This window comes from Salvelinus namaycush, chromosome 32 (assembly GCF_016432855.1).
Source record: "Salvelinus namaycush isolate Seneca chromosome 32, SaNama_1.0, whole genome shotgun sequence".
Taxonomy (NCBI): Eukaryota; Metazoa; Chordata; class Actinopteri; order Salmoniformes; family Salmonidae; genus Salvelinus; species Salvelinus namaycush.
The window spans coordinates 8,394,062-8,515,957 of record NC_052338.1 but is presented as its reverse complement, the minus strand read 5'-3'; the positions used below and the strand labels follow the sequence as shown (position 1 = coordinate 8,515,957).

Genomic DNA, 121,896 nt, shown 5'->3' with positions numbered 1-121,896 from the left:
ACCCTTGGTTGAGTGATGGTGAACATTGCCTCCATTTTGTTGGCCTCCTGCTGTTTGTTGTGTTCAACCTCCAATCTCAGCCATGTCAGCAGGCTCCTTATCGTGATGGACAGCCACCTCTCACCCACCGCTCCACATGTTTGCAGATTGAAAGATTATCTGGCAACCTGCGGGTTCCCTTCCCTCAGAAAAACATACAAATCTATATCCACACAAATCAGATGGCAACCATATGGGCCTTGGGGCTTGTTGGAATGGGAGTGAAAACGGAGGACCACATATACAATTCATGGACTCCTGTACAAAGGAAACAATGAGGGAGAGAGCACTTTGCTAGCTTGCCTAGCTCCAGCGGTGGAACAAAGCATCTTGGGTAAATAACACAATAGGTGTCTGAGTTGACAGCCAGATAGCGGGTGGTAGTTGATTTATTTTCCTGCCTGGAAGGAGATTGAGGAGCCAAGGCCAGGACGACCTGTACTCAAGGCGGTGGATGTGGCCGCAATTACATCAAATTGACAACAGATGGCACACTGTAGTTGGTGATTTGTATGCTATGTACACCCACACACGGGGTGGTCACTAGTTTAGAGGACAGAAGGTTTTCGATGCTCCACCACTATTAATTATTTGATTGAGAGTATTGCTAAGACAGAGAGTCAGCTGGTGAACACTATGATAATGAGCTGCTAATAGCAAAGTATCTCACAGCTTGTGGCCATACCAATCACAGGGCCATATTCTGAGGCAACATTCTCCTCTGAGCGACATGTATACATACATAAGGAGGTTATGAAGGCGTGTTTATGCATAGATATTTAAATAGGTGACATCTTGGATACAAGTTGGGAAATTACGTTAGGACGAACAACACCAGTCTATAATCATCAATAGACTGAATACCACATTTTGTGCAGGTTGTTGATGATGAAAATCAAGCAACTAATTGTCAAATGCTCCCTATTTTTTTACTAGTTGCCCTTATTAATACTATTGGTGAGTGCCTTTGATCAACAGAGGATTTAAATTAATATATGTATGCACTCAATTCTGTATATCGCCCTGGATAAGAACACCTGCTAAATTACAAAAAAAAATGTTTTTTAAAATATATTTTTTTATGAATGTCAAAATCTTATGAAACAGCTGGTCAGCTATAATATTTGTTCTGCAAATATTATTTTGAGGACGTTCCTGAATTTCATGCTTCATAGTAATGAGTGTTGGTGGTGGGAAAGTTGGTGGTGATCAATTTAACGGAAGCATTTTGATATCTATCTATGCTGCCTTTCAACCTGTGGTCTCAGCATATACAGTACATATTAATCATTTGTTGCCGCTCACTCAAAATAGCCCAATTATCCACTGTGTAGCCCGCCACTGTGATATCATTCATGCCATATCATACAGGGAAAAATGTATATAAAATACAGAGAAAATGGATCTCTATGGAGACCTATATTTATCCACAAACCATATAGGTCAGTGAAATAAGAAAGAATGTTCTCTATTGGAATAATACAAAAAAATTGTCTGTATGCTTTCCTATGTTGAAGTTTTAGAGACACATTTATTTTCTTAACTTCTCAGATCGTTTTGGTGGTTTATTGTGACGATTTTGTGACATCACAATCAATCTCCCAGAATGCGTGGTAACGCTGAGTGGAACACTATCGTTACTTTCTTCCCGTTCAACAGCAACAAACACACCGTAGACCTCTACCTGTACGCGCTACGTCCGCCCCACACGGGGAGGGGTTTTGAATGCTGTTGTGCGACTGTCAAGAGTCACTGTAATTTGAAATCGAGGAAATAAGACGTCGGACTGAAGAGCAAACGGTCCGTACCCATAATTTACCGACTCCGGTCTGCTTTGCGGTTTATTCCTATTAGATTTCCCCCCTGAGAAATCAGTCAAGGAATATTCATTGCGTTCTGGTGTGGTGGTGGGGATTTCATGTCCACCCCGTCTTTTTAGAATGGCGAGAGACTACGCTAAACATTGCCCCGTATCACCAACGAAAAACAGTTTGCTGGTGATAGCAGCGATCCTTCTGATTATTCAAGGTAAGAAACATGAACATTTACTTCTATTCTGTCATCTCAGGTTATTTTATTAGCCTACCTCTCTCTGCGTGTTCTTTCTCTGTTACTATGGGTCACGTTCATTCAAAGGTTCGGTATCGGGAACCGACATGAGCCATCCACCGTCCCATGTGAAAAGCATGCACATTGTGTGGGTCACCCACACGGTCATACACGATTTCAGAGGTGGCGGTGGTGGATTTCTCAAGACCTGTTGTGGAACTTGACTTGTACACAATACCGTCTGGTGCCTTTTATCCCGAGTTTTGGTACGCCATGTTATGCATGCAAGGTGTGGCCTCCCGTGGGTATTTATTTCTCAGAGCGCTTAGACAGCAGGTGTGATTGTTCTGAATCACCTTACCGGTGTGCATGTTCCGCTTCTACTCCCCGGTTGATTTCTTCAGGTCTGTTTTGGTTTCTTCAGATCTGTTCAGGTAACATGTTTCATTCAGACAATAGTGATCTAGCTGATCATTTACACGAGCAGAAATGAAGTCAGAAAATAAGAAAACGGGTGTTGCTGTACAACAACAGTCAGCCAATACAAATGGTTATGGGGTCGTGTTGTGTCCTCTATCGTAGCCCCAAATCTTCACTGTCAAAACTGTAAAATTAAGATGGTAACTGAATTAACTACAAAGGAAGATGGTAACTACATATACCCTCAACACGTCTTTGTTTTAGCCTTATAACAATGGCAATTGTCATGTATCCAAGAACTCACCTGCATACAGCACAATTGAAGAGTGCATTGACTGCAAGCCTAACTATCAAAACCTGAGCATGGATATGAAAAAGAAAGTATGAGGTCACATAAGGTTGGACTGGTGTTTGACCTGAGAGAGTACAGCTGTCTTGTTTGTAGCCTGTTAGGGTTTAGGGCTATTTGATTTGTGAGGGATTTGCTGGTTGATCGCACAGTGTTCCGTAGCCCTAGTCTATGTGTTTACAATTACTGTAGCCTGATTCTTTTAATCATATTATGAGTTTCTGGGTAGAGGTTTGCATGGGTTTATAGGTCAAATATATTTGAGCTGGTTATCATTGATACTTCTTACTGGCAGGCATGAATTTGGGGAATTGAGGTGTCCATCTTGTCTGTTGCTAGTGTTCTATTTGATAAATGTTGAATTCAGGCCAGGGTTGTGAAAAAATAAATACGCTTTGTGTGCTGTCATGTTTTTTTGGAACCCAAAGCATATTCCAGTTCTCTAGGAATTCTTCTTGCTCTTTTTATGCCCAAACAAATCCTTACAAACAGGTGTCAGTATATTAAGACCTGACAGTATGAAGTGAAGCGAAACCATTTCTGAATGTTCACGATTTCAGAGCTCAAGCAACATTTTAAAACATCACGAATGCACTTAATATAACAAACACTCCCCCATCCTGTACCCACACCCATATCAAAAAAAAAATCCAGCCCTTTCACAGCATGCCCATTCTCTCTCTCTAGCCTATTTTCAGACTGTGCTCCAGCTCCCGTCCGGGCCCTTTGTTGGAGCGGCTTTAGTCATTGGTGAATTAAAAGGCCCAATACCCCCTCCATCTCCCCCCTGAGTTCTGGGCCCCATTGTTTATAGATGTCTGGTTTGTCAGAGACTCTGGCAGAGGGGGTGGGGAACGCAAACTGCGAAAATGTTTAGACAAAAGTCCCTGCACGTCCTCAGCTCAGCCAAATCAGGCCTCTCGCTGTAGGGGAATGTATCCACCGTTTCCTTCTTGCATGTAGAGGTTTTCAGGTGTGTTCAAAGACAATAACCAACTCCTATTATAACAGCATTATCAAAAGAAAATCATTTTAATACATTTTTTATTAACAGTAAGCCGTCTCCAAGGATGACTGTGGAATAACCCAGATAGTCTTGCAGGGAAATGGAATAGAACTGCACCCGCATAAATAGGTGAAGAAATTACGTGCGTTAACGAATGCAAATAGAATCATACATGAGTAGTCTTACGGAGGAGTAATGAGATTCGATTGAGATGTGTACACCATAAATAAATGCCCTCCACCGCTTGAGTAACTTCTAAATCGTTTGCAGCAAGTTGGTTAGGTCAACCCCTCTTCCTGATGCCACCGAGATGGTGGCAGATAAGCTACCGATTTTTTTCCAGTCTTCAAAAACCTCTCCACCCACCTGCAGTTTGAGATAAAACGGAGGCTAAAGAGATGGATTTCTGAGTGGGCTAGGAAAACAACTCTTCTCTCGCCCGTCCATGTGCCCTCTGCCTAAATCAGAATGTCTGACTTGGCTCCCTGCGACTCTCCTGCGTTAAACATGTCATTCTCATTCTGCACACCAACATCTCTCTCAGCCAGTGTCGGGGTGAAAATGTATTCGCAGCACTTCTCTATTTAAAACAGACACAGAATATAATTATAATTTTTTTTCGCTGGGCCAGTGCAAGCCTTATTAATTACTTTTATATCCCTCAGCAATTCCAGGGGTTGATTTGAAAATTGTGCCTGACAGCTGCAGCACAATGCTTGTCCTCACCACTTCAGTGTGCTTTCCTTCAAGCACTTCATCACGACATTTAGTCTCTGCAGACCTGGGGACCGCTCTGTCTGGCTGTTGAAAGGCATGACAAAAACACATGCGGATTTATCTTCACGGTCGAGGTCGTAACCCCTCTATGATATGTAATAGACGGTCTATGGTCTCTGGTCTGGATCAAACAGGAGCTGAGAACCGGCACCTTTTTCCACCGCTTTAGTATCAGTTCACTTTTGTTGAGTCTATAGGCAACTTGAACCTGAGGACTAAACACAAATGGATCTAGTTGCTTCCTGTAGAGATATCTTATTACCACTTCCTTCGCCTTCTGATTTTAATTTGTGCAGCTCCCTCAACCCCAGGCATCCAAGAAAAAATGGAATGGAATAAAATGACGTGCATGGAAAAAACGAAAACATGCATTTTAGCCAGGATGCATTTTTATGACTCTGAGCGAAAAATATATGTTTTTTATTTTTATCTCAAATAGTGGCAAATGCCCCATGTTGTCTTTGGTAGCAAACAAAAACATAAATGTTGCTTCCGTTTGGCAAATGAAACTGACAGGCATGTCTAGGCCCGACAGTCTTAACCCCAGAGTCTATTTTCAGTGCAGAGGCTTTTAGAAATGTGACGAGAGCCTAATAGCGCGGGAGGTTTCTATGGGGATCACTTTGGGGGGGGGGGTGACTTATAATCGCCCAGTTTTCACACTGGGTGAGTGATTGCCGCAGAGGTTGCTAATAAGGTGCATTCTCTTTTCAAGTATGCTCCGTTGCATTTTTTGCATGCCATTTCTAGTAGGCCCAATCCGATGTACCTGGCGTATAAAACCCAGGCCTATACAAATGTTTAAATAGTTAAGACCGTTTAACGGGTGGGAAATGTGAGCACATACTAAGGTGACTTACTGTTTTTTAGCATCACACATTCGTACACAGGAGGCTGGCAGAATCATCCAGCACATGGCACTGAACACAGTTAATCAGACACAGGGTGATCTGATCCAACTGGAACACAGAACGATTGGAATAACACCATGTAGCCTCCATATTGAACTTGACAAGTTTTTGGGGAATTGCCAACCGCTCGCTATTCCTGGAACTTTCTATAGCTTCTGAGTTTATTGCACTGCGAACACTGCCACTCTCTGTTGAGTGTCAAAATGCTTCTGGTTTTCTCTGAATCAGCCGCCCGGAGCGTGTCAGAGGGAGCGGGATGCCTCCTCCTTGGACTGTGTCCACTGGAGACTATGGAGGAAGACACACGAGGCTTATGACGGCACGGTAGAGGGAAAACGGTTAAGGCGTTTTAGTGTGTACCATTTCACCGACCTAGAATAAGTGGTAATGGCAGCGACCCTCCACAGACTCTGGTTGTTCTCACCCGCTGATATCCAGTACATAACCCACCGCCGGTGCCGTATTCTGAGGAGCACCACAACAAGCCAAGGTGACTGCATGCTATGTAAGGCATGGCAGTAACGCCGTCGTTGGCGCGCCTGCTTTCCCACAGCGCGTTACGCCTCCTTATCCAAGCTCCCCCTGGCCAGCTTGTTTGTTGGGTGGATTACAGAAGGGGATGGCATGAATTCCTCCGTTCAGGTTTTTGTCTGTCTGTGACTCACGGATGATGCAGGCTGGACTCTGCCAAAGGGAAGACATGGCAGGTCTCCCACCTCCATCATCATCATCAGTCGTTATCGCTCAGTCGGTGTGTGTCACATGGTGTGACGCTCATCGCGTCGCCCCTGGTGATCAGAATGCAAGCTTCCCCAATGCTGGAGGTCATCTGCCTTTCTGGCTGAATTTGAAGAATTTCCAGATTAGCTTCGCAGCAAGGTTCACAAGTTCATTGGCAACTGTTTGTGTGTATTTGTGTATGCGGTGGTTTCCGTCCACAGCAAATATATTGTTTGTCTGGAAAGCACTGTAGCAAGGGTTTTGAATCAATACAGGTTAAGGTTACCCATTCGCTCACTCATCCCGTTGCCTTATATGGCCAGTGGAGCGAGACGGCATGATTACGGTGGTTCACAGGGTTGTTTAACATAATCGCTCTCTCAGCCTCTCTCCTCGCTGCTGTCTTTCTCCACTCTTGCATTTATGCTCATCATCCCTCCCTTCCTCTTTGTCTTCCATCTTCCCTCTCTCTCAAAATCAAATTGTATTTGTCACATGTGCCGAATACAACAGGTGTAGACCTTACAGTGAAATGCTTACTTACAAGCCCTTAAACCAACAATGCAGTTTTAAGAACCCCCCCCCTAAAAAAAAAAAAGATATATTATAAAAGTAACACATAATTAAAGAGCAGCAGTAAATAACAATGGCGAGGCTATATGCAGGGGTACCGGTGCTGGGGGTACCGGTGCTGGGGGAACCGGTGCTGGGGGAACCAGTGCAGAGCACAAGATCTCTCTTGTGCTCAATCTTTTCTCTTTCACGTCTCCCACTCTCTGTTCAAAGTGTGACCAGATAAGCAGTGAGTAACGGGAAGGTGTTAACTTGTGCCTTTAAGGCATGCAACAGATTCCTTGGCCCGCGCAAAGGTGATTAATAAATGTTTCATCCAACATTTTCCCAGGAATTTATGCTCCAGCCAGGCATAATGTGCCTCGATAGCAGGACTTGGTTTCTATTGATTGGTTTATTGTCGATGTTAAGCAAGCTCCACAGTCTGCTCAGTGCTGAGAAATGCTGTCTGAAATGACTGTCCTAAAAAAAAACATATCTCGCCCTCTTTTCCTGTAAAAGGCTTACCAGCGTGATTACTTGTGAAAAGCGAAATTGGCTTTCTGCCCTCTGTCTTTCTCCAACTCCCGTTCTGTCTCTCCCTCACACATTAAAGCCCGTCCTCTAAGATGAATCCCTGGCTCCCTCCCTGGCTCTCTCTGTTGCGTTGATCCTTTCTCTTTCATATTTTCCCCCCGAAATCCCTCCATCTCTCGCTGACTCGGTGGCTGAGCGGGTCAGGCATGGTCATGTTTATTTGAGTGCTTATCTGTAATGGTGACCCTCAGACCGAGGCCACAAGCCTCCATCTATTGCCGTCTCTCTCTCTCTCTCTCTCTTCACCTCTCGCCACGTCCAATCTTTCTCTCTTTGTACTCGGCCTCTCCAGCCACCATTTCCTTATTCATCCCTGTTCTCTCTCTCTCTCCTATCTTTTCAAGCCATTCCTCTGCACACTTTCACCCCCCCGAGTCTAGACGTCTGCACACAGCAAAGCAGATTAGTTGGACTGTCTCACTTCCTCTCCCTTTCCCTCTCCTCCTGCTCAATTCAATTGAGTTTACCGTCTTGTCTTGATCAATATGCCCTGATTTTGCCAAACTATGTACATGATGCAGTAATATCTCAGAGAATACGCTACTCGCCCTCCATATCTCGTTCTCGAATTTCCCAGTTCTGTCATAGATTATTTGTCTGCTCCTGTCATTCCGACACAAGATTTTCAGCCTGAGTTGTTGAACCCAGATATCATAGTGCAAAAGGCTGGAAGAAGTGCTTATTTGAACTATCTTCCCCTGAGGAGTTTCCTGTCTCCCCCCCCCCCCCTCCAGCCGTGATGTTGCAGCTGTCTCGCTCTACATTGTCCTCGCTGTTCCCTCTCAATGCTGTGTTTGTGTGTGTTCAGGGAGAGAGTTCACTGAGAAAAGGCCCCTGCAGTTGATACCCCATAACGACCAACGATGATTACAGTTAGTATTGTTTGTTCATTCGCTGTTCTTGCTGGTCTGTGTTTGCTAATCTAATTTTCATTTCCTCTTACAATTAATATTTCTTAAAAAAAACAAAAAAATGATTTTCAATAGCGTGCCTCTTTTCAGCACTTAGACCCGTAGCCAAGATGACACGTCTCCCCGTTCATAATGAATGAAGATATAAAATAAAAAAAAGTATTTCTTCTGCCTGAAAACGGATGCCAGCTCAAACATTGTCTTTGCACCATAAATCAGAACAATGTAGCACAGACTAATTGCAGTGTCGCGTTTGATGATTAATTAACGTGGCGTGTCAGAGCCTCTCAGAACCCCTACTGCTGCCTGACTCAGACTGCAGACTTTAGTGGGGGGGGGGGGGGGGTGTATTGTACTGTGTGTATATAGGGTGTGTCTGCACTGAGCGGACATTTTTAAAAGATGACCCGGCGGACCTAGACAGACCTGTCTTGCAGGTATGACTTCCTACCTGGTGCCCTTTGCCCTCCTGCCTTCGGAAGTCCACAAAGCCCTGCGCCGTGGACTGTGTGACAGGTCATCTGCTGTCCTATTCATCATGTAGTCTATTTGGAAAAATGGAGCCCTGGCCTCTACAGACAGAATAGATTGCGAAGGTTCTCCCGCCCACCATCACTGTGACAGAGCATGAGTGCGGAACCTGTGCGAGACAAGCTCTCCCGCTGTTCTGGGATCTGTTCTCCCCTGCCCCGAACTGTAGCCCTTGGGATTCATTGACGATAAATACAAAAATCTGGATCCAGATCAACCTTTATGTGTCTCTTTTTTGTGTGTTTTATCCTGCGAAACGGCACTCCAGAGAGGAGACGCCTGTTTTTTGTTGTTGCCACTCATGAATGGAGGTGAATAGCTACTTTGCTGGGGTTTTGACCCCATTAGACCGTGTTGCGTGGCCCCCAGCCTGTCGCCGCGATCAGTAGACCTTGTGTAAATGTTCTTCCATTATGGCGTGAAGGACAAGTGGGCTTCACTCCGATGCTATTCAGTTTCCAACAATGGTCCTTGTGGCCACGGCACATCTATCTCTGTTCTATATCTAGAATCTACTGTGGCGACAGGAACTCGGGCTGGACCTGGTTTAGAGAAACCATGTTTGTAAAGAGGTATCGTCAATAGGTAAGAGAGAGAGAGGGTGCGTAGTACTTCACTTTATTTTTATAAGGACAACTAACAGTTCTGTAAGAGCAACGTAGCACAAATTCATTAACTCTCAAGGCCAGCACGACTGCGGAGAATTAAATGTTATCCATGTGGGTGGGAAAAAAAACATATTTAAGCCGCCCTGTTAATGTATGGACATAACAATGGTGCTAATGATGATAGTGCACTGACGAAGTCAAGGCCGACTACGCAATCCCAAGGGACTTCCCAAACCCGCGCAGTCGTCCAACAATCGTTGGTTTTATTTCCTTGCGTCTGGTAAAAGCCCCTGAATTCCGTGACCTTTTCCACTCAGTTGCTAATTATATACCCAGGATGAGAATTGCCACCAGATTAGAAGAGCTCTCCCAGCGACACGACAATGGAGGGCAAACCGACCATGTTTTTTCTCTCCTCTCAGTGAGGAACCTGGTGCTAAATCAAAATGGTTTCCAGTCTTAATGGAGCCCTGACAGTATTGAGCTGTCGGGTCGAATCAGACCGCTCTCCATGTGTGGGAAGAGAAGACAGTGACACATACCAGATAGAGGTCAACGGAGGTCAGACAGGATAAGGTAACGGTGGACTGGGCGCCGGTATCTCCCTTGGACAGAAAACGGCGGGCGGATGACGACTGGAGAAACCTGAGGAGAATGTGATGCCCGAAGACTCTGAGGGGGTTTGTGCCTTGGAGTTGTCGCTGAAGAAACCGGATGAGTGAAGACCTATGAAAAAAAATAAAATAATAATAATTCTGTCCAGCTTTGCTATTTGCCGTATCGCTGCACATTTTGCCTGTGGAGAGCATTAGTGCGTGTTGCTGAAGACCTCCCCTGAACTAAAAACCACCCCGCAGGCCCCCCGAGGGCCTTTTCCTTCCCCGGTTCCCCCCTTTATTGTGGCCTCGCGGTGCAACCGAGCTGTGTTTATGATTACTCTGTGTGCATGGGCGCAGCGCGTGCCAGTATTTTGGGGAGCTGAAGGGGAGGGTATTCTGGGCATGCGTCCACGTTCTGCCTCTGGAATCATCTCCCCGGAGTATCCCCCAAACCCCCTCAGGCGCCGCCCGGTTGGCTGCGGCCCAACTCTATTCATTCCTATATCCAGACGCAATGCTTTTTGCTTTTTTTGCCCTTCGTCACGTCCCCTCTGCGTGTGCTTACACTCGTTTGCAGCCCAAGAGTTTGTCAGCGATTTTCATTAATTCATCATCATCACTAGGCCCGGCGCTCCGGGGCAGAGGGACTACTTTATTCCCTCTCTGTTCTCCCTCTCTTTTCTCCTGCTCTCTCCCAGAGACGGGCTGAACGTGCTGCAGGCTGTGAGCAGACAGAGGGATGAGGAGAGTGAGGGGAAGAGGAGGCTGTGACGCCAGCCGCGATTAGAGCTATGACACTCCCCGATTTTAAACACACATTTAAATAGACACCGCCTTGGGAGGGAGCAGAAGAGTAAAGGGGGGGGGGGGGGGGGGGGCGGTGCCTGCACGTCATGCCCACAGGAACGTTTTTGCCCTCAAATGAAATACTTAAGCCGGCATAGATTAATGTACTTTGTGGAAATGTGGCCCTTCTGTACCCCCTGTCTCCATGTCGAAACGCTCCCCTTCCGCTTTGTCTCTCTCTCTTGCCCCCCCACCTCCCCTGTTCACTCTCTCTCTCTCTACACCTCCCCTGTTCTCTCTTTTTCTCTCTCTCTACACCTCCCCTGTTCTCTCTCTCTCTACACCTCCCCTGTTCTCTCTCTCTCTCTCTCTCTACACCTCCCCTGTTCTCTCTCTCTCTCTCTCTACACCTCCCCTGTTCTCTCTCTCTCTCTACACCTCCCCTGTTCTCTCTTTTTCTCTCTCTCTACACCTCCCCTGTTCTCTCTCTACACCTTCCCTGTTCTCTCTCTCTCTCTCTCTACACCTTCCCTGTTCTCTCTCTCTCTACACCTCCCCTGTTCTCTCTCTCTCTCTCTCTACACCTCCCCTGTTCTCTCTCTCTCTCTCTACACCTCCCCTGTTCTCTCTCTCTCTCTCTACACCTTCCCTGTTCTCTCTCTCTCTCTCTCTACACCTTCCCTGTTCTCTCTCTCTCTACACCTTCCCTGTTCTCTCTCTCTCTACACCTCCCCTGTTCTCTCTCTCTCTACACCTCCCCTGTTCTCTCTCTCTCTACACCTCCCCTGTTCTCTCTCTCTCTACACCTCCCCTGTTCTCTCTCTCTCTCTACACCTCCCCTGTTCTCTCTCTCTCTCTCCACTTCCCTTGACTCAGTGACTGTCAGTTTACCTCTTAAACCCAGCCCTCCATCTACTGTTAGTTTACCTCTTAAACCCAGCCCTCCATCTACTGTCAGTTTACCTCTTAAACCCAGCCCTCCATCTACTGTTAGTTTACCTCTTAAACCCAGCCCTCCATGTCTTATATTATATTCTTTAGCTCACTCTGGCACAGACTGCCTGATTATTTGCCTTTTTCAAACCATTCCTCTCTTTAGCAGACATTCTCTCTCTCCTTTCCCCTGTGTTGAAGCCCCTCCTGCACCTCAGTAGGTAATTAGTGTTCACATAGTTGCTCCAATTCGCAGTAACACCTCTCTCTGTCTCTGTCTCTGTCTGTCTCTCTCTGTCTGTGTACACTGTCTTTCCTTGTCCTCTCTCTGCAAATGAGATAGGCTGGTACATCACATCCAGGTTGAAGTGCCCTACTTTCCCACACCTCCACCCCATGTTTATTTATTCAGATGTGAACGGGAGGGAAGGGAAGGGAAGGAGAGCAAATGTGAGCGGGGGGGGGGGGGGGGGGGGGAATGCAATGGGCTCTCCATCAGTGACCAACATGAAGTGAGCATTTCTGGCATTCCATTCTTCGTTAGTGTGGTCAGCCTGCAGATGAAATGGTTAAAAGATTACAGATGAAGTTCAACGTAAAGCCAACGTAACTCGGTTTCTCAATGAGTTAAACGTCAGGGAATAGCTCCACCGCCTCCGCCAAGCTCGTTTCCATTGGGGTAGTAGTGAACAAGAGAGCCAATTTGGCGTCTCGGCAGACACTTTGAATGACTGTGAATGGAACAGTCACTCTATCCTGGGCCACCGTCTCAGTGGTAGTGTAGTATCGCTCAGCGGACACTCCTTCCTTCCAGAACAAATGTGGGCTAATGTGGCATCATATCGCTACGAATCTCCTGTGACACCGCTGCCATTGACCCCGACAGACACACTCGCACACAGACTGTCACTCTGGATCTTTGTCACTCCAGTAGTCTGCCAGATAAGCTGTGCCGCGGCGTCGCCTCCCATCGGCTAAGGCAGCGGATGCTGGAGAGGGTCCATGCCCCGGCACTGTTGGAATAAGCATTGTGACGGCTCCATTAGCCGTGATGGCTGCAGGACTTCATTAGACAGTACCTACACTCTGGGGACACTGTAGGGGGGAACCATGCTGGAGTTAACAGGAACAGGACAGGCTGACGCTGGCGTGCACCTAATTAGCGATCACACCGGGAGCCCGAGCGGAGGCCTTGTTTCGCCACGCCGGCATCCTCCTGAAGAGGTGTCCATAACAGCTGACCCGGAATCAGAAGTAAGGCGCTTCATACTGTGGTGTAGGTTTGGATCAGAGGATGCTCGGCTGAATTCGAAACTGTGCATAGGGAAAACAGCCGGGTAGTCTGCCTCTATTTACCCACTGGGATAACGACACACAGGTGTTAATGAATAGGGAGGTAGCGAAAGAGCGATCTGACGGGAAGAAATCAGAGGAGAGGAAATGGAGAGAAAAAAGAGGTGGAGGGAGCTGCATGAAGAACCAGAATGGGGTGAATGCTAACAGCGAGTAAGAACAGCAGGAAAAAGCGAAACTACCGCAGCAGACGAAAGGAAGTAGTCGGAGAAGGGAGAGATATAATGGAGGGAATTGTACTGCGTTAACAGAGGAGATGATCTGTCACTGAGATGGAGGGCGGAACAGAAGGCAGAGAGGAGAGAGGTGGGGTGGCCTCATAAGTAATGTAATCGAAAACCGGGGAGGGGGGGGGGGGGGGGGAGTGCTAAGCTGACAGGGAAGGTGTCTACGGTTCTCCGTAATGAGCTGAGGTGATGAAGGTCTGTACTCTGGGAGAGCACATCAGAGAGGGGCGAGATTGGGGGGATGATGAATGGGGAGGCCTGGCGTGGGAGATTTCCACAGAAGCCAGTGGGGAGAGTCAGAGGCTGTTTCGCATCGTCGGAACTGAGCGGCAATCTGTACAGATGTACTGATCTGACACTGAAACGGATGGACTCAAACGCCCTGTGAATCGACATCAGTAAATTCAAATGATGCAAAGGTTCTTCTACAGCCCTCATTGGTTAGAATTTAATTGAGCTGTATCGGTGCCGAGCTACTGATCTAGCTGAAAGTGAAATGGATAGACTCCACACACCCTGTGCATCTCTATCCGTGAGTCAGGTGACGCAAGGATTCTGTGCAGCTGCCCATTGAATTAGGGTAGAGCCAAATGGCCAGATGAAATGACCACTGTTGCCCTTGCTGAGTGGGTAGATGGACGGCTCAAATGTTCTGCGTGGACCTCGGCTACTAAATAAACACACCAAGATAAAATCGGGAGAATAACAAAACACAATTTTTCGCATCATGGGCATTTCCTCTGGTGAAGACCTCACTGCGGCGTGTAGCCATTTGCTTGGCTCACAGACCTTGGCCAGGCTAGCATGTTAGACCACACAGAAAATAGACCAGCCTGAGTTTCCTGACCAGTTTGTTTTAGCAGTCTTTTTTTTCTCCTGCCCTAGTTTTTGATGAATGTGAGAAATCAGTCCCACGGTCATAGTGGTGAACATGCTGCTACATGAAAAGGGGTCAAGTTCCATTGACTCTGTAAGCTGATACCCACGCAGGGCGCTTTTACCCAAAAAGGTGGGTGAATGTGGAGAGCACCGCTTCACTGGTATTTTTATATGAGGATGTTTATGTTGAAATCAGACAGGAAAGACCTTGGTAGACCACGGTGACTGTGTACACTCACCGGCCAGTTTATTAGGTACAGCCATCTAGTGCCGGGTCAGACCACCCCTTTGCATCCAGAACAGCCTGAATTATCCGGGGAATGTATTATAGGTCGGAAACAATCCACAGGGATGTTGGTCCATGCTGACGTGATGGCATCACGCAGTTGCTGCAGATTGGACGGCACTACACCACCGCCAGCCGCCTGTACCGTTGACACCAGGCAGGATGGGTCCAAGGACTCATGCTGCTTACACCAAATCCTGACTCTGCCATCAGCATGACGCAACATGAACCTGGATTTGTTGGACCAGGCAACGGTTTCCTACTCCTCAGTTGTCCAGTGTTGGTGATCGTGTGCCCACTGGAGCCGCTTCTTCTTGTTTTGTAGCTGATAGGAGTGGAACCCGGTGTTGTCTGCTGCAATAGCCTATCCGTGACAAGGACCGACGAGTTGTGCGTTCTGAGATGCCGTTCTGCACACCACTGTTGTAATGTGCCGTTATTTGTCTGTCTGTGGCCCGCCTCTTATCTAGCATGATTCTTGCCATTCTCCTTCGACCTCTCATCAACGAGCTGTTTTCGCCCACAGGACTGCCGCTGACTGGATGTTCTGTTTGTCGCATCATTCTCTGTAAACCCTAGATAGACATTGTCGTGCCTAAAAAGCCCAGGAGGGTTGTCTGTTTCTGAGTTACTGGATCCGGCACGGCTGGCACCAACGATCATACCACACTCGGTCGTTTAGGTCACTTGTTTTGCCCATTCTAACGTTCAAGTTGAACAGTAACTGAATGCCTCGATGCCTGTCTGCCTGCTTTATATAGCAAGCCACGGCCACGTGACTCACTGTCTGTAGGAGCGATCCATTTTCGTTGAACGGGGTGGTGTACCTAATAAACTGTCCGGTGAGTATATGGTTTGAGCAACCATATAACCTTGTTATTCTGTTTGTGCGTGCGTCTGTCACTTTTCTGATCGCTTTGCATGCCTTATCTGTGCTGTGACAGAGGCTTGGCAAGGTGTTAAAAGAAATGCAGATGGATGGATATTCTCCAGACTTGGCGGGGTATTTCCTGTTTTGTCTTTTGAGGGGAGACTGATGTGGTGCAGAGAGAGGGAAACCTGAAAGCAAGTGACTGAGAGGAAGGACAGACTGAAAGACTCAGTGGATGGGACTGAAGGGAGTCGGAGTGAAGAGACTCTTGGAGACGGGGGCTTAGCAGTGATAAGGTTTCCTGGGGAGAAGCCTGCTTGGAATTAGAATGTTCTCGAAGCATACCTACCAGCTCTCTATTCAAACTTGTAGTCTTGTACATTAAGAGTCGTTCTTCATCCTCGTACGTTAGTTACTCTGGTCGGCTTATCGACACTTTCAAACTGCCATACCTCAGATTCTGTACTCACACGTGATCATCTGTATGTGGAGGCATATTTTCGTCATTACTGTTGAGGATAGAATAATAGCTTTGCAAATAGGTTAAATTAATATGCGATTATCCATCCTTGTATAGGCCTACATGGCTAGAGTGTGTTCCAGCTCTATTACCCCCCCCCCCCCCCCCCATCCACCCTTGGCAGTCTGTCTGCTCTGTGATGAGCGGGCTGTCACCAGATGTGTGACTGAGAAAGAACAGCTGTTGTTCAGCTTCACAGCTGCTTCGCCTCGTCCACACTGACTCCATCACATCTCCTTGACGACCATGCGTTCCTGGAAATCAGGAGCTGGGTTGGGGATCGAATTACATTCTGTTTACGACTTGTTTACGGTGGGCTTGATTGAGTCATGAAAATATTGATATTGTTGCCGAGGGAGGGATTTGGACAGTCTCTCTCGTCCAGACTAATCTCCCCCAAGGACATTTTGATATGTTTTGATTGAAGGGCACTGGTACAATATCTCGTGTGTGTGTGTGTGTGTGTGTGTGTGTGATAGTTTAGGATTGCTAACCAGATGGAACTGAGACGAAAGTTAAGACGTTTGTTGTGGCCAGAGTCACCAGAAACCAAAACTAAATTTATGGACTCTGACAAGGTTGACGCCCCACCTCATTTAGGTGCAGAGTGTGATCAGCTGGACATTGACATCCAGGAACCTTGGCCATGGTGATCTAAGCAATCGTATCTTTCCTTTATTGAGGAAGCAGTGACTGCAACTTTATGACCTGCCAGTCACGTCGGTTTTATTGGAGTAGAGGTGAAAGGGACACTTCTACCGTCTCATTCGCAGGTGCTAGACATGAGTATGTTTTAGCCCAAGGATCTGATGTTATTTAATTAGATTTCTCCTGTTATGTTTTTTCCCCAACCCATCTGACAGATTGTGCCCGCGATCCGGGAAATCCAGGGATCAGAGCATAGCCAGATATGAATGTAATCAACGGGAGAGAGCAGCCCGGCCCCAGCCCAGAAGCCAGAGATGAGAGATTTGGGTATTTTTAAAAAAATCGGTGTGAATCGCCAAATAGGGCTAAAAGCAGCAAGACCCCTAATTTGAGGACTTAAGTCACAAAGCCGGCATTATTTCACCACCCGCGTGTTTGTGATTTACCGGCCCAGAGTGAGAACTCCTGACACACAGCCGAGAGAAACCTCTACCAGGCTGGCTCTGACGCAACTAAACTCCTGAACCACTGTTTTACCCTCACGACAATGTCCTTGCTGCTGTTCGAAATATCTAACGTCACCAAATCTGTACCTAAGGCGTGTCAATGAAAACACTGTGCAATGCATATCAGGTTTGCTGTATTGGCAGGAATGGTGTGCGCGGCGCGACCTTTGACTGCCGTCTGGAGTTGAAACGGAGGTTGTTTCCGTTGAACAGTGCACTCGCTGCATGTTGCCTCCCATTCAGGGTCGTAGTGTGCTAATACAGTAGTTTCCTGGTATTCAGCTAGCTAACCGATGGTATCATCGTCATTTCAAACAGTTGAGGGTTGACTGGGGAGCAAAACAGGGAAAGCATCTTCATTAGGGCTAGCCCAGTGCCTGGAGTGAATCAGCTGCTATTTGAATCCTCATCGTTTACAAGCCGTCGATGGCCTCCCACCCACTACTATGCTAGGTTGGGGGGGAAAGCAATTGTGCAATATTTGAGCTGCATTTTGTGCCCGCTTACTTAAACGAAAACGCAACCGACGTAGGCCAACGTCTGCGGTGCTGAGTATTCTTTCCTCGGTGGTTCACGCTGTTATTCCTCGATCAGCCTGTCACTCACTCTCAGGCAACAGAATAAACATAACCCCCCCCCCCCCCCCCCCCCCCCCCCCCCGATGGAGTACTACAGTTTACAGAGGCTACCAGATAAGACCACTGTACAAAATCAATGACCAGGCAATTGAGTGGATGAGTCTGGAACAACCCGCAGTATGTTAATCACCCGTTTTTAATGGCTTACTGGCTGAACTGTAACAATGCAGTATGAAATAAACCCAGTCTGAGCAGGACTAATTATTCCTCCAAGGACCTTCCTCAAATGTATTTACATGAACCTTTCCCAGGATCTTTTCGTCTGTGTTCAGAAGAGCGATTGGTCTGTAATACATACAGTTGATGTCGGAAGTTTACATACATTTAGGTTTTTCAATCACTCCACCAATTTCTTGTTAACAAACTATAGTTTTGGCAAGTCGGTTAGGACATCTACTTTGTGCATGACACAAGTAATTTTTCCAACAATTGTTTACAGACAGATTATTTCACTTATAATTCACTGTATCACAATTCCAGCGAGCCAGAAGTTTACATACACTAAGTTGACTGTGCCTTTAATTCCAGAAAATGGTGTCATGACTTTAGAAGCTTCTGATAGGCTAATTTACATCATTTGAGTCAATTGAAGGTGTACCTGTGAATGTATTTCAAGGCCTACATTCAATCTCAGTGCCTCTTTGCTTGACATCATGGGAAAATCTAAAGAAATCAGCCAAAACCTCAGAAATAAATTGTAGACATCCACAGGTCTGGTTCATTCTTGGGAGCAATTTCCAAATGCCTGAAGGTACCACGTTCATCTGTACAAACACCATGGGACCACACTGCCGTCATACCGCTCAGGAAGGAGACGCGTTCTGTTTCCTAGAGATGATCGTACTTTGGTGCGAAAAGTGCAAATCAATCCCAGAACAACAGCAAAGGACCTTGTGAAGATGCTGCAGGAAACGGGTACAAAAGTATCTATATCCACAGTAAAATGAGTCCTATATCGACATAACCTGAAAGGCCGCTCAGCAAGGAAGAAGCCTCTGCTCCAAAAGCGCCATAAAAAAGCCAGACTACGGTTTGCACCTGCACATGGGGACAAAGATCGTACTTTTTTGGAGAAATGTCCTCTGGTCTGATGAAACAAAAACAGAACTGTTTGGCCATAATGACCATCGTTATGTTTGGAGGAAAAAGGGGGAGGCTTGCAAGCCGAAGAACACCATCCCAACCGTGAAGCACGGGGGTGGCAGCATCATATTGTGGGGGTGCTTTGCTGCAGGAGGGACTGGTGCACTTCACAAAATAGATGGCATCATGAGGCAGGAAAATTATGTGGATATATTGAAGCAACATCTCAAGACAGGAAGTTAAAACTTGGTTGCAAATGGGTCTTCCAAATGGATAATGACCCCAAGCATACTTCCAAAATTGTGGCAAAATGGCTTAAGGACAACAAAGTCAAGGTATTGGATTGGCCATCACAAAGCCCTGAGCTCAATCCTATAGAACATTTGTGGGCAGAACTGAAAAAGCGTGTGTGAGAAAGGAGGCCTTCAAGCCTGACTCAGTTACACCAGCTCTGTCAGGAGAAATGGGCCAAAATTCACCCAACTTATTGTGGGAAGCTTGTGGAAGGCTACCCAAAACGTTTGACCCAAGTTAAACCAATTTAAAGGCAATGCTACCAAATACTAATTGAGTGTATGTAAACTTCTGACCCACTGGGAATGTAATGAAAGAAATAAAAGCTGAAATAAATCATTCTCTCTACTATTATTATTCTGACATTTTACATTCTTAAAATAAAGTGGTGATCCTAACTGACCTAAGACAGGGAATTGTTACTACGGTTTAAATGTCAGGAATTGTGGAAAAACTGAGTGTAAATGTATTTGGCTAAGGTGTATGTAAACTTCCGACTTCAACTGTACTTGGGGTAAGCTGCCTATTCTCATTCTAGTGGATAAGTCTCTTGCCCTTAATGTTGTTCAACGTTTCTCCTCCTGGGTGGTTTTCTTAACGTGATGATTGACTGTAAATGGAGCCCAACCCCCACCCAACCACCCCTGTTCTGTTTCTCACCCTCGCAAAGCTAGTTTATTATTCACCATATTTCTAGTTATAAGATTAAATTTAGATTCAGGAATACCCTTCTAAAACGCTGACTTTAATCCCTATCCAGATGGGTATTTGCTCTGGCAAGTGACAGCTATACGGTACATGACAGCCCGTAGAGCAGCATGTCCCAAACTCTGTCCCCAAGGGGTGCACGTTTTGGTTTTTACCCCACACTGCTGATTTTCAAATAATCGAAGCTTGATGAGAACCCAAAACGTGTTTGGGAAACGCTGCCATAGTTGACAAGCACTCATTAAAACAACACATTTCACTGCACCTATCCGGTGTATGTGACAATACAATGGCTTTACATGATTTTCAATGAAGAAGAAAAAAGACAAGGTGGAATTCTGGGAAGTGTAATTTTTGGATGGATTGTGGGACTTGGAGCCCATAGTCTGGGATTTCTGGCAAAGGAACCGGAGTGGGTGCCCTGTAATTGTGGTGGTGTGGCTTTTCTTTATGGCTTTGACATGTGGTAATAGGGAATATCTGGGTTCGTCCCACCACAGAAAAAAAGGCATTGTCCAAACAATGTCAAATGTGCTCAAAGGACTTCTCCCTTCCCATTTCTCCAGCTCCTACGTATCTTTTCCCTTTCGTATTTGTTGCACGGACGTAAGGAAGGCGTGGCCTCCATTCTTTCAACAGACCTCTATCAAAGACATTTACATGGGCGGGGTCTGGCTCGTCATTGACCACTCTTAATAGAGACGATCGTTGACGTGCGACAAAGTCACCTGGCGCAACACTGTGCAACTGGACTTAATTCGTCTTAAGTGCTTTTCTCTGTCAGCTGACATTCACTCTGCGCCGCCTCTGTTCCATTCACTCATTAACTTCCAGTGCTGTGTGCCGGCAGACAAGCGACTGACTGTCATGGCTCTCAAACTAATATTGCGGCCCCGGTGACCGAAGCAGTGGAGTCCGTGGCAACAAGGCATCGACGAGGCTTTGAAATAATGGGGAAACTCGGCATACTCACCCAATCCACCTATACCCTCCCCCTCTCTCTCTCTCTCTCTCTCGCTCTCTCATTGCATTCCTGCCGCACCCTCACCCTCTCCCCCTCCCCATCTGTTTAGTCCCCCTCCCCTTGGTCAGGTGCAGTGTAGATGTTGCTTGTCAATAATTTAAGAGGGAGCGCTCTCTCCTCTTAACCAGACGGATGAATTATTAACTGGGCAGAATGGAGCGCCAAGGCTGCAGGGCTGTGTTTGGGCTTTTGTGAAGAGGAGTGATCAAATAATTATATATAGACGTATGAAGACAAACATGTACATATCCTACGTCCACATTCATGCATGTTTGATAAGCGTGCACCTCTAGCCAAATGAATAGCTTCTTTCCTTTCTGTGTGTAGATGGGGTGTGTTTGGGGGTATGTTAGCAGGTTTGTGAGAGGGAGCGCTGAGGCCCACATGTACATTTATCACAGGAGGGCTGGGGAGTAGAGCTGTAGCCGTGTGGTTGGAGAGACGTTCCACAGACGTGATGCATGGCTACCGAACCACTCTGGGTCCTCTGGGAGGAGGATTCACTCCGAGTGGAACACACTATGCTATGCAGATCTTGCAATCGCCAGTTCTCACACACACACACACTTAAATTCATATATCCTTTTGTTTTACACAAAGATACACACACACACACACACACACACACACACACATTGAATGTTTTTCATTTTCTCAGTATGTCTCTTTATACAGCTTGTGCACACACTCCATGCATATCACCATCCTCCCTTTTACAAGGACAGGCGGGCGGAATAGGAAAATTAACAAGGTAGCAGAACGGCACAAAGAGAGGGGAGAAAGTGAGTCGGTGTTTACAAGCAGGAGAGCGGCTTAAGAGGGAATGAACGATGTGACGGGACATTGGAGGTAAAGAGAGACGACTTGAGACCCTGGGAGATAAAAGGAAGAACCGCGGAAGGGCGGTGGATGAAGAGGGGCACACTGACATGGAGCAAAGTGGTGGAGATGAGAGAGAGATGGGGACTGAGGGATTGGGGAACGCAGAGAAGAGAGAAGGGAGCGCTACTTTGACCTTGAGATGAAGAGAGAACGAGCGAGAGGAGGGGGAGCGGAGGGGCGGGAGAGAAAGGGAGATTTGGAGAGAGCTCGCCGGCAGTCAGCGACAGCCAGAGTTGAGAGGATCAGTCTGCTTAGTGTCTGTCTGATCGACAGGAGAGTCAGGGGGAAACAGCTGGAGGCACTCTGCGTGCGTGTCCCTCTGAGTGCGTGCGTGTCCCTCTGAGTGCGTGTGTGTCCCTCTGAGTGCGTCTATCTTTGTGAGGTGTGTCTTTGTCCCTGCACGGTGTGTGTTTATTGAGTTTGTGCTCTGCCCATGTTAGGGTGTGCCTTGTGTGTTTGTATAGAAGAGAGGGAGAGAGGGATACCAAGGTGAGTGGCAGAGAGTGAGGGAGACGGAGTGAGAGAGTGGAAGGACCGAGGGAGAGAGCGGTATGACCCGAGCTGCCAGGGCCTAATCCTCTAGCGTGGCCCATTTGGCTGTGATCAGTATACCTGCAGAGCTAATGGATTCAGATGTGGGAAGGGAAGAGGGAGGGAGGGGGGGATGAATGGGCCGGCTCACCGGAGGTCTGCTTTAATATGGCAGAGATGTCATCACTGCACCAACGCTCATCACAGGGGTCAGTCGCATAAAGAGTGGCGGGTGGGAAAAGTGCCTTTGCTTTCGACTCATTTCGTGTTGGACACATTCTGGGCTAAAGTACACAGCAGCACTCTATCCTCTTTCCTGCTTTCTTTTTTCATCTATTTTGGTGTTAAAAAAAATCAAATAACAGAGTGCCCACATGCAACTCACCCATTCTCCCAGCTCACTCTGTAGTTTCTCTGCACCTATGCCCTCTTCTAGTACCGCCTCTGCAGGCCTTGGCTGTCTCTCTCTCCCCTCTCTCTCTCTCTCTCTCTCCCCTCTCTCTCTCTCTTTCCCTCCCTCGATCTCTATTTCTCTCCATCTCTCTCTCTTTCTCTTTCCCTCATTCTGTTGCTCTCTCCCTCCCTCCCTCCCTTTCCGTCTTTCTTCCTCTTTCCCTCTCTCTCCCTCCCTTTCCATCTTCCTCTATCTTTCTCCTCCTCTCTTCTCTCTCTCCCTCTTCATGTTGGTTGCTTGACAACTCAGCCAGAACCCGTACCTGTTCTTCTGTCTCCAATCCAGCCTGAAATAACACGGCTCTTCAAGGGCCTCCAGCAGAGCGCCTCCTCCCTGAACCCTTGTTATTAATTTGTGTGCTTTCCCCACTTGCCATTTTCACATCGTTCTGGCAGAAATATCGGTAATTACGCCTATGCGCTTGACTAACTATATTTTTGCTTGTTCGGGTCGTTAGATGTCAAGGGTGCTCCGCGTACAGAACCGATCACGCTTTTTAAATGAGCCGGACTCCAGGTCGTAAAGCTTCCTCGAATAATTTCTCATTTCCACAGCTTTTTCTCTTAACCACATTTCACTTTGGCCAGCATTGCCAAATACTGTACATATGAGGTGAGCGTTAGTAAAAGCCATCAGGCAGCAGGGGAAACGTACATGCGTGAAATCTGTAATTGGCCCAGTGTGTGGATAACACGACTGATTATGGCTGAGGTGGTAATTATTTTCTTTCCTGCTCACTGCTGCTTACAAGCCGGAAGATGCATGTGACGTTGGCTCTGCGTGTATTCCATAGGCTCAAGTCTGCCTGTTAAATGAGCCATGTGACAATAGGCTATCGCTCGCTCCCGTTTGCTCAGTGATTTTAATGATTCCTGACTAATGCAGGAATGATCAAGGAATATTTCTGAGAAAGAATGTCTACATGAACGGAGTAGACTTGATAAGAGTATAAGAGTCTCACAGGACTATAGAATACAACCTTTTTCATGATATGACGGTCAATACTGGCCAGTAAGAAGTCAGTAAGAAGCCGGGCCTAATGATTTGGGTTTTCTCTGGTCTTCTACATATGTCTGTCAGCCCGTATTGAACTGAAGCACAGCTCTCCTTCGTGATAGTGCGCTCACTCAGATCTAATACCTGTTTTCTGTTGACGCTGGAAGTCATTGTTTTTCAAAGGCACTCCTGTGGTTGCCATCTCCAAGCTCACACTGAAGTGCTTTTGAAAGAAAGACGTAGAGAATCTTAACCTGCCTTCTCTTATTCATCTTAGCTTAGCCTGCAGAAGGCACCGGTTCAAGGCGATGCCCATGCTGGGTCTTTCATGCACAGCACCGCTGAGCATGCTCAAAGGTAGACTCGGCGAGATGATGTTGCAACGAGCGGCGCCGCAGATATTGAGATGAGCGCGATGCAAGACTTTGCTCTCACACTGTCGCACAGAGTATCTGCGCACGTACACGGCTGCACTCCACGCTGCTACAGTGTGGTAGCTACAGGATCAAAACCTCTGAAGTTTAGCCTCGCGCTTCAACGCTCGTAGTCGTTGTGGAAATGGACCCACTGTGTTTACTTGCGCGCAACGTCATCTCGCTGAGTTGACCTTTTTTTAAGATTCACAGTAGTCATACCTTGTTTATCTAAAAGGCTGACGTACAAGGAAATCAGTTTACTGGAAATCATAGAAAGCCATTAACAGGAAATGAGCTGGGTGGTAATTGTGTGAGTCAGAGGCTTCTATTTCGATACTTCTAAATAATAGTCTGGTGTGATGATGCAGGTAATACAGTGCATTCGGAAAGTATTCGAACCCCTTGACTTTTTCCACATTTTGTTAAGTTACAGCCGTATTATAAAATTGATTTAATTGTTTTTTTCCCCTTATCAATCTACACACAATAACCCATAATGACAAAGGAAAAACAGGTTTTTAGACGTCTCAGCAAATTTATTAAAAATAAAAAACTGATATCCCAAGTCTGAGGTCCTGAGTGCTCTGGAGCAGGTTTTCATCAAGGATCTCTCTGTACTTTGCTCCGTCCATCTTTCCCTCGATCCTGACTAGTCTCCCGGTCCGTGCCGCTGAAAAACATCCCCACAGCATGATGCTGCCACCACCGTGCTTCACTGTAGGGATGGTGCCAGGTCACCTCCAGACGTGACGCTTGGCATTCAGGCAAAGGCGTTCAAGCTTGGTTTCATCAGACCAGAGAATCTTGTTTCTCGTGGTCAGAGTCCTTTAGGTGCCTTTTGGCAAACTCCAAGCGGGCTGCTGTCATGTGCCTTTTACTGAGTAGTGGCTTCATAAAGGCCTGATTGGTGGAGTGCTACAGAGAAGGTTGTCCTTCTGGAAGTTTCTCACATCTCCACAGAGGTGCTCTGTCAGAGTGACCATCGGGTTCTTGGTCACCTCCCTAACCAAGGCCCTTCTCCCCTGATTGCTCAGTTTGGCTGCGCGGCCAGCTCTAGGAAGAGTCTTGGTGGTTCCAAACTTCTTTCATTTAAGAATGATGGAGACCACTGTGTTCATGCGCCTTCAATGCTGCAGAAATGTTTTGGTACACTTCCCCAGATCTGTGCCTTGACACAATCCTGTCTCGGAGCTCTACAGACAATTTGTTCGACCTCATGGCTTGGTTTTTGCTCTGACATGCACTGTCAACTTTGGCATTTTATATAGACAGGTGTGTGCCTTTCCAAATCATGTCCAATCAATTGAATTTACCACAGGTGGACACCAATCAAGTTGTAGAAACATCTCAAGGATGATCAATGGAAACAGGAAGCACCTGAGCTCAATTTCAAGTCTCATAGCAAAGGGTCTTACTACTTATGGAAATAAGGTATTTCGGTTTTTTATTTTTAATATATTTGCTAAAAGTTCTAAAAACCTGTGTTCACTTTGTATTTATGATGTGAAGTGTGTTGATGAGATTGATGAGCATTTTTTTTTTTTAATCAATTTCAGAATAAGGCTATAACGTAACAAAATGCGAAAAAAGTCAAGGGGTCTGAATACTTTCTGAATGCACTGTAAGTGCCAAACTGGAAAGGCGCTTTCTTATTCATTAATGTGGCCAGTTTGGCACTTATACCTGCGACAGAGAGAGCTTTTCACCACCGTGAATAATATCCTGAAACTGGATGGTTCATTTTGATCCCGGTGATTTAAGATGTCGATTGGGGAGGGGGGCGGCGGTGAGGTGCAATCCAAATAGATACTGAGAAAGAAAGTCTCTAAATTGAGCTGATTGCTGCTTTTTCGGTCTAGACGAATCAGTTTGACAGCCCCAGCCCCAGCCCCATTGTCTCCCTGCAGGGGGGGGGGGGGGCAGGCAGAGTCACTCACATATGCATTGCTCAATCACTCAGCATTAGTATGAGTTGTTCCCAGCCACTCCTCACAATCACAGCGCTGGCACAGTTAGATGCACACCCGCTAAGACTCAGTCACCCTATTTGCCCACCCTTGTCGAGCTGGCTGGCGACATGCTGTACTGATCAATCTCTACAATACACTGGTAGTGAATCGGGAGGTCGTTCTGTAAACCTGAGCCACAGGCAGAAAATGAGAGACTGATAATGCTTATTTGTTTTTCCCTTTCTCTCTCTCTCTCTCTCTCTCTCCATCCACAGCTGCTTCGTGTCAGCGGGTGAGGGTGGAGACGGAGGTGGAGGCGTACCCTACCGAGTCGGTCGACCTCCGCTGTCAGTTTGTCGACGGAGGAAACACCAAGCTCACACAGGTAGCCAGATATCACTTGATGAGAGAGCCTGCCGTGCACGTCAGCCTTGGCGCGGAGAAAGACAAATATTGCCCTCTGATTTTCCTTGAAAAGGAAGAACAGTACTGTGAAGATGTTGTCTAGAGTTTTAATGTTGCAACAATGTTGAAAACGTTTCTGCATTGAAATTGTTAGTGTGGCTGTTATTCTTTCTCTCCATATGCTATATCATACCTCCTGGATCTGTGAAATCGACTGGACATGTGGATAGACACTATGTGCATTGACTGCCGTCCTGCAACCCTCTAATTCCTTGTCATTCCTCTTGGATGCAGGTGTCGTGGATATGGGAGCCCACGGAAGGCCAGAGGGACAACATTGCCGTCTTTCACCCCACATACGGCGAGAGCTTCCCCGAATCTCCCTTCTCTGGGCGTGTCCGCTTCATCAAAGGCACCTTGACAAGCCCCTCCATTACTATTACCAGCCTGAAGATGGCCGACGCCGGGCGGTACACCTGCGAGTACGCCACCTACCCCAGCGGCAATGAGCAAGGCACCACCAATCTGGTCATGCTTGGTGAGCAGCTGGTTTTTTGTTTTCTGTCACTCTGTGCCCTAATTGCACTCGGCGAAGAGAGGGCTCCGGTGCTATGACTAATGGTGTCCTCAAATGAATGCGGTGTCACGAAACGCATCACTTCCAATGCGCCCACCTTGTTAAGCCGCCGCATCGATCGCCCCGCTTTCCATCCTCGCCAGCTGAGTCGCCGCTGCCTTTCTCTTGCACTCTGTCTCCTATCCAACTCTCAGAGGGATCACACTTCCTGTATGTGCACAACAAATAAAAACTCACTCATGCATTCGCTCCCCATCTCTCCTCTCTCCTCTCTCTCAGCTAAACCCAAGAATTCGGCATCTCCCGTTGTTGTCCAAGCCAGCACCAGCGGCGAACCAGTGGTCGTGGCCCAGTGCGAGGCTGCCGACAGCAAGCCAGCGGCCACCATCAAGTGGATGGGAGCAGTCGGTGGCTCTGAAAACACCACCTCCAAAAAAGGGCCGGACGGCACGGTGACGGTGAGGAGCGAGTACCTCGTAGTGCCCACGCCAGAGGACAACGGCAAGGAGGTCACCTGCATAATCAGCCAGCGCACCCAGGACAAGCCCCAGACCTTCCCCATGAAGTTGGCCGTCGAGTGTAAGCGTGAACGACTGGGTTTCGAAACCCACGGCACAAGAATGTTAACCCTCTGAGCCGAAGCCTAGGCATTACTCAAATAACCTTCTTATTCAACCAAGTGGGTAAAAAACACTTTAAAAATTATAGGCAGTAGGTTTCAGGTCTCAGACAAGGTTGGGTTATTCATCACACGAGCGTGGTTCACAACCTCCATTTCAGAAGCATGTTAGGGCTGCTCTGTGTTTGTTTTAACCTAGCGTGAGACATCAGTCCCTAGTCATCTCAACTCTTGCTGTGAAAACCTCTTCCAATCCTGCACCCCAGTAGGTAATCAGCGTTCACTTGCAGTAACCTCTCTCTCTCCCCTCTTTCTCAGATCCCCCGACTGTGTCCATATTGGGCTATGATAACAACTGGTACATCGGCCGAACCGACGCTGTCCTGACCTGCCAGGCCACTGGCAACCCTGCCCCCACCACCGTCACTTGGACAGTGTGAGTATCCCTTCCCATAGCTGTCCCAGACCTTTTGTAGTATCCCTCTCATGACTGTCCCAGATTTACGAAGTATCCGTCTTATGACTGTCCCAGACTTTTGGAGTATCCTTCCCCATTTTGGTCTTAATTCACCCGGAGATGGAAGAATGACTTGAGACGAAGTCTCCCCTGTCTATCCCAGACAACAGGAGTCGTCAGTCAGGCATAAACAATCAATTAACAATTCCATTCTGATCTGCTAGATTACCAATATTGCCCGTCCTCTGGGGCCCAGCAGCTTGCTTTTATCTCTTAATGGGGAACACAAGTATCTCTGCAGCAGTTAAATGGAAAAGAAAACCATATTTAATTTGTTTTTCTCCTCTTGTTGATTATTACCACATGGTCTTTGTTTCGTCTCGTGGCGCTAGACAGATGGCGGTTAGATAGATAGACTGTTGTTGCAGCCGACAGCCTGCTCCTCCAGTAGAAGTTCTGAGTTAGGAAGGGGAATATGGTACAGGAACTGGTCATATGGTTGTGGTTCTTCCAAAATGGTCTCTCTCTCCTCTCTCTCACTGCTGTTCCCCCTCTCCCTCCCACACACAGCATGTCAGGTCCTATGCCTGACACGGTGCAGATCAACGCCAACAAGCTGATCGTGCGGAAGGTGGACGAGGCTGTGAACACCACCTTCGTCTGCGAGGTGAAGAACCGGCTGGGAGTGAGCAAGCACCAGGTCACCACAGCGGTCATCGGTGAGTCAAGCCCACTGAGCGTGTGACAGCTGCCTCCCTACTCCTACTTAATGATACATACACACAATGATACAATCCCACCCACGAGCATATGTGCAACACAGACAAACATTTGTGGACACACACACACACACACACACACACACACTGGGATCAGAGCTAAACTCCTGCAGGCTGGTCTTTTCCATCATTTACACTGTCAGAGATTAACGTTCACTCACAGTTGACTCTGTCATCTGCTGGGCAGGTAACTGGGTGAAGGTTTGACTTGTAGGGGTTCTGAGAAGGGTTATTTTATTCATGCGGGGAAATCAGTTGGTGTGAGCCAGTTTGCCGGGTATTCTTTTCTCCCCCCTAACCTCAGTGTAGGTCTTCCCCCCCTTCAATTAAGAGTCCGCTCTTCCTCTGCATGCACTTTCAACAGATCTTTCCTCCTTTTAAAATGGATGTATTCGGAGATATGCTGCTGTTTCTCCTCTCTCTGCGCCCATGCGTTTACACATTGATCCAATTAACACGGCGCGGCCTTCCGTTGGCGAGCTTTGACTTTGTTACATTGTGGATTCTGCCTGGTCAAAACGGGCGCCGCCTTTTTTTAGATCAGTGGAACCAGCGCAGTTAGAGCTTGTTCTCGCCAAAGACAACGCGAAAGCTACATTTAGAATCCGTGGGAATCCTTTTAGAGATTCTGAGTTGTCTCCCTTTGAGAACAAAGGTGCTTTGTAGGCACACAGTGCTGAAACGTGTGGGAGGTGGGGAAGAAGTAAGGCTCTGGTGCTCTAGCTGGCATCGTTGCCTTGAGACTACGGTATCAGGGCTGGCTGGCACTCCCACCAGCCCCACATCTTTGCAAGTACCCAGGAAAACAACCTGGTCCGACCTCCATTGACTTTGTCCTTGGCTTAGTTTCATCCCATGACAGGATGAGTTTTGTGCGCAGGAACACATTTGAAACGAAGCAACTTTGAAATGAAACCACTTTGTAGCACAAACACAATCAGTTACCTTTTTTTTTTTTTTCACTCGTGAATCCTGTTAAAAGCTCTCTCTGTTTCCTTTAACTTCTGATAGAAGCGCTGAGATATTTATCTGTGGGGGGGTGGCTTTTTATAACACCCCTTTTAAGGTTGGGTTTGTAACGAGGGTGGAGAGCACAAAGTAGGAGATGAAGTCCCGTCTCTGCGTTTTTAAAAGAGGAGCGCTCGGTCACGTGACCCACGTCCTCCGAGTGAACGCAAGAACCGAGTTCTGCTGACGAACGGAAAAAGCGCCACTCTCTCTCGCTCGACACTTGCTCAGCGGGCACGTGTCAGAGATGGCGGGTTGGCGTCGACAAGGCGCCAGCTGGATCTGTCGGTGTAGGGAGTGAGGCAGAGCGGGGGGAAACAATAACAGAAAAGTCCCATAGAACTCTAAGATGACTCCTGCTAAACTTTCAATGGCCTGGCAGGGTGTTGCTACCGCTTTTCTCTCCAAGTCCCCCCCCCCTCCTTAGTGGGTGGTCCAGCTGGCTCGGTGCATGGCATTATTGTCACTGTTCACTGGAACGCTTCTGAAGGGATCAGAAGAACACACACACCACTTCCTCAGGCAAGCCATCCGCTGGACCCACACACAAGCCTCCGCAGGGACAGAATAATAAACGAATCTAGACCGAGGATATCCTGGCACTGAAATGTCTGCTGACATAAACCCGGGGCTAGTAGCCTACTGTATTGTAGCCTTCGTTCCGGTGACGTCCTCCTCTGGGCTGGACTGGCTGGAGGCCACTGGATGTTCCCCTTTTAATAAATTGTCATATCTAGATTAATCCATCTCCATTGAGCAGATTTTGTTTCCCGCCTCAGTTGTGGCCATGTTAAGGGGGTGCAGTGAGAATTGCCAGACCGTGAGGTTTCATCTCTGTGAGGGAGATAAGGAGAGAGACAGGCACATGGCCACGGTGGCTTATCAGAGGCTGCCTCGTGGCGCCCAGAGAGAGGCTAAGTCTGCCCCCATGGAGAACCTGGCGGGAAGGTACAAATAAACAAGTTGGAGAGTATCTACCATGAACATCTGCCCATTTGCAGAGCTAGTCCAATGTGACCCAGTAACCTTGCCTAAAGACGCGTGTTACAAAGAACTAACCCCAAATAACTAGCAAAATGTACAAACCTTGGACACCAGCCCTCCAGCTGACTGGGTTGTCTTGCAGAGCTTAAAAGGATAGTGTGTTTTTCTTTTGCGATTCGAGGAAAAGCCCTTGTTCAACCTACCCAGAGTCAGATGAACTCATGGATGCCATTTTTCTGTCTCTGCGTGCAGTTTGAAGGAAGTTGAAGGTAGTTTAGCTAACTAGCACAATGACTAGAAATCTACTGGAACAGCTAGCATGCTCATCAAGTTCATGTGACTCTGGGTAAGTAGAGAAAGGGCTTCGTCGCCAAAATGTATCCCTTTTTAAGCTCTGCAAGTTAACCCAGTCAGGTGGAGGGCTGATGTCCAAGGTTGGTCAATTTTAAAGATGTATATAAAAAATATATATTTTATCTCCTTGCCAAAACACAATGAATGATTGAATGAAGCCTGAGGCGTGGAGCATCTGACTAAGATTCTGAGTATATATTTCTGATAGCAAAGTGTGTGGTTCAGTGCATTACTTACTAGTCAGGAAGACTTTGTTTGACTTTCATTCAAATGTCAACAACCACCCTGTGCTTGCTTCTGAACTGGGGCCACGTTCTCAATCAGGTCCTCCACCAACCCTACCTCCGCAACCTGACTTTCTCAGGAGAGACCCCCTCCCCAATTCCGCTCTGCCTCAGCCGTTTGACGTCGAAGGACGACCGAACGATACGCCTGCTTTGGCATTCTCTTGCCAGGCGTCTAAAGACCCAAGCAAAGGGCAATGATTGCCTTGCCTGTGAGCGGCCGCATTTCAATTTGAATGATAAAGTCTAATCCCGAACGCTTTGCCGTTGCCGTAACCGCTCACACGCTGCCATTTTGTGCCTTTGTCATTTTCCTCATTTTTCCTGGCTTATAAATGCAACTGCCCTGACCCAGCACAAACAAGCTCCCCTATCTGCATAGGCTCAGGCTGGAGGAGCGCAGCTCTGTAATCCTCCAGGGTCATGAAGCTACCTTTCAATTAGCAAGAGGGTTAGCTCTATGACACAGCAGATGACTATCTGTCTCAATAATCCCCCATAATTAATCAATGGGATTCTAATGGAAGACAGAGTGCCCTAAATCCTTCAGGACTAGTACTGAGGATTGCTTTTCCCCCTCTACCCCAGCTTTGGGGCCTCACTCTGTTCTGAAAGAATGAAGTTGAAACCACACACTTATTTCTCTCTCTCCTTCCTTCCTCCTCTCTCTCGCTCTCTCTCGCTCTTCAGCTTCCCCCCCCATGAATGACTCACGGAAACACAGAATACCTCATTTTGAGGCAGATTGCTACATTGCTATTAACTGTGTCGGTTTGTTGATCTCTATCAACAGCCGAGGTCTGGATTCAATCACCGCAGCAGATTTGTCCAACTTAAAATGGGTCTCAAAATAATGTGCCTGTGTATAGTGCGGTCTTAGCACAGTAGTCACAGAGCTGATTGAGAATCAGTCCTTTAGCTAAAAATAGAGACGTTCATGTTATGAATTTGAGTCTTAAGACAAGCAGATGCTAACGCGTGTATATTATGTATGCGCTGTAGAATTGGTGTCTAAATAAGCCTAGTGGGGAGCTCCCGAGTGGCACAGCAGTCTAAGTAAGGCACTGCATCTCAGTGCTAGAGGCGTCACTCCAGACACCCTGGTTCGAATCCAGGCTGTATCACAACCGGCCGTGATTGGGGGTCCCATAGGGCGGCGCACAATTGGCCCAGCGGCGTCCGGTTTTAGCCAGTGTAGTCCGTCATTGTAAATAAGAATTTGTTCTTAACTGACTTGCCTAGTTAAATAAATGTTCAAATTAAATTTAAAAAAAATGAGCTTTAAGCTAAACCAATCAGATGTGTTTTAGACGGTAACCCCATAATATTTGACGGACTGCTGAAGGTTTATCTTATCCAGTATGCAGAGTATACACGTTAACAGGGTGTTTAGCCTTTGCAGCTATCAAATGCAGTGTGTTTACATCTAGCCACATGCCACCAGACACGGTGCGAATCAATACCCGTCCAGATTCACCCATCTCTGCTTACAGCATCTCTCTGTTTTTACGATGCAGTCATTTCTTTTCAGTAACTCCTAGCAGAGGCTCATTTCCTCCGAGCTGACATTGTTGCGGTGGTGTGTCTGAGTGGGAGGGGCCCTCTCGGAGCTACACTAGTTCACCCCTCCCTTGTTGTGTGTATCGACACATCCTAAAAGCAGCCAGCAAGTCCACTTAAGAGTACTTGCCAACTGGGTGAATACAGTGTTACTGCTGCATAGAGACTGCAGCTGGGAAGAAGGCGTGGTGAATGAGGAAGCAGAGTGACTAAGAGGGGGATATCACCGAGGGGGGGGGATACCTCCTAGCGTTCCTCACCTCTGTAGGGGGGCGAGGGAGCAGCTCAATTAAATTCAGAGAAGAGACAGCTGTGTGTGTGGTGTGAGAAAGAGAATTAGAGACAGCACAGTGTGTGTGTGTGTGAGGCAGAGACGTGTGTGTGTGTGTGTGTGTGAGAGAGAATTAAAGAGACAACACAGTGTGTGCGTGAGCGAGGCAGAGACGTGTGTGTGTGTGTGTGTGTGTGTGTGTGTGTGTGTGTGTGTGTGTGTGTGTGAGAATGCACTACTGAAAGGACACAAAGGTTCCATGTGAAACGAGGGTGAAGTAGTGGCTGTTATTCAGTAAGGCATCTTTTCTCTGCTTCAGTTTCAGCACATCTGCCTGGCGTTTTCAGAAATAAATCATTTAGAAACTCAATATCCGAAGAGAGACGGGGGATTAAATTGGCTGTGGACTAAAATGGAGGAGTAAAAAATAAATTTCGCGTGTGAGACTTTGTGTCCGCTCCTGTATGGCTGAAAAGAAAGCGAGGGAATTGGAGTGATTGAGGAAATGCCTGGCTCGCTTCCGAGTAGTCTCCTTGAATGTGAAATGATTGAGATTGTCATGGAAACACAGGAGACTTTCAGGGAAAGGGAGAAGTTTGGGTTGATGGGACAGAAGATTTGAGGTGAATGTGCATGCAGAGGTTGAGAAGGCGCTCTGGCCCCCCCCATTGACAGAGTTCACACTGGCAGCAGAACTCGGTACATTCACGCTCCACACATTATCTGGAGGGATTTTAATACACAAGAGTTAAGTGCACCAAGAGTGTGTCCAACCGTAGGTTATTATTGGATATTTACAGTTCTATACATATGGGTACTTTACCTGTACTGTACAGCTAGAACCTGAAATCGTACTCATCATTATTTTCAACATCATCCCACATCCATGTTATTTTCCCTGCCTCTTTCCTGTTCGGAGAATCTCTTTCCTGTTTGCGATTCTCCGAAACAGGAAAAGATTGTTCAGGTGGTATCTGCTGTTGTGCTCCTCTTCCCCTAATCTCTCTGACGTGACAGTAATATAGGCGGTGATATAAGCTCGATGTGATCATTTTCACCCCTTTCCAGTTGATTTAGTCCTGACTACCCCTGTCCTATTTCTCCCTGTGCCATGGCTTTGACGTTTTCGCCTCCCCATACCCAGAATTAGATATAGACATCAAGGCCACGCATCTCCTAAGCCCTCTGTCTTGGCAGGGCATTCCAAGCTGCCCTGTATGAGGTCGGAGTTTGGAATGGATCAAACTGCAGGTGGGCGTCAGCCTCTTATAGCGTCATGTGGCTGAGTTGAGTTCCTCCATTGGACTGGTTCCTGGTTTACAGTGGGGGAGCGCTCATAGCCTGGGGTTAAACTAACTGACCCATTTGGTGCTGGGGGGGAGGGCAGCAGTATGTTGATGTATTTCATCATGCATGACCACAGTGCTAGTCATTACCACTTCTGTAGTCCCCTTTCACTTCCTAATCTCTGTCCCTGTCCCTCTCTCTTGTCTCTGCGTTGTTGTGCCCGATGTACGCCTCGGTCAAAATCTCAGACCCGGGATTCGTCACATCGTGTGTCACAAAATGTTTTCCTCATTTTTGTTTCTCTACCGAAACAAGAGTGGACCGGCTCAAACTTGGCTCACACCAACCGTACTAGGACCGTAGAAATGGGCAACGGGGGGCTGCAAAAAAACTGCAACTAAAGGGGAGGAATCAATCCCAGTCTAATCGCTACAACACTGATCGAGACACCACCACCTCACTGACCGCATCTCACCAGGAGAGCACCAGAACAACAGTACTACTCCTACGGAATGAGGCCCATTAAAAACCAACCACCCCCCCTCACTTTCCTCCCCCCATTTCTTTGTCTCTACCTTTTGCTCCCCTCCTCCCCCTCTGCAGAGGCCATAGTGGACCCGTCCAACGCGGGCGTGGTGGCGGGGGCTATCATCGGCAGCCTGCTGGCCCTGCTGCTGGTCAGCGCGCTGATTGCCGTCCTGGTGACCCGCAGTCGTCGACAACGGCGCGGCTACCCCGGCAACGGAGAGCCAGGCGCCTACGGGAACAAGGCCCGCCTCTTCGGCGGAGCTGGCAACAAGAATGGAGGCACTGGGCCCAACATCAACGGACCCATCTATACGTACCGCGAGAGTGACCCCGGAGCGCTGGCCAAGGTTAACGACTTCCACGGCCCGCCAGGCTCCAACCCCACCGCCCACGACATCCTGCTGAGCAGCGAAATGGATGAGGCGGAGCGCCGGAAGTTCGACGCACTCGACGACAGCCTGGAGGAGGAAGAGGAGCGCTACGACAGCTTCAGCGTGGGCATGGCGCCAGCCTATCACATCCACCGGCGCGACGATGAGATGGGAGGGGTCAACATTTACCTGGATGACGACATGGAGTCACAGCGGGACGGGTCGGTCATCTCCCGGACTGCCATCTACGTCTAGAGAGGGACGGTCAACCAACTGGGTCCAGGAGGGAGAGCTGAGGACAGGGAGGAGAGTCCACCACCAACCTCCAACCACCTCTCTGAAATGATACCACCAACCACCCTTCCCCTGCATACTATAGAGACATGCTTCGCTTATGATTATTTTCTATTAAAATAAATCACTACAGAAACAAAACAAGGAGTTGAAACTGATCTGTAACTGATGGACAAGCAGAATGATGACTTGAGGGCACTGCTGAATGACTAGACGTCTCGAAGTCAGTCAGTCTACCCCAAAAATTAAACGATGTATCTCCTATTCGATGCTGCTTACTGCTCCATTTCATTTCAGCTTAGCAAGTGAAACATGAAGAATGGCCGTGTGACTGCGTTAGTAGCCAACTAATCCACAGGACTGCAAACATCGTAAAGACTTTTCTTCTTGGTAAGGAAATGTACCATTCAATGTCACCTTCATGGTAAAACTTTAGACGCATTCATAGATGGTCACACTAGTTCTATAACCACTGCTACTGCTTCAAGATGTCCTCCGGTGAACCGCGGTGTAGAGGGCAAGGAACAAAGCTGTAACTTGCTTAATGTGCATCGTCACAGGCATTCATACACAGTGTTATGTAATGGTCTTTGTATTCTCAAGATGTTTGGGCCTTAAGGCCTCGTGGAAGCACGTTTGGTTTTAATGACTATTAGGCAGAGGTTCGTCCCACCAACTTAGTTTCCAACTTTATTTGCATGCACTTTTCCTTCTTTCTAATGGCTTTGTGATTATTTTCTTTTACATTTGGGAGACCAGCGACATGGTAGACCAAGCCGGGGGTGGGGTTTGAACGAGAGAAGTGGAGCGAACAGATCCGTTTTGTTTTTTTCCCACCTGAATGTTGGCTCTGTTCATGTTGGTGGAATGTCACTGCTAAGCAGGGGTCAGCGGGTCAGCTGGCACCGTCCGAGGTGTGCTAGCCTACCATGCTTAGGGTCCAAAACCAGCTTGTCTAGTTTGCCTAAGGACAGATAACAGACCCACTGACAGATGGACAGGCACACCCATCTCTAACTGTGCCTCCTGCTCTGCCTGTCAGTTTGACCAATTAGAAGGGAGCACACTCCATTTCCCCGGCAAGTCGATCAATGCGCCGTCTTTTTAATGGCAACGAGATGTTTCGCCGCCGACGCTCGAGGATCAGAGGCAGAGGCGGAATATTTCCCTATCTGTTTTTACCAGAACAAGCTGTTCCTACCCCGCATGTTTAATTCAGGAGTGGAAGAAAAAGTGTTTTGCGTTATCTTGTGCAGAGGGATAGAGAGAGAGGCTGATTTCCGGCTGGTATTGAGTACTTGTGCGATTTAATCCAGTTAAACCGAGCTGCACATAAGGCTGAAATTACGAAATTGTGCTCCCGAATACAGTAGGAATTATGAGGTGGTATGAGGTAGACTGTCTATGATCAATTATCTACTTAGACTTAGAAATATTCTCTTTTTTTTAGCAGGGCGGACTACTTTTTAGCAGGGCGGAGTATTTTTATTTATTTTGCTGTATCTCTCTGTAATCTCTTCTGGCCTTCTGAGGGGGCGGTAACACATTAAATACGCCTGTGACTGTGTGTGGGGGTATTTCTGACCATGTGCGAGGCCCATTAGTTCTAAGCCTGGCCGGCATATGTGTTTTCGAGTTCTGAGTGGACCGAATTTGACTCTCTGCCAGACCTGGAACGAGGGTAAGGAGCTAACCCCACCCGCGGTATGTTCCACTGTCGGATTAGCGGCGTACACTTTAAAGCAGCGGCCGCGCGTGGGTGTGCTGACGAGTGTGTCAATTGTGCAAGGGTGTGTGTAGCGTGATTGAACAGATTTGTGTCGGCGAGTGGATTTTGAGTTGTGTGTGTGTATATCCCACACGCTGATTCACCGCGTAATAGCTCAATATTATGCAGGAGTTGTTTTGCATAATTTCATACATATGGATTGCTAAGCCTATCATGATTTTATCTCGGAGTCATTCATCACTCATTTTATGCACAGTAACCTCACTGATGAAGGGGTTGGGGGACGGTGATAGGAAACTGCTTAGCACGAGGACCCGCATGGACATGAATATTTCACTGGCGGAGCCGGAGTGACTCAAAGGGCCTTTGGAGTGGTCTCCTGTGCCACCCCTGACAGATGAAAACTTGATTGGGTATTGGTATCCGGGCCGCTGCTCTGAAAATATTGTGTTCGACTCCTCCTTTGCCTTTTATCACATATTCATATCACATTATCAGATCATCACCACTGTGTCCAAATTAACGGGTTGTTTTCCTTATGAAGTTTTGTGCGAATGGGTATAAGCATTTTTTTAAATGAAGAAAAATAACAGTCTTCTGTGAAGTGTTGGTTGTGTATTTCTTGATGTAAAATATCCATGTAATGAAGTGTGTATTTATCTTCGAGGCTTCCTATAAGAAATGTTATTTTAGAAGTGCTGTGTAGATTATGGTAAATTGGTCCATTTATCACAGACTACTATTATGGGGATTGGTTGGAAAATAACCAATGACTACAAATGACCTTACTGTAATTACATGTGTGTCAATGCATGTATCTTGTAGCCTACTGGTACATAGAGGCACATTATATTATCGAGGGCCTTGAACTCCAAGCTGCTCTCACCATCTTCTCCACACAAACACTCTCTCTCTCTCTCAATTCAATTCAATTCAATTCAAGGGGCTTTATTGGCATGGGAAACATGTGTTAACATTGCCAAAGCAAGTGAGGTAGATATTATACAAAAGTGAAATAAACAATACAAATTAACAGTAAACATTACACATACAGAAGTTTCAAAACAATAAAGACATTACAAATGTTATATTATATATATACAGTGTTGTAACAATGTACAAATGGTTAAAGCACACAAGTTAAAATAAATAATCATAATAATAAAATAATCTCGCTCTCGCTCTCGCTCTCGCTCGCTCTCTCTCGCTCTCTCTCGCTCTCTCTCGCTCTCTCTCGCTCTCTCTCGCTCTCTCTCGCTCTCTCTCGCTCTCTCTCTCTCTCTCTCTCTCTCTCTCTCTCTCTCTCTCTCTCTCTCTCTCTCTCTCTCTCTCTCTTCCACAGATAAACTCACATGAGAGCATATAATCACCTTCTCTCAAGATCTGTTTCACCCATAGAATGCACACACACACACAAATATCTTTCCCCGACCTGACACACACCTTGAGTGCAATGCCTCCCATTAGCAGGGGCAAGATTGTTCCTCGTTGGGCTCCATCATCATTGTCCATCTTGCTATTAAGATGAACAGAGAGAGAACATCTCTCTCTACAAAGGCTTAACCTTTCATTCCCCATTTCCCTGTTTTTAAGAAGTAAACCAGCACCAATTTCACATGGAATAAAAAGCAAAGTTTCTGGGATGCAATTACTCTCCGTGTCTAAGGGCAGTGGTGATGGTCATTTTAAGAAGCCTAATGGGTCACGACAGCCTACAATTCATGTCCGACTCTAATCTCAAGACAACCAAACAAAGCCTTAAATTCACAATTCCACCACATGCAGTATTCCCTGTGTCCCTCGTGTACATAGTATAAATAAATCGAACATAACGTGCAACAAGCATGACTAATTGATGTGGTCATGTTAGCCTAGTTGCTGGCATAATAAGATATTCATTTTTCCCAGCTCAATTCTACAGTGGGGTATGTTTTTTTTCTTGTGCACAATATTGACAGGATTATGACCTGGAGAATATGACTAATATTAAAATGCTCCTATATTCCCAGATGTTTGTCTCTCACTACAAGCTGCTAGTATAACGATGTTTTCTGTATCACCATCTGACATTGTGGGTGTTTCGTTCCAGTTTGTCCTGTCACATTATTTTTGTATTCTGGTGTTATTAAAGTATGATGGATTTCTAAATATGATTTGAGTCTTGTGTGTGACATTCAGACAGCGTAGTGGTCCGTCTGTGAATTTGATTGTGTGTAACATGTATATCGACAATGTTTTGCTTTAGCCCTTGCTGTTATTAGGTCTACCTCGATATAGAACTGAAACGATTCTCATTATTACACCAGTGGAGGTTCCTCAGAGGAAGAAGGGAAGGACCATCCTCAGTGGATTTCAGAAAAACAAAATAGTGAAACAGATTAAATATATTCACGTGACCAAATAATTGATTAAAACACACAGTTTTGCAATGAAGGTCTACCGTAGCCTCAGCAGCACTCTGTAGGGTAGCACCATGGTGTAGGCGGAGGACAGCTAGCTTCCGTCCTCCTCTGGGTACATTGACTTCAATTCAAAACCTAGGAGGCTCATGGTTCTCACCTCCTTCCATAGACTTACACAGTAATTATGACGACTTCCGGAGGACGTCCTCCAACCGATCAGACCTCTTGCTGCATGAACTGACATGTTGTCCACCCAATCAAAGGATCAGAGAATGAATCGAGTACTGAAAGCTACAGCTAGCTAGCACTGCAGTGCATTACATGTGGTGAGTAGTCGACTCAGAGAGAAAGACTAGTTATACAGTTTTGAACAAGAGAGGGAGAGAGAGCTAGCTATATTTCATAGTATATATTCTTTTCACTTACTTAGCTAGTGTCAAATGCAGCTAGATCGTTTAGCCTACTCAAACACCCGGCTCTAACAGAGAGGGATGCTATGTTAGCTAGCTGGCTATGGCTGTTCGACACTGGAACTCTTCCAAGTAAAGGTAAGCTTTTGGCTTTATTCAATTAATGCCACCGGGGCCTGCCGGTGTAACTGCTAAACTGATTGCTGCTGACCACACTGTTCTGCATGATTGTAGCGGGTTTACTAATGCCTTAGTTCTAGTAGCAATGCCTATGTTGACTATAACCTGACAACAATGTAGGCTGTGTGTAGCAGTCATGGTATGAAGGTTAGGCTTAAAGTTGTTTTCGCCTGGTCACAGACAGCTGATGCACTGCACTGAAGTCCACAAGCGAAGGGAAAAGGTGAGAGGAGGAGAGCACATAGATGAGAGAAGGAATTATATATATATATATATAACGAGCTGTTTGTATGTGTCCGGTATGAAAGTGAACTGTTTGTGTTCAGGGGTGTATTCATTGCGGCGATTCTGTTGAAAAAAAAACGTTTCTTAAGCGGAAGCGAACAAAACGGGGATAAACATACCTGAATTTGTCCAATAGAAGCTCTTGTTTGCAACCCTAGATCAGCTAGATGCAGGCAAGACTGTGCAAGGTGGTATATAATGTGTCACTGTCACCATTATTACTCAAAATTCTCTCTCGCTGTTCACCTACGTTGTAAACTTTCATTCGTAGGCTAGTTTGTAGCAACCTCATGATGGGCACAGGGAAAATGAGAGTCATGTAATGGCCTAAACTTATCAATGTTACACAGCTGGGTGAATGGAATATGAAAAGTCATCCAATATGCTGTAATAAGGCCATGTTCATAAAAAAAGAATCATCCTCCCTCATCTTAAACCGCACCAACCGCCACTGTATTACACAGAGAACTGTCTGTTCTTTGTTACATTTATCACATTGTTCCACAACATTCCTATCTAGACCAGTGTAATTACCCAGAGTGCTAGAGAAACTATAGGGTTATTCATGTGTAACAATGCTATAATAAACGTAGCGTAACCATCATGCCAAGACTACTGATGACAACGAGCAGTTTCTCAAGTAGATGCATTGAGGGTTCCCTGAACGAGTTGTTCACAACAAGTGGGCTGGATGGTGTTATTTTTAATGTTGGCTACAGTTCCAAAATGATATTGATGGACTTAAATAAGGTGGCTTATTCAGACAAACCTGTGGTACTACATTGCCACAACATCCTTGACTAGTCTATGAGAGAGACCGTTTATGGTCCTCCTGAGGCCACTTTAGGTCCTCGTCTGTCGCCTTGACTACGCCTCTTTGCGGCACTCTGTCAAACCCTCTCTTCATTCGGACCTTTTAACTTTGTTGACCTAATGCAGGCGATTGTGACATGAATGGCATAGTTTCAGTTAAGGGAACGGTAGTGAAAAAATAACCTTTGAAGATCTCTGTACATCAGGGTTCTCCAACTGGCCCCAGGGTTCTCCAATTTGGCCCCAAAATAGAAAGACGCATGTGATCATATGCAAATGTAAGCAAGGTTTTAAATTGTGTTTTAGTCAAATATTATATCTCTTTGGTCTTTTTGCAGTCTGCAAATGATTTGTAATTAATTATGGTCTGCCCCCCGACCATCCGCTCAACAAAAAATCGGCCCGCTGCTGATCCCTGCTGTACATGGTGTGGAATTATAGTTTCCGAAAGTCAACCTACCTCAAGTCTGCTGGCATGTAAAGGCTTTGAAAGGTTAGACATTGTGAATGACAAACAATTACCTCAGACAATCTACAATCTTTGGGTGTCAACTGACAAGGTGGAAGGATAGCAATTGTTTTTGGCGGGGCACACAGGCTGAATGTTAAATAATGCGCCAGGGCGCATAACGACTGAAGTAGACCTGTTTATTTTTTAAGGTAATGGAATGTAGTTTTTCAAAATTGTGTCATCAGGTAGAGCTGACATGCACAAAAAATGTGTTTGCATATTATTCGATTAGTTCCACGTTGTTTTGAACAGTGACTGAGATGGAACTTCTTTCCTCACGAGACCTATGTGTTAGAGAATGTGGATTTTGGAATGTGGATTTTGGATTTTGTAGGTCACCGTCTATGCTAATTATTTTCTTCATTAGAAACGACCCTTTATCCCCCAGTATGAATGGAAGACAGGCATGTCAGAATTCCCAGGCATGTAAAAATTCCATGCCGAATTAGAAATTAATTGTCAAGAATTATAATTTATATTGAAATTGAGATGTATACAAAAACTGTAAAATAAACAGCCTAACATATTCTCCCATGGCATTATTGTGGAATGTCATTGTTGAGACTAAGTAGACCATAAAATTGCACTGGAATGCTGAATGCCGGAATATTTGAAATAATTTACCTTGACTCGCCAATAAGTGTCTCGCCCACATGACCTGTAGCTCGTTGTTTACCTTTGGGGTTGGGACCTTAGCCAGAGGATGGCAGGGCTAGCAGAAACGCTTGATAGCCTACTAAGTTCGGGTCTGCCGGTTGCTTGCCTGCCTACAATATATCGACAGGCCACTAATGACTCTGGCTGGCCAGTATTAATGGACCGGCAGGGCTGTGGACGGCCGCAGGGGGCCTTTCATTGAGCCCTGTGTGGACCGCCCTGGAGCCTAGCTGCTCTGCTCTCACCTTTCCCGCGCCACTCAGGCTGAATGCATTGACATAGATTGTCAGATAAATGGCCTAAAGCGTCTTTTCTCCAGGTCAGTCTCTCAGCGGGATGTACAGATGGACAGGATTTGCTCACTGGTTGACTAGTTTGCCGCCTCCTGAATGTTCTCTGTTTCTCATCAGAAACTGTCACATTTGTGTCTGTTTTGCTGTCAGTTGTCACAGCACCTGAGAGCTCAAATCAAAATCAAGTAACATTTTATTTGTAACATGCTTTGTAAACAACAGGTGTAGACTAACAGTGAAATGCTTACTTTCGGGTCCTTTTCCAACAATGCAGTAAAAATATAGTGACACGAGGAATAAATACACAGTGAATACCAATAACGAGTAAAAATAACATGGCTATATACACTGAGTGTACAAAACATTAGGAGCACCTTCCTAATATTGAGTTGCACCCCTTTTGCCCTCAGAACAGCCTCAATTCGTCGGGGCATGGACTCTACAAGGTGTCAAGAGTTCCTGGCCCATGTTGACTCCAATGCTTCCCACAGTTGTCAAGTTGTCCTTTGGGTGGTGGACCATTCTAGATACACACGGGAAATTGTGAAGCGTGAAAAACCCAGCAGACACACTAACCGGTGCGGCTGGCACCTACTACCAAACCCCATTCAAAAGCACTTAAATACTTTGTCTTGCCCATTCACCCTCTGAATGGTACACATACACAATCCATGTCTCAATTGTTTCAAGGCTTGAAAAATCTACACTGATTGAAGTGGATTTAACTGGTGATATGAATAAGGGCTCATAGCTTTCACCTGGTCAGTGTCATGGAAAGTGTTCCTAATGTTTTGTACACTCAGTATTTTTTTGTCATTTAGCAGAAGTTTTATCCAAATCGACTTACAAGTAAGGTTATGGGCCTTGATCAAGGGCACACCATTAGATTTTTCACCTAGTTGTCTTGGGGATTCAAACCAGCGACCTTTTGGGTTACTGGCCCAACATTCTTAACCGCTAGGCTACCTGCTGCCCTATACAGGGAGTACCAGTACCAAGTCGATGTGCAGGGGTACGAGGTCATTCTAAAAACAGCAGCTGCCAGGAAAAGCCCACAGTAATGTGTGATACCTGTGTGAAAGATCACATGTCCCTCGCTGTTTTTGTGAAATTAGTCATCAGCAGTGGAGTTCACATTTCGCAGGTGTGGCGTCTTACGCGTGAACCTGCGCATGAGGGAAAACTCAGAGCGAGCTTACATCGCTGCAGCACCTTTGATAAGGCAAATGTAGCAACAGGATTCAATGTATTTCCTGAGGTGCTATGGCTTACCATCTGACCTGGAATCAGCCTCCACTAACCTCTCACAGTGGTTACCTGTCAGTATCTGAGGTGATGTGGGTTAAGCTAATTGATCCTAGGACAGTGGGTAATGGACAGTCCAGTGATAGCTTTCCAGCTGATCTGGAATCAGCATTTACCAACCACCCACAAAGTGGTCACCTGTCGGTATGTGGTGTTATGCGGTCTACAGTAGCTGATCCTAACTGATCCCAAGGCAGTGGGTAATGGATAGCACTGGCTCGCTAGCTACAATGACAAGGTTCAGAACAGAGAACCAAGGAAGTGACACTGAGACAGGGAGAGGAAGTTGACCGTGGGCACTTGGAGACTGGACATGTCATTTTTGGTTCGGCTCTGTACAGCGGTGACAAAAGCAAAGGGTGAGAGATACCAAACGGCTACTCTCTTTCTCTTCTCTCTCTGGCTTGAAAAGATAAGACGGACACCCCTGAAACGCACCACTGCACCATCGCTTCTCTGGTGCCCATCGTTCCCTGCGAAATGATGGCCAGAGCACCAGTTATCGAAACCTTGTTATGTTGGCTGCGAAGTGATAGTCATGCTCAGTCCTGCACCACTGCTCACAGCCAAATATACTGTCTAGAGGGCTTTAAACTCACTACCATTTTATATATATGTTTTCTCCTCCGTCTAGTACACTATCTTAAGCTCACAATTCAATTGATATTATTTAAAGGGGGCAATCTGCTATTGCTGAGATCTTCAGAAAGTATTCATACCCCCCGGTCTTATTCCACATGTTCTGCTGCGGCCGGAATTCAAAATGTTTTTTTTTTCTTTTTTTTTTTCTTCTCATGTTTATTGAAAACGGCGACTTGATTGGAGTCTCTGGCCAATTTCAATTGTTTGTACATGATTTAGAAAGAAACACCTGTTTTTATATGAGATCCCACAGTTGACAGTGCATGTCAGAGCAGAAAATATGCCATGAAGTCCAAGGAACTGTTTGTAGACCTCCGAGATAGAATTGTGATGAGGCATATACAGTGCCTTCGGAAAGTATTCAGACACCTTCACTTTTTCCACATTGTGTTACCTTACAGTCTTATTCTAGAATTGTTTCAATATTTTTGTTCTAAACACAATACCCCCATAATGACAAAGCAAAAACAGGTTTTTATACATTTTTGCTAATTTATTAAAATAACAGATGCAGCACTCCATCGCTCTCCTTCTTGGTCAAATAGCCCTTACACAGCCTGGAGGTGTTGGGTTATTGTCCTGTTGAAAAACAAATGATAGTCCCACTAAGCCCAAACCAGATGGGATGGCGTTTCACTGCAGAATGCTGTGTTAGCCATGCTGGTTAAGTGTGCCTTGAATTCTAAATAAATCACTGACAGTGTCACCAGCAAAGCCCCCCCACATTATAACACCTCCTCCTCCATGCTTTACGGTGGGAAATACACATGCGGAGATCATCCGTTCACCCACACCTCGTCTCAAAAAACACTGCGGTTGGAACCAAAAATCTTAAATTTAGACTACAGACCAAAGGACACATTTCCACCAGTCGAATGTCCATGTGTTTCTTGACCCAAGCAAGTCTCTCTTCTTCTTATTGGTGTCCTTTAGTAGTTGTTTCTTTGCAGTAATTTGACCATGAAGGCCTGATTTCACAGTCTCCTCTGAACAGTTGATGTTGAGATGTGTCTGTTACTTGAACTCTGTGAAGCATTTATTTGGGCTGCAATTTCTCAGGCTGGTAACTAATGAACTTATTCTCTGCAGCAGAGAGAGCCAGTTTCATCATAGCGCTTGATGGTTTTTGCGACTGCATTGAAAAAACGTTTACAGTTCTTGACATGTTCTGTATTGACCTTCATGTCTTAAAGTAATGATGGACTGTCATTTCTCTTTGCTTATTTGAGCTGTTCTTGCCATAATATGGACTTGGTCTTTTACCAAATAGGGCTATCTTCTGTATACCCCTTACCTTGTCACAACACAACTGATTGGCTCCAACGCATTAAGAAGGAAAGAAATTCCACAAATGAACTTTTAACAAGGCACACCTGTTAATTGAAATGCATTTCAGGTGACTACCTCATGAAGCTGGTTGAGAGAATGCCAAGAGTGTGCAAAACTGTCAAGGCAAAGGGTGGCTATTTGTAGATTTCATAGTTTTGATGCCTTCACTATTATTCTACAATATAGAAAATAGTAAAAGTAAAGAAAAACCCTTGAATGAGTAGGTGTTCTAAAATGTTTGACCGGTAGTGTACGCTAAAAGTTTGGGGTCACTGAGAAATGTACTTGTTTTTTAAATAACTCTAGGCAGAGTTGCAAAGAAAAAGCCCTATCTCAGACTGGCCAATAAAAAGAAAAGATTAAGATGGGCAAAAGAACACAGACACTTGACAGAGGAACTCTGCCTAGAATGCCATTATCCTGGAGTCGCCTCTTCACTGTTGACATTGAGACTGGTGTTTTGTTTGTGGGTACTATTTAATGAAGCCGCCAGTTGAGGAATTGTGAGGCGTCTGTTTCTCAAACTAGACTCTCCAATGTACTTGTCCTCTTGCTCAGTTGTGCACCGGGACCTCCCACTCCTCTTTCTATTCTGGTTAGGGCCAGTTTGCACTGTTCTGTGAAGGGAGTACTACACAGCGTTGTACGAGAGCTTCAGTTTCTTGGCAATTTCTTGCATGGAATAGCCTTCATTTCTCAGAACAAGAATAGACTGATGAGTTTCAGAAGAAAGGTCTTTGTTTCTGGCCATTTTGAGCCTGTATTCGAACCCAAAAATGCTGATGCTCCAGATACTCAACTAGTCTAAAGAAGGCCAGTTTTATTACTTCTTTAATCAGAACAACAGTTTTCAGTTGTGCTAACATAATTGCCAAAGGGTTTTCTAATGATCAATTAGCCTTTTAAAATTATAAACTTGGATTAGCTAACACAACGTGCCATTGGAACACAGGAGTGATGGTTGCTGAAAATGGTCCTCTGTACGCCTATGTAGATATTCCATTAAAAATCAGCCGTTTCCAGCTACAATAGTCATTTACAACATTAACAATGTCTACACTGTATTTCTGATCAATTTCATGTTATTTTAATGGACAAAAAATGTGCTTTTCTTTCAAAAACAAGGCATTTTCTAAATGACCCAAAGCTTTTGAACGGTGGTGTATGTAAATTAGATATTTCAGTATTTCATTTTCAGTACATTTGCAAAAAAGGTCATTTTTGCAAAAAAAATTATACATTTTGAATTCAGGCTGTAAAAACAATGTGGAATACGTCAAGGGGTATGAATACTTTCTGAAGGCACTGTATATCCATTTTGTACTGTTAAATGAATGATACATACTGTATATCCATTTATTCTTGAAAAACATAACTATTTTAGGATCCACATTTAGCTGATGCCATAATGTCAGCAAATCTTCCTGGGGTCCCAACACAGAACTAAAAAGAGATTACAAACAATTACAATTTACAAAAATACATAATCATTTAACAATTAGACATTACAGAGAATTTAAAAAGCTGACAGGTAATACATTTAACATTCGGTAGAATTTCTAGTAACACTAGTATGTCTCCAGTCATATGGTGGATCCAGTAGATTAACTTTTATTGTCTTCTTGAAGGTGGATTTACTTTGTGCCTAAGAAATGTGAGTTCAGTGACGGCTCTGTATAAAACTGTAGATGTGTCCTTGGTGGTGTCAGATGCCTTGAATTTGCCTGTCTGGTTTGGTGGTTATGCTTGTTGCTAGTATACACATTGGTCCGAGAAATACTGCAGTTTCTCGAAAAATGTTACATTCCTAAAGAAAATCAAAAGACTGGATAGTAATGTTAAACGGGAAGCTGTGAGAGATGCTGGTGCATTTGGTTGACGTTAATTCGTGTAGAGCAATGAAGAGCTTGTCTGGCAGCCCTGTTTTGAGCGAGGTAGAGGTTTTAAGTAATTTTTTTATACATGCCTCATGACATTAGTTCAACTGTCTTAACCATTCAGAACTCGAATTATAAGCTTGTTATACTCCACTGTTTGTAAACAATGTAATTGTAAACCCACCCTATCCCTTCGCTGTTTCCCAAAACAGTGGTGAGGTGCCACTTTATTGTTAGAACTGTTGAGTGCCCCTTTAAATCCACAGCCATGATGTTTTCTCCCCCATCTAGAACACTATATTTAGCGTACCGTTACATTTATATTCTGTCCCCCCAATTAACTTTCATTATTTATTCACCAAGCTATGTACAGAGTTTAGTTTCAAACCGATTCTCCAGAGGCACAATAGTGCCGCACTCCATTCCCTCCACTTAAGTTTATGTCCCTCGCAAGCCTCCTGGTCATCAGCCCATTGCTCCATCCGACAGACCACAATAACCCTGTTTCAGTGGCGTCACTTCAATCCAGTCATGGTTAATTGGTGTTCTTAGAGTGGATGGTACCAGAGATTGGCGACTCGCTCCACGGAAGGAGCGCTATGCAACAGCGCCTCTGGTTTTCCAACATTCCGCTAGTCCTTTATGAGTTTGAGTATGCGTGAGGAAGGGGATATTCTTGCGCCTAAGAATAGATCTGTGAGACGGAAATGATTTTGATGCGAAGTGGAGGGTGTGTGCGCGATTGTGTGTGTGTTATGTGTGTGTGTTATGTGTGTGTGTGTGTGTGGCTCCAGGCATTCTGCAGATAATTCCGTGTTTAATCCAGCACTTTCCCCGCCAGCAATGATTCCCAACAGGCAGCTCCCACTCCAGAGTTGCGCTAGATCATAACCAGGAGAAGAGATGGAGAGGAAAAAATGACGCGCTTCTGTACGTTCTGGGTTGATTTTCATTGTAGGTTTTTTCTTTTAATCATCATCTCTGCAGAAGGAATCAAAGATGGGATGACTAGGGAGTGTGTGTGGAGGGGGGTTGCTGATTGATGTGTGTAGATATGTGTGTAGGTCTGTTTGTAGATTTGTGTGTGTTTGTGTGCGTGGGTGGATGATTGGGCGTGTGTGTGTATAGGGTGTGTGTTTTTTTCTCATTCTATTTATGTGTTGTACTGAACAGAACGTTTCTACAGTTTGTGGGAATGCCTATTCTATTATTTTAGATGTTTTTGTGGGAATGCCTTTGAATTTGTTTGTTCAACATCTATCAGCTTCTAGAGAATGTGAGGATTAGTTTGAACAAAAACAGCTTGGATTGTTTATCCTACACCTTTCCATCAGAGAGAGCATCAAGAGAGAAAGAGAGAGCTTTTTCATTCCTTAAATATTTACCTACCAATTCAGTGCGTGATGAAGAGCCACTCAACCCCTCTGTCCATTCTCATCTCTCATATCTCTCTGTCATCCATCTTTTCACCTGTCTTTCTCTCGCTCTTTTCACTCGCTCCCTTCACCACCTCTCTCTGTCACCTTTCTCTGTATCAGTCACTCTCACACTCGTCATTGTGCAGATCACCATATTGCTTCATGTCTTGTATTTCCCTCTCATTTTCTCCATCCATCCGTCCGTCTACCTCTTGAACACGCTCACTCACGTTCTCATTTTGAAGACTGGGGAAATTGGGGTATTGTCAGTCTATCCCCTCTCCATCTCTCATTCAGCCGACGGATCATATCTCGTTGTCAGGATCTTCACCCGGGATATCAGTTTAATTTGTCTTTCATCCCTCACTCCGTCTTCGTCTAGCCACTGCCTCTGCCCGACAAACGTCAGGGTGATATAATGGAGTCTCATCTCCGCTTTCACATCACTCAATCCATATCGTCTATCTTTATTTGGTTAACTCACGGTACACGTGATTGTGGGAGTGTACACGCACGTATGTACAGTAAACACATAAATATTCATATACACATTTCCTCTTTCTCTCCCTCTTCTCCATTTCATTATCTGTCTTCCTCTGTTTTCCCTATCGCTCTGTCTCGCGGACACATACGCCCACGCTGTCTCGCCCTCTCACACAGCAGCATCACTAACCAAATCCAGTTCATCATGGCTACGCTTCTCAAGGCCTCTTCCCTCGGCACACATGGAGACATCTTGCCACTACCTTTCACCGTCTTTACCGTCTTAATAGACGAGTCCATCCTATGACTCCCATCTCTCTATTCTTCCCTCGCTGCCGTTGACCCAGCTGTCACTCCTTCATTCTATCACCCGTCCAAGACTCCATCCATCCATCCGCTTGCGTTAGCCTGACGAGGAGAGACGGCGAGCCGAGCGTGGCTCACCTGCTCGGCCTGATTACACACGAAATCCTGAGTGGGCGGTTCGGCCCCGTGGTCTCAAAGCACTGACTGCTGGGTAATGGGCACCCATGTGGAGCCGCGCACCCAGGCGAAGATCCATTAGAAGAATTGTCGGACCTTTTGTGTCTCGGTTTCATTGTCAATTCCTTTGAGGAGGAATGGGGTTATTGCTTTGTCTTCGTTTTAGGTACACAAACGCACATACAATGTATCTCTCTTACATCTTTTTCTGTCTATCATTCTTCCCCCTCTCTCTCACCCCGCCACTGATCTATATGTCATGACAGTCGTTACTGAGAGCAGCAGCAGACTATACTGTCGCCCACCCCACCCCACTGACACAGTAACTAATAGGGAAGTCTAATCATGCCTCTATCCACAATTAATGACCTGTTGTCCCCATGACTGGGTGGCAGCACTGTAAAACCCCTATATTTTACTGTCATTTCTACACTTTCCGTTGTGCCTGCCTTGTACCCTCGTTATTACGCCCCACGACCCATTTCCCGCTATACTGGCGTCAGTGTTGTGATATGTGCCATGGCTTCTGTCTGTCGTGGGATGCCATGTGAACGGGCTGGCAGTCTGGTTGTCTTTCTCCCACTGGGTCGCCACTCGCCTGGCAGAGTGCGTCTCGCAGTTTGCTGTGTGTCACCCATAAAGAGGAGGCGGGAGAACGACCTTCAGGCCAGAGGGAAATTAAATGGTGCGACGAGTGCAACGGGGATCTTTATCGCTATGTTAATGCTATACTCAGTTAAAGCTATACAATATCGCACAAAATGCTTTAATTCAATTCGAGGCCCAATCTATTCAATCTCATTCAATATGACTAGAGAGGAGAGTGACCAGGATCTGGTTAATACTAAGTGTGCCGTCCATAGTTAGAATAACGTTATGGGGTACAATACTGGCTTTAATTCAATTCAAAGCTCATCAATCTATTCAATCAAATTCAATGTAGCCTGCAGTGCATGAATCCTATACAGTAGAATAACACGATTCCTGTAGCATAGAACATGAGAAAATGGCTCAACTCAAAATGGACTATTGTTAATGTTCACTGTTTAACAGGTGAATCTTTTTTGTAGTACTGTAGAAAATAATATAGATCAGCATAATAATATAGATCAGTGTCAAAGTCATTCCCCCGAGGGCCGAGTGTCTGCAGGTTTTTGCTGCTCCCCTGCACTTGATTGAGGAATTAAGGTCACTGATTATAAGGAACTCCCCTCACCTGGTTGTCTAGGGCCTAATTGAAAGGGAAAACCCCAAAACCAGCGGACACTCCCTGTAATGAGTTTGACACACTGCCCTGGGGCTACATACTGAAGAAAACAGGCCTTATGCAGAAATTACGAAAATGAAAAAGTCTTAACGTTATCACCAGTTCATATTTTTTTCTAGTTACATTGTTTTGGCAGCACAGTAAAAATGTAGTTTTCTCGCATTGGGGGTCCGACAGACTGATTTTTAGCATTGTCTGCAAGGCCATTTGAAGCAACAAGCGGGTTACCACACATATTCAAAAGTCCCCACAAACTGCCACGTGGGTCTATGGGTCTCTGTATCCTCTGTCCCCTGGGTTTCCCTATGTCATACCCGTTGTTGTAAAGGAATTACACTATTGACCTTTATATAGCTGTGTGTTGCTGTATTCCGGATCATGTCCGGATCATGTCTTGGACCAAGAAGATTCCCCTTCAGGTCATTGGCGTCTTGCCCTATGCACTTAACGGCACGGAGATGATTACTGTAGTGCCTGGTGGGATTCGCATCGCTGTGTGTGTGTGAGAGATTGTTTGTTGTGGGGGAAAGCAGTTTCGAAGCAGAGTCCACAACGGTCAATCCTAGCGCTCTGTATATAGATTGTGTGACATTTGGAACTCTCCAAATTCTGTTTACTTAACACGGGTCCTCTGTGCATTGGGGTGTGTTCATAACGCACGCCTGAACTTGCGCTGTGTGCTCAGAGCGTCTTCAGTTTGTTCAGCGCATAAAGGCATTTCCATACCCAGTGTGTGAGCACGCTTTAACGCGCATCTGCTCTCCATGCCGACGATAATAATTTGCGGTGTGTGTGTTCAGTGTTTGTGGCGTGTTGTGCACATTAAAGCTCTTACGTTTATTCAACGGGGCGCGCCGCCGCCGTGTGTGTTGGTTTGGATTTCCCATGTGTTCAGGCACTTTAGCCAAATGCAATGTGCAGCATATGATTATAGGCCCAGAATTCATAAAGCCCGTTTCAGTGTTTTCCCATTCTCTTGCGCTCTCTCTCTTTCTCCTTCTGTCCTCCCCCTCTCTCTGTGTCTCTCCCACTCCTCTTCATTCTTTCTCTCTCCCACTATGAATAATAGAACAACCTGCTGCTTGCCATGAAATAGCAAAAAGCCCAGGAGTGTTAATGCTTTTAGGAGCCTGGACCAGTCAGTGTGTTGATGTGCGGTGTTCACTGGGAGGATGGAGGAGGCTGTCAGCTCCAGCTCGCTGTATTCTGTCAACGTGTACGTGTCTGCTGCTGTATGTACAGTAAGCAGCGTGCGCTGTCGTGTCTGCGTGCTGCGAACAATCAACTTCATTTGTATGTTGTGTGTGTGTGTGTGTGTGTGTGTGTGTGTGTGTGTGCCCCTGTGCGTGTGTTTCTGACAGTTGAACAGCGCTATGTCTGTTTCTGCGGTGTGTTGAGAATTCAGGATGGACTAGTTTTCTTTTCATGCAGAGGCTGTGTGTGTCTACAGCGTGTAATACTTGTGTCTGTGTGCTCTGCTGTGTGAGGAATGAGCAATGCAACCCCTTGCTGTGTGCATGGGATCTATTGTACATTCTGTATCCATGCCTGCGTCTGTCCGTGTGTGTGCCCATGGTTCTGCATGCCTCTCACACACCTTGCCATGTTAATCATATTCCATGTTAATATTCAGACAGTGTGTCATGGGGTATGAGGATGGGGGTGTAACCAGTCCCCCCCCCCCCCCCCAAGTGCGCCATGACAGTACCCCCCCATCATCATCTGTGTGGAAGGAGACCGACATGACATTGGTGGAATATACACACACAGATCCACACACATTCCACACACGGCAGATGGGAAAGAGAGACATAGATCGGAGGAGAGCGAGAAAAGAGGAGGATGGAGATGTCTGAAGCACCCGGACAGCTGAGAAGGCCAGATGGAGAGAGTAAGAGAAATGGAGAGAGAGAGCGATGGAGGAGAGGAGGGATACAGAGCGCTTGGTGTGACCTGAGGGGCCATTGGGGGCCGGTGTGGGTTTCTGCTCACATTTCCACAGTTGGCGAGTTGTCAACCCCCCCCCCCCCCCCCCCCCCCTAACCCCCAATCCCTCAACCCCTTCACTCCCATCACGTTTCTCCTGATTCCCCTACCTCTCCACCCCCCCTGTGCTCCTGACTGAGTAGCCCTCTCTCCTGTAGTCACTTTCTAGCAGTAGAAACGTGCTCTGTCTCTGGGGAGGCTTCCTACCCTCTGCCCAAGGGCTGTGGAGTGTGGAGGAAAAAGGGGAAGGGGATGTGTGTTCCATCTCTGTTGAAGAGCTGTGGAGCTGCAGAGTTATGCTCTGTTGAATATGGCTTGTGTGTCTGTGTGTAAACTGTAGATATTTAATTGTTTTTGTGTGTATTCCATCTACCCTCTGCTCTGTTGAGCAGCGGTGGAGATGGTGTGTTTGTGTGTGTAGCCGTATCTCTCTCTCACTGTGTGTGTGTTCCGTCTCGCCTCCGTCAAAGGGTTTCTGGTGTCCGCTCCTCTCCCCCCTCTCCTCCCGCCATTGGCTGCCCCTGAAAGGCTCCAGTCTCCCCCTAGGCCTTAGCGCTAGCTTAGCTAGGCTGCCTGAGCACGGAGGCTACCGCTAACATGGCCTTGAATATAAATCACTGTTTGTTTCATGTCGGATGCCTTAACATCACATTCCTTCTAAGCCCAGTTGTCATACGACTGCTTGACACTACCTCACATTCCTCCAACCAGGCAATAAAACGGTTTTATTTGGCACATTAGCCACATGGTAGAAAATCAATAGTGTTTTTATTATGTAGAGAGGACCATTGAATTCAAGATGGCCTCGGTTGTGTTTGTTGTAAGGGTGTTAGAGCACATTGTATTACCATTGAGCTGGGAAGAGAGCGATGGTGAGAGGAATGTGCAGGATTCTTTCATGACCTTTGGCCCCAATTATGCTAAGGCACAGAAATTGCATACCGAGATTATTCTATAAAGACTGCGCGACTCATTATACAGTGCTTGTGCCAGGTTTTATTTCACAAACTGTAAAAGAGGGCTATGAAAAGCCTGTGATCATTTGTGGGTTAAAACCCATTCAAACGTAGCAGTTATGCACTATATATGCAACGCGTGCAATGCAAACGCCATCTGTTGAATTCCCAATTTATTCCGATTTAAGTGCAATGCACTTATATTTGAAGTATTATGTCATTTTTGGTAATATCCCCATGTTTTTTTACACTGTCAGAATGCGTGCTACGGGAATGTGTTTGCTAAACACACCCAGTCAAGCTATTTGGGTCAATGGTATTACAGTGTATAGTAGGAAACGTGAGTTTTCCTGCGCCAGTGTGTTTTTTAAATGTATGATATTCACTGGAAATCTGCTGTTTATGGTACTGTATGGATCTTCTGTTGCAGTCTTGATGTTTAGGGCTGCAGCCCAGTGGCAGGCATTGCATGCTTGTTACTAACGTGCTACGTGGCCCTGAGGCTGTGTATCCGAGCGTATGTTCGTGTGGGTGTGTGCACCTGTGTAGGTGTGTTTGTGTGTCGTCTCCCCGCGTTAGCACTCCGCTTGCCTCCGGTATCCACAGGTAACCGGGTTTGACATGCTTCAAAATCCTCGCTTTGGAATGCCAGGGTTGCGCTAACCTGCCAAGATGTCAGGGAGATAGTTTTGCGCCCCCTTATACATAATCCCCCCCCCCCCCCCCCCCCCCAAATGACAAGACCCATTAAAATGCGTTGTGTGTTTTCCCATGTGCATAGACAGCAATGGGTTGCAATTTCTAGATTTTTAGCACACAAGGCTTGGCAGTTGAAACAGATTGTACGCTAAGGGTGTATTTCCAGTGAATTGTGCCTACACACACAGGATGTCTTCCTTTTCCTCTTTGGAATCTCCCCCCCCCCCCCCTCCCCTGCTGTTTTTAGCAACATATTTGTCTTTGTAGTCTTGAATGCTTTATCTTCCTACTTTGGTGACACGAGGAGATGACTGTGTATAAAGCTACATTAATTAGGTGCGGTGACACTGGATAGCACAGTTTTTATTATGTTAATGACCCTGTTGATTTAAGGTGTGTGTGTGTGTGTGCACCATATGCATAGGTGTGTGTGGCAGACCTGGGAAGAAAATAGTTGTATTTTGTAGTTTATTTAAAAAAAAAAATGTTTTAAAGATCATACTTGAGGTAGTGAATATAGTTTATATAGAGTTTCAACTAAAAGGCAACAATTTTCTTTGATATTCAAATACAGGTCTCAGAAAGCCAAATAACCCGTGAAGGTATTTCAATATATGCAAGTTATTTGAAAACAAAATACATATTTATTTGATGGCTGACAAATATTTTATGAAGAACCAAACACTACAGCAGTTAGTTAAATTAGTGTACATATATGACCAATAGCACTTGGTTTGGAGGACTCTCAGATATGAATCTTAGTATATACTATAGCCTAGAATTAAATACACGAGGAACATGGAATCACCTCAACATTAGAGTGAACCACTGTTGCAGCTTCAAAATGACAAACAAATATATTTTCAGAATGAGTGAGACACGGGTCGTAATTTTGTGATTATTACAATAGCAACATTGTTGTTACATAGGACTTTGGAAATTGCTTTATAATTTTTGAATAAGGAAGCGGAATAAGGAAGTCACTTCCTCTTGTGTACAGTACTTATCAAAACTCTCAGCTCATTATGCAATTAAAATGCATTTACCAAAGTGTTATATATTTTATTACACAGGTACAAGAACAGTTTAATGTTAAGTGTTACTGAGAATGCTAACAAATACAAAATATGGCTTTTAAGTGTCTAAAGGAAACTAAATATCCCAAAACAGTGTTCTTTACCACAGCCAAGGTAGGAGGAAAATCATGTTAGTTGTGTTTTGAGTAAACTATCCCTTTAAAGATGGTATAGTGTATGTTTGAAACAAGTACACTTTCCCTACCATGGACAGAAGTTCGCAGTTGTTTTTCCTAAGCATCCAACTTGCTGTTTGTAATGTTTGCAAATGGCTTTGGAATTTCTCTGCAGTATTTTCAGGTATCATTAAATTAATTGCTGCTTTCAACATCTTCAGTGGCGCACAGTCGTTGAGCATCACAACTTATTTACTGTATCTGTACAAAATAGAATTGGTTATTTCGTTTGACTTGATTAAGTAAACCTGTGACAATGAACATTCAGAAGAATGGATATTTACAGAATGTTCAGATAGAAATGTATAGTGTAGATCAAAAATGACTGTCAGATAGATTGGAATAGTATAGGAGATTGCGTTTGCTATCCATTATATTTCTACCTTCAACATGCAGTTCCAGATACAGCCCTGCCATTCGTTGAAGGCAGAAAATCCAATGGTTTCTGAAAAGTAGTCACTTCCTGAGATCTGTATTCAAATAGTTTCAAAGGAGTATTCATTTTGGGGGGGGGGGACTGTATTGAAATAGTTGCAGTCACCTCCAAAGTAAATATTTGTCCCCCCCCAAAAAATAGTTACTTTCCATAAAGCATAGTTAAAACTATAGTTATCCCAGATCTGGTGTGTGGCCTGCAAGTGCTCTGTGACAGATACCATGTGCTTGAATGCATAATTAAGTGCGACAATGATTGCATGTGGCCTGAAATTGTTTGTTGATTAACAGAATTGTGTGTGTGTGTGGTGTACTCCTGGTTGCGTGTGATAGCGAGAGCAGTCGCTAAGTATCTGTCATAGCCCATAGACGTCCATGTGTTACTTCCACTAGTGTAACTATCTCTGACTCCGACTAGAGTATTTCAAACGGCTTCCATTTTACCACGCCAGTAGTGTTTGTGTTTCTGTCCGGGGCTCATCTTCCTTCACGCTAGCCTAGCCACCGCAGTAATTAGGCCGTATCATTAGTAACCATTAGCATCAAGCACTGCTCATAAACCAAGCGTCAGTGCTCCGATTAACAAGAGCTGTGACCTTTTGACTCCAAGACTCTGATGACGAAGAATGTTGTACATACAGTAGTAGATTTTTAAATGGCCCAATGATTCCATGGTTCACTGCTCTCCGGAGAGAGGGTTCTGACAGAACTATTGTGTCTGAATGAATTGGATGGCTTCCTCAGAAACGGTCGTCCTTCGTCTCCATTTGCTCTTAGTCGGACCGATAGTGCCAAACGGTATGAGGAGCGCTGTGAAACGTCCAACGGCAGATGTGTTCTAGAATCCATCAATCAAATGTATTTTAGAAAGCCATTTTTACATCAGCAATTGTCACAAAGTGCTATACAGATACCCAGCCTCAAACCTCAACGAGCAAGCAATGTAGAGGCAGAAGCAGAGTGGCTAGGAAAAACTGCCTAGAAGGAAGAAACCCATTTATTTTTTTATTTTTTATTTCACCTTTATTTAACCAGGTAGGCCAGTTGGGAACAAGTTCTCATTTACAACTGCGACCTGGTCAAGATAAAGCAAAGCAGTGCGACAAAAACAACAGCACAGAGTTACACATAAACAAATGTATAGTCAATAACACAATAGAAAAAATCTATATAGAGGGTGTGCAAATGTAGAAGAGTAGGGAGGTAGGGCAAGAAATAGGCCATAGAGGTGAAATAATTCAAATGTAGCATTAACACTAGAGTGATAGTTGTGCAGATGATGATGTGCAAGTAGAGATACTGGGGGTGCAAAAGAGCAAGAAGATAAATAACAATATGGGGATGAGGTAGTTGGGTGTGCTATTTACAGATTGGCTGTGTACAGGTACACTGATCAGTAAGCTGCTCTGCCAGCTGATGCTTAAAGTTAGAGAGGTTAACCAGGCTCCTAGGGCTGGACAGTCCTCTTCTGCCTGTACCGACCATGTATTATTATTTTTTTGTATTGTATTTATTTTGCCTTTATTTTGTCCGGCGGATCAATTAACCAATTATTATTTACGCTGATGGCAGTACATGAACAAAAGTACATGTTATTCTCGAGCTAGTGGTTAGAATCCTCGTCTTAATGCAGTTAGATCAGGGCTAATGGGTCGCTACTGTTTACTCTCTGAGGCACTCAGTGTTTTTTACCGAGTCTTTCTACTCCGCTGCTTAGTTTGCAGCCCAACATAATGCCTGCTGCGGTGCCCACTTTAAGAAGTTAATGCTTCTGGCTGCCGCCTGGGCTTGTGTACAGTAACATTATATTATGAGTGTGTGTGTGTGTGTGTGTTTTGATTTATGTGTCTATATAGAGGTGTGTGTGTGTGTGTGTGTGTGTGTGTTTATCTGTTTGTGTAGAAATAACGGCGTTACTCCTACCCTGAAGCCTGCCCCATTCATTAACACTACTCCTGAACATCAGTGTTCAGTTACGTTAAGCCACCAGAAACCCTAGCTGAGATGATCTGCGGTATATGAAGAGAGAAACCCATTCAGCAAACGCACTGGAGTTTCTGCCTTTTAGATGTGGCTTCTGGTTCATTAGTATGCAGTCGTTGTCATAAGTGTATAATTACCACAAAGAGAAAACAAAACACTTATTCCTCGCACAGGAGAATAGGTGTGGCTTTCACCGAATGTGTTGTGATAAAAACTAAATGCTTGTGTAAAATGATGCACAGTATAAAAACCCTTGGATGGATTATTTGGACGAGTTCCTTCTATTCAGTAGTACCTTCCACAACATACGCCGTGGCAAAATAGTATAATATATTTTCCAGTATTGTTTTGATACTGTAAACCGCCATTCAGATTGCTGCATGCTTGCTGGTCATTAACAATAACCTAGTCCTTACCCCAGCCTTCACCATAGACAATGTGGTGAACCATTAATATACAGTATAAAGGTAGATATAAAAAAAAAAGAATTGGCATTGACAGTTCTATATACATTCGATACACGATATTCTAACATTCAGTGATAACTCACTTCCTCTGTGTATAACAGTCATTGTTGTCATAAAAATGGTGTTGTACTGTACATCAGCTCAAAGCCATATAGACCTGTACAGATCCTGTATCTGTGTCCCATGTGTAGGCTATGACTGGTCTTACCCCACCTACATGATAACATCTTCTCACTGCTATCATAACAACAGACTCACAATATGAGCACTTCCACCAGACATGAATTTAAAAATGTTTTTTTTTTTTTTTGGTTTCGCAGAAGTCATGAATACAGTTCTTTCTCGTTTTCTCTCTCCTGTTCCTTACGCTTCTCTCTCTCAATTCAATTCAATTCAATTCAAGGGGCTTTATTGGCAGGGGAAACATACACTGCTCAAAAAAATAAAGGGAACACTTAAACAACACAATGTAACTCCAAGTCAATCACACTTCTGTGAAATCAAACTGTCCACTTAGGAAGCGACACTGATTGACAATAAATTTCACATGCTGTTGTGCAAATGGAATGGACAAAAGGTGGAAATTATAGGCAATTAGCAAGACACCCCCAATAAAGGAGTGGTTCTGCAGGTGGTGACCACAGACCACTTCTCAGTTCCTATGCTTCCTGGCTGATGTTTTGGTCACTTTTGAATGCTGGCGGTGCTTTCACTCTAGTGGTAGCATGAGACGGAGTCTACAACCCACACAAGTGGCTCAGGTAGTGCAGTTCATCCAGGATGGCACATCAATGCGAGCTGTGGCAAGAAGGTTTGCTGTGTCTGTCAGCGTAGTGTCCAGAGCATGGATGCGCTACCAGGAGACAGGCCAGTACATCAGGAGACGTGGAGGAGGCCGTAGGAGGGCAACAACCCAGCAGCAGGACCGCTACCTCTGCCTTTGTGCAAGGAGGAGCACTGCCAGAGCCCTGCAAAATGACCTCCAGCAGGCCACAAATGTGCATGTGTCTGCTCAAACGGTCAGAAACAGACTCCATGAGGGTGGTATGAGGGCCCGACGTCCACAGGTGGGGGTTGTGCTTACAGCCCAACACCTTGCAGGACGTTTGGCATTTGCCAGAGAACACCAAGATTGGCAAATTCGCCACTGGCGCCCTGTGCTCTTCACAGATGAAAGCAGGTTCACACGCACATGTGACAGAGTCTGGAGACGCCGTGGAGAACGTTCTGCTGCCTGCAACATCCTCCAGCATGACCGGTTTGGCGGTGGGTCAGTCATGGTGTGGGGTGGCATTTCTTTGGGGGGCCGCACAGCCCTCCATGTGCTCGCCAGAGGTAGCCTGACTGCCATTAGGTACCGAGATGAGATCCTCAGACCCCTTGTGAGACCATATGCTGGTGCGGTTGGCCCTGGGTTCCTCCTAATGCAAGACAATGCTAGACCTCATGTGGCTGGAGTGTGTCAGCAGTTCCTGCAAGAGGAAGGCATTGATGCTATGGACTGGCCCGCCCGTTCCCCAGACCTGAATCCAATTGAGCACATCTGGGACATCATGTCTCGCTCCATCCACCAAAGCCACGTTGCACCACAGACTGTCCAGGAGTTGGCGGATGCTTTAGTCCAGGTCTGGGAGGAGATCCCTCAGGAGACCATCCGCCACCTCATCAGGAGCATGCCCAGGCGTTGTAGGGAGGTCATACAGGCAGGCACGTGGAGGCCACACACACTACTGAGCCTCATTTTGACTTGTTCTAAGGACATTACATCAAAGTTGGATCAGCCTGTATTGTGGTTTTCCACTTTAATTTTGAGTGTGACTCCAAATCCAGACCTCCATGGGTTGATAAATTTGATTTCCATTGATAATTTTTGTGTGATTTGTTGTCAGCACATTCAACTATGTAAAGAAAAAAGTATTTAATAAGAATATTTCATTCATTCAGATCTAGGATGTGTTATTTTAGTGTTCCCTTTATTTTTTTGAGCAGTGTATGTTAACATTGCCAAGCAAGTGAAGCAGATAATATACAAACGTGAAAAACAATAAAAAATGAACCGTAAACATTACACTCACAGAAGTTCCAAAAGAATAAAGACATTACAAATGTCATAGTATGTATATATACAGTGTTTTAACAATGTGCAAATAGTTAAAGTATAAAAGGGAAAGAAATTAAGCATAAATATGGGTTGTATTTACAATGGTGTTTGTTCTTCACCGGTTGCCCTTGTGGCAACAGGTCACAAATCTTGCTGCTGTGATGGCACACTGTGGTATTTCACCCAGTAGATATGGGAGTTTACCAAAATCGGGTTTGATTTCGAATTCTTTGGATCTGTGTAATCCGAGGGAAATATGTGTCTCTAATATGGTCATACATTTGGCAGGTTAGGAAGTGCAGCTCAGTTTCCACCTCATTTTGTGGGCAGTGTGCACATAGCCTGTCTTCTCTTGAGAGTCAGGTCCGCCTACGGTGGCCTTTCTCAATAGCAAGGCTATGCTCACTGAGTCTGTACATAGTCAAAGCATTCCTAAAGTTTGGGTCAGTCACAGTGGTCAGGTATTCTGCCACTGTGTACTCTCTGTTTAGGGCCAAATAGCATTCTAGTTTGCTCTGTTTTTTTGTTGTTAATTCTTTCCAATTTGTCAAGTAATTCTCTTTTTGTTTTCTCATGATTTGGTTGGGTAGAATGCCCTTCTTGCCTTGTCTCTCAGATCATTCACAGCTTTGTGGAAGTTACCTGTGCCGCTGATTTTTAGGCCAAGGTATGTATAGTTTTTGTGTGCTGACCCAAACCGCTCTAGGGCAACGGTGTCTAGATGTAATTTGTATTTGTGGTCCTGGCGACTGGACCTTTTTTGGAACACCATTATTTTGGTCTTACTGAGATTTACTGTCAGGGCCCGGGTCTGGAAGAATCTGTGCAGAAGATCTAGGTGCTGCTGTAGGCCTTCCTTGGTTGGTGACAGAAGCACCAGATCATCAGCAAACAGTAGACATTTGACTTCAGATTCTAGTAGGGTGAGGCCAGGTTCTGCAGACTGTTCTAGTGCTCTCGCCAATTCGTTGATATATTTGTTGAAGAGGGTGGGGCTTAAGCTGCATCCTTGTCTCACCCAACGGCCCTGTGGGAAGAAATGTGTGTTTTTTGCCTATTTTAACCTCACACTTGTTGTTTGTGTACATGGATTTTATAATGTTGTATGTTTTTCCCCCAACACCACTTTACATCAATTTGTATAGCAAACCCTCATGCCAAATTGAGTCGAAGGCTTTTTTGAAATCAACAAAGCATGAGAAGACTTTGCCTTTGTTTTGGTTTGTTTGTTTGTCAATTAGGGTGTGCAGGGTGAATACGTGGTCTGTCGTATGATAATTTGGTAAAAAGCCCATTTGACATTTGCTCAGTACATTGTTTTCACTGAGGAAATGTACAAGTCTGCTGTTAATGATAATACAGAGGATTTCCCCAAGGTTGCTGTTGACGCATATCCCACGGTAGTTATTGGGGTCAAATTTGTCTCCACTTTTGTGGATTGGGGTGATCAGTCCTTGGTTCCAAATATTGGGGAAGATGCCAGAGCCAAGGATGATGTTAAAGAGTTTTAGTATAGCCAATTGGAATTTGTTGTCTGTATATTTTATAATTTCATTGAGGATACCATCAACACCACATACCTTTTTGGGTTGGAAGATTTGTATTTTGTCCTGTAGTTCATTCAAGGTGGTTGGAGATTCCAGTGGATTCTGGTAGTCTTTAATAGTTGATTCTAAGATTTGTATTTGATCATGTATATGTTTTTGCTGTTTGTTACAGAGCCAAAAAGATTGGCGAAGTGGTTTACCCATACATCTTGATTTTGGATAGATAATTCTTCGTTTTTGTTCTAGTGTTTTCCAATTTTCCCAGAATTGGTTAGTCTATGGACTCTTCAATTACAAGGAGCTGATTTAACGTGCTGTTTCTGTATTGTTTTAGTAATTCTCAATTTCTTTTAGGTTTTTGCATTCTTCATCAAACCATTTGTCATTGTTGCTCATTTTCTTTAGTTTTCTGTTTGAAATGTTTTAGATTTGAAAGGAAAGCTGAGAGGTCAAATATACTGTTAAGATTTTCTACTGCCAAGTTTACACCTTCACTATTACAGTGGAACGTTTTGTCCAGGAAGTTGTCTAAAAGGGATTGAATTTGTTGTTGCCTAATTGTTTTTTTGGTAGGTTTCCACACTACATTCCTTCCATCTATAGCATTTCTTAATATTACTCCGTTCCTTTGGCTATGATGCCTCATGATTGAGTATTGCTCTGTTCAAGTAGAGTGTGATTTTGCTGTGATCTTATAGAGGTGTCAGTGGGCTGACTGTGAACGCTCTGAGAGACTCTGGGTTGAGTTCAGTGATAAAATAGTCTACAGTACTACTGACGAGATGAGCTATAGGTGTACCTACAATAGGAGTCCCCTCGAAGCCTACCATTGGCTATGTACATACTCAGCGTGCGACAGAGCTGCAGGAGTTGTGACCCGTTTTTGTTGGTTATGTTGTCATAGTTGTGCCTAGGGGGGCATATGGGGGAGGGAATGCTGTAACCTCCAGGCAGGTGTTTGTCCCCCTGTGTGCTGAGGGTGTCAGATTTTTGTCCGGTTCTGGCATTTAGGTCGCCACAGACTAATACTTGTCCCTGGGCCTGGAAATGATTGATTTCCCCCTCCAGGATGGAGAAGCTCCATTAAACACACTCCAGCCGTGGCCTCGCAGGACCTGCCCTTTAGTTCCGTTGTGGCTAGCCATCCCAGAGACCTTTACCGTCGTTAGCGTAGCAAAACTTTGTGGCTTGCTACACTATTAGTGGTTAGCGGCTAACAGCTAACAGACCGTCTCAGACCGATGCACTCAAGGGAGCTCATTTTTCTCTCTCTCCATAAGGCCATTTTGCCCTTTTTCTTTCTCTCGCTCTTTCTGATCTCTCTCTTTCTCTCGCTCTCATTCTTTCATTCCCACTCTCCCCTCCAAACCACAGTCCGGGAAAAGCAAATTAGATGCTAAAAGACACAAATGGGGGTTAAGTGCACTCTGGGCTTCTCCCTTGTAGTCAGCACATTCTGATCTGTCCATTCTCTGAAAAACTCTGTTGTGGTTTGTTGGAGAGGGGGGGGGGAGGGGGGAAGACTTACAACAAGAGTTTTATAAGACTGGAACAGAGAGGAGATGGATGAGTGTGTAGGGTAGAGAGGGAGGGATGGGGGGGGTGGAGGGAGGCATTTTTGGAGAATGATGAAGCGCCTGGTTCCCGACAGACTAAGAAAAATCAGATGTTAGTTCTGCAGGGTCTGTGTGTGTGTGTGAAGGGGGGTTGTGTGTGTATATGTGTGTGGGTCTGTCCAATGATAAAATCTCCAGCTGCAACGAATCAGTCACATATAAACAAGCTGCAATTGTATTTTGTGGGAAGAAAGCGGTGGCCATTATTTTGACTGTTAGCGGAAATACCTGCATACCTGAGGTGTCTACACACAATCCATGGCATGTTGTTAAACCCCCCTAAAACAGTTCCTAAACACAGAGAGGCTCTCAAAGGATAAAGTAAAGGGGAAAAGGCTTGTATCAGGAGGGTTTTAAGCCTATTAAACCGTTTTAGCCCGGCATATGTTTCCTGTGTCATTGTCACTGGCAATGTTTATATCAGAGACTGATGCTGCATATAGCAGGGAGAGGAGGAGACTTTGAAAGTGTGTGTGTCGACCATCTTTGTGTGTGTCTATGTGTTTCTGCTATCCTTGTGTCTGATTGTGTGTGAGGGGAAGGTCACTCAGTGGGGGACAGATGACCGATAGCGACCCAAGGACAGCCGGGGGGCGTGGTGGAGCCCTTGGGCTGAGAGAAGGGTAAGACTGTCTGCCCAGGGCCAGAGGGCCAGCAGTGGCAGTATGAGAGTGTGGGCTGTGATTCGCTGTGGCACTGGATGGCAGGAAGCATACTGCTCCCCGCGGAGGGGGGTGGATGGAGGGAGGGAGGGAGGGGGGCTGGAGGGAGGGAGGGGGCTGGAGGGAATAGTGTCACAGTCAGGGGGCGCACACACACGCACATAGATAGATAGATAGATATCTATATATCTATCTCACAGTAGCATGTACTGACACACACAGACAGATGGATATAGCGGCACAATCTGACAAATTCACACGCATGCAGTGTCACTGACTGACCTCAGCTTAATCTCCAGATAGTTATTCAAATGCACCGGGACCAACTGGGGCGAGATCTCAGTAGATTAGCTGTGGCTCTGCTTGATGCTACTTGGCACCAGCAGCAGTGGCCACTAAGACACGCTAGTATAAATGCCTGTTGGTCTGGAGACACCCAGCTCAGTGGAGCTTAAACCTTCTGCTTCATGCCCTTCTGAGCTCCACACACACACACACACACACACACTGCTCTCTTGACCCGGCAAGAGCCCTCCGTGGCTCCGCAAACACCCAGGCCTCATTACGTATGCGGAAGGTTACCAGGTAATAAGCGCCATGGCGGCAGCCACGGCCCCCGAAGCCCAGCCCTGGTCTACTTGACCCAGATGAGTGGCAGTCGCTGGGTACGTGACCTGTTTTAAGGCAAAGATCAGGGGACGCTGGAGCCGAAATGAAGCCTCTGAAGTGGCTGTTGCTGTCTCGCGCCTATTTGACCTAGTTTAATCCCTGGGAATGGAGTGGTTGGAGGCGTTTGCAACGATGATAAACTCATTTCGGCATCATTTTCGTAGAGAAACACAATTTTCTGGTCCAGTCATGCTATATGAGGAGGTGAACTAGGAGAGTGCTTTTAATCCACTAAGTGGCAGACCGATGGAGGGAAACCGAAACACGGGGAGAATTGACTGGCATGGAAAAGAGAGGGCATCGCTGGCATTTGATAGTTTTGGATGAAAGCTACACTTTTAAACCCTAAGAGAGACACACACGAACGTACACATGCAGAAAAGGGGGATACCTAGTCAGTTGTACAACTGAATGCATTCAACCGAAATATGTCTTGTGTATTTAACCCAACCCCTCTGAATCAGAGAGGTGCGGGTGGGGCAGCCTTAATCGACATCCACGTCTTCGGCGCCCGGGGAACAGGGGGTTAACTGCCTTGCTCAGGGGCAGAACGACAGCTCTTTATCTTGTCAGCTCGGTACTTCGATTCAGCAACCTTTCGGTTACTGGCCCAACGCTCCTACCCGCCAGGCTACCTGCCGCACGGGTGTGTTTGTGAGTGTTACCATGAGGCGTCACGATCCAATGACTTTTGGATCAACTGTCATCCCTGGCGGTGCTAAAGGTCTCTGTGTGTGTGTTGCGTTGTACAGTTCACTGGTGAGCAATGGGGTAAGATAAGATGTATGCTTGTGGGATGCTAACGAGCCCATCAGTGAAACACTCCTGCAAGACTGTCCTCCAATCACAGATGGCCCTGCAAAGTGGATAGTGTGTGTGTAAGAAGGAGAGAGGGCTTGGCTCGATGGTGCAGGCAGGAAGCCGGGAACACACTAGGTCACTAAGATGGCTGGGGAGAGAGAAAGAGGGAGGGACGGAGAGTTGGATAGAGAAAGGGAGGGGTAAAGAAAACACTTAGAGGAGGGGGAGGTTGCTGTCAGTGGTAATTCTCTGTTGGCCTCGAAGCACAAGGCAGTAAGGAGCCGAATAATGTTTCCCCCTGTCGACAGATTTTCAACTTCATATCTCCATTATCGTTATCTTTGTGAAGCTTTTAGTCTTCTCTCCCTCTCCCCCTCTCCATTCTTTGTCCTTTCTTTCACTCATTCGCTCCCCGTCTAGCTCCAGCACTTACTGTACAAGTTTGTAATGGTTAGTTATTAAACTAAAAGGTAATTATGTAGTATTTGAATGTATCCATTTTTGAATGTATCAGTTTTCAGTCAGCTAGAGGCAAGATGGTCCTAAAAGGGCTGTGTGTGTGTGTGTGTGTGTGTGTGTGTGTGTGTGTGTGTGTGTGTGTGTGTGTGTGTGTGTGTGTGTGTGTGTGTGTGTGTGTGTGTGTGTGTGTGTGTGTGTGTGTGTGTGTGTGTGTGTGTGTGTGTGTGTGTGTGTGTGTGTGTGTGTGTGTGTGTGTACCTCTGTGTCTGACTAAGAGAGAACATTTCGGAGCTTACTTGCCAGTGAAGGGAAAGTGAGCAATGGAGCGCGAGAGAGATGGAGAACGAGCGATAGAGAGAGATGTTCCAGTTGGGAGTTTTGCGGAGGAGTGTAGCAGCAGAATGCCAATGGCGATGAAGGCCCGTCCGACTGTGAGTGGTTGTTTCGCTAGTTGTTCCTCCCTGTCACTTAAACCGTATCCCATGGAGACGGAGGACCTTTAAAGTCTGCCTCTTGGCCCCACTGCAGGGTCTTCGCACCCCTATCACTCTCTTCTGCCCTCCCTCCTAGCACCATCCTTCCCTCCCATCTCTCTATCCCTCCATCCTCCCACATCTATTTATATATGAGAGACATTAATATGTGACTGTGTAGCATGTGATGGAGGTTCGGGATAGTCTCATTCTTTCAATCTGGGCTGACAGGATAGTATCACGCACTCAATGCCTCCCCCCTTTTTTGATTCAGTTTGTAAAAGCTAGCTATTCTGTGTGTGGTAAGTGACTCAACTGGAAGAGATATGCTGTAGAATATGTTAGGATGACTGGCTAGGTGTGTGTCTTAGTATGTATGTATGTGTGTGTGTGTGTGTTTGTGAGTGCTAAGAGGTTTGTCTATTCTCATCACATCTGTTATGTGAGCTAATAAGTCTTCATTGAGATCCTCTCCACCACACCCCATTCTTATATCCACCCTGACAAAATCTGTTCTCATTCCTTTCTCTTTCTCTCCCCCCTCTTCTTACCCCACCCTGTCTTGGCCCTTGTTCTCTGCCAAGCCACCCCTTGTTCTCTGTATCTTTACCCACCTTTTTCCAGCCAATCCAATCCTCTGTTTCTCTACGTCCTTCCCTCAGCCCACTCCATCCTTCAAACAGGGTTATATTCATTAGGCACTAAACATAAGAAACAGGGGTGGGACTTTCTGGACTTGAGCAATAACAACAGCTTGTTTTAGTTTTCTGTCAATGGTTTTAAGGCGTTCGACTGCCGTTTGCCCTAATGAATACAACCCCGTTAATTTCCTCCGTGTTAGACTGCTTGTTTTTGATGCAGTAACTAACATGACTCATTATTTATTGAAAATACAGTTTATCAGTGGAGAACATCAATGGTAAACGCTGCGAATGTAAACTTTGATATCCAGCACATCAGATAAACGGCTAGGTTACCCACAGAGGGATGCCAATAGGCTGGGGGGGGGGCTTCTGACTGTATAGATTTCTGTGTGTGTCTGTGTGTGTCCACGTATCCAGCTGTGAGAATGAGAGAGAACAATTTAGGACCGAGACAGCCCTGGCCACTACCCCATCTTTCTCTCGCTCTCTCCCTCCATTTCATGTTTTCGTGATAATAAATGATTGAAGCTGGCCGATCTCTTTTCAGTTGTGACTGGCGTTGTTTGTATGAGGGTGCATCTCTGGATGTGTCCCCGGGCGTAGATTCAGCAGACTCCTCTACACACACACACACACACCTAACAGATGCGTGGGGCTGCACCACTCCCAGTGGAATCACCCATATTTGGAATCTTTGATATGGATGCAAGCCTAGCCGGAGGGAGAATCGACAAAGTAATGTATATTCTCACTCACTATCAGCAGTGGGACTTTAGCTTGGCAACAGCACACCATGTGGCCGCAAAGAGAAAGTACACCATTATTATCCTCAATGGGATCTTGTCGCCCCCAGTGGCCATCTGTGGAAACTGCAAGCTGGTTAAAACCAACGTAATGAGAGGCTTTTACATTCAATTTAGACGCCTCACTCAGCCTCAGTGCCCTCTGGAAATCACAAACACAGACATAATTGAGCAAGGAGGCGGAGGTCTACTTGGAACATCGTCGGATGATAAGATGTCTGGCAAGGATTAAATGCCTAACAGAGCTGATTTCCTCGGGTGTATTCGGTGATGAGAAACGTTCTGGATGTTGCAGATAGAAATAGAATGACCAATCATATCTGTTCTCTGCGATACATATCTATCCGAATGTTCTAGAACATCCTCCTGAACAGGCCCCTGTCCTTCAGTTCAGCTGTTTTCATTTAAAACTTCTGATTGGATTCTGATTCTAACACATTTTCCCAGCCCTTATCTCTGTCACAAGGAGTTATGACACATTCATTTGAATTGGACTAAATCCTAAGTCCTCCGCGTTGTCTTCTCTTTCAGAGCAGCGTAAGATTACAGCAGGGCCGTCGACGGCTGGAATCATCGGAGGAATCATTGGTGTGGTCCTCTTCTTGCTGGCGATCGTCGGCGCTGTCATCATTCTGGTCCGCAAACGCAAGCAGAATGCCGTGAATGGGGAGTGAGTATTCCGCTCCCAGCAAATGTTTCTTTCAATATATGACTTAACAAATACCTATCTTTCCTCCAATCAATGAAGTTTTATTCAGTCCAAAATGAATCTGTTAGGTATGGACAAAGTGAGTAGCACTAACCTCTTCTCCTGCCCTCTCTTCTCTCATCCAATCAGTGGTCCTCCCAAGCACAAGCCCCCTCCCCCTGTGAAGGCCGGCAGCTCCACTGAAATGGTGAGTGGTCCACGTCCCTGTCATTCAGGGCTCATTATTGGTGAAGGTCATAAACAAAGATTATGTATGTAACCACGGTTATGTGAGCTATTGGATCACTCCAGTATGGTATTCTTCTGCTATGCAGGATACATTCTGAGTAAGAATTTCAGATTGGTCTCGGATACCGAGTAGTGCTGCGGCTGACCCCCTTAAATAGCTGCTGCCACAGTACTCCCACCTCATGTCCTCTTCAAGGCGCCGTAGATCACCGACAAGAGGATTGGAGTGATCCAATAGCTCACATAACCGCGGTTACATACATAACCTTCGTTCTGTAGCACTATATTGGATCACTCTAATATGGTATCACAATAACAGATTTATCTGTGAACTAGGCATGGCCAGACAAGAGTAAAATAAGATAATAGGTAATAGCCAACAGGAATGCCACCTTCATGGATAGGTGCTTCAAAGACGCTGACCTGGCCTAGCAAGTGCTGACACCACCACATCAAGGTCTGTTTGGCACCGAACAGGCCTTCGCTGGACGCAGATGTCTAACCCCCTTCATAAACTTGGAGAGCAATGGGTGGCCATGGGTCCCTCCAGGCGATCGTCATGACATGCCAAAATTGCGGCCAAATACACTCTCAAATTGGATGACTCTCGGCCTGCATCAAGTAGTGATTGTAAAAAGTGTAAAACCATTTGTATATCACACGACTCTGGGGCAACATTATGACTCCCACACCAGAATATGTCCTACCGCATTTGATATAATGCGTTGGTCAAAGAAACCCTGGCGTTCTGCAACGTGTTCACCACATTGTCTTGAATGTCTAAACTTACCCATTTACTTCTCTCGGGCCAAGCCCAAAGCTGGAGGCAGCGCGGATGCCCCGGCATCCCCCAAGCCTGAGAGAGCAGGTCGGGTCTCAGTGGTAGCTTCCATGGGGTCCCAGAGAGGAGGGACAACAGGAGGCAGAACCATGGTCGTCAGCCAGTATCAGGAGCAGCCGGTGGCCCTTCAAGCTGACCCTGTCTAGCGTAGCTATGATTAGTGGAAGTGGTGGGAACGCATAAAGTGTCGATGCCGGGCAATCGTGAGCGAGTGCGTCCAAACCCAGAGGGCGAGAGGGTCTGACATCGAGAAACAGCTGGGACAATGAGTGTTCTTCTGAAATGCAAACAGGTCCACCTGTGCTCTCCCGAACAGCTGTAGCACCACCTGAGCATTTAGACTCCAGTCCCCTTCCGCTGGGCCACTTCTCGAAAGCATGTCCGCTGCCCGCAGTGACACCTAGCGGGTCAGAGCCCACAGTAAGAGCTCCAGAGCCATTTCGTGGAGGTGCCGTGATCTCAGTCCCCCCTGTTGATTGATATACGCCACTACCGTGGTGTTGTCTGATCTAACCAGGGCATGCTTCCCCTCCATGCAGGGCAGGAACTGTTGGAGTGCCAGGCGAACTACCCTGAGCTCTAGCACATTGATGTGCTCGCCACTCCATTGGAGGCTCCTGCGTCCACTCGCTGCCATGCCTATGAACACTGCCCCCCCAACCCGCTAGCGAGGCATCGGTGCACACTAGCTCCCTGCGGTGGACTCTGTTCAGTGTCACACCCTCCAACAGAAAGGAGTGAGTACTATTTCAACAGAGTCCTCCCTCACACATGCATTCGTCACCGATGGCTGACAATGTCTGTGTCGTCTAGTGTAGATGATGAGAGTTTAACCATCTCTGGAGTGGCCTGAGGTGAAGCCCCAGCGGAATCAACAGAGAAGCCGACGTGAGTAGGCCGAGTAACTTCTGGCACTCTGATACGGACATGGCTCGTCCAAGCTGGAAACGGTCTAGGTAGGCATGTATCTTCACCATTCTCACCCGAGGGAGACGTGCTCTCATAAGAGTTGAGTCGATCAACATCCCCAGGAAGATAATCATCTTTGAGGGAGTCAGGTTTCCCTTCTCCCTTTTTATGGTGAGGCCCAGGTCTTGAATGTGCTTCAAGATTATCCTTGTCTGCTGTGGCACTCTCCAGCCAGTCGTCCAGGTAGTTCAGCACTAGAATTCCCTGGGACATGATAGGCGCTAGGACTGCATCCATGTACTTTGTGAATGTACGAGGCGCCAGTGATAGGCCTAACGGGAGGACTTTGAATTCGTAAGTCAATCCTTTGAAAGCAAACCGGATTTACTTCCAGTGATCTCGATGAACAGGAACGTGGAAGTATGCATCCTTCAGGTTGAGCGTGATGAACCATTAGCCACTCGAGATTGCCTGCTACGCCCGTGCTGGCGTGAGCATTTGAAGTTGAGCTCCTTTAAACATTTGTTGAGGCCGCGTAGGTCCAGGATCGGCCGAAAGCTGCCGTCCTTTTTCGGGAACTGAAAGATGTGGAGTAAAACCCACTTAGCCGTCCTAGCGGCTCTACCTTCCTGATTTGCGCCCTTGCTCACGATCGAGGCTATCTCTAGCGGGAGTGCGTCCTTCCTCACCCCATCTACCACGAGGTGACCCAGATGCCCCTATAGGGTGGCAGCCAGCATCGGAACTGGAGCTTGTATCCCTCCAGGACTTTGTCCAGTACCCACCTGCCTCTTCCAGTTTGTATTTTGGGCCTGGGAGAGACAGCCAAGGCCGGCTGCCATCACATTGTGCTGCTGCTTATAAGGGTGGTCATGGCTTATAAGGGTGGTCATATAAAGGTGGCCTGTCCGTGTGCTGTCATGGCATAAAATGCCAGTTCCCATTTTCCTGCCCCTGTTGTCTCGGCTTTGGGTGGAGGGCAACCAAGACGTTACTGGAGCATCCTCGAGACATCCTGCCCTGTCTTCCAGCTCCTCCAAGTGGCGGCAGTAGGGCACATAGTTGCCAAGAACTCCTGCAAAGTCTCTGTCTTTGCGCAGTTTTGTAGTCTGCTGTATGATGTTGCCAATCCTTGGCCCAAAGGTGGAACCTGGCATGAAGGGGAACTCCAAGAATGTTTTCTGAACTGGCGGTGGCTGTTTAGACTGTGCCAGCCAAAGATGGTGGTATGAAGTCACGACTGAAGCCAAAGCCTTGCCGTTGGCATGTGCCAAGTCTGTCTGGAGCATAGTGAGCAGCCTTGACACCTCTGTGGCCTCCTTAAGAAGCTTGTCACCACCCCCTGGGAGGCATAACATGATGAAGAGGGTGCCGAAAATGCTTTGCAGCCATTCGTTGCTTACTCTTTCAGGTCCTGGTTTGAGGCGATGCACCTTGTCAATGATCTCCTTGTCAGGGAAGATCATGGCAGCCACTATGTCATCCATCACCGGATAGTGTTCTAGCCCCAAGGAATCTGCATCCCTTAGGTTAGTCCACGGCCTGGTCAGGTTGTCGAAACAGAAGCGCCCTCCAATCACTTTCCTAAACAACCGCTGAATTGCAGGGCGCCAAATTCAAAAATATTACTAAAAATATTTATAATTATGCAATCACAAGTGAAATATACCAAAACACAGCTTAGCTTGTTGTTAATCCACCTAACGTGTCAGATTTTGAAAATATATTTTACAGCGAAAGAAATCCAAGCTTTTGTGAGTGTAGCTTTCAATGCTACAACAGCTAGCCCCAAATTGTCTTGGTCACGAAAGTCAGAAAAGCAATCAAATTAATCGCTTACCTTAGATAATCTTCGGACGTTTCCACTCACGAGACTCCCAGTTACACAACAAATCTTCTTTTTGTTCGATAAATATTACTTTTATCACAAAAAAACGCCATTTGGGTTGCACATTATTTTGAGAAAACAAAAGCCGTGTTCCGTTCGACAAATCCCAAAAAGTATCCGAAATGGTCGTAGAAACATTTCAAATGTTTTTTATAATCAATCCTCAGGTTGTCTTTAACAAACATAATCGATAATATTTCAACCGGAGCATAACCTATTCATTAAGAGACAAAAGGAAAATGGGGTGCCCCTCTCTGGCGCGCAGGAAATATTTGCAGGACACTTGACTAGTTTTGAAAAAACTTGTTCATTTTTCAAAATAAAAGCCTGAAACTATGTCTAAAGCCTGGTCACAGCCTGAGGAAGCCATTGGAAAAGGAATCTGGTTGATACCCCTTTAAATGGAGGTTAGACGGGCCAGGAAACACAGATTAAAAAAATATATATCACTTCCGGGTTACTTTTTCTCAGGTTTTCGCTTGCAGAATAAGTATTATTTTTCTCACAGACAATATTTTGACAGTTTTGGAAACTTTGGAGTGTTTTCTATCATAATCTGTAAATTATATGCATATTCTACGATCTGGGCAAGAGAAAATGTCCGTTTATGTTGGGCACGTTATAAAAAAAATAAAAAAAAAGGGAGTCAGTCACAGCACTACCCGGTACATGGGACTAATCTGAAATTCTTACTCGTAATGTATCCTGCCGAGCAGAAGGATACTTTATTTGGAGTGATACAATATAGTGCTTCATAACCACATGCAGTAGTGCAGTTCTTAATTGGGATAATGTCTATTGATCGGAGATGAGTGGCCCAGTTATCCGACTTTGACCTCTCCACTACCCCACAGCTGAACAAGCCTGTCACGGACTCAGTGCTGACGGAGTTGACGGAGACCCATCCTTTCAGTAACGTCTACTACGAGACCAGCGGAGAGCCTGTCACGGTAAGAGGACATCCCCCAAACTCTAGGTCGTGATCATTAGGTCACACCAGAAAACAAAAATGAATGTTTCTTGTTGTACTTAAGTCCAGGTAGTTTTACTCCATGTTTTAGTCTGTTGTCTGCCATTGGGTGCCTAATGAAGACGACCCTGGACTCTCTCCATATTCACATAGTGCTGCTTAAAGTCATTGATTTACTACCTGTATGCTACTGTATATCGAAATGTCCTTTAATGAGGGACAACTGGCTGCTTTCTAGACTCTACAATCAGTCTCGATCAACTTTATCGTCAGATCACTCACCCTTTTTAACTATATTATAACATTCTGCCTCCATGGTACCTCAACAGCTTGACTATTTTGAAAAAATGGATCCTATTGTGAAACTATTAAGCAATGCATGGTCAAGGAGTGGATTTTGCCTACCATATCACGTCTTGAGAGTTCTTGTAGCTGGTTCAAGCGAGGATCTGTTGATGTTACAGGATCTGGATGCGTGCGACGATGACGATGATAACACCGTTGGTGGGGCTGCTAATGGTGGCGGCCCTGCTGTCCTGGAGGACTCGATACAGTATGCCGATGTCGACGACACGCTAAATGACGAAGCCCTGCCGCCGTACTCTGACGCGGACGATCACCATGTCGACGAGCCGCCGTCGGCCGCTGTGGCCCGCGGAGAAAGCTTTGTGTCGGCAGCCATGTATGTTTAGCAGGTGACGTTCAGGTCTCCATAACGACACAACAACAACAACACCGTGCCTCTACTCGGTTACATTGAACAGCACAGAGTCCGAGCAAGGCTCTGGAAAGATCGGCTCAACTCCAGCCTCCCGATGTGGTCAAATCCTAAATGCAGTGTTTCCTACTGTTGTGATTCAGGCAAGGTAATATCACCGGAAACATCATTCAAAAATATCACCAGAAAATATCACCCGAAAATGGTTGTTTGAAAGTTGCAATGTTACACCGTCCAGTAAGCATCCTCAGACCAAAATGCCATTTTATGGCAGTATGAACAAAATGAGGTTGTCACTGTTTTATAACATTGCAACATGACTCATGTTTTGGGTTCAGTCTAAATTGCAAGAGCTGGTAATACTGCATTATTAGGGTAACGAAATGTGACATCTTGGTTTACAGCGAAGCACACAATGCACACACAATTATCAATGCGCTCGTAATTCCCCCCCACAGGAAAGATTACTGCTTACATTTAAGTCAAATTAAGTTCAAATTATAAGGATTGTATTTTCAGAGTGTCAAAATACACGGCATGTATTGGAGAATACTGCCATTAGTACCATTTTATGTAGATTAAGTGGTTAATATGCTCTCTAATATATGCTGTATATTTTACACATAGCAAAATATGTATTTTAATATTTTATATTTTAGTCTTATTCTAAAGCCTTTTATGTACTGAAACACAAATGTGCAAAACATCATTGATGAACAATTATGTTAGACCGTGTCATGTTGGTCAACGATGTCAAGGTGAACCAAATTATCAATGAACACTGTAAATAGTATTATATTGATGCTTAATATATTGCCGGTTAAATGTGTGCACATAACAATAACTAGTGTAAGTGTTTCCAGAGCCTCTATGTATCGGGGTGTCAGTTTCCGTGTGAAATTGAAAGAAAAAAAAGTGTACATTTTACTTTAACGGGTATTGAAGTTGTCAGTCAATGAATATAAAAACGGTTTGTGGATTTTAGTCCTTATTACTCTGCATGGCATGATCGTGGCTTGTTTCAAAACAGTTGGCTCACTTTTCCCAGGGCTACTTGCAGACACCAGGCTTTATACTTTTTCAATGTTGTCGATGTCTTTGCATTCCTCCATTGTATCGTCTACTTCAAGCACAACACATCGATGTAGAGCAGCGGGGTGGTTTAGGCCGGACAGAAGGCGCACAGCACGACTTGAGATATCTTTTTTGCTGATACATAAGTCAGTCAGCATATGACCATGTTCTTTCCACAGAGTGCTTACTGCAGGGTGCAATAAACAAAAAGTTGAGTCGAACTCTTGCTGAGTCATGGGAACAAATCATTGGTTCTGCGTGTTCCAAAGAGCTTGAGTCGCACAATTCCACGAGGGCATTGATCTGTCAGTGTCACCTCAACAGACAGCGAGAGAAGCAAGCCTATACTCACTAAGTACATTAACTTGTTAAATAAAATAAAAAGACGCAAAGAAAAAGACAGAAACATGAACAAAAAGCACATGTACTAATGTAGATATGTATGTAAATAAATAGATAGATACTATAGACACTAATGATTGATAGACAGACATAAAAAAAATAGATATACTATATAGATGGTTAAAAGTAGACGGACGGGGTAGACAGACAGGTAGACAGATATACGGACACATGGAGAAATGGATCACAGTAACTGCCTACCCCACTGTTCTTTAGTCCATCATAGTTAGTGCATTACTTCAATATTATAGTTTTTTGATGTGACAATCACTTTGAAAGCAACTGTCATTGGCTTTTGGTGGTGATTCGGTCTCTATGGTTTCTTTTAAAGGGAATGTCTGCATGCTGCATGGAACTATGGGTAGCTCAACTTCTTCTCTGTGCAAAAAGAGTCCCGCTGCCATTTTGAAAACATATGGCTGTGGGCGGCGGGCTCGCATAAAGTGCTGCAGTATCAGACAATCACATCTGTATTTTATAGCCCTTACACAGGTCAGAGTTCAAAGGGAAATTAATTGTTCATTGTTTGGTTTTATAAACTGTGATTCTATTTATTTTGTGTATTTTATGTATTTCATATTGTCATCAAATATATTATACTGTTTTGTGTATTGCCTATAAAAAAAAGACTCAAAATTGAAGATGTGTTGATATATTGAGCTTAAAAAAGACAATCATTGGGGCCCCTGGGTTTGTTATTATCAAAGACCAATGAGTCAGCAGTCTGTTTAGTTTAGTTCTGTTGTTTTATGCTCAAGGCATCTGCTAACTACTTCTCGCTGTAGCAGGAGTTGCTGTGTGTGTTTGCCAATAAATTAGCCTCCTCCCCAATAGGTTTGATGCCAAAAATACAAACCGTGAATGTTAGTGATAACGCTCATCTGAATCCGGTCTTTTTCCTTCCCTGCTTGTTTAGTCATCTCACATTCATCGTTGCTTTTTTTCATCACCAAGCCAGACGTGCCTTCGTTACTTTATTTTTAGCTTGTTCATTTACACATTTGTTTCTCTTAGAAAATAAAGACAAGATTAAAGAAGAAACATGGGGTAACCTCTGATTGTGGAAAGCCAAACACTTGAGATTGTGATTTTTCTTCTCTCTTTTCTTTCTTTCCCTTTAACTGACATTTTTTTTCTGATGCTTTTTGGGAAACGTATTATATGTTTTACGGATCATTGTCTTGTTCAATAAAATGTAAACTAAATGCCCTGAACTTCTCTCTGTATTCTCTTAAACTTATGAGTCACAAGGCTCCTATTTAAGGCTCCTAAATGACCAACCAACATCAATCAATCAATCAAATGTATTTATAAAGCCCTTCTTACATCAGCTGATGTCACAAAGTGCTGTAATTAAACCCAGCCTAAAACCCCAAACAGCAAGCAATGCAGGTGTAGAAGCACGATGGCTAGGAAAAACTCCCTAGAAAAGCCAGAGCCTAGGAAGAAACCTAGAGAGGAACCAGGCTATGAGGGGTGGCCAGTCCTCTTCTGGCTGTGCCGGATGGAGATTATAACAGAACATGGCCAAGATGTTCAAATGTTCATAGATGACCAGCAGGGTCAAATAATAATAATCACAGTGGTTGTCGAGGGTGCAACAGGTCAGCACCTCAGGAGTAAATGTCAGTTGGCTTTTCTTAGCCGATCATTCAGAGTATCTCTACCGCTCCTGCTGTCACTAGAGAGTTGAAAACAGCAGGTCTGGGACAGGTAGCACGTCCGGTGAACAGGTCAGGGTTCCATAGCCGCAGGCAGAACAGTTGAAACTGGAGCAGCAGCACGGCCAGGTGGACTGGGGACAGCAAGGAGTCATCAGGCCAGGTAGTCCTGAGGCATGGTCCTAGGGCTCAGGTCCTCCGAGAGAGAGAAAGAAAGAGAGAATTAGAGAGAGCATACTTAAATTCACACAGGACACTGGATAAGACAGGAGAAATACTCCAGTTATAACAGACTGACCCTAGCCCCCCGAATCATGAACTACTGCAGCATAAATACTGGAGGCTGAGACAGGAGGGGTCGGGAGACACTGTGGCCCCGTCCGACGATACCCCCGGACAGGGCCAAACAGGCAGGATATAACCCCACCCACTTTGCCAAAGCACAGCCCCCACACCTCTAGAGGGATATCTTCAACCACCAACTTAACATGTGCTATTGACAGCATCACATCCTGTGGCACTATAATGTCCAGTGGTAACTTACACTGATTGCCCTTCGTTGCCCTGGACATCTATGTGCCTGTTACCATTCTATGTCCACCACCCAAGTGATATAGCCTAGCCTGAGATCTATCACCATCCATTTGTTAACCTCTGTCTTAATTAGTGATATACATCTAAAGCCTGCACATCTGACGAGATGTATTCAGAGTGCAGAGATTGCCCCGTGTTAAGAGTAATTTAACTCAAGTAAAGGAAAATAACATGCTTGAATGGATTGTGATGGAAGATGATTAAATGTTACTAGCAGCAGCTACTCTTCCTGGGGTCCACACAAAACATGAAACATAATACAGAATGATGTAATACAGAACATCATTAGACAAGAACAGCTCAAGGACAGAACTACATACAATGGGCTTTTCCTGGTTAAATAAAGGTTAAATAAAGGTTAAATAAATAAGAGGTAGAAAGTGAAAGAGGGACAGAAGGAGAGTGGAAGATGGCGTCCTCTGCTGGTTTACACTTGGATCAGCATCACAGATAACATTTTGTAAGCTCCTTTCATCTTTAGCTCATTAATGAAATCGCTCACGACTTTCAAAATTTGATTCCCTGTCTTGCCTAAATTACTCCTGGTTTTGACGAAGAGTTTAATTAGTCTGCTGACACCAGTTAATCAATGCTATCATGACTGAGGATACCACAGGAGGTTGGTGGCACCTTAATTGGGGAGGACGGGCTCGTGGTAATGGCTGGAGCGGAATCAGTGGAATGGTATCAAACACGTGGTAGAGAAATGAACATTCAATTCTCTGGCAACAGCTCTGGTGGACATTCCTGTAGTCAGCATGTCAATTGCTCCCTCAAAACTTGAGACGTCTGCAGCATTGTCTTGTGTGAGACAACTGCACATTTTAGTGGCCTTTTATTGTCCACAGCATAAGGTGGACTAATCGTGCTGTTTAATCAGCTTGTTGATATGCCACACCTGTAAAGTGGATGGATTATCTTGGCAAAGGAGAAATGCTCCCTAACAGGCATGTAAACAAATTAGTTTACATGCCTGTTTTAGAAAAATAAGCTTTTTGTGCGTGTGGAACATTTCTGCAAACTTTTATTTTATCTCATGAAACATGCCAGCAACACTTCACATATTGCATTCATATTTTTGTTCTATATATTTCTGTTTTCAGTAATCTGATGAAATGTGATCATTTTCAGCTGGTACAATGTCCAAAATGTCAGCCCCAGTGCACGTTTCAAAGCGTCAGCGTCAGCCACTGTCACAGTTTATTTTACTCTCGCCATGGCAAATTACAGTATATCTGAGGGTTATGTGTGTAAACAGATCCTCTGGAGGCTCAAGCACATACAAATTCAGGAGGATTTAGCCGGTAAAAGTGTTAGGCATTGCTAAGCATGCCGCTTGTGGAAATGGTTGTCATTTTTGAGCTGCTGAGGCAGGCATGCATACACGTGTTGAAACACATAAACACATCAATCACAGTCATTCCTGCAGGGGGTGGCCGGGTAAACAAAGAACCAGTAACAAACTTCTACATGATGGCCTTTAAACAGATTAGTGAGCGTTAAAGGTGCAGTCTGGGATTTGTTTTTCAGCAAAACAGCAGCACGTCAGCCTTGTTTTGGTATACAGGTGAGGGATGAGGCTGGGGAAATGAAAACATTCCAACGCATCTGCCAATTCATAGATGGCGCTCTTGCTGCAAGAACTGACAGTCCATGACACCCACATAATAATTGTAAATCTACTTTAAAGCTCGAAATTGTTTACAAAGGCAGTTTACAATGGAGTAAAACAAACTTGCATGTTTGGGACTTGATAGAAGAGAGTTGTGCTGAACTCATGAGGCATTTACAAATGATATTATATTTGACGAGAATCAAAGGGTAATGAATTAAAATGATGGATAACAGCTATACATATCACAGATTGTAGATTTGAATGAGAAGGGAACCAATAGGCAGCTAATGCTACATCATCTCCCTTGTGGTGAAGATGATGAAGGAAGTGTCTGACATCAAAGCACCACCAATTATGGTTCGAGCGCTTAGTGATGGAGATTAAATATATTCTCCCAAGTACTACCGGTGGATGTATCAGTAAGTAGGCCATGAGTCAAACAACGCCTCTTCCTTCTCTGAACCACAGGTCAACAAGTTGACAACAAAGTTGCCAACTCCGATCAAACTTATTCCTGCAGATTTAAAAAATGCTTTCCTTTGGGCTTTAGCTTACTGCTATTCCAGATCATAGTTGTGCCTGGTCTTCCTTTTACCTTAACATCCACCTTTCATTAAACGTCACACATTATATATCAAATAATGAATTGATTTTAGTAATTAGGGGATTAAAACACTGTCTGATATGAAGGTTTGTCTGGTATGTTGAAGTGATATATGGGGGCAAAATGTTATTCATTTGATATTCTCACTGTCAATATTTTTCAGTCAAATCGCTCTTGTTTGTGACACCAAATAAACTCTTTGTTAACGTATTTGGGCATGACATTTAAAAAATGCTAAACGGGAGATAATGATTGATCGTTTTTTGGTAGGAAAATTGCAATATTAGCCAGTTGTGGCAGTGGCTAATTTAACTAAAACAAAGACTGCTGTCTTTCCTTGTCCATAGCTCTCAAGGTACGGAAAGTATTTTTCCCTCATCAATCTACACACAATACCCCATAATGACAAAGCGATAACAGGCTTAAAAATTAAGAACAGAAATACCTAATAAGTATTCAGACCCTTTGCTATGAGACTCGAAATTGAATTCAGGTGCATCCTGTTTCCATTGATCAGCCTTGACATGTTTCTACAACTTGATTGGAGTCCACCTGAGGTAAATTCAATTGATTGGACATGATTTGGAAAGGCACACACCTGTCTAAAAAAGGTCCCACAGTTGACAGTGCATGTCAGAGCAAAAACCAAGCCATGAGGTCGAAGGAATTGTCCATAGAGCTCTGAGACAGGATTGTGTGGAGGCACAGATCTGGGGAAGGGTGCCAAAACATTTCTGCAGCATTGAAGGTCCCCAAGAACACAGTGGCCTCCATCATTCTTAAATGGATGAAGTTTGGAACCACCAAAACTCTTCCTTGGTCAGGGCCTTGGTCTCGAGTCTTCTTGGGTACAGAGATCCTTGATCAGGGAGGTGACCAAGAACCCAATGGTCATTCTGACAGAGCTCTAGAGTTCCTCTGTGGAGATGGGAGAACCTTCCAGAAGGACAACCATCTCAGGCCTGAATGCCAAGCGTCGCGTCTGGAGGAAACCTGGCACCATCCCTACGGTGAAGCATGGTGGTGGAGGCAGCATGCTGTGGGGATGTTGCAGAATGGGAGAAACTCCCCAAATACAGGTGTGCCAAGCTTGTAGCGTCATCCCCAAGAAGACTCAAGGCTGTAATCCCGAAAGGTGGTTCAACAAAGTACTGAGTAATGGGTCTGAATGCTTATGTAAATCTGATCCTTTTATACTTTTAATAAATTTGCTAAAATTTCTAAAAAACAGTTTTTGCTTTGTCATTGTGGGGTATTGTGTGTAGATTGATGAGGGGAAAAAACGATTTAATCAATTTTAGAATAAGGCTGTAATGTAACAAAATGTGGAAAAAGTCAAGGGGTCTGAATACTTTCCGAATGCACCGTATGCATACGTACTTTTGCTGCACCATCCTTTTAATAAATACTACTTTTTAAATGATTTTGTATTTTTTACAAACACCAAATGGTAATAATCTTGTTTACATGTCATCTTATAAGGACTTTGCCATTATACTGAATTCCAGATCAGAGGAGAAACGTGTTACCCAGATAGGTCACCAGAGGGAGCAGTAAATTGCAGTGAACAGCACAATGTTGGGCGCATGTAAACCGTTATCCATTAAGAGGGTGGAGACTGGTTCATCTTCATACCTCATTCTGTAAATGAAAATGTCTGTATGGAAACACCTGAAGGTCATACACACAAGGCTGAAAATCTTTTATTTCAAGACTGTCATACACTCTTAAGAATCATCCTGGTGATTCACAGCATACTGAGCTATGAGAGGTCCAGGGTTCAAATCTCAGACAAGCCCCCAAACAGTAGTTTCTTGCAGAAAAACAAATGTTCAACAATGTGGTATTGTACACTGTGTTCTGTGGGGAGTAGAGCTGAGACTGGCCCACCATCTCAAGGGATTAACTACTGGCATTAAATCAGAGTTGCCTTGAGGTTTCTATATTGTTTGTGCAGTGGGAATTAAGGGGCTTCACTTTCCCCCTCTCGCTCTCTCTCTCTGTCTCTGTCTCTGTCTCTGTCTCTCTCTCTCTGTCTCTCTCTCTCTCTGTCTCTCTCTCTCTCTGTCTCTCCCTCTTTCTCTGTCTCTGTCTCTCCCAGGTTTTGGTGTCCTTGATTATTTGGGTCAGGTGTGCTAGTGCTGGTGATGAATTAAAGCCTGCACACCCAGTCATAGTGTTGGAGAAGGAGTGGCAATTGAATGAAATTCTTAAAACATTTCTAGCCTGTCTATATAGGGATAATAGGGTTGACGTGTTCTGCTCAACCCTGTCACGCCCTGACCTTAGAGAGCCTTTTTATGTCTCTATTTTGGTTTGGTCAGGGTGTGATTTGGGTGGGCATTCTATGTTCTTTATTTCTAGGTTTTGTATTTCTTTGTTTCTGGCCGAGTGTGGTTCCCAATCAGAGGCAGCTGTCATTCGTTGTCTCTGATTGGGGATCATACTTAGGCAGCCCTTTTTTCCCTCTTTCTGTGTGGGATCTTGTTCTTTGTTTGTGTGCAGGTAGTTTGCACAACGAAGCTGGTCGGTCGTTGTATTCTTTATTGTTTTTTCTTTTCTAAAGTTTCACTTCGTCAATAAATTATGTGGAACTCAAAGAACGCTGCGCCTTGGTCTCATCCTTCCGGCGACACCCGTTACAGACCCGCTCAGTTTCCCACCACAAAACACCAGAAAATGGCTACAAAGAGTGGAACCAGCTCACCTGATTTTACTCTATGATTTGACTATTAAAAGGAATAATATTTTAAAAGGAATACGTTTTGCCACATTAAAACGAGAGTTCCGTTCGCACAACAAACAAACAAGGGCTTTACAATGATGGTGAAACTTGGAGAAATTATTTTATTAAGAGGATTAAAGTCTTCCTAAAAGTGACACAGTGACCGAGGGATATGTCAAAATGCCTTTATTCATATAAAAAATCTGATTTATGGAATTCTTTATGTGGTCTATTTCAAAGGGTATATTCTATATTGGTGCACAATTTCTACTTAAAATATCAAAGGGCACTTATTTTGTGGACCCAGTTGTACTAATTATGAGCAAATTAACACAACTGATACTTGATCAGTGCTAACTACCTGCTGAGCCCCTTGGGTCTCTCACATGAATCAGCCATCTTAACTGCCTATCACAATCCCAGAATTATCTCTCTGTCTCTCTCTCTCTCTCTCTCTCTCTCTTAATTGAACCAGGTGTCTGTCTCTCTCTCTCTTAATTGAACCAGGTGTCTGTCTCTCCCTCTCTTGCCCACCAGTTCCTCTTTCCATTAATTCCCTGGCGCCCGATGTGGCGCGGAAACGGCGATTGCGATCCCCATGGACACAGCCCAGCAACAGGCTGGCCCATAACATCCAATCAGAGTGCTTGGTGGCTCTGACTCACCTCCAATGGGAGCGGTGGGCCTGATTTCAGCCTGTGAAGGTGAATGCTCAGAGGTGTGATCGTTCACCTCCTCGTTGGTCCATCTAGCCGACTGAGCTGAGCTCACCGGGACTGGGCCTCATGCCTTAACATCGCATGGAACATACCAAATGACACTTGTCTGCTAAGATGCCGCTGTTCTTTGAGTAACCTATTCTGTGGTGACAATATCCCAGGTGGAGAGAGAAGAGAGAGAGAGTGAGGAGAGATGCTGTATAGTGTGACTAAAGCCATTCCCACAAACCCACTTGTGACCTACATGCAACCACTCCACCGAACGATTCTTCCACCAAACACTTCTTCCCGCTCCTCGCTCGTCTACATATCAGCTCTGCTGCTCATCAACCATTTTCTGTCATCCAGAATGACAACAACAATGAACGTGTGAACGTAACATTACGTAACATTACCACAGAAATCCGACAATAACAATGATCGTGTGAACATAACATTAGCACAGAAATCCGACAACAACAATGAACGTGTGAACGTAACATTACCACAGAAATCTGACATTAACAATGAACGTGTGAACGTAACATTACCACAGAAATCCGACAATAACAATGAACATGTGAACGTAACATTACCACAGAAATCCGACAATAACAATGAACGTGTGAACGTAACATTACCACAGAAATCCGACAACAACAATGAACGTGTGAACATAACATTACCACAGAAATTGCAAAGCAGCACTACAGCGCCAACTCCAATATTCAAAATAATTCTGAAAGGTATGGCAGAGGTGTTTTCCCATTAAAGGGCCTGTCATATAGCATGATTTGCACCACGGCTCTTGGTTCCTCTACTGTTAAATTAATTCTGTGAGGGGAAACCATTTTAGATAGGGTTTTAAAATGAAGTGCCAGAGGGTACAAATGCGTATCCTGTTGTAATTAGAGCTTGTCTTATCTGGGATGGGAGTAATAGATTGATAGTGCGGCTCAGCAGGCTGAGCTGGGTTGTCAGGGTGATTGACTGGTGCTTGTCATCCATTTCTCTGCTTAAGCTGGACCCATCGAGCTACAGGGAAACATGCAAAGTCCAGTCCTCGGTAGTGCTATGTGTTAAAGATACACTATGGGAGTTCATTGTTGGCACATTTTGGCTTGAAGGTTTGCTGTGTGGTTTATATGCACAATCCATGTCTTATCTCATGAAAACACACAAATCCTTAAGCATGGGTGGAGAGACGTGGGCCTTTTTCTCTCCAATGAGGACCATTTTGTCTGGACAATATTTCTGTCCATTTAGAGGACCCCTTTAAGCTCTAGAGCATCCCCATCAGTATTGCCTCTAAAACAGTTCCCCAAACGATGGTGGAAGGTTATTTCTTGATCGTGGCAGGAGATTGGGTTGTGACTACAGATATTGGCATTGTTGATTCGGTCGGTGGCAGGAAGATTCCAGAAGCTTTTGATGGGTCAGAGCACAAAGCATTTTGCGAACCACAGTGTGACAAATATCACCACAATAAAAATAGACAGGGTCATCATCATGGATGGAATGACAAACTCGCAACAGAGGAAGTCAAACCCTGTGTGTGGATATACTTGAAAAAAAAGGGGCGAAGTATAACAGGGATGGCACAAAAATGAGAGATATGTTGAAGAAAGACAAGTCTGAAAGACTGTAGACTGATATAGGCAGACACAGTACCGTCTTTTATAAACAAGAATCACACACCATAGTAGGGAGACTTACTTCACACAGGAGACAGACAGACAGTTAGACGCACACTATCAATACCCTGATAACGCCCTTTCACAAGACAAATCTCCAGGCATTGTAGTCCAAGTACAGCTAGTGTTCGTCCCCATTAGCTGTGGGAGCCATGGTTCATCTCAAGGTTTTGCCCAACAACACGCCGCTGCTCGCTCCAATGGAGCTCCACATTGACGGATGGGTGTGTCTTCCTGAGGAAGGTCGCCCCATGTCTTCACGAAGCGTGTCCCTGAGCGCATAAAATACATACTTTTTTAGAACAGGAGAGACAGGAGAGTGTGATTTTGATATCCTTGTAAAAAATACCAAGTTTATGATTTTTCCCCCACTACAGAATCGGAAGAGTGCTTTGATGTTCTTTTGTTGTACTTTCTACTGTACCTTTTTATTGAGGTTCTCGTACATGATCCCGACTGGCGCAGCAGTCTAAGGCACTGCATCTCAGTGCTAGAGGCATCACTACAGACCCTGGTTCAATCCCGGGCTCTATCACAACCGGCTGTGATTGGGAGTCCTATAGGGCGGTGCACAATTGGCCCAGCGTCGTCCGGGTTAGGGGTGGGTTTGTCCGGGGTAGGCAGTCATTGTAAAATAAGAATTTCTTCTGAACTGGCTTGCCTAGTTAAGTTTAAAAAATGATGTATTTGTTATTTCAGGGTATTGCATCTTTCAGATACCCTACTTATAAGACACTAGATATTCAAAATGTACAGTACAGTATAGTTCTAGCTCTATTATACAGTGAGAACACTATCTCCTGATGTCTCTATCTCTCCCCATGGTGAGTTATGCAACATTGTCATGGAGGCAGGGGAGGCTTTCAAGAGAGTGGAAGATAATGGAGAAGGGGGATGGATCGAGGAGAGATGGAGAGGGAGTGGCAGGGGGAAACCATAGCTGTTAGCTGTCACATTTTCCAGCTGCATCCCACTTGTCCTTTCTTATCTATATTTATCTCTCTCTCCCTCCTTATCTCTCTCTCTTTCTAACTCCATCATTCATCACTGACTCCCTGGTCTCTCTCATTCTCACACATCCTGCCTTTCTCCTCTCCATCAATGTAGTTGGCAAGGAAGACCCTCATCATATGAGACCCTCGACGATTGGCTGATGCTGCCAACTGGGCCTTAAAGAGACAGTGATGCTCTTTTATTGGATGGCGGCCATTTTTAAATCAACTAAAGCAATGGTCTGGCAGACTGTGGAATTGTGTTGTGTTTTTCTTTCTACATTTTAAAATGTTCATAAATATGAGGTAAGGAAGCATTATAGAGCTAATATGAATGTAGTTGATATTCTGTTTGGTGCTCTAATTTACACACACAGAGCAGACAAGGTTAGACAGACTTCCTACTCTTGAGAGCTTTTGATTCCTATATAATTGAGAGCTATTGATTAATTCTATACATAATAGAATTAGCATATATTTATAGCTACTGTGTCCCTTTAACATTGCCTGTCTCCCCAGACTCCTTCCTCCGGCCAAACTCTATGCCACGCCTATGGACATTCGTTTTTTCTCTACAATGAGTGTGGATCTGAGTACCTACCCGACCCTTCACCAAATGCTAACACATTTGAAGCCGTCTGATTAGTCCAGAAACTGATGGGTTGAGCCGGAGCCAGAACACATGTGGGTAAAGCGGCAGTTTGAAAATTCATCATTGGCTTTTGTTTTAGTGTTTCTATCTTTAAATGTGAAGACTTATATTATCAAATCACTTCTCTATGTGTAATTATTCCTTACGCGATTAAACTAATCATGTAACTTTAATTAACTTGGAAGTCGGGGCACCACGGGAAATGTTTATAGTCTCTCTATTTCCCAAATTAACTCTTCAGATATTTTCATATCTTATCGACTAGTCTTCTATTAATGTATTATTTTCTCATCAGTCTCATTTCTGAACGTTGCAAACCCTTGGATATCTGCACGAACCCTAACATAGATCATGAATCAGCGATATACAAATTGGCTTAATTATTTATTTACTAACTAACTAATCAATCGCAGAATTATATAAACACATACACAATAGTTATACATTGGTTGCTGACATGATACACTGAAAAGTCCCTAGTGGGCTAAACCGATATGAAGGCTTGGTAGACAAAGGAAAGGGGTGGGGAAAGCGGGAAACTCAGAGTGTATCCAGATACATACATACATACAGTTGAGTACGTTCATCGTAAATATGGATATTTAGCACCCTAACGACCACTCATTTGAATTTTAGAAATGCAATGTACATATTTACGAGTGTATGCCTTTGTTGTCCCTCTCTGTGATCGCCGGTCCGTCTGCTGGATAGATCATCAACAGAAAGTCTCTGGTTTTTCCACCAGAGATCAAAGTCTTCCGTAGTTGTAGGTTGTTATAATGGATACGTCAGAGTACCATTTGGAAATGTTCTTAGAACGGATGCGTTTAGCAGACTAAAGTATTTAAACAGCTGCAGCCTGAATAATTGTTCTTTAGTTTGTAGATTTCTCAGCCATTTCAACGTGGGGAACCTGGACCGGCGTTATCGTGACTCGAGTTTGTAGATGTCTTAACCATTCGTGACGTCCGGCTTACCGTGGGTCTCTTAGGCATAAAATGTAAATTTTGTCACGAGTGGTTTTATACACTTCTGGGAGAAGAGGCAGTTCATGATGCCGAGGTAATGTCTGTGCTCACGTGAGCGTGGCCACTGACTTGGTTAGGGCTTCATGTGGAACACAATTTTCTCATTTAGAAGGTTAACATTACATTACATCTTTTCACAAATAGTTTCATATTTAATCATATATGTTTCACAACATTTAGATGTAAACCCCATAATTGAGAAGTGTACACAACCAAAGACACAAAAATGTTGAGTCTTTTATTTTCTAAGAACTGTTTGAATTGAGGTGTGTTCCGCCTCATTCATTCACATAAAAGTAGTCATTTTTACTTTTGCGGACCAATACATTCTTTAGACATTTCGGACCCGGACAAAATTCCCCAAACACTTCCCAATTGTTTGTGCAGTTCAAGTCTGCAGACATTTGCTCATCTCCCGTCCTGCACACACATGTTCCACATATTCCATCTGTTGCCTGTATCGCAGTCATAGTTGTTTTCGTTACCAATAATAACTTTGGAAATGTGTGCGTTTCTATCAAAGTAAGTGCCTTATTACGTTATAATAGTTTCTGCATGTCGTTTCTACTGTAGCATAATATTTTTGTGTATATCCTTATAACCGCAGACACGCGAGGTAACGTTACTCATTTCATAACCTTTATGGTGTTTTACTCAATGCGTAGGTAGCTAGCTACATTCTTCTATTAGCTCTGGAAAGCAATGCTAATTGTGTCAGAGAAGTATTAGCATGTGTTGTATTTTGAAGCTACCCTGGACTTATGACTCCTAAATGGCACAGCTGTCTAAGGCACAGTGTCTCAGTGCTAGAGGCGTCACTACAGACACCCATGTTCAAATCCAGACTGTGTTTGTCACGTCCTGACCTTAGAGATCCTTTTTATGTCTCTGTTTTGGTTGGTCAGGGCGTGAGTTTGGGTGGGCATTCTATGTCTGGTGTTCTATGTTGTCCTTGTGTTGTATTTCTGTGTGTTTGGCCTGATATGGTTCTCAATCAGAGGCAGCTGTCTATCATTGTCTCTGATTGAAAATCATATTTAGGTAGACTGTTCCCACCTGTGTTTGTGGGTGGTTGTTTTCTGTTTAGTGTATGTTCACCTGGCAGAACTGTTAGTTTATCGTTTTTGTTGTTTTGTTAGTATTCATTAAAAGTAATTATGAGTACTTACCACGCTGCACCTTGGTCTTCTCCTTCTCCTCGATACGACGATCGTTACAGTGTTTCTATCAAAGTAAGTGCCTTATTACGTTATAATAGTTTCTGTATGTCGTGTTATACTGTAGCTCACTGTGTGTATGGAGCATAATATATTTGTGTATATTCCTTATAACCGTGGACACGCGAGGTAACGTTATTCATTTCATAACCTTTATGGTGTTATATTCAATCGTGCTTATGTAGCTAGCTACATTCTTCTATTAGCTCTGTAAAACAATGCTAATTGCGTCAGAGAACTATTGGCTTGTGTTTTGAAGCTACCCTGGAAAAATATCTTCTTATACCACTTGGTTGTTTTCCGAGTGCATTCCACAAAGCTGTTTATCATGTCCGCCTTTTCCACTGCCCCCATTTTGAGGTTATAGTCAAGCACGCAGTCTGGTTTGATTTTTCTCTCTCCCCTCAGGTGGTACACCTTCCCTGTGGCCGACATGGTTGCTGTATGGACAGTGGAGAGGACATGGACGTCTCGTTTGTCATGCCACTTTACTGCCAGCTGTTGACATTTCTTATTTTATATAACGGGTCATTTAGGATGGCAGTAGCATTGTTGACGAAATGCAGGCATCGCAGCAAAACTAGGAAGCGGTCTTGGGAAAAGAGGGTGGCAAAGAAGGGAGTTGCAAACATAGGATCTGTTCTCCAGTATTCTCTTAGGGAGTTCTTCTTTACTATCCCCATGAGAAGGACTGTCACCAGGAAGGTATACATTTCACTAATTGTGGTTGTCACCCATTTAGCGAGTTTACCCCCCACTCCTGGCTCTCTCTTCTCCTGTAGCTCCAAGGCATAGAGATTGGTCTCCTCTACTATGTCTCCCACCAGCTCCTCTGTCAGAAACAACTTGAAGCACTCTGCCTCAGTTGGAAATGGCAGGGGGCGTTGCACTCCAGACTGGGACTCATCAAAGCAAACAGCAGGGCCAGGAGGGATGAAATGGCTGGCGGCCTTCCAGCTACCACAGAACACCTGTACCTCATCCACTGTCGGTCTGCCTCCATCACCACCAGCATCTTCAAAGGGACCTGGGACTTTTTCAGTGAACAAGGGATCCTCAGATTCAGGGATCTCAATGGCTACAAAGTTGGGGGGCAGCTCCTCACTGTCAGAACCTGATTCCTGACTTTCAGACTCATTGTCAGAATTAAAAAAAAAAAATCTCTTGAATTTCCACATCTGTGAGCTGTCTCCTTTTGAAAGACATTGCAAATGCTCCAGCTTAGCTCACTAGCTACATACATGAACAACAACACTGAATGGCTCAGAGTGGGAGTGAGAGGTTACGTGATTGACTGCCGGCACGCGCCACTTGTATCAATAAATCACTATCAGAAAGTGTTTTGTGTGGTAATTATTTATATATTTACTGTTTTATTCACGTTTTCAATTAGGGTGACAAATCATGCATTCCGATTCTTGCATAGATTGTAATGGGCACATATTATGTGTTTAAAATACTTTTTTGAAGGTTGTACTGATTATGAACTAAGCTAATTCCAGCTGTGTGTAGCCGTGTTTGTTGCCATACAATGCATTTTGGGTTTCACGTAATCGTCTGTTGGACCAAAGATGTTATAACAAAATGAGGTGAGTAAGGGTTCACAAATTTTTTAGGTCTTCCGGAAATTAATGGTGGGATGTGAACGATGGTAGGTGACACCCTCCCTTGAACATGCATACTATAAACAGATCAAGCTCATCTTGTCTCCTCTTATTACCTTTGGTTTCTGTGAGAGAAAAAATCCTGGTAGCGTACAGAAACTACCCATCGTTGGATTACTTTCGATTTCTAGAGAGTGTTTTACTCAATTATTTCGATCAATGGTGAGCTCACCCGTGATATTATAAATAGTAATTTCTATTAGCTAATTCATATTGTAGTTTGTCAGCGAGAGTTATACAAATATGTCCGCTTGTGTTTACTCAATCTTTCCTCAGTTAGCGCTAGGACAAATGTAGCCTACATTTTCCGGTTTGGATGATTGTGTTATGATGTAGCTACTTCTGTGAATGTCTGAACATTGCATCCAAAAAATAAACTGCACACATTCTGGACATAACTTTGTAAGGACTGGGTTTGTGCAAAATGTTTCTGAAAAAAGTGTGGCCAGCTCAAATGCTGATTATTGCGTCATTCGAAACTGGCCGTTCTAAATAAGCATTCTAATCACAACGGTTTGATTGTACGCTACAGGGACCACTGTAGAATGATCACACCTGTGTGTTGGTACGTGTGAAAAGGTTAAGTGTTCACGGACCATTTCAACTGCTTGGAATACAGAAATACTGTTCAATTATTCAAACTTTTGATGCCCAAGTGTCTCTCTGTGTTCCACAGTTACATTCCAATCTCGAACACTACAGAGCATAGAGGCAACGTTTTTTACGCGCTTAAAGTGGCCCCCTCCCCCTCTGCGGGAGAGAGACAGGGCGCAGACAGGGCGCTGTAGAGCGGACCCACTGCAACCTGATTCTTCACAGGAGAGTTATGACACTTTGATACTCTGCTTTGTTAGAGATGATCCAATCACTGATTACTTTGTTTTGTACCATGCCCCTCTTCACCACAAACAACTTCAATGATGGCAGTCTCAGAATAAAGTATGTAGCGAACAACAGAGCAGCGGAATAATTTAGTGTGAGTCGTCAGGCTACCTTTAAATCCGTTCAAATTAGTAGATTTGGATAGTTCAGCCACACCTGTTGCAAACTCCATAGACAAACATTGGCAGTAGAATGGCCTTACTGAAAAGCTCAGTGACTTTCAATGTGGCACCGTCATAGGATGCCAACTTTCCAACAAGTCAGTTTGTCAAATTTCTGCCCTGCTAGAGCTGCCCCGGTCAACTGTAAGTGCTGTTATTGTGATGTGGAAACGTCTAGGAGCAACAACGGCTCAGCCGCGAAGTGATAGGCCACACAAGCTCACAGAACGGGACCGCCGAGTGCTGAACACTCCCTACCTAGTTCCAAACTGCCTCTGGAAGCAACGTCAACACAATAACTGTTCGTTGGGAGCTTCATGAAATGGGTTTCCATGGCCAAGCAGCCGCACACAAGCTTAAGATCACCATGCGCAATGCCAAGCGTCGGCTGGAGTGGTGTAAAGCTCGCCGCCATTGGACTCGGGGCAGTAGAAATGCGTTCTCTGGAGTGATGAATCACGCTTCACCATCTGGCAGTCAGATGGATGAATCTGGGTTTGGCGGATGCCAGGAGAACGCTACCTGTCCGAATGCATATTGCCAACTGTAAAGTTTGCTGGAGGATGAATAATGGTCTGAGGCTGTTTTTCATGATTCGTGCTAAGCCCCTTAGTTTCAGTGAAGGGAAATCTTAACGCTACAGCATACAATGACATTCTAGACAATTCTGTGCTTCCAAGTTTGTGGCAACAGTTTGAGGAAGGTCCTTTCCTGTTTCAGCAGGACAATGCCCCCGTGCACAAGGCGAGGTCCATACAAAATGGTTTGTCAAGATCAGTGTGGAAGAACTTGAATGGCCTGCACAGAGCCCCGACCTCAACCCCATAGAACACCTTTGGAATGAATTGGAACGCCGACTGCGAGCCAGGCCTAATCGCCCAACATGAGTGCCAGACCTCACTAATGCTCTTGTGGCTGAATTTCCATTCCAAGTCCTCGCAGCAATGTTCCAACATCTAGTGGAAAGCCTTCCCAGAAGAGTGGAGGCTGTTATAGCAGCAAAGGGGGACCAACTCCATATTAATGCCCATGATTTTGGAATGAGATGTTTGATGAGGTGTTTTTTTTAATTTAAACTTTATTTAACTAGGCAAGTCAGTTAAGAACAAATTCTTATTTATAATGACAGCCTAACAGGGAACAGTGGGTTAATTTATACCTTGTCAGCTCGGGGATTTGATTCTGCAACCTTTCGGTTACTGGCCCTAACCACTAGGCTACCTGCTGGTAGCAGGTGGCCACATACGTTTGTTAAATGTATTCTATGTCTATACGCTTTCTGACAAAGAGGGTGGGACAGAGAGCGAAAAGGAGACAGGAAGGTAGAGTATTAGGGCCGTTCTTGAATTACTGTAGCATTTGGGCATGGAATTCTATTTAAATGTATTTGGGTAGAACTTCCCATTCTAAATAAACTAATATGGTAGCTTAAAGGGCAATTCCACCACTTTCAACCTCATTTTTATTAACTCCAGCACATTATCAGTGTCTACATATGTGAAAACAGCACTTTTCTACGTTTTGTAGGAGAAAAAAAAAAGTTCTACCCAATGACATCAAAAGTTTTAATAACAGCGATTTTTAAACACTATGAGATTCGCTGTGACGTCGGGGGCAAGAAAACACCCTCCCTCTGGCTAGAAACTCATTGCAGGTTTTGAAAATCACTGTAATCCTACCCTGTGATGTCACAGAGAAGCATTTTATAGGATCTTTCATCTTTTATTTTTAACCAGAGATCATAGAAACATGCCATTTTCACATATGTAAGCACTGGTAGGGTGTTGGAGATAATGGATATGAAGTTGAAAAGTTTTCCTTCAAACTTTGATATTTTTTACCGTTATGATTACATTGTGCCACCAGTAGGACTAGTAACAGCAATGAGACATTTTAGGTAAATTAGGATTTTCTGAAATGGAGGCCACAATAATCCTTAAAAAATTATTTACTAGTGATATGATTCATCATTTTGCTCACAATTGTATTTCTCTTAATTTATAATGAACAAAAATATAAATTCAACATGTAAAGGGTTGGTCCCATGTTTCATGAGCTGAAATAAAAGATCCCATATGAACAAAAAGCTTATTTCTTTCAAATTTTGTGCAGAAATTTGTTTACATCCCTGTTAGTGAGCATTTCTCTTTGGCCAAGATAATCCATCCACCTGACAGGTGTGGCATATCAAGAAGCTGATTAAACAGCATGATTATTACACAGGTACACCTTGTGCTGGGGACAATATAAAGTCACTGTAAAATGTGCAGTTTTGACACACAACACAATGCCAGAGATGTGTCAAGTTTTGAGGGAGTGCGCAATTGGCATTCTGACTGCAGGAATGTCCACCAGTATCATGACACAAGGCGAGACCCAGATGCAGACACAGGAGGCAGATGGTTGGAGTCTTACAATATTTATTAATCCAATAGGGTAAGGCAAGAGAATGGCCGTGGACAGGCAAAAGGGTCAAAACCAGTTCAGAGTCCAAAAGGTACCGAAGGGCAGGCAGAATCAAGGTCAGGGCAGGCAGGATGATCAGGCAGGCGGGAAAGTAGTCCAGAGTCAGGCAGGGGTCAAAACCGGGAAGACTAGCAAAAGGAGTACGGGAGAAACACGCTGGTTGACTTGACTAACATACAAGATGAACTGGCACAGAGAGACAGGAAACACAGGGATAAATACACTGGGGAAAATAAGCGACACCTGGAGAGGGTGGAGACAATCACAGGAACAGGTGAAACAGATCAGGGCGTGACAACCAGAGCTGTTGACAGAGAATTTAATGTTGTTTTCTCTACCATAAGTTGCCTCCAACGTCGTTTTAGAGAATTTGGCAGTACGTCCAACCGACCTCACAAACACAGACCACATGTAACCACGCCAGCCCAGGAATTCCACATCCAGCTTCTTACATTGCAGGATCGTCTGAGACCAGCCACCCAGACAGCTGATTAAACTGAGGAGTAGTTTTGTCTGTAATAAAGCCTGTTTGTGGAGAAAAATATATTATGATTTGCTGTACCTGACTCCCCAGTGAGTGGACCTGGCTCCCAAGTGGGTGGGCCTATGCCTTCCCAGGCCCTCCCATGGCTGTGCCCCTGCCAGTCATGTGAAATTCATAAAATAGGGCCTAATTTATTTATTTAAATTGACAGATTTTCTTATATGACTGTAACTGAGTAAAATTGTTGAAATTGTTGTGTTTATATTTTTGTTTAGTATAAATTGACTAATACAAAGTGACACTTTGGATTTAGACACACCAAATTATGTATGACATACTAAAAGGGTGTGATTAGCTAATAATTGTATTTAATATAGATCCCTACCCCGGTAACAGTTTGCCACTGGAGAGAATGTAACGCACTTCTATGCGTAGTGGGTGCGGAGTCAGGCGCAGGAAGCAGAGGGTAAAGGACAATGTTTTAGTCCGGCGCAGGAAAATGGTCACGCCAAAACACCAGGCGCAATAACAAGACCGGCCCAAAACCCGGACCCAACCAGTCCGGAGAAAACCAAGAAAAACGCACAACCACAAACATGAACAGATGAAAATAAGCCCGCACAAAGAGCAGGCCGACACCGGCCGACACCGGCCTCGAGGGCGACGCGCAGGGCGATCCGGATGGAGGCGATGGAAATCCCTCAACAGTGACGGATCCAAGATGTCCCCCACCGGTACCCAGCACCTCTCCTCCGGACCGTACCCCTCCCAGTCCACGAGGTACTGCAGGCCCCTCACCCGGCGTCTAGAGTCCAGAACAGCACATACTGTGTACGCCGGGGACCCCTCGATGTCCAGAGGGGGCGGAGGGACCTCCGGCACCTCACCTTCCTGCAGGGGACCAGCTACCACCAGCCTGAGGAGAGGTACATGAAACGAGGGGTTAATACGATAGTAAGAAGGGAGTTGTAATCTATAACACACCTCGTTTATCCTCCTCAGGACTTTAAATGGCCCCACACACTGCGGCCCCAGCTTCCGGCAGGGCAGGCGGAGGGGCAGGTTTCGGGTCGAGAGCCAGACCCTGTCCCACGGTGCGAACACGGGGGCCTCACTGCGGTGGCAGTCAGCGCTCCTCTTCTGCCGTCCACCAGCTTGCTTGAGGGATTCCTGGACGGCCCTCCAGGTCTCCTTAGAGCGCTGCACCCACTCCTCCACCGCAGGAGCCTCGGTCTGACTCTGATGCCACGGTGCCAGGACCGGCTGGTAGCCCAACGCGCATTGAAACGGTGACATGTTCGTGGAGGAGTGGCGGAGTGAGTTCTGAGCCACCTCCGCCCATGGGACGTACCTCGCCCATTCTCCTGGCCGGTCCTGGCAATACGACCGCAGAAACCTACCCACCTCCTGGTTCACTCTCTCCACCTGCCCATTACTCTCGGGGTGATAACCCGAGGTCAGGCTGACCGAGACCCCCAGACGCTCCATAAACGCCCTCCACACTCGGGACGTGAACTGGGGACCCCGATCAGAAACGATGTCCTCAGGCACCCCGTAGTGCCGGAAGACGTGGGTAAATAGGGCCTCCGCAGTCTGAGACCGGGTAACGGGAGGAGACGGCAGGACTTAGAAAACCGATCCACAACGACCAGGATCGTGGTGTTCCCCTGAGACGGGGGAAGATCGGTAAGAAAGTCCACCGACAGTTGAGACCACAGCCGTTGTGGAACGGGGAGGGGCTGTAACTTCCCTCTAGGCAGGTGCCTAGGAGCTTTACTCTGAGCGCACACCGAACAGGAAGAGACATAGAACCTCACGTCCTTAACTAAGGTGGGCCACCAGTACTTCCCCCTAAGACCCCGCACTGTCCTCGCCACACCAGGATGAACCGAAGAGGGTACCGAATCAATTGATCACGGACACCAAGCGGCACGTACTTAAGACCTGTAGGACATTGTGGAGGCGCAGGTTCCAACCGTAACGCCCGCTCAATGTCCGCGTCCACCTCCCATACCACCGGTGCCACCAGCCTTGAAGCTGGAAGGATGGGAGTAGGATCGATGGGCCGATCCTCTGTGTCATAGAGACGGGACAGCGCGTTGGCCTTCGTGTTGAGGGAACCTGGTCTATACGAGATAGTAAACCTAAAACTGGTGAAAAACATGGCCCACCTTGCCTGACGAGGATTCAGTCTCCTCGCTGCCCGGATATACTCCAGATTACGGTGGTCAATCCAGATGAGGAAAGGGTGCTTGGCCCCCTCAAGCCAGTGTCTCCACACCTTCAGGGCCTTTACCACAGCTAACAACTCCCGGTCACCCACATCATAGTTTCGCTCCGCCGGACCGAGCTTCCTCAAAAAGATCGATAAGGAAGAGACTAATCCGCTCCCTATGATCCCCCTGCGTTACCATGTCCAGTGGAACCGTGGCCTCCCTGACCAGCCCTGACCCTAACGGTCGGCTATCTAGGGAGTGCACGGGGAAGGGTGGATCTATCGGCACCAGCGGAATCCCCAGCTTACGGGCGAGTCCGCGATCCATAAAGTTCCCAGCTGCGCCTGAATCGACTAGCGACTTATGCTGGAGAGAGGGAGAAAACTCAGAATTTTTGTTTTATACAAACATGTGACCAACAGGGAGCTCTGGGTGAGTTTGGTGCTGACTCACCTGGCGTGACCGAGAAGTGTTCTGCCTGCCCTCTCGACTCCCAGACGGGCTTCTCCAGCACCGGCCGGAAGTGTGTCTTCTCCGACCACAGCTGGTGCAGGAGGAGCCTCCTCCTCCGGTACCCCTCGATGCGGCCCCCCCTAACTCCATAGGTATGGGAGCGGGAGGGCCAGGAGGTGGAACTGACAGGACCCTTTCTGAACGCCCGCGGGCAGCTAGCAGATTGTCCAGCCGGATCGACATGTTTATGAGTTCATCGAGGGAGAGAGTGGCGTCCCGACAAGCTAGCTCCCTGCGGACGTCCTCCCGGAGGCTGCACCGGTAGTGGTCCATTAGGGCCCTGTCATTCCACCCAGCCCCTGCGGCCAAGGTCCGGAACTCCAGCGCGAAGTCCTGCGCGCTCCTCGTCTCCTGCCTAAGGTGGAACAGCCGTTCACCTAGCTAGATAAAGCCAGAAGAATAATATACTTGTTGAACATAGCTATAGCTACCAGTCTTGCATGTTTTCATTGTCATCATTCACTCACTGTTAAGTTTGTTCAGACTATAGATTAAGCTATCCTGCTACAGGACTTTCTGGGGCTGGGATGCGCGAACGTGACGTTTGCTTGCAACAACAACAAAAAAACTCTTTACAATTGCTCAAATATCTCTAATAATGTTCTAGACAGTAAAAAGTAATTAATGAAGAAAATTGAAAACTGTCAATTACTGCAATATTACATACAATACAAATCAAAACTGAGTGGCCAATGAAGAAAGAAATCTAAGTCTATATCATCTCCTCTACAGTCTTGTGGTCACTTAGTGTTTTAGTCATTACATTTTAGCACACTCTTATCCAGAGCGACTAAAAGGAGCAATTAGGGTTAAGTATCTTGCTCAAGGGCACATCAGCAGAATTTTTGCTTAGTCGGCTCAGGGATTCAAACCAGCAACTTGTTGGTTACTGGCTCAAGGCTCTTAATCCCTAGGCTACCTGCCACCCCATTACAGAACCCGAAACTAAGGTAACTCAACCTCTCCTGAAACTGAGCCGAATAGACTACCCTGGAAAGGTGCCCATGAATCTCCTGGACCAAACTCAACTGCCCAGTTGGAGGAAAAGTCTATTACAGCTCAAGTCAAGTGTGAGAATCGAATGCTGGAATGTCAGAACATTACACCAGACAGGTAAGCTGTCACAACTAGCCAGAGAGATGACAAGATACAACCTGAGCATTGTTGGAGTCTGTGAAAGCATATAGTCCACATTTGGGGAAAAAACAACCACCATGGGTGAAACCTTCCTTTACTCCGGAAACCCAAACGAAGAAAACCCACACACACGGAGTTGGACTATATCTGTCAAAAGATGCAACAAAGAGCCTAATTGTGTGGGAGCCAATATCTGCAAGAGTCATCACAGCCAGATTTATATCTAAATGGCGGAACATTACAAGCATACAGTGGTATGCTCCAACCAACTCAGCTAACTTTGAAGAGAAAGACGCCTTCTATCAACAGCTACAGGCAGTTATTAAAAAAGCACCAAAGCGTCATGAATGCCAACATCGGACAAGACAATGACAACTGGAAATGCACAATGTGGAGAAAGGGTCTAGGACAGATGAACGAGAATGGTCTTCTGTTCGCAGACTTCTGTGCTCTCGACGAGCTGGCAATCGGAGGATGCCTCTTCCCACACAAACCCAACAGGAGCTGAAGCCACCCCCATCAGAGACAAACGAGGGAAACCTTCTCACCAAAGAATCCCAACAACTGAAGCGCTGGAGAGTACACTTTGAGGAAATCCTAAACAGGCCTCCACCTGACTTAACCCCAGACATTGTGGAAGCAACAGAAGACCTAAACATCAACTGTAGTTGGATATCTGAGGAGGAGATCAAGCAAGCCACCAAAAAGCTGAAGCTCGGGCATGGTACCAGGAAATTACCAGGCAAGTACCAACATGGAAGACAGGTTTGATTTTTACAATCCCCAAGAAAGGGAACATCAGTGAGTGCAAGAACTGGAGAGTAATCATGGTCCTCTCAATCCCTAGCAAAATCTTATTTCGGATAATCTTGGATAGGATTCTGGATACACTCGACAAGAGACTCAGAGAGGAACAAGCTGGCTTTAGGAAAGACTACTCATGTACAGACCACATTGCGACACTCAGGATAATTGATGAAAAGTGCACTGAATGACAGACACCATTTCACATCAACATTGTAGACTTCGAAAAAGCTTTCGATAATCTAGACAGGAATAGTCTATGGAAACGGCTATGACACTCTGGCGTCCCTCAAAAATATGTGAATCTGATCAGGAGTATGTATGAAGGGCTCACTGGCCAGGTCATCTCCAACAGAATACTTTTAGACGCACTTCACATCAAAACTACAGTACGCCAAAGCTGCTTACTATCCCTTCTGCTTTTATTTTGACCCCCTTTTTCTCCCTAAGTTTCGATCTTGACTCATCACTGCAACTCCCCAACTGTCATGGTTCCTCCTGGCACCAGAGGGCGGCAGAGACCGTCCTAGAGACTATTATTGGACTCAGGTGTGTCTTATTATTTCATGATTGTGTCCCTGTTAAAAGAGATGTGTTTTCTGTCGCTCTTTGCAGAAGCTGGAATTGTTTATAGTGTGCGGTCCTTTCCTGAGTGAGTTTTCGAGATTTTTTTTAAGTGTACTGTAATCCTGCGGCTACCGTATCTCAATAAAGTATTATGTTTATCCTTAACCACTGATTCCTCGTCTGGTCTCTTCTCTGCACCTGGGTCCAACCTTACCACGTCACACCAACGGGCTCTGGAGAGGTGAAGGTCGAGTTATGCGCCCTCCGAAACATGACCTGCCAAACCACGCTTATTAACCCGGAAGCCAGCTGCACCAATGTGTTGGAGGAAACACTGTTCAACTGATGACCATGTTCAGCCTGCAGGCATCCAGCCCGCCAAAAGCAGCGCTATGAGCCAAGTAAAGCCCCCCCAGCCAAACCCTCCCCTAACCCGGACGACACTGGGCCAATTGTGCGCCGCCCTATGGGACTCCCAGTCAGAGCTGGATGGAACCCCAGGCTGTAGTGATGCCGTAACACTGCGATGCAGTGCCTTAGACCACTGAGCCCCTCGGGAGGCCTCCCTTCTGCTGTTTCTAATAGCCATCGACTGGATCATGGAGAGAACCACAGCCCACCAAAAAAAAAGGGATCCATTGGAGTCCATTCACTCAACTGGAGGACCTGGTTTTGCAGACAACCTGGCTCTGGTCTCTGAAAGTCACAAGCAAATGCAACAAAAAACAGATTGACTACAGGAAAACAGCAGACAACTTGGCCTCAAAATAAATGTGGGAAAGACCAAGATACTGACAATAAACACCAAATCCCCCGAATAACTCACCATAGATTGAGAAACTATTGAAAATGTTCCTGACTTTCTATGTTGGAAGCAATTTCAGCTTGGCATGCCTTCAGGACTAGGTATCCCCCTTTCCCTTTTCCCAAAAGCAATATAATATACATTTACTGCTTAATATCTTAGCCTGGGGCCTGGTTTCTACTTATCCTATTACAAAGCAAGGAAAGAATGTAGTTTGTTGCTAAATGCAGAAGTCTAGCACACTAATGGCTGAATTAGATGACATCATTGAGATAAACCGTTGATGATGTCATATTTTGAGCTCAAAGACTGAGGTTATGAATGATTTTCACTTTAGGTATCCTCTGTCATTTGCATAGGAAGATTCCTGATAATTTTGTGCTCCCCAAGACACCAAAGTTACAATGTCTAATAGTCATTTAAGGGGTATATGTGGCAGTAGTAGTGGTGGTGGTGGTAGTAGTAGGGGTGTTGATCTTAACAGTAGTAGTATGGCACTGATAGTGTTGTAGTGCTCAGTAATAGTAGTAGCAGTAGTTGCTGCAAGCACACAGGAACATAGAGAGAGAACATGTTTCCCAAACCAATAAAGCCCCTTGAATTGAATTAATAACATTAGCTGTAGCAGCAGTAGTAGTAGTCATAGTAGTAGTACTGGTAGTAGTAGTAGCACTGGTAGTAGTAGAAGTAGTGGTGTTGATCTTAACGGTAGTAGTATGGCACTGGTAGTGTTGTAGTGCTCAGTAATAGTAGTAGCAGTAGTTCATGTGGGTGGGCTGGCCAGAGCATATTTCTCTTCCTCCTCATCCCCTCGTCTTCTGTGTGATCTTCCCATACTGATCAGCCACTTCACCCTGAACAGTACCATATGCAGCCCTTATTCTCACATCTCAAGGAGCATATGCAACAGCACAACACGTGTGTGTGTTCTCCCTTGCCTTCCCTGGAGGATATGTCAGTGCTCTGTGGACAAACGATAATGATATTCAGAGGATGCATGATGTCTCTCCTAACCTTAACCTTAACCCCAAACCCCTAACCCCTAACCCGAACCCTACTGTAACTCCTAGCCCTAAAACTCTAATCTTAATTGTAATCCTAATTGTAACCCTAACCCTAAACCTAACCCCTAATCCTAAATTAGCTTATTTCGTTGTGGGGATCGGTCGAAATGTCCTTTTGGTCCCCACAAGGATAGTAAAAACACACACACCTTATCCTCAGTCAGACACCTGCAATTGACTGCAAAAATAAATGCATTCCCTGTCTTCCTCCAAATCCCTCGCTCCTCTCTTCTCATCCTCTCCTCCCTCATTCCTATCACCTTCTGTCACAGTTTTCACATTCACTCCACTCCCCCCCTCCTCGTTCCCGCTTTTCTTTTTTCTCCCTATCTCTCTGGTCTCTGAGTCATCCTTAATGTGGCTTTCCTGCTCCATTCACAGCCTCCCTTCTCCCTGTCCTCCCTTGTGTTTCTCTCTTCCATCCCCATTTTGTTTGATGACAGCATATGTCTGTCTGTCTGTCTCGTCCCCTCCCATTGTTTTATTCTGGGGGTCTGTAAAACAAACACACACACGCACCACTGTGGTGATCTCATCTGAGATTGTGTCAGGCATGCAGCAACCTGGATTACAGTGTTCATATTAAAGCCCCCCCCAGAGCCACATACAATTAAAAATAACCCACAGCTATGTCCTAGTAGAGTCACATGTATCGACAGTCACGTACATTGTCTTTTTGACATAACATGTCAATCCCCACTGACAAGTCACGAAACATGTGTGCGCATACTTTCCTTACTCAAAAATGTCTGTGGTTATTCTTACTATACTGTACTATACTATACTGTCCTACTATTGTTTGACACTCTTGTGCTAAGTACAGTGCATGGTATGGTTGTCTACCATCATGTATGTGAATGGTTAGGGTTGAACCAGGATCTGGACATGAAGCTAGGGTTAGGGTTAAGGGTTAGGGTTGAACCAGGATGTAGACATGAAGCTAGGGTTAGGGTTAAGGGTTAGGGTTGAACCAGGATGTAGACATGAACCAGGATGTAGACATGAAGCTAGGGTTAAGGGTTAGGGTTGAACCAGGATGTAGACATGAAGTTAGGGTTAAGGGTTAGGGTTTAACCAGGATGTAGACATGAAGCTAGGGTTAGGGTTAAGGGTTAGGGTTTAACCAGGATGTAGACATGAAGCTAGGGTTAGGGTTAAGGGTTAGGGTTTAACCAGGATGTAGACATGAAGCTAGGGTTAAGGGTTAAGGGTTAGGGTTTAACCAGGATGTAGACATGAAGCTAGGGTTAAGGGTTGAACCAGGATGTAGACATGAAGCTAGGGTTAGGGTTAGGGTTAAGGGTTAGGGTTGAACCAGGATGTAGACATGAATTTAGGGTTAGTGTTAGGGTTAAGGGTTAGGGTTGAACCAGGATGTAGACATTAAGTTAGGGTTCCAGTTAGGATTCAACCAGGATGTAGACATGGAGTTAGGGTTAGGGTTGAACCATGATGTGGACATGAAGCTAGGGTTAGGGTTAGGGTTAAGGGTAACAGTTGAACCAGGATGTAGACATGGAGTTAGGGTTAGGGTTGAACCATGATGTGGACATGAAGCTAGGGTTAGGGTTAAGGTTAAGGGTAACAGTTGAACCAGGATGTGGACATGAAGCTAGGGTTAGGGTTAAGGGTTAGGGTTGAACCAGGATGTAGACATGAAGCTAGGGTTAGGGTTAAGGGTAATGGTTGAACCAGGGTGTAGACATGAAGCTAGGGTTAGGGTTAGGGTTAAGGGTTGAACCAGGATGTAGACATGAAGCTAGGGTTAGGGTTAAGGGTTAGGGTTGAACCAGGATGTAGACATGAAACTAGGGTTAGGGTTAAGGGTAATGGTTGAACCAGGGTGTAGACATGAAGCTAGGGTTAGGGTTAGGGTTAAGGGTTGAACCAGGATGAAGACATAGCCAGCAGCATACCACCCTGCATACCACTGCTGGCTTGCTTCTGAAGCTAAGCAGGGTTGGTCCTGGTCAGTCCCTGGATGGGAGACCAGATGCTGCTGGAAGTGGTGTTGGAGGGCCAGTAGGAGGCACTCTTTCCGCTAGTCTAAAAAATATCCCAATGCCCCAGGGCAGTGATTGGGGACACTGCCCTGTGTAGGGTGCCGTCTTTCGGATGGGATGTTAAATGGGTGTCCTGACTCTCTGAGGTCATTAAATATCCCATGGCACTTATTGTAAGAGTAGGGGTGTTAACCCCGTTGTCCTGACTAAATTCCCAAACCGGCCCTCAAACCATCACGGTCACCTAATAATCCCCAGTTTACAATTGGCTCATTCATCCCCCTCCTCTCCCCTGTAACTATTCCCCAGGTCGTTGCTGCAAATGAGAACGTGTTCTCAGTCAACTTACCTGGTAAAATAACGGATAAAAAAATAAAAAAAGTGTGTGTTAGGGTTGAACCAGGTTGTGGACATGAAGCGTCATGTAGATCCTTTGAGATGGGGACATGACTGAACATGTTTTCCACCAGATGAGTTCTATTCAGATCTCCCTGTCTTCCTATTGGGACTGATTATAAAACATCATCTTGTGGATGGAGGGTTAATTGCCTTTGTTCCATAAAGAAGACGCCTTAAAAACTGTGCAGCGGAGGATAGGAGATAATTACTCTTTCAATGAATCTCTCCTTCACTCTCGTGCTCACTCACTCTATTTAATTCTCTCCCTCCCAACACCTCTCCCGACCCCCCCCCCCCCCCCCCCCCTTTATCCCTCTTTCCACTGTCTCATCTGTTCCATTTCCTTTCATTTAGTTAGTAGTCTGATTAGGAGGCAAGGTCACCTGACAGTCATTGCCATAGCGACCAGGTTAAGTATTTTCCCCTCCCTTTCCTCTCCTCTCATACTTTCACTATAGATCAAGTCAAAGAAAGAGATGAAGAGAGATGATGAGGAACATGTGGTCTGGGATTTGTTTTGCTTCTACACAATCTAATATGACTCGTGGAACCTCTCGCAAGCTATTTCACAATTTCCCTAGTGGAAATTCCGCACATGGAAATGTCAATAAATCCAAGAAATGTGGGGGCCTTGTGTATTGGGAGGATGGCCGTTACAGCAGTCCGCCATCGCTGCATGTATACTACCTTTTAAAACAGTATTTACATGGGTTATTGCTCTGTAGTTACCATAGTGTCTCTGAGGGGCCAGGAGAAGGTAGGGTCAATTAATCAGAGGTTGTCAACCCTCTCACACTGTGCAACGATGCAAGATGTCTCAACCTAGGACTACAGCCTGACGCTTTCACTGATCTTGAAAACTGGCGGACAACCAGCAAATCCTATCAAAATCATTACACCAGCTTAGCCAACACGGTATGCCCATTATAAGACATTAGTTCATTTTAGTTCTCCACAAATGTCTAAGACGTTCTCCTATTTTCACCATCATAAAACCAAGAACTGTCCAGTCTGATTTATACTGTCCTCTCTGTTATATAAGGTAGAGTTCTCCCTTCCTTTCCCTTCCTCCCCTCTCATACTTTCACTATAGATCAAGTCAAAGAAAGAGATGAAGAGCGATGAAGAGGAACATGTGGTCTGGGATTTGTTTTGCTTTACGCAATCTAACATGACTCGTGGAACCTCTCGCATGTTATTTCACAATTTCCCTAGTGGAAATTCTGCACATGCTGAAAGCCTAGTGTCCACCAGGAACATAGAAACAGTCTGAACCATACTGTCCTCTCTGTTATATAGGGTAGAGTTCTACTTGGTCAGTCTGTTCATGTTGACCTGCATCACCAACCCTAACATTCTCCCTTTCTCCAATCAATCCTCCACTCTCTATCTCTCCCTCACTCTCTCTGTACATTTGCTAGTCTTCCCTGTGTGTGTGTGTGTGTGTGACAGAGAGAGATATACAGTGCATTCAGAAAGTATTCAGACCCCTTGACTTTTTCCACATTTTCTTACGTTACAGCCTTATTCTAAAATGCATTAAATCGTTTTTCCCCCTCATCAATCTACACACAATAACTCATAGTGACAAACCAAAAACCAGGATTTTAGAAATGTTTGCAACTGTATTGAAAATGAAAAACTGAAATATCACATTTATCCAGACCTTTTGCTCAGTACTTTGTTGAAGCACCTTTAAGTAGCGATTACAGCCTTGAGTCTTCTTAGGTATGATGCTACAAGCTTAGCACACATGAGTTTCTCCCATTCTTCTCTGCAGATCCTCTTAAGCTCTGTCAGGTTGGATGGGGAGCGTCGCTGCACAGCTATTTTCATGTCTCTCCAGAGATGTTTGATCTGGTTCAAGTCCGGACTCTGGTTGGGCCACTAAAGGACATTCAGAGACTTGTCCCGAAGCCACTCCTGCGTTGCCTTGGCTGTGTGCTTAGGGTCGTTGTCCTGTTGGAAGGTGAACCTTCGCCCCATTCTGAGGTCCTGAGTGCTCTGGAGCAGGTTTTGATCAAGGATTTCTCTATACTTTTCTCTGTTCACCTTTCCCTCGATACTGACTAGTCTCCCAGTCCCTGCCGCTGAAAAACATTCCCACAGCATGATGCTGCCACCACCATGCTTCGCCGTAGGTATAGTGCCAGGTTTCCTCCAGACGTGACACTTGGCATTCAGGCCAAATAGTTAAATCTTGGTTTCATCAGACCAGAGAATCTTGTTTCTCTTGGTCTGAGTCCTTTTGGTGCCTTTTGGTAAACTCCAAGTGGGCTGTCATGTGCCTTTTACTGAGGAGGGGTTTCTGTCGAGCCACTCTACCATAAAGGCTTGATTGCTGGAGTGCTGCAGAGATGGTTGTCCTTCTGGAAGGTTCTCGCATATCCACAGAGGAACTCTCGAGCTTTGTCAGACTGACCATCTGGTTCTTGTTCGCCTCCCTGATCATGGGCCTTTTCACCATATTGCACAGTTTATTTTTTGGTACCCTTCCCCAGATCTGTGCGTCGACACAATCCTATCTCTGAGCTCCACAGACAATTCTTTCGACCTTGTGACTTGGTTTTTGCTCTGACATGCACTGTCAACTGTGGGACCTTATATAGACAGGTGTATACATTTCCAAATCCTGTCCAATCAGTTGAATTTACCACAAGTGGACTCCAATCAAGTTATAGAAACATCCCAAGGGTGATCAATGGAACCAGGATGTACCTGAGCTCAATGTCAAGCCTCATAGTAAAGGGTCTGAATACTTATGTAAATAAGGTATTTCTGTTTTTATTTTTTATTACATTTGCAAACATTTCTAAAACCTGTTTTCACTTTGTCATTATGGGGTATTGTGCGTAGATTGATGAGGGAAAAATTGAATGTAATCAATTTTAGAATAAGGCTGTAACGTGACAAAATGTGGAAAAAGGGTCTGAATACTGTGCGAATGCACTGTAGAAACAGACAGAGACGGAGAGATATAGAGAGAGGGTCAGTGAAAATCCAGACCTAGTCTGCTCAGTCTGTGTGTGTGGACCTGCTTAACTATACTTGTGGGGACCAGTGGTCCCCACAAAAATAGTAAACAATCAAAAATGTGACCAACTGGGGACATTTTGTTAGTCCCCATAAGGTTAAATGCTATTTCTAGGTTGTTCAGGGTTAAGGTTTGAATTAGGGTTATTGTTAGGTTTAGGGTTAGGGTTAGGAGCTATGGTTAGTTTTTAGTGTTAGTGTTAAGGTGAGGTTTTCGGGTTAAAATTAGGGTTAGGTTTAGGGATAGTGTCACGATCGTCAAAAAGACTGAGAGAGGACCAAGGCGCAGCGCGTGGAAAGTACATCTTCTTTTTATTTCAAGAAGGAAAAAATAAAAACAAAACAGACGACCGTGAAGCTATCAAACATAAGTGCTGACACAAAACACTTCGACATAGACAATTCCCCACAAACAACTAAAGCCTATGGTTGCCTTAAATATGGCTCCCAATCAGAGACAACAATAACCAGCTGTCTCTAATTGAGACCCAATTCAGGCAACCATAGACTTTCATAGATACCTACACTCAACCATAGACACAGCTAGACTTCTATACTAAACATAAACCCAACTACTCTAATAAACCCCCTAAACCTTACAACCACCCTAGACACTACAAAAAACACATACATTCCCCATGTCACACCCTGACCTAACTAAAATAATTAAGAAAACAAAGAATACTAAGGCCAGGGCGTGACATAACCCCCCCCTTAAGGTGCGAACTCCGGGCGCACCAGCACATAGTCTAGGGGAGGGTCTGGGTGGGCGTCCGTCCACGGCGGCGGCTCCGGCACTGGTCGTGGTCCCCACCCCACCATAGTCACTACCCGCTTACGTAGCCTCCTCCAAATGGCCACCCTCCACATTAACCCCACTGGATTAAGGGGCAGCACCGGACTAAGGGGCAGCACCGGACTAAGGGGCAGCACCGGACTAAGGGGCAGCACCGGACTAAGGGGCAGCACCGGACTAAGGGGCAGCACCGGACTAAGGGGCAGCACCGGACTAAGGGGCAGCACCGGACTAAGGGGCAGCACCAGGATAAGGGACAGCACCAGGATAAGGGGCAGCACCAGGATAAGGGGCAGCTCCGGACTGAGGGACGGCAGCTCCGGACTGAGGGACGGCAGCTCCGGACTGAGGGACGGCAGCTCCGGACTGAGGGACGGCAGCTCCGGACTGAGGGACGGATCCTGGCTGGATGACTGCTCTGGCGGATCTTGGCTGGACGGCTCTGGCGGATCCTGGCTGGACGGCTCATGGCTGGCTGACGGATCTGGCTGCTCATGGCTGGCTGACGGATCTGGCTGCTCATGGCTGGCTGACGGATCTGGCTGCTCATGGCTGGCTGACGGATCTGGACGCTCATGGCTGGCTGACGACTCTGGACGCTCATTGCTGGCTGACGACTCTGGCAGATCCTGTCTGGTTGGCGGCTCTGGCAGATCCTGTCTGGTTGGCGGCTCTGGCAGATCCTGTCTGGTTGGCGGCTCTGGCAGATCCTGTCTGGTTGGCGGCTCTGGCAGATCCTGTCTGGTTGGCGGCTCTGGCAGATCCAGTCTGGTTGGCGGCTCTGGCAGATCCTGACTGACGAATGGCTCTAGCGGCTCCTGACTGACTAACGGCTCTGACGGCTCGGGACAGACGGGCGGCTCTAATGGCTCGGGACAGACGGATGGCTCAGACGGCGCTGGGCAGACGGATGGCTCAGACGGCGCTGGGGAGACGGATGGCTCAGACGGCGCTGGGGAGACGGATGGCTCAGACGGCGCTGGGGAGACGGATGGCTCAGACGGCGCTGGGGAGACGGATGGCTCAGACGGCGCTGGGGAGACGGATGGCTCAGATGGCGCTGGGGAGACGGATGGCTCAGATGGCACTGGGCAGACGGATGGCTCAGATGGCACTGGGCAGACGGATGGCTCTGGCCGGAATAGGCGCACTGTAGGCCTGGTGCGTGGTGCCGGAACTGGAGGCACCGGGCTAAGGACACGCACCTTCAGGCTAGTGCGGGGAGAAGGAACAGGGCATACTGGACCCTGGGGACGCACATTAGGCCTAGTGCGTGGTGCCGGAACTGGTGGTACCGGGCTGGGGACACGCATCTCAGGGCTAATGCGGGGAGCAGCAACAGGATGCACAGGACTCTGGAGACGCACAGGAGGCTTGGTGCGTGGTGCCGGAATTGGTGGTACCGGGCTGGAGACACGCACCATAGGACGAGTGCGTGGAGGAGGAACAGGGCTCTGGAGACACACTGGAAGCCTGGTGCGTGGTGTAGGCACTGGTGGAACTGGACTGGGGTGGGGAGGTGGCGCCGGAAATACCGGACCGTGCAGGCGTACTGGTTCCCTTGAGCACCGAGCCTGCCCAACCTTACCTGGTTGAATGCTCCCCGTCGCCCTACCCGTGCGGGGAGGTGGAATAACCCGCACCGGGCTATGTAGGCGAACCGGGGACACCATGCGTAAGGCTGGTGCCATGTATGCCGGCCCGAGGAGACACACTGGAGACCAGACGCGTTGAGCCGGCTTCATGACACCTGGCTCAATGCCCAATCTAGCCCTACCAGTGCGAGGAGGTAGAATAACCCGCACCGGGCTATGAACACATACAGGAGACACCGTGCGCTCTACTGCGTAACACGGTGTTCGCCCGTACTCCCGCTCTCCACGGTTAGCCTGGGAAGTGGGCGCAGGTCGCCTACCTGCCCTCGGCCCACTACCTCTAAGCCCCCCCCCCAATAAATTTTTTGGGCTGACTCACAGGCTTCCTACCGCGTCGTCGTGCTGCCTCCATTCGCCGGTATCCCTCCTCACACTGCGCCAGAGAATCCCAGGCTGGCTCCGGCACTCGCCCTGGGTCGATCGCCCACCTGTCGATCTCCTCCCACGTAGTGTAGTCCATATTATGCTCCCATTTCCATTCCTCCTTGCGCTGCTCCTGTTGCCGCTTTTCACGCTGCTTGATCCCGCATTGGTGCGGAATTCTGTCACGATCGTCAAAAAGACTGAGAGAGGACCAAGGCACAGCGCGTGGAAAGTACATCTTCTTTTTATTTCAAGAAGGAAAAAATAAAACAACAAACAAAACAGACGACCTATCAAAGCTATCAAAAGCTATCAGAAGCTATCAAACATAAGTGCTGACACAAAACACTTCGACATAGACAATTCCCCACAAACAACTAAAGCCTATGGTTGCCTTAAATATGGCTCCCAATCAGAGACAACAATAACCAGCTGTCTCTAATTGAGACCCAATTCAGGCAACCATAGACTTTCATAGATACCTACACTCAACCATAGACACAGCTAGACTTCTATACTAAACATAAACCCAACTACTCTAATAAACCCCCTAAACCTTACAACCACCCTAGACACTACAAAAAACACATACATTCCCCATGTCACACCCTGACCTAACTAAAATAATTAAGAAAACAAAGAATACTAAGGCCAGGGCGTGACAGATAGGGGTTAGGGTAAATAGGATTTTGAATGGGACTGAATTGTGTGTCCCCACAAGGTTAGTTATACAAGACTGTGTGTGTGTGTGTGTGTGTGTGTGTGTGTGTGTGTGTGTGTGTGTGTGTGTGTGTGTGTGTGTGTCCTCCTCTCACCTCCTGTAGCTCTGATGGAATTCACAGATTGTAAGTTGCTCTGGAAAAGAGCATCTAAATGACTAAAATGTCAAATGTAGCTGTCAAATTGTAAGGTATGGTTCTGGGTGGTGAGATAAGATTGCATAAAATACATTTGAGCCAAATAAATAGGAATGTTCCAAAAAGAACCCCCCCCCCCCAAAAAACACTTTAAGGGTATTCCCAGGTGAAACAAAAAGGAGCGCAGTCCTTGATAAAGTCAATCAGAAATCTATCTGGTTTAGTTTATTACAAGTTGCCAAAGAGAGATAGACACCTCCAGCACGGCAGCATAGAACATGTCTAATGTGCCTTCTCTGAGAAGGTTCTTTTATATTAATCAGACAGCGCAAAATGTTGTCTACCAACTCAAGAAAAGACAATGACCTTGCCAGTTGCTACAGAATCACAGTTTATATGTCAGTATGTCCTCGGTCCTTGTACCTCTGACGTCCATCACTATCAAACGATATGAGAACAATCCACAACATTCAGTAACAAGTCTAATGACCATCAACCCGTGACATAAATGAATGAGTGTCACAAATAGAACACTTGGAATCATGCTTATTACATAAAGGGAAAACATATAGATATGCTAAGCATTGTGTTAATTACTCTTAAATGGATATTCACTTTATTCATCTTAAATATTCCCTATTACACACACAAAGAGTTACACAGTTACACACACACACACACACACACACACACGCGCGCGCGCGCGCACAAATAATCACAAAACACAAATCCCTTTGTTCTTTCCAGAAACTCCAGTTATTCACCCGGTTTGAAGGTTCCAAAAACAAAACTTGAACTCTCAACAGCTAGTCTGGGTACCAGTCGTTTTAGTTTACATTCATTCCACTCCTTGCCACTCCTATTATTTGCCAAAGGCAAGGAGTGGCACGGAGTGGCAAGGAGTGGAATGTAAGCTACAGAGACGGGTACCCAGGCTACTCAACAGCAGGTGTTGGATTCAAAAATACACTTGTAAAGCCAGAGACTTATGCATTCAAGTGCGTTGAACAATACAATGATATCAGATGATTGAGTGTGTGTTCTCTCTGGAATGTTCGCATGGCATTTACATGCAAGGCGCAACAACTAACTTTGGTGTGGAGTGATAAGAGATGCTTATCAAATCTCCATGGAGACCACACTTGACAGTGGGAGTTTTGGGCGGAGGTAGCTGAGAGGAACATACAGTGATGAGATAGATTGGTCATTGGGGAGGGACATTGAATAGCCTGTTCATATGTTCCAGAAATATGGATGACAGACTTGAGCGGGGCCTTTGTATTTATAGCTGCAGAAGAGATTCATAACATCATTGATGTATTGTTAAGTCCATCATCTCTCAAGAGATTGCAATTTCATGTGTGAGGGAGGCTAACTGTCAAGCAAACTACAACTTAAGAGCGTTTTCATAGTTGTTAGACAGCTGTTCTTTTGAACTGTCAAGTCTTCTCTCACTTCTATTGGCCCTTTGTCTGAACATCCTGAAACAGAATTGGACTGGTGATCTCTCAATTGTCTGTTTGTAATGCGACCTATTGGGGCAAAGAATGGTCTGTGGGTGGATTATAGTTACGAGTGAGACTGATTACATAGCACACTTGCAATAGGTCTATCCTGCTTTGTGGGTCCAGGGTAGTGCATCTCACACACCCACTGGCGCTTCTTTCACACGAGGAGTATTGGGGAGCGTGGAAAGGGAGTGGCACGGCAGCTGAGCATAGCAGCGGAGGGAGACAGAATCGAATACCGTAAACAAGCTGCTCGGCTCTTCAATTTCACTGGGTATAATTTTCGCATGATACAGAGCAACGCTTATTGCTTAACTGCCTTTAATTTGATAATTTTACACCTAAAACGGGCCCTTTTAAAAAAAGGTATTCAATGAAACGTTGCCTTCTCATGTATTTCTGTGCCGTTCCTCTTATGAATGAGATCTGATCATGTATTATTAGAACAATAGCCAATAGCGTCTGGAAGAAGAGCATTTTTTCTTCTTAAATTGTACAGTTACAGTTCTCTCTTCTGTTTCTACACTATACTATCAGCTACTCTGGTGGAATCCAGCCTAAAACCTTTTCATCTGCTGTGGATACCCGACTGACTGCGCCGAGATGGGGGTAAGAGTTATTTCTATTGTGCGTAAAAATGCGTTTATGAATGGATAGCTGTAGTAGCATATGAGACATGTGTAACTCACCTCAAAGGGTTCAAATGTGGAAGAAATATCATATTGGAATGACATTAACCACTATTGGATTTCGATGGCTTGTGAAACTATTGCAAATTGGTGTGACTTTACTTGCATGACAGTTAAACGCAAGATGTTGATTCAATGCAATTGGACGAATTACAGTCCAATACATTCCATCGCTGTCTATTCTTCTGTTAAAGTGTTAATTAGAAACATTACTGACATTGTTCTAATCTGCTATCTGCACCGTTTTCCGAATTGCGCTCGAACCGATCCGCTGCGCACTTCCACTCCTCTCCTCTCCAGCCGTCAGCTGGTGAGGCATAATTTAGTTACCGGGAGAGGAGAATCTGGTCCCAAATTTTGATTATAAACTGGGTGGTTCAAGCCCTGAATGCTGATTGGCTGACAGCCGTGGTATTCCACGGGTATGACAAAACATGTATTTTTACTACTCTAATTATGTTGGTAACCAATTTATAATAGCTCCGCGGAGTGCCTGGACACAGCCCTTAGCAGTGGTATATTGGCCTTATTGCTTAATTATATCACTAAATATATGTAGGCTACCGAGGGATGAACTCTGTTGGGCGATTAAGGAACGTGCCGCCGGTGGGGCAAAGGCGCGCAATCTGTTCCTCGTGACAAATTGAAAACAAGCTGTTCGCCAAACCTAAATCCCAAATTAGCCAGATGTTTTTTTGGCCATTCTCTACTTTTTTGTATGTATTCCATTGAACTTGAATGGCACATAGACAAATTGTCAAGAAAAATTACAATATTTAGGAATATTTAGGTTAGTCTACAGAAGGAAGGCAATGGGGATGCAAGAAGGATGCCTTATCCATCCTCTAAATCTGATGATCTATTAATAGGCCTAATTTCATTACATTATTAGCCTAGTTGTCATAATATTGTTTCACTTTTTGACCTCTTGCTTTTATGGCACAGTGATGGCCTCCATGACTGCCATTTGTAATTGATGAGGAGGTCACAGGGACACACTCAGAGGGTGGGGGTGGGATACTAAATGCCGGAATTGGAATATTGGAATTGTTGTCCACCACTTGTTTTATACCCATCCTACAGAGTCATATATTAAGTCACTGAAACTGTGACAAGTCGTTGGTTATGGATATACAGATAGGGAATTAGTGGAGAGGTTCGGTTGGGGTACCAATCAACGCAGACTGTTGCACCAAAATGGATGCCCAGTTCCCCCGTGTTGATATGGGTTAGGGAGGTTGTCATAGCCTAATAATCAAGCATGCCAGTGACTGGTTGTAACAGAAAATTTTGCTTATTTCTATCTTCCTTTTTGACTCAGTGTAGTGGTGACACAGACTGCCAAAACCCTGTTGATTAGTCATGGCAAAAAGGACAAAATGTTCCTATTTATCGTTGTATACAGTGCGTTCGGAAAGTATTCAGACCCCTTGATTTTTCCCTATTTTGTTACATTACAGCCTTATTCTAAAATGGATAAAAAAATACCCCAAAATACCCCATACCACACAATACCCCATAATGACTAAGAAAAAAACGATTTTTAGAACATTTTGGAAAAGAAACTGAAAGATTACATTTACATAAGTATTCAGACCCTTTACTGTACCTTGTTGAAGCGCCTTTGGCTGCGATTACAGCCTCAAGTCTTCTTGGGTATGACGCTACATGCGTGGCACACCTGTATTTTGGTAGTATCTCACATTCTTCTCTGCAGATCCTCTCAAGCTCTGTCAGGTTGGATGGGGAGTGTCGCTGCACAGCTATTTTCAGGTCTCTCCAGAGATGTTCGATCTAGTTCAAATCCGGGCTCTGGCTGGGTCACTCAAGGACATTCAGAGACTTGTCCCAAAGCCATTCCTGCGTTGTCTTGGCTGTGTGCTTAGGGTCGTTGTCCTGTTGGAAAGTGAACCTTTGCCCCAGTCTGAGGTCCTGAGCGCTCTGGAGTAGGCTTTCGTCAAGGAACTCTGTACTTTGCTCCATTCATCTTTCCCTCAATCCTGACTAGTCTCCCAGTCACTGCTGCTGAAAAACATCCCACAGCATGATGTTGCCACCATCTTGCTTCACCTTAAGGATTGTGCCAGGTTTCCTCCAGAAGTGACGCTTGGCATTCAGGCCAAAGAGTTCAGTCTTGGTTTCATCAGACCAGAGAATCTTATTTCTCATGATCTGTGAGTCTTTAGGTGCCTTTTGGCAAACTCCAAGCATGCTGTCATGTGCCTTTTACTGAGGAATGGCTTCCATCTGGCCACTCTACCATAAAGGCCTGATTGGTGGTGTGCTGCAGAGATGGTTGTCCTTCTGGAAGCTTCTCCCATCTCCACAGAGGAACTTAGAGTGACCATCGGGTTCTTGGTCACCTCCCTGACTAAGGCCCTTCTCCCCTGATTGCCAGCTCTAGGAAGAGTCTTGGTGGTTCCAAGCATCTTCCATTTAAGAATGATGGAGGCCACTGTGTTCTTGAGGACTGACCCTCTGGTTCTTGTTCACCTCGCTGATCAAGGCCCTTTTCACCATATTGCACAGTTTGGCCGGGCGGCCAGCTCGGCCATTTTTGGCACCCTTCCCCAGATCTGTGCCTCGACACAATCCTATCTCGGAGCTCTGACATGCACTGTTGAATGTGGGACCTTATATAGACAGATGTGTGCCTTTCCCAATCATGTCCAATCAATTGAATTTACCACAGGTGGTCTACAATCAAGTTGTAGAAACATCTCAAGGATGATCAATGGAAACAGGATGCACCTGAGCTCAATTTCGAGTCTCATAGCAAAGGGTCTGAATACTTATGTAAATAAGGTATTTTAGTTTTATGTTTGTCATAAATTTGAAAAAATCTAAAAACCTGTTTTCGCTTTGTCAATTTGGGGTATCGTGTATAGATTGATGAGGAAATACATTTATTGAATCCATTTTAGAATAAGGCTGTAACGTAACAAAATGTGGAAAAAGTCAAGAGGTCTGAAATCCTTCCGAATGCACTGTATCCTTCCTTAAGCCGATGATGTCATGATTCATGGTTTGTGATGAAATATGGTCCGTGCTTTTCAGTACCCTTGGGACGTCTCTACCCACCGCTGAAGTTGAAATTTAAAAGGGTTAAGGCTAAAATTCAGGTTATGTTTATGGTTAAGTTTAGGGTTGGGGTAAGGGAAGGGACATCTCAAGGATTCCGGATAGCACTGGCCAATGAAATTATTGGCACTGGCCAATACAGTTATTCCTTTAGTCGGCCCTAATTTGTGTCGACAGTTGATCTCACGGATTGAGTAGTAGGCCTTTCATCAGCAGTAGCAGTGCGTTGTTTGCTCTATAAGTTAAGTCATATGCCTTGCGACCGTGGTATATAGGCCTAAAGGCCGAGACAATTCAACCACACCTTTGTTTTATTACAAAACGGGATAGCAACCTTTGTCCGATGAAGTCCACAAAGCATATTGCATGTAACAGACCTACAGCATGGTCAAGCAAGTTAATGTTTCCGACATTTTTGTACCACTAAACACATTTTAGTTTTTTTAATTTGACCTTTATTTAACTAGGCATGTCAGTTAAGAACAAATTCTTACTTACAATGATGTCCTACTCCAGCCAAACCCGAACGACACTGGGCCAATTGTGCGCCGCCCTATGGGAACAACTATTGATTTATAACCAAAGAGAGTTACTGCAAGTCGCAAAGAATACAGGAGCTGCCTTCACTATTCCAGCACCATTTCAACTTGATCATTTCAACATCATCAAATCACCTCTACAGGAATAAATATCTCTCCGGGAAGAAGGGCAGGGGTGAATGTTTCATGATTAACTACTCATGGTTTGATTGTGATAATGTACAGGAACTCAAGTCCTTTTGTTCACCGGACCTAGAATACCTCACAATCAAATGCTGACCGTATTACCTCCCAAGATAATTCTCTTTAGTTATAGTCACAGCCTTGTATATTTCTCCTCAAGCCGACACCACAATGGCCCTCAAAGAACTTCACTGGACTTTATGCAAACTGGAAACCACATATCCTGAGGCGGCATGTATTGTAGCTGGGGATTTTTACAAAGCAAATTTGAGGAAAACACTATCGAAGTTCTATAGTACTCACCCTGCTAAAACACTCGACCACTGCTACTCCAACTTCCGGGATGCCTACAAAGCCCTCAACTGCCCTCCCAGTGAACACGACCCCGTTTTGCTCCTCCCTTCCTATAGGCAGGAACTCAAACAGGAAGTACCCGTGCTAAGGACTATTCAACGCTGGTTTGACTAATTGGAATCCACGCTTCAAGATTGTTTTGATTACGCGGACTGGTATATGTTCTGGGTAGCCTCCCGAGAATAACAAACTCAGTCACCGTATCAGTGTATTTGTCTATCAGGAAGTGTATATGGGTTGTTGTACCCACTGTGACTATTAAAACCTACCCTAACCATAGGGCGGCGCACAATCGGCCCAGCGTCGTACAGTTTTGGCTGGGGTAGGCCGTCATTGTAAATAAGAATTTGTTCTTAACTGACTTGCCTAGTTAAATAAAGGTTACATTTAAACATTTTATTAAAATGAACCAGAAACTGTAGATAGATGGCAGCATTTGCGCAAAACTGAAAGCGCGCACGACCGCATTTAACCATGGCAAGATGACTGGGAATATGGCCGAATACAAACAGTGTAGTTATCAAAAAGGCACAACGTCAGTATAGGGACAAAGTGGAGTCGCAATTCAACGGCTCAGACACAAGACGTATGTGGCAGGGTCTACAGACAATCATGGACTACAAAGGGACTATTTCTATTACAGCGTATTGGATTACTGTCATTCATATTCCAGGTGAAAAAACCTTTCCAAACCAAACCTTCATATCATAACCTCTAACCGCTACACACAGCCTACATCAGTGTCACCATATTAGCTTACGCCATAGCTAGTCAACATAGCTACTAGAACTAAAGCGTTTGTAAACCCACTACTTTATGCAGTACAGTGTACAGTCAGCAAGCAGTTTAGCAGCGGGCCCCGGTGGCAAAAAAAATGATAAAACCAAAATCTTACCTTGACTTGGAAGAGTTCTAGTGTTAACATAGCATCCCTCTCTGTTTGAGCCGGGTGTTTGAGTAGGCTAAACTAGCTAGCTGCATTCACTAGCTAGGTGAAAATGAAAGTAAAAAAATACAACAAAATATAGATAGTGCTCTCTCTCTCTTGCTTCTCCTTCATTTTTTAAAGAAATTACTTTGTTCAAAACTGTTCAACTATTGTCTTTCTCTCTGAGTCAACTACTCACCATATTTTATGCACAACAGTGCTAAATAGCTGTAGCTTATGCTTTCAGTATTAGATTCATTCTCTGATCCTTTGATTGGGTGGACCACATGTCAGTTCATGCTGCAAGAGTTCTGATAGGTTGGAGGACGTCCTCCGGAAGTTGTCATAATTACTGTGTAAGTCTACGGAAGGAGGTAAGAACCATGAGCCTCCTAGGTTTTGTATTGAAGTCAATATACCCAGAGGAGGTTGGAAACTAGCTGTCCTCCGGCTACACCAGGCCTGGGCAATTCCAGTCCTCAGGGGCCTGATTGGTGTCACACTTTTCCCCCATCCCTAGCAAACACAGCAGATTTAAACTAATTGCATTTTTAACTGAAGAGCATGATTAGTTGATTATTGGAGTCAGGTGTGTTAGCTGGGGCTGGGGCAAAAGTGTGACACCAATCAGGCCCCCAAGGACTGGAGTTGCCCAGGCCTGGGCTACACTATGGTGCTACCCCACAGAGTGCTGTTGAGGCTACTGTAGACCTTCATTTCAAAACAGTGTGTTTTAATCAATTATTTGGTGACTTGAATATATTTAGTATCGTTTTATCCAAAAAGGATAACTTTTTTAATGTCGTACTATTTTAATTTGTATGAAATTCACTGAGGAAGATGGTTCTCCCCTTCCTCCTCTGAGGAGCCTCCCCTGGTCTACAGTAATACCAGGTAAGAGCACCCCCAAAAGCCCTTCCCTATGGCTTTTTTGTAATTAATTTGAGAGCAAGTGGACTTAAGGGGACTATTAGCATAGTCAGCCAGTGGTGGGCTAGGCGACTTCGGTGTTTAGTGGATGACATTTTGGCTCTCCTGTGGAGGACTCAGGGGTACTTCCTGGTTTGTGTGTGTTACATGATGGGAAACAGAAGGAGATGCAGTAGGAAAAGGAACCACCAAAGGCTCCTGTGATGCATATCTTGTAAAGTCTCAGGCTGTGTGATTTAGCTCTGATACAATGATTTGGAGTTGTCTGATAGGACAGGTTCTGTATCTCTATCTTTTGAATCTCTCCCAATATCTATTTGAGTCTCTCCCAGTGTCTCTGAATCTCTCCCAATATCTCCTTTATTCTCTCCCAGTGTCTGTTTGAATCTCTCCCAGTGTATCTTTTGAATCTCTCCCAATATCTCTTTGAGTCTCTCCCAGTGTCTCTGAATCTCTCCCAATATCTCTTTGATTATCTTCAAGTGTCTGTTTGAATCTCTCCCAATATCTCTTTGAATCTCTCCCAATATCTATTTGAGTCTCTTCCAATGTCTCTTTGAATCTCTCTCAATATGTCTTTGAGTCTCTCCCAGTGTATCTTTGAATCTCTCCCAATATCTCGTTGAATCTCTCCCAATATCTCTTTGAGTCTCTCCCAATATCTCTTTGAATCTCTTCCAGTGTTTCTTTGAGTCTCTCCCAGTGTATCTTTGAATCTCTCCCAGTGTATCTTTGAATCTCTCCCAGTGCCTCTTTAAGTCTCTCCCAGTGTCTCTTTGAATCTCTCCCAGTGTCTCTTTGAGTCTCTCCCAGTGTCTCTTTGAGTCTCTCCCAGTGTCTCTGAATCTCTCCCAATATCTCTTTGATTATCTTCAAGTGTCTGTTTGAATCTCTCCCAATATCTCTTTGAATCTCTCCCAATATCTATTTGAGTCTCTTCCAATGTCTCTTTGAATCTCTCTCAATATGTCTTTGAGTCTCTCCCAGTGTATCTTTGAATCTCTCCCAATATCTCGTTGAATCTCTCCCAATATCTCTTTGAGTCTCTCCCAATATCTCTTTGCATCTCTTCCAGTGTTTCTTTGAGTCTCTCCCAGTGTATCTTTGAATCTCTCCCAGTGTATCTTT

The 121,896-nt window shown here is 45.3% G+C and overlaps 1 protein-coding gene across 2 annotated transcripts; it reads left to right on the top strand.

Annotated features, from left to right (window-relative positions):
* The first annotated feature begins 1,674 nt into the window (after window positions 1-1,674).
* LOC120026916 (poliovirus receptor-like) lies at window positions 1,675-78,412 on the top strand. Of its 2 annotated transcripts, XM_038971661.1 has the most exons (10): window positions 1,675-2,067; window positions 26,329-26,438; window positions 26,753-26,996; window positions 27,315-27,614; window positions 27,973-28,090; window positions 28,682-28,830; window positions 70,000-70,138; window positions 70,307-70,364; window positions 74,898-74,993; window positions 75,478-78,412. In XM_038971661.1, the coding sequence occupies exons 1-10, from the start codon at window positions 1,980-1,982 to the stop codon at window positions 75,703-75,705; spliced, it is 1,530 nt and encodes a 509-aa protein (XP_038827589.1). In that variant the 5' UTR covers window positions 1,675-1,979; the 3' UTR covers window positions 75,706-78,412. The 2 variants fall into 2 exon arrangements, with proteins under 2 accessions (XP_038827589.1, XP_038827588.1); XM_038971660.1 differs by lacking the exons at window positions 70,000-70,138; window positions 70,307-70,364; window positions 74,898-74,993; window positions 75,478-78,412 and adding an exon at window positions 35,242-38,548 and having other exon boundaries at window positions 1,677-2,067.
* The last annotated feature ends 43,484 nt before the right edge of the window (window positions 78,413-121,896 follow it).

Excerpts from the sequence above, each read along its gene's own strand:
- LOC120026916 (XM_038971660.1), top strand. The coding sequence starts at position 1,980 with ATGGCGAGAGACTACGCTAAACATTGCCCCGTATCACCAACGAAAAAC. Across the intron at positions 2,068-26,328 it reads GATCCTTCTGATTATTCAAG|CTGCTTCGTGTCAGCGGGTG; the intron begins GTAAGAAACATG and ends CTCCATCCACAG. Across the intron at positions 27,615-27,972 it reads CATGAAGTTGGCCGTCGAGT|ATCCCCCGACTGTGTCCATA; the intron begins GTAAGCGTGAAC and ends CCTCTTTCTCAG.